This window comes from Orbicella faveolata, unplaced genomic scaffold (assembly GCF_042242905.1).
Source record: "Orbicella faveolata isolate gen_17 unplaced genomic scaffold, um_ofav_v1 contig_25, whole genome shotgun sequence".
Lineage (NCBI taxonomy): Eukaryota > Metazoa > Cnidaria > Anthozoa > Scleractinia > Merulinidae > Orbicella > Orbicella faveolata.
Window position 1 is genome coordinate 9,405,907 of NW_028301553.1, and position 144,179 is coordinate 9,550,085.

General features: G+C 38.4%; 7 protein-coding genes and 3 pseudogenes across 14 annotated transcripts in view; 3 read left to right on the forward strand and 7 right to left on the reverse strand.

The window, feature by feature from the left end:
• Positions 1-3,144: 3,144 nt before the first annotated feature.
• Positions 3,145-4,599, reverse strand: LOC149108851 (histamine H2 receptor-like; annotated as a pseudogene).
• Positions 4,600-9,540: 4,941 nt separating this feature from the next.
• On the reverse strand, positions 9,541-10,716 carry LOC149108852 (G protein-coupled receptor 83-like; annotated as a pseudogene).
• Positions 10,717-14,742: 4,026 nt separating this feature from the next.
• On the reverse strand, positions 14,743-18,036 carry LOC110044973 (melatonin receptor type 1B-like). The gene has a single exon (XM_020750557.2). It carries the CDS (start codon positions 17,708-17,710, stop codon positions 16,808-16,810), a length of 903 nt encoding a protein of 300 aa, XP_020606216.2. The 5' UTR covers positions 17,711-18,036; the 3' UTR covers positions 14,743-16,807.
• Positions 18,037-28,730: 10,694 nt separating this feature from the next.
• Positions 28,731-31,957, reverse strand: LOC149108853 (melatonin receptor type 1B-like). The gene has a single exon (XM_089294786.1). The coding sequence runs from the start codon at positions 31,548-31,550 to the stop codon at positions 30,603-30,605; it is 948 nt and encodes a 315-aa protein (XP_089150912.1). The 5' UTR covers positions 31,551-31,957; the 3' UTR covers positions 28,731-30,602.
• A 5,383-nt stretch (positions 31,958-37,340) lies between these two features.
• LOC110044950 (dedicator of cytokinesis protein 11-like) lies at positions 37,341-103,526 on the reverse strand. 8 transcript variants are annotated; one of them, XM_089294848.1, is made up of 62 exons: positions 103,130-103,525; positions 95,075-95,164; positions 93,970-94,035; positions 93,237-93,329; positions 92,897-92,998; positions 88,249-88,296; positions 86,188-86,304; positions 83,483-83,572; positions 82,364-82,446; positions 81,162-81,240; positions 80,701-80,802; positions 80,493-80,564; positions 79,808-79,873; positions 78,715-79,395; positions 77,367-77,572; positions 76,835-76,895; positions 75,966-76,024; positions 74,915-74,991; positions 74,621-74,808; positions 74,447-74,512; positions 73,827-73,919; positions 73,317-73,455; positions 72,717-72,753; positions 71,329-71,413; positions 70,665-70,751; positions 70,102-70,188; positions 69,405-69,520; positions 68,846-68,915; positions 68,477-68,599; positions 67,654-67,725; positions 67,092-67,208; positions 66,808-66,840; positions 66,406-66,489; positions 66,098-66,182; positions 65,360-65,439; positions 64,704-64,808; positions 63,859-64,210; positions 63,397-63,538; positions 62,839-62,892; positions 61,193-61,240; positions 60,286-60,386; positions 59,301-59,407; positions 58,446-58,490; positions 57,494-57,586; positions 56,819-56,875; positions 55,700-55,744; positions 54,829-54,909; positions 49,983-50,090; positions 49,457-49,534; positions 46,499-46,636; positions 45,951-46,008; positions 45,338-45,450; positions 45,118-45,240; positions 44,707-44,820; positions 44,381-44,524; positions 44,161-44,202; positions 43,553-43,721; positions 43,246-43,322; positions 42,533-42,646; positions 41,909-42,009; positions 41,477-41,615; positions 37,341-40,547 (listed from the first exon to the last, which is right to left on the reverse strand). In XM_089294848.1, the coding sequence occupies exons 1-62, from the start codon at positions 103,262-103,264 to the stop codon at positions 40,497-40,499; spliced, it is 6,588 nt and encodes a 2,195-aa protein (XP_089150974.1). In that variant the 5' UTR covers positions 103,265-103,525; the 3' UTR covers positions 37,341-40,496. The 8 variants fall into 8 exon arrangements, with proteins under 8 accessions (XP_089150974.1, XP_089150978.1, XP_089150979.1 ...); XM_089294852.1 differs by lacking the exon at positions 103,130-103,525 and adding an exon at positions 102,158-102,247; XM_089294853.1 differs by lacking the exon at positions 103,130-103,525 and adding an exon at positions 101,802-102,085.
• On the forward strand, positions 96,756-98,223 carry LOC149108854 (uncharacterized; annotated as a pseudogene).
• Positions 98,778-101,794, reverse strand: LOC149108855 (uncharacterized). Its single transcript, XM_089294856.1, has one exon. The coding sequence runs from the start codon at positions 100,762-100,764 to the stop codon at positions 99,757-99,759; it is 1,008 nt and encodes a 335-aa protein (XP_089150982.1). The 5' UTR covers positions 100,765-101,794; the 3' UTR covers positions 98,778-99,756.
• Positions 103,527-113,337: 9,811 nt separating the features above from the next.
• LOC110044948 (orexin receptor type 2-like) lies at positions 113,338-115,103 on the reverse strand. The gene has a single exon (XM_020750526.2). It carries the CDS (start codon positions 114,509-114,511, stop codon positions 113,444-113,446), a length of 1,068 nt encoding a protein of 355 aa, XP_020606185.2. The 5' UTR covers positions 114,512-115,103; the 3' UTR covers positions 113,338-113,443.
• Positions 115,104-131,862: 16,759 nt separating this feature from the next.
• Positions 131,863-133,278, forward strand: LOC110045039 (transcription factor Sox-14-like). Its single transcript, XM_089294801.1, has one exon. The coding sequence runs from the start codon at positions 132,039-132,041 to the stop codon at positions 132,777-132,779; it is 741 nt and encodes a 246-aa protein (XP_089150927.1). The 5' UTR covers positions 131,863-132,038; the 3' UTR covers positions 132,780-133,278.
• A 3,394-nt stretch (positions 133,279-136,672) lies between these two features.
• Positions 136,673-144,179, forward strand: part of LOC110045038 (vacuolar protein sorting-associated protein 37A-like) — a 13,886-nt gene continuing 6,379 nt past the window's right edge. Inside the window, exons 1-11 of the mRNA XM_020750631.2 lie at positions 136,673-136,884; positions 138,624-138,698; positions 139,312-139,393; positions 139,797-139,829; positions 140,392-140,492; positions 140,962-141,160; positions 141,694-141,794; positions 142,228-142,297; positions 142,781-142,838; positions 142,946-143,004; positions 144,100-144,168. Of these exons, the coding sequence (XP_020606290.2) occupies positions 136,775-136,884; positions 138,624-138,698; positions 139,312-139,393; positions 139,797-139,829; positions 140,392-140,492; positions 140,962-141,160; positions 141,694-141,794; positions 142,228-142,297; positions 142,781-142,838; positions 142,946-143,004; positions 144,100-144,168 (957 nt within the window). The 5' untranslated portion in view covers positions 136,673-136,774. The remainder of the gene's footprint in view (positions 136,885-138,623; positions 138,699-139,311; positions 139,394-139,796; positions 139,830-140,391; positions 140,493-140,961; positions 141,161-141,693; positions 141,795-142,227; positions 142,298-142,780; positions 142,839-142,945; positions 143,005-144,099; positions 144,169-144,179) is intronic.

The following is a 144,179-nucleotide window of genomic DNA, read 5'->3' on the forward strand; positions in this document are numbered from 1 at the left end:
TGGTATTTTTGAGTAAATAACGTCATTTTCTCCAATTCTCAACCAAAACTGAAAATAATGCTTTACAATGTACAAAAGAGTTTATTTGCTATTTTTTACTCAGATTAATGCTAAAAAATTGCCTCATTGGCTGCCCCAGAAGAGGCCATAGTCTGTTTTCATGTCAGTGATAAACGTTTGCTAAACACAAACATATTTCCCTGTCGGCACTAAATAATACGATCATTTTTCTTGTTTGTGATTCCAAGGTGGTAGCATTTGGAGAGGCAATGTCGGTATGTAATAGCGATAAATCCTGAACTTGCCTACAATCGATTGACAATTATTATCAATATACGCGGCCAAATTGAAGACCGCCCTCTTGAAAACACGCGCTTTGCGGGCCGCAAATGACTCCTAGCGGGCCGTTAATGTATTAACGGCCCTGCAGCTGATTGGTTCTCGGTTCATCATCCGATGAATATTAACCAATCAGGTTACGTTTATTGACGCGGGAAAACCATTCAGGTGCGAACAGCTTGCGTAGTGAACGTTTGCCGTTTGGAAATTTCATTTTAAAATGGAAGAACTCCCAAATTTTCAGCTTTTTTCTAGTCAAAACTCGGACTTAGACAACGAGCAACTGGATGAGATTGAGCAAAAAGCTCAAGCGAAAAACACCAAGAGAGCAACTGAGTGGGGAGTAAAAAAGTTCGAGAAATGGTGTGAGAAAAGAAAAATTACAGTGGATCTCAAAACAGTAAGTGCAACGGACTTGAGTGAAATTCTGCGAAAGTTCTTCGCTGAAGTGAAAACAGAGAAAGGCCAAGCATTAACTCCAAGTGCATTGACTGGAATTAGAGCGGCCATTCATCGCCATCTAACCTGTGCTCCACTCAGCCGAAACATAAACATTTTGCAAGACAGCGAATTTATGTCTGCCAACAAAATGTTTGAAGCGAAGGCCAAGCTATTTACGAAAGAAAACAATGCGAAACCAAAACACAAATCATCCATTCAGTCAGGAGACATGCAGAAATTGAATCGATACTTCATGGAAGGGCAGAACACGGACGGCGTTTGGAAAGATGCGGAGAAGTTAGTTGAGTTTATTTGGTTTTCGTTGTGTTTTCATTTTGCTCGCCGCGGCAGAGAGGGATGGCGGGAGCTTACAAGGCAGTCATTTGAAATAAAAACTGATGACACTGGAGCCCGTTACATCACCGAAAAACTTACTGAACAAACTAAAAATTACCAAGGAGGCGCTAAACAGTCTGAGCAGTCATACTCGGATGTTCGTATGTACGAAACTTCAACTGCACTTGATCCAGTGGCTGCGTTTGAATTTTACCTCGGCAAGACTCATCCCGACTGTAAGGCACTGTTTCAGACTCCAAGCAAAGCTACCACCAAGAATGTAAACTTTGCAAGCACCCGACACTGGTATAGAAATGAGCCTATGGGAAAAAATACTATCAGCAAGATGATGGAAAGGATTTCCATCAAAGCAGAGTTATCGGAGCGGTACACGAATCACTGCATTCGTGCATCGACTGTCACTTCTTTGTTCCAGCGCGGTGTGGACGCAAGGAAAATCTGTGCAATCACAAAGCACAAAGATGAACGGAGCCTTTCCCACTACTTCAGCGAGACAACATGTGCACAAAAAAGAGAGTGTTCAAAGATTTTAAGTGACACATTTCAGCCACAACTCGCTGTTCAGCAAGAAGCTTCAGGAATCACAAGGCAAAATGTCGCGGGCCCGTCAGCCGGTCCTAGCTCAAACTTAAACCCACAGTCTCTTCTCCAAAACCAATTTATTTCCTTGGCACAGCCGTACCAAAATTGCACCCAACATATTCAGATTGGAACAATGAACATTTATCACGGAAAGTATGAAGAACCGTCGCCATCAACCCGCAAACGCCGCCAAATAATCGAGAGCGATGATAGCGACTAAAAGCTGTAACTTATTTGATGAAATTAGCAAAGACAGTCTGAGTCCATTGCCTGTGAACGGGAAGACTATCATTTTTTTAAATGTAAACTGTCTTTTTGCTAATCATTGTTACCAATCTTTTTAAAACTAGATTATATTTGACATTTTATTGTAAACAAAAAGGAATTTTATTTGGCTCTTGTTTAGCTGTTCGTATTGTAGCAACAACTTTCCATACCATAGTTTCATGCTACATCTCTGTTAAACATTTTTTTCTTATTAAATGAATTTGTACGATTTGGCCTTGTGTATTGATAATAATGATAATCGCATGACTTTTGTCGGTCATATAGTTTATTTGTGTCCCTCGTAGCATCATTTGCGCCCTTGCGCTTCGCGCTCGGGCGCAAATGATGCTACTCGGGCCACAAATAAACTATATGCCCTCCAAAAGTCATGTGATTGTCCTATTCACTTCAACCGCATAGTACGGTGGAATTCTCTGTCGACTCCTCGGAAAGATCTAGTGCTCGTGTACCAAAATAAATGGACGTAGTGCGGGAAAGTGTCAATTAACCGGAGAAATGAAAGAAGCTAAAATCGACTCGCCAATAAACAACCCACTATTTTACGATTCCTTTGATCGGTCGAAACGAAAATTTTCCCGGCGAATCCTAGAGTATCTTTCTTGCTAACAACCGAAATGATTTCCCAAATTTCTATGGCTCTCTCAGTGAAGTAAATCAAAATGAAAGTTTTCCTCGCAAGTACGATCCAGAAAAGTTTGGCCGATGCAACAAAGACCGTGTAAGAACACACCAGAGTACCTCAGAAACTGCTGTTCGCCGATTGGGCAGAATAATACAAAGGATTTTTCTGCCCAATAAGGAGCCACCATTCCTCGAGCCGTTTTTGGAAATGGTCTGGTAAGAGTCGGTTCCCTTTCGCACGTCCTTGTAAACTTTCGTGAAACCTTTCGTCGCGCCGATTTATTTTCCTCGCGCCCTGATTAACTGCCCCTGGGTCTCCGAGGATGATGTTCGTAATAGACTGACACTGGGCAAGATATCTAGGCAAGACCTATTGTGTACGAAAATGTAAAAAAATGTATATCGAGAAATTGATCATAGGGGCACTTTAACACGGATTATATACGACGAACTTGAAAAATTTAGGCTAAACTTTCCATATTCCTTTAAGTATCATATCTGAAGTAAACCTGCCATTTAAGGGATGGAGCTACTAAAGCACGTTAAATTCGTCTTGTTTTTTGAGGACAATACAGTTTTTGAATTAACGAGAGAGACCTCCCTTTTTGAACTTTATTCCGCATCTATCGAGTGCGACTTCTTCATCACCAAATATTTCTTGAACTCGTTTGTGAATGCGCGATTCATGAAACCATAAATGAAAGGGTTGACAAAACTCCTGGAGAACATTGGTACGGTTGCAAAAAGCGCGAGCTCGCGTGGGAGAGGGGACAATACAGAGGATAAGTAAATCCAATTAGCTGGCATCCAAAGACTGACAAAGCCGACAACGGTGGCAAACAGCGTTTTGCTAACCTTGACATCTTCCACATTGGAACTCTGCCATGAAACATTTGCACTGTGCACCTGGACAGCTCTGTAAATTTTCCAGTAACAAAACATAATAGGAAAATATGGCAAATACATAAGGAGGGTCAAAATGGGGATAGCGAATTGACTGAATTGTATAAGGCATAGAGCGAAACCTTGGTTTTCTTTGGCATCGGAACCGATGACAAATACTGCGATAATGGTGTACGTGGTGAAAATAACTCACACGAGTGATGCTGTTATGACGATGAATCTCTTTTTGAAAGTAGTTTGGTACTTGCCTGGCTTGACTATTTTGTAATATCTGTTGATTGCCATGAGCACCATAGTGTATATGGAGATTTTCGCTAGGGAATACTTCACAGTGGCAGAGAAATAGCACAGAGAAGTCCCAAACGGCCATCCGCCGGCGGCTGAATAAACAATAGACAGTGTCATTGTGCACAGAGCTTGTAGAATATCGCTCAAAGCCAAGGAGATGATGTAGTAGTTACTTGGACAGCGTAGCCTTGGGTTTCTGTACACAGCAAGGCAGACCAGGAGATTTCCAACGAGTGAGAGAATCATCATCAGCGACAATATGACAATCTCTGAAACCACAGTCGCTGTGTTTCTATCTTCAAGGTTCTGAGTCATATTGTCTGCTGTTTACTTAGCTCTTCGTATATGGGGTTTTCTTTTTTTCCTACCTATTTTCCCGCACGCTGTTTACGATCGCAAGGCAAAAGTGTAGTGTTCGTTTGCCGTGAACTGGCAGTCTACGTAATTTATGAACTAAATTGATTGAACAGCTGCTGTAGTAGCCTGCGAACGCAGACGTATTTCCGGCTGTCCCTTGTCTCCGCCGAAAATAACGCCTGCGAACCCGAGCCAGGAAACGATTTCTGTGACGTAATGACTTTTGCTTTCTCTTTGGCCAATCAGATTCCATTATAGAATGAAACTCGAGAGCTCCTCGCAGCGAATACCTCGCGCAGTAGTTTTAGGGCTATTTGAGCTAAACTGTGATTGGCTTAGAATTCCTTGGTCACAGAAATCGTTTCCTGGCTCGGGTTCGCAGACGTTATTTTTCGGCGGAGGCAAGCGACAGCCGGAAATACGTCTGCGTTCCCAGGCTACTGCTGTAGGGGATGTCGACCAAGTTAAGCTCGTAACTAATAGCGAAGATGTTTGTTGACAAACATTGTTTTTGTTATTTAAATGTTAGAAGCGTTAAACAAAAGAATTTTTTGTTTCACCAGCCAATAGTTCTCTGGTTGGCATGTTAATAACAATAGGTGACGTCACTGATATCTTTGCTATATATTCCATTGTTTAAAAAAAGGCCTGGGGTCTTTGATTAAAAACCATCTACAGTAGAACCTGGATATAACAACTGGCAAAATATTTCGCTATAACGAGGTTTCTTTGTATCGAGGTTCTTTTTCATTTATTTTAATATTACTGGGGCCAGGAAAAGCGTTTGTCAGTACCGAGGACCTTGTTATCTAGAGGTTCGTTAAATCGATTTGAATGTACAAAACATAGCCTTTTAGTAAGTAAACTTCTGACAAATAGAACGGAACACCCTACCCATCACTTGTCAGGTGTTCTATTATGCTCACAACCGGCCGCTGTCATTTTCAAATGTTCACCCTGGCTTCATATTCAAACAATTTTCTGAGCCCTTTCCAGATGAAACTCACAATATTTGACCATTTTAATTGGATTTTAAAACGGAAACCCATTCCTCGTTTATCAATAACTTACAAATCAGGTGCAAGATGCAAATTTCAATTGATCTAAAATGTGCCCTGTGGCCATCTCTTCTAACAATTTCTCTCCGGCTACACCCGGTTTACGCTCGTTATCGCGTTTCTTTTCTTTTCTTTTTTTGTTTTGTTTTGTTTTTTTTAAATTTCTTTTTAGTATGAGTCACCTCAGCCTGCGAACATGCAGGTTCTTTGCAGGGAGATAATGGTGGAACAAACAAACCCAAACGTGATAAACGAAACAGATTTTCAAGGTTTTTAAAGCCCAAAGATTTCCTGTCACCTCCCTCAATCAGATTAAGGGTAGAAACTGTCGTAATGTCTATTTTTCTACACCTGTACGTGAGTTTCGTAACGTGGCAAAATAAAACTACGCAGGGTTCAAGACCGGAGGCGCTTTTCTTTTCAAATTGGCGATAGTATCTATCTCTATCTTCTGCACTAGGGACACACTTTTACAGCGAGTCATTGTTAATGCATTTAATGATTTCAACATCAAGTACGGTAACCTACCAGGGAACGAAAATAATAAAGAAACAATGGTGGAATTAACACAAATATATGCTCAACAGTATGACAAATAATACATGTAATGGACTAGAAGCAACATGATTACAACTCTTTCCTTAGTGCGATTCGATGAGTTCTACATAATTTCTAATTAATTAATTCGTGAACAGAGAAATATAGTCATCTTCACAATACGTACAGTCAGCTGTTTTCCTTTGGAGTGCACGGGTAGAAAAGAATTAAGTGAAACTGTTAGTGGTCTGAATGAGAACCGTCTGTAAAGTATTTCTCTTGCGATTACACGTTGAAGTGACGGAATGCGACATTACCCAAACCCCCCATCCCCCCTCCCCCCATCTCCCTCCCCTCATTACCATTTCCTATGTCCCTCTTACGAGTAGCAAATAACTGCATGAGAAGATAAATAAATGATACCACATAACGTGCACAGGTTTTTACCAGTTTTCTACTTAACAAATGATCTAAATCAATTCCTCCGTTGTCCTTACTCGTATGCCTGTATGAACCCTGAGAACTTCGTCAATCTGACTACTACATATTTGATATATTTGTGGTGGATGGAAACAAAGTTGAGGGATTAAAAGGGTTTGTTGACACCCTTAATTTTTCCACTGGTGAGAGACATGCGACATAGTTACAACTCTCCGGATACGAACAAAACCATCTTTCGATACCCTGGGAGATTGAAGGTACGCACTATGGGTCTGGCTTGTATATTTATAATGATTAAAACTGGATCATTCGATAATGCAATTCAAGAGTTTTCACTGGGTTATCCATTATGGTATATCAGCCATTATACCATGCTCTACAAGTATGGTAAGCGCACGCGTAACTTTTGGGACGCTTTTATTTTTATTTTATCTAAGTTTTCAATATTTTGAGGGCATTTTTATTAAAAGAGTTACTTCCACCTGTGCTTGTTGGATATAGGATGATTATAGCCAACTCGGCGCTACCCGCCTCGTTGGCTATTTACCATCATATATCCAACGCGCTCTTGGAAGAATTGTTAAATATCAGGAACACTGTAAACACTCTGACGGTCAAACAGTGACAAACGACGTAAAAGAGGGGATCGTACCAAACGGATCACAACGAACAATGCTCAGACAAGGGATTATCTCACTGTTACACCTTTAATAGTTACATCTTGAGAATTTAACTTAATATTTCTTAATACTATACTTGAGCAGCGTATTTTCTAATGGCTTGTCTACTATACGAGATTTTGAATAACCCATGTCTGTTTATGATTGTTTATTCATTCGATTGGCATACCTAGAGTTCTTGACCAGATACCCCCAAGTAAAGGCAGTAACCCAACTATAAGAAGTACGTCCACAACTGTATATAACATTTATGTTACATCTAGAATGATTTCTTTCTTAAACTAAAATTTGACGATTTTACTTGAAAAGGTTAATATGAAGTAATAAGACAATACCTTGACATTACGTTGGGTCCTATGTACAATTTTGTGCGTCTCACTGACGGAATTACCTAATTCTCTCAGCACTGAAAATCAAAATGCCTCTAGAATTGCTGCGTTCACCTCTAAACTTAAGTCATTTTTCCTGTTGTAAGTATATGTTACTTCTCTTAGTGTGCTTGTTTGTGCTTCGTTTTTTCCCTTTCTTGTCTTCCTTAGCTCTTGCGCATTTACGCCTTTAGCTTTGCATTAACTACTTTTTATCCTAAAGAATGATCATTTTGTGTGCTGATGACAACATTTTTATCCCTTTGTTGAGTCTTAGGTATCTTTAAGTTATTCCTTTACATAAGTTTCAATAGCTTCCTTGAGCTTCCTTGCTTTAGTATGCATTGGTATTTTGTTAATATATTTATAAATGGCAAAAAATTAAAAGAAGCAATTCTAATGCACTTAACGCTTATTAGGCATAGTGGGCTTTCTTGGAACTCGAGGAAGGCGAGGAGGAAGAGATAGGTAGAGTTGTTGGCCTCATCAGCTGTAAGTATTTATGGAGGTAGGTGGCTCGTATCACACATTTCTTTTAGGTACATACATGCAAAGACTTTATTTCGCTTCGGATTGAAAAGTGGTACAATGATGCTAGTATCTCCGAAAAAATAAAATAAATAAATAAATAAATATCAAAAAAGATACATAATTTATATTACAAGAATTAAAAACTGGTAAACTGTTCCACTTTCTGCTGAAAAAGATGGTCAACGTGTCCGCCCTGCACACCTCACCAGTAAGATCGTTCCATACGTGAGGTGCTTGATATTTAAAAGATAGTGGGCGAAACGTGGTGGTTTTTACTGCCAGCACTTTTAGCTTTACATACCTTCTAAAGTTATAGGAGCCGGCTGCAGTGTTGAAACACTGGCTGTATGAAAACACTGTTAATCTAGAGCTTCCGTCTGGTTTGTCTACACTCTAGGTCCTAAACCTTTTTTATGACTTGAAGCTGCTTATTCACCTTATGCAAACAGTTGATACATGCTTCAGTCAATAGAGAGGTTAAGCACGACGTTTACGGCAAACGGCAAACGGCTAAAATGAAACTTTTGCCGTCTGTTTTCAGCTGCCTGTACAGTAGAGTGAAAATATTTGTATTTGCAGTGAATAGTAGGAGACATTTTTCTATTTTTGTGTGATTTATTTAAGGATCAGAAGAAAAGAATAAAAAATCAGAGGTCAACTTTGCCGTTCATCGTCTGCCGTAAACATCATGCTTAAACTCTCTAATATTGATACCTGAAAAGTCAATGCCCTCTTTCGTTCTTAATCTGTATTCCTTTAACTGTAAATTTAAAGTCGTGATCAGTAGCACCTGGAGTTACTGATTGGAATTTTCCAGGATTAGGCATTAAACCATTGCGCTTAAACCAATCCAATACACTGAGATGATTTTACCATTTTCAAAACTCCACCATCGCGAATTTCACTGACGTACCCTCGTTTGCCATAAATACTAGGACGGTTAAACTTTCACACAAAAAAAATACTTATCCAAATTTCTTTTAAAAAATTAATCATTAAATCACGTACTTTCTAAGCTTTCAGTGGAACAGTATGGCGAAACCTGTTTTCCAAGAAGACAACCAGGCATGTGATTAAATAATTTGTAGCATAATTTTTCCTACGTAAGTTTGCTCTTTCTGCTCCTCCAGTCAATCAAAAGAAATTAATTGAGGAAAATCCAGCACTTCTCATAATACAAGCAATAGTTTGCAAGTTTACATGTAATAAATACCCCCCCCCCCACCCCCCTGTTGTAAAACTATAACGTGTTTGTTTGATAGCAAGTGCACGCAATGACATGTACAGCTGTATTCCAAAGCCCTAACACTATGTTATGGATTTATCTTCACTCGCTCAAGAATGAATCGAAAAGCTACAAGCAACTATCTTTACAGAGACAGCGCGGTGATAATCTAAAAATAAAGCCACTAAAGAAAATGCATGCAGCATAAGATCTACAAAATAAATTAAACAAGAGAATAATTAAAATATAATTTTTGCACTGAAGTTGATGGATAAAAGAGTTGGTAGAGTACATTTGATTATGCTGGAGAGTCAGTATGATGCTTTATTACAATAGAACTCCACTGAAAACAATATTCATTGACAGATGTTAAAGATGGATTCTTTCTTCCCAAACTCATATAGTGCATAGATGGAAACCGATCACGCTGACTCTCGAGCTTAAGACTTGGGCTGAAGTCTTTTTTATGTTATTTATTTATGTATTTATTTATTTGTTTATTTATTTATTGATATGGTGAAAATTCATTGCTTTCTGTTATTCTAGTCTTGGCTGTTCATGGAATTGGAAATGAATTTTTTTAACCCATCATGATTGTAATTTTCTTGAATTTATCTGTACTTAGATAGATTATTTTTGCTCGTTTCCACAGTGTCATTTTTCCCATTAATAACATTAACATCTACCAAAGAGCGAGTGAAAAAAAGATTACCTCGATTCTCAGGATAAACAAAAAATTAAATGGCTAAATTATAACGAACAAACCACCCGTTGATCAGAAAGCATCTTAGTTTGTGACTAATTGGAATCTCTGCCCACTGATTGTGGCTTTCTTAGTATTAAGCACTTCTTGAACTCATTTCTTAAGGCACGATTCATGAAAGCATAAATGAAGGGATTTAAGCAACTTGATGTAAAAACTAGGAGTGTTCCTATGAGTGAAATTACACAAGAGAAATTAAAACTATCCACCATTAAATACGAAAGAAGCAATATGATATTAGCTGGAATCCAAAGGATAACAAAACCGAAAACGGTGGCGAAAAGAGTTTTGCTGATGTTGACTTCTTCTGCATTCAAATTCTGCCACGTAACATCGGCATTGTGCATTTTAACAAGTTTTTAAATTTTCCAGTAACAGAACATGATGACAGAAAATGGCGTATTCTAAAAAATGATCAGAATTGAAAAATAACTCTTTAAGCTCTATCTTGCAAATGGCAAAACCTGAATAAAGACTGAGGTTGAAGCCGAAAGCAAATACTGTGAGAATGGAGTTCAATAAACTTTTTTGTAAAAGTGTTTCGATACTTAGGTGGTTTCACTATTTTGAAATATATGTTCGATGCCATGAGTGTCATGGTAAAGATAGATTTTGACGCTAGGGATAACATGGAAATGACCATAAAATGACATGCGGAAGTCCCATATCGCCAGTCACCTGTGGCAAGCATCCCAACTGATAGCGGCATCGTAAACAAACCTTGCAGAAGGTTGCTTAGGGCCAAGGAGATGATGTAGTATTTGCTTGGCTGGCGTAGTCTGGGGTTTCTGTATACAACAAAGCAGACAAGGAGATTTCCAAAAAGCGAAAGAAACATTACCAAGGAGACTATAACAGTTTCCAAAACCACAGTAGCCGTTTGTCCTTGATCCAGTATTTGCCACAAATTTTCAGAGCGTTCGTTTGCGTGATCCATTAGTAGTATTTTTTTTAATTTCCTTACTTCAAAAAGAGTATCTAATTTACCTTGTTAAGCTTTCCCTTGGCTGTTAGAGTATTGAACCTGTTTGTTTGAACCTTCCAATGGCGACGCCTATGTTGAAATTGAGTTACAGCTAGCTTGCTTTCCACAAGAAACGACACATAGCAAGGCAGCTCAATCAAGGTCTAAATATGAAGCCTAGAACTTAATATAAGTGCTTGAAAAGCAGATGTTTGCGTGGTCTGAATAAAGCTTAACAATAAGTTAGCAAAACTCAGTTTAATCAAGTACATCAAAAATTTAAATTTAAAAATAATAAATACTAATGACAACTTTAACAATAAGTTAGCAAAACCTCAATTTAATTAAGTACATCAGTATTAATAGAAAACTTTAAATTGAAATTGAAATTTATATTCAAATACTACTGAGAACGTTAAACGGAACCATTTCTGTGGTGTTCGTGATATATTTACAAACTGGTAGCGTTCATGTTCATTTTACAAGTAATGTAGCGTTCGTCAGTCCTCGGGAAGGTGGCTACATGTAGGCTACAAGAAATATACATTTTCATATATTATTTATAGCTGGAGAAACGTCTTTGTCATTTGCCCAGCTCCCTTTTGCTTTTTGATTTAGCACCTTATTACCCTGGGTATTTCCTTCAACCCCCTACATTTACATACCGTAATTTCTGCGAGCATTCACTACTGAATGGAAAAAGCTCATTGCTGCATGTTTACCTTATTTTGTTTGTCTTATCTTCCTTTGTTTCTATACCAAGTTTTAATTTAGGAGATGACATATATCAATAACTTTTTCTTTAGTAACAAATGAATAAAGTTCACTTGTCGAAACAAAAAAAAGCATTTCAACATTTTGCTCAGAAGCTCGGGATCGAGAACACTTGCAATGATCAAAGTCGTATTATGTTAACTATGAATGTATATTGTCTGTCATACACTTTTCTTGTATTTCGACTCAAAACTTGAACTAAAAACGTGTTGTACCTCTTGAACAAAGTTAATGAAAAAGAGCTTTAGCAAAAGATAAGGAAACAATCCACCAAAAGAAAAGTATGCAATCAAAGCAATAACTTTGATCACACTCGCTCATAGTTCTAACTCCTAAGGGCATTTTGATCATGCCCAAAATCTACGATATGTTATTTTTCAGTTACACTGGGGCCAATGATAAGTATAAACGATTATTGGATGAGGGTTTGGTGATATAATAATAATAATAATAATAATAATAATAATATTAATAATAATAACTTTATTTATATAGCGAGTATAATAACTTTATTGTATATAGCGAGTATATACAAAGCTCTATATCGCTTTACAGTCATGAAAGTAGAACTAAATATAATAATTTAAACTAAATTAAGTATAAACTTTCAGATAAAAATAATTATCTAAAAGCAATTCTGAAAAGATGAGTTTTTAAACGCGATTTAAACACGGCGACCGAAAGACTTAAGTAAATGTCAAGAGGCAGATCATTCCTTAGTTTGGGGGCCGGCAACTGAGAGGGTTCTGTCTCCGTAAGTTTTTGGACGTACATTAGGAACTTCCAAAAGATACTTTCGAACAGATCTTAAACTCCTTAGTGGATTATAGTGGGCTAAAAGTTGACCTATATAGGAAGGTGCTAAGTTATTAATTGCCTTGTAAGTCAGTAATAAAACTTTAAAAGCAATTCGCTGCTTTACCGGAAGCCAATGCAATACCTTGAGGATAGGGACCCTGACATGCGCAGCCCTAGGCTGTTGAACTACAAGGCGCAACACTGTCGTACTAATGTTTGGATACAATGTGCTAGATCAAGGCAATACCACATCAAGGCAAAACTATAAGTTTATTAATTCTCAATTTATGAGTAATAACGAAGAGGCAAGATTTGCTGTTACTCCGAGTTTCGTGCTTACGCACTCATCAGACAGTATTTAATGATAAGCATTCCTATCAACTAGATATATATACACGGTATTAAACAATAGGCTAATTGCTGGACTAGTTGCATTACAATAAGTGATAGTTATACTGGAAAACAATAGGTGTGAAGACAGAAATTACGGGGACGAGTATAAACTGCGTGGGTGCAGTACAATATAAAGAAAGTGTCAAGCGTTCTTCAAGTAGAATTTGTTCTCGTGCCGGCATTTAGAAATAAGTTCTGATCTTTTGTTTAGTAGATTGTCGTTGCTATGTTTGATAATCATTAGTTTTTCTGTGAGGCAGAGGTCGCATCGTTTGGAAATGTTGTTGTAGGGTCTTGCACGGCTAATAATTGACCATTTGATGTTGAAGTCTTGTTTTTTGTCGTGTAGTTGCCAGATGTATTTAGAAAGCTCGGTGCTGTTGATGTGTTTTCTGTGCTTAAATGTGGATTTGTGCTGCGAGAATCTCTGTTTGAATGTTCCTTCTGTCAGTCCAATGTAGTTCTTGGTTGTGTTGTTAGTTGTAACTTGTGCGTTGTAGATTACACTGGAAGTCAGGCATTTGTTGTCTAGCGGGCATTGGTCTTTTTTGCGGCAGTTGCATTGCTCTCCGGTGGTTGCGTTGGCGTTGTTGTCGGCGTTTGTTATTTTCATGTTGTGTTTGTTGATTACTGTTTTCATGTTGTCCATGCAACTGTAGCTGACTTTGACGTTGTTTTTGTTGAAGAGGCTGTGGTATTTATGTTGGTTCGGAAAGTGCTTAGATATGAGCTTCAGGAATGTTCTACCGATGTTTGTCTTTACGTTTTTACTAAATGGAGGGTTGTACCATATAATGTTTCTTTGTCTGTTGCGTCGGGGGCGTGTTGGTTGATTGTCTTCGTTGTAAATTAGTGTTTCAGAGTATCCGCTGGCTTTCAAAGCAGTTTCGTAGATTGGTTTGGCCTTGTTGAATTCGTGTTCGTTGCATGAGTTGGCGGAAATACGGCGATTGATGGATGCTGGAAGTTGCTTTATTATGTTAGGTGGGTGGTTAGACTTTGTGTTGATGTACTGCGGTTCGTCGTTAGGCTTTCTGTAGGGGCAGTAGGTCCCTTTTGTAAGATCGAAGGTGACGTCCAGGTAGTTAACAATTTTCATGTTAGTCTGTATGGTAATGTTGAGTCCATATGTCTTGAAGCGTCTTGTTATGTCCTTCCTTGTACGGTCTGCTTGAGGTCCAGAGATGTTTTTGAAGATGGCAAGTCCGTCGTCTCTGTAAAGCCCGACAACAACGCCAACGCAACCACCGGAGAGCAATGCAACTGCCGCAAAAAAGACCAATGCCCGCTAGACAACAAATGCCTGACTTCCAGTGTAATCTACAACGCACAAGTTACAACTAACAACACAACCAAGAACTACATTGGACTGACAGAAGGAACATTCAAACAGAGATTCTCGCAGCACAAATCCACATTTAAGCACAGAAAACACATCAACAGCACCGAGCTTTCTAAATACATCTGGCAACTACACGACAAAAAACAAGACTTCAACATCAAATGGTCAATTATTAGCCGTGCAAGACCCTACAACAACATTTCCAAACGATGCGACCTCTGCCTCACAGAAAAACTAATGATTATCAAACATAGCAACGACAATCTACTAAACAAAAGATCAGAACTTATTTCTAAATGCCGGCACGAGAACAAATTCTACTTGAAGAACGCTTGACACTTTCTTTATATTGTACTGCACCCACGCAGTTTATACTCGTCCCCGTAATTTCTGTCTTCACACCTATTGTTTTCCAGTATAACTATCACTTATTGTAATGCAACTAGTCCAGCAATTAGCCTATTGTTTAATACCGTGTATATATATCTAGTTGATAGGAATGCTTATCATTAAATACTGTCTGATGAGTGCGTAAGCACGAAACTCGGAGTAACAGCAAATCTTGCCTCTTCGTTATTACTCATATACTCAGCTCTACACTATATGTGTATTGAGCACTATTTTAATGGGATCTGCTACTTCCTCATATGGTTAATTCTCAATTTATGTATTTACTTATATTATTGACAATGTTATATTTTGGATCTTTTATTGTAAATAATCATTTTAATTTTATTGTACTTATTACATTTTAACTAGTTTTTATTTTCTTTTGTTTATTAATTAATGTTCATTTGTGTCACTTTAAGAGCGGGCGTCCTGCGAAGTAGTTGTTGAGCTAAGCGGAGTTGGCACGATAAATAAAGAATTACATTACATTACCTTATATTACATACAAGTATCACAAAAGATCTCGAGATAACCTCCATGAACATTACTCTTTTTATAAGAAGCTATCATATACAGTTGTGTTTCATATCTAATACATCTAGAGCAAGATAGATGTCAACTATTTCGTGCACTAATTTACAACTTCTATTTTTATGACTATTTTGGTTGTTGGTAGGACCAATTTGTTTGAAGCTACTTTTACTGCTTCGTACTATTAATAATATGTCGAAATAAGTAATCGAGCACACTCATATATTTAGCTAATTTTCAAATTACTCCTCCATGAATTGTTTCACGGGTTTGCACGCATGCTGTATACAACTTCATAGGAAAAATCAATTTGCTTGAAGCAACTTTTATTGTTTTGTACTATCAATAGTATGTCGAAATAAGAAATCGCGCACACATATATTTAGCTAATTTTCAAATTACTCCTCCATGAGTTGTTTGATGGGCTTACATGTATGCTGCATATAGCTTTAAGGGAAAAATCAATTTGCTTGAAGCAATTTTCATTACTTTGTACTATTAAGTATATGTCGAAATATACATGTTGTATATAGCTTCTATTACCGTAACGTTTTTGGTCATGGGAAAGATCAATTTGATTGAAGCAACTTTTTATTATTGTTTTGTACTATTAACAATACTTCGAAATAAGTAATTGGGCATACTTTTATATTTAGCTTATTTCAAATTACTGCTCCATGAATTGTTTTTAACAGTTGTCCCTCATGCTTTGTATTTGAAGGGATTCAAATTTCAGAGAAAAAGAATATTGTATCTCAAGGTGCAGCTGATCCTAAAAAAGTGCCGGGAGCTACCTGCATAGAGCACATCAGCTTCATCTACATATAATTTTCGCGATAATTCAGGATTGAAATTGTCACTATGTTGGTAAATGTGATATCGAGGTCTATATCAACTTTCAGAAAACGATCTTAATCTACTTCATTTCGTTCATGCAGCAATGTGTTATTGTCATTTTTTAAAACTAAAAGTCGAAATACGCCCCATGACTTCCAATTAGATTAGCATACTCTAACAACATTTTAATATTTGTTAGGAATAGCAGCGACGAATAAGATTTAAAAAAAAAAAAAAAAAAAAAAAAAAAACCGCGACAAATATTAAGAAATATTTAAGTCTGAGTACTCGACTTCATTCCGGTGGAAAATAGCGAGAAAAGAACAAAGAGAAGAAAGTTTCGTTGTCGGTCAATTTTGTTAGAATGCAAACGTTTTGGTGATTATAACCGTTGTCGGTAATGGCATAATTTCATCGAAAAATAGTACAATTATCTTATTACCTAGACGTAAACATTCCTGCGTTCATAAAGTCATAATTTTCAGGCTTTCCCTGACATGAGAAGAAAAATCTGTATATTAAGCGTCTATCTTCACCTTTCTGCTTAGCCATTTTCTGAATATTTTGTCGTTGAAGTATTGGTGAAAACGAACACTGGGAATTATATTGACACGCAATATTATCAAATTAAAAGTTCAAACTATTTCTGCAATTAAGGGATCTTAGTCACAGCATTTTTAGTAAATTTTGGCCACATACAAAATTACCTTTAAATTGAAGGAAACATGACAATCGTAGTTCACTAAGATAAAATAAAACACCAAAGAATAAACCAAAATGGAACAAGGATGGTTGAGGATGGAGAAGATAAACACGGATTATAAACGACCAGCTTGAAAAATTTAGGCTAGACTTTTCATATTGCGAAAACCGTGACGAAGCTCCTTTAAGTATCATATCTGAAATAGGCCTACCGTTTTAAGCGATGGAGCTACTAACAAATGTTAAATTCATCTTTTAGGACTGAACATTTTTTGAACTAACAACAAAGACCTCCTTTTATGAACTGGATTCCGCCTCTATCGAGTGGGTCTTCTTCGTCACTAGAATTTTGAACTCTCTTTTGAATGCGCGATTCATGAAACCATAAATGAAAGGGTTGACACAACTCGTGGAGAAAACTAGCATGGTTGCGAAAAGCGCGAGCTCGCGTGGGATAGCAGGGGATAATACAGAGTATAAATAGATGCAGTTAGCTGGCATCCAAAGACTGACAAAGCCGACAACGGTTGCAAACAGCGTTTTGCTAACCTTGACATCTTCCACATTGGAACTCTGCCATGAAACATTTGCGTTGTGCACCCGGACAGCTCTGTAAATTTTCCAGTAACAAAATATGATAGGAAAATACGGCAAACACATGAGGAGAGTCAAAATACGGATAGCGGATTGACTGTATTGTATAAGGCATAGAGCGAAACTTTGGTCGTCGTTGGCATCGGAACCGATGACAAATGCTGCGATAATGGCGTACGTGATGAAAATAACCCACACGAGCGATGCTGTTATGATGATGAATCTCTTTTTGAAAGTAGTTTGGTATTTTGCTGGCTTAACTATTTTGTAATATCTGTTGATTGCCATGAGCACCATAGTGTATATAGAGATTTTCGCCAGGGAATACTTCACAATGGCAGACAAATAGCACAGGGAAGTCCCAAACGGCCATCCACCGGTGGCTAAGAAAGCAACAGATAGTGGCATTGTGCACAGAGCTTGTAGAATGTCGCTCAAAGCCAAGGAGATGATGTAGTAATTACTTGGACAGCGTAGCCTCGGGTTTCTGTACACAGCAAAGCAGACCAGGAGATTTCCAACGAGTGAGAGAATCATCACCAGCGCTAATATGGCAGTTTCTGAAACCACAGTCGCTGTGTTTCTATCTTCAAGGTTCTGAGCCATGTTGTCTGGTGTTTACTTAGCTAACAATTTGTCTCGTACACGTTTCCTTGAAAAGTCGTTTAGATGAAACTCAAGGCCTCGGTGTTTCTGCCTTTCAGCAATAGTGTTTAAACCTGTTACACTTCGCTGCAACAGTAATTCTTAATTTCCCGGACGCCGTTTACGATCGCAAGGCAAAAGTGTAGTGTTCGTTTGCCGTGAAATGAGAGTCTATGTAATTCATGAACTGAATTGATTTAACAGTTGCTGTAGGGGATATCGACCACGTTAAGCTCGTAAGTAATAGCAAACATTGTTTTTGTTATTTAAATGTTCAAAACGTTAAACAAAAGGAATCTGTATTTTACCAGCAAATAGTTCTTTGGTAGGCGTATTTATAACAATAGGTGACGTCACTAATATTTTTCCTATCTATAACTAAGGGCCAAGGGACTGGCAAAATTTGTTCGCTAAAACAAGGTTCCGTTGTATCGGGGTTCTTTTCTATATATTTTACTCTCATTGGAGCCAGGAAAAGCGTTCGTTATGCCGAGGACTTCGTTATCTAGAGGTCTTTTAAATCGAGGATCCACTGTATTTGAATGTACCAAATATAGTTTTTCAATAAGTAAACTTCTGACAAAAAGTACAGAACACCCTACCTAACACTTGACAGGCGCTCTATTGTGCTCACAACCAACTGTAATTTTCGAATGTTCATCCTGATTTCATATTCAAACAATCCTCCAAGCCCTTTCCTGGTGAAACTCAAAATAAATGACCTTTTTATCTGGATTTTAAAACGGAAACAAGTTCCACGTTTATCAATAACTTATAAATTAATTTCAAGATGTAAATTTTAATTGCAATAATATACCCACGCTGTTCCACCAATCATATAAAATTTAGAATGCTATCAAAATGGTAATTTCTCGGGTAGCATTGTGCAGTGTTTTAGTGGAACTGTTGACATGGTGGATCATAGTGATTCGGTCTAAAATGTGCCCTGTGGCCATCTCTTCTAACAATCTTCTCTCCGGCTACACCCGGTTTACGCAGGTTTTTTTTTTGTCTGAGTCACCTCAGCATGCAAACATGCAGTCTCTTTGCATGGAGATAATGGTGGAACAAACAAACACAAAAATGATAAATAAAAAAGATTTTCACGTTTTTTAAAGCCTAGTGATTTCCAGCGCCTCTCTCGATCAGATTAATGGTTGAAAATGTCGTAATGTCTATTTTTCTACACCTGTTCGCGATTTACCTGACGTGGGAAAATAAAACCACGCAGGGTTCAAGACTGGTGACGCTTTTCTTTTCAAATTGGCGATAGTATCTATCTCTATCTTCTGCACTAGAGACACACTCTTACAGTGAGTCATTGTTAATGCTTTTAATGATTTCAACATCATGTACGGTAACCTACGAGGGAACTAAAATGGTGGAATTAACACAAAAATTAAATTAATTAAATGGTGGAATTAACACAAAATATATATTCAGTAGTAGGCCAAATAATGCATCGAATGGACTAGCAGCAACATAAATACCACTCTTTCCGTTGAACGATTCAATGGGTTCTACATAATTTTTAATATAGTCATCTCCACAAAACGTACAGTCAGCTATTCCCCTTGGAGTGCACGGGTAACAAAGAAGTCTAACTGTAAATGGTTTGAATGAGAACCGTTTGTAAGCTAATTCTCTTGTGATTAAACATTGAAGAAGGAACCTGACATTACCCAAACCCCCATCCCCCCTCCCCCCATCACCACTTCCTATGCCCCTCTTGCGAGTAGCAAGTAATAACATGGTAAGAACCATATGATAGCACACAACCCGCGTAGGTTTTTACCAGTTTTGTACTTACAAATGATCTAAATCAGTTCGATTGTTGTCCTTTCATGTTTGCTTATATGGATTCAGAAAACTCAGTCAACTCGGCTACTGCATATTTGATATTTTCGTTGTGGATGAAAACAAAGCTGAGGGATTAAAAGGGTTGGTTGACACCCCTTATTTGTCCACTGGGGAGAGATTCGCGATATAGTTACAACTTCCAAATAGAAAGAAAACCATTTTTGGATACACTGGGAGATTGAAGGGACTTACTATGGGTCTGCCTCGTATATCTGTAATTTTTAAGAATTGTTTTCATTGGGTTACCCATTATGGTATATGATCCATTATACCATGCTCTACAAATATGGTGAGCGTACGCGTAGTTTTTGGGACGTTTTTATTTTAGTTTAGTGTTCTATATTTTGGCGGCGTTTTTTAGCCGAATTTATCTATACTTAGATAAATTTGTTTCGTTCGCATCCACAGTGTCATTTTTCCCATTAATAACATTCACATCTACCAAAGAGCGAGTGAAAAAAGAGGATTACCCCGATTCTCGGGATAAGATAAATCAATAAATCAATAAATCAATAAAATATAACGAACAAACCACCCGTTGATCTGAAAGTTTTTTAGTTTGTGACTAATTGGAACCTGTACCCACTGATTGCGGCTTTCTTGGTATCCAGCACTTCTTGAACTCATTTCTTAAGGCACGGTTCATAAAACCACAAATGAAGGGATTTAAGCAACTTGATGTAGAAACTAGGAGTGTTCCTATGAGTGAAATTACACAAGGGAAATTAAAACTATCTACTATTAAATACGAAGGAAGCAAGATGATATTAGCTGGAATCCAAAGAATGACAAACCCGAAAACAGTGGCGAAAAGAGTTTTGCCGATGTTGACTTCTTCTGCATTCAAATTCTGCCACGAAACATCAGCATTGTGCATTTTAACAAGTTTTTAAATTTTCCAGTAACAGAACATGATGAAAAAAAATGGCGTGTTCTGAAAAATGATCAGAATTGAAAAATATAACTTTTTAGGCTCTATCTTGCAAATGGCAAAACCTGAATAAAGACTGACGTTGAAGCCGAAAGCAAATACTGTGAGAATGGAGTTCAAAATGGGTGCAATCCAGGCAAGTGCTCCAGTTACAAAGATGAACTTTTTTGTAAAAGTGTTTTGATACTTAGCTGGTTTCACTATTAAGTCATATCTGTTCAATGCCGTGTATGTCGTGGTAAAGATAGAGGTCGACGTTAGGGATAACATGGAAATGACCATGAACTCCCATGGATTTCCAAAAGACGAAAGAAACATCACCAAGGAGATTATAACAGTTTCCAAAGCCACCGTCGCCGTTTGTCGTTGATCAAGTATTTGCCACAAATTTTCAGAGCGTTCGTTTGCGTGATCGATTGGTAGTGTGTTTTAATCTCCATACTTCAAAGAGTATTTAATTTACCTTGTTAAGGTTTCCCTTGGCTGTTAGAACATTGAACCTGATTGATTGAACCTTCGAGTGGCGACGCCCATGTTGAGATTGACTTACAGCTACAATCCTGGACAAACGTTTTGGGACAAATTTGCACTTTTGGTGCTTTTGGGCACGCGCCAGACAACCCCCACCCCCCTTACAATGTTGAATACTACTACCTGCATTTTTTTTCTGATTTTCGACATTGTATTGGGTGGAGAGGGCGAAGAGCAACTCGCTTTTAAAGGAAAGCAGCGCTTTTTTCAAACTTCAGTGATAAAACACAGATTATTCGTTAAATTACATGTGTCCCAAGGACTTTTGTTCACGATTGTAGCTTGCTTTCCATAAGAAACGGCACATAGCAAGGCACTTCAATCAACGCTTAAATATGAAGCCCAGAACTTAAAATAAGTGCTTGAAAAGCAGGTGTTTGCGTGGTCTGAATAAAGCTTAACAATAGGTTAGCAAAACTTAATTTAATTTAGAACATCAGTATCAATTATATAATTTAAATTTAAAAATGATAAATTTTACTGAGAACTTTGAACGTAAGCATTTCTTTCTACAGTCTTCTTGATACATCCACAAAATGGTAGAGTTGATGTTCATTCGAGTAATAAAGCCTTCGTCTAGCAGTGCCCACCCTAATAAATATACATTTCCTGGTTTCATATATTATTCATAGCTGGAGTTTCGTCTTTGGCATTCGCCTCGTTTTTTCTATTTTTGATTTTGCAACTTATTGCCCTGCGTACTTCCTTCATGCTTCGGCATTTACAATCTGTAATTTCTGAGAGCACTAAGTCTACTAAATGGAAAAAGCTGGTTCCTATTTGCCTTATTTTGTTTGTCTTATTTTCCTTTGTTTCTATACCAAGTTTTAATTTTGGAGATGGCATATATTCATAACGTTTTCTTTACGCCCCATTATGCCTAGACTGCACTCATTGTGTTGGTTGAGCTCGGTTTCCGGGAAGAGAAATTACGTGGCACACTCTGCCATCTTTTGGCCACCGAAGTGGCCGTTTATTTTTAGTAACAACCATGCCCAACTCAGATGAAGCTTACTTTAAATGAAACTGTTCTCAGAAAAGATGAGGGGAAAACCCGAACGCGTGCTATAAATATTTTTCTCGTAAAAAAACAGGGATGGGTGTGTGGGGAAAATCTAGTTGGCTTCGCCGTGAATGCTTAAGGAAAAGAGCTGAGGACGAATGTAGCCCCGGGAATGTAGCTCATCTGCGCCTTATAACAAGGAGTAATGTTGCAAGATCGTATAACTATCACCTGACCGGAGGCCTGAAGAGATTCACTGACCATAAGGAGCTTAAAATCATTTATTTGCTAACTAAATATCCTTTAGTTACAACTGAATGAAGTTCACTTGTCGAAACAAAAATAGCTTTAAAACATTTAGTTCAGAAACACGGCCGAACGCAAAGTCGTTCTTTAGTAACTATGAATGTATATTGTCAGTCACACACTTTTCTTTTATTTCGATGAATATCTCAAAACTGAAAATGAAAAGGTGTTGTATCGCTTGTCCATAGTTTATGATAAGGAGCTTTAGTACAAGATAAGGAAACAATCCACCAAAAGAAAAGTATACGAACCATAGCAAAACCTCTGATAAAACTCGCTCATAGTTTAACTCCTAAGGGAATTTCAACTCGCCCACTCTCTACGAAATGTTGTCATTCAGTTAAACTGGCGCCAGCGAAAATAAAAGCAAACTATCTTCGAAAAACGCGTTTTGTCTTGCATGTTTTCGTTGCAAGGCTGCTTTTGTTTCTATATCGAGGGTTACATTCCAAAGCAGTATAATGTGACTTAATGTACAAAGAACACTTCAGATACGTGCAACGTTTAATACCTATTGATTTGGTTGAACTAAACAATCATTGAGGCTTTTCCTAGCACGGCATCTGTAGTTCTCCTGCTCTTTTGTATTTTCTCTTTTCTGAAATGAATGGATTAATTTGCTTTGTTTTAATGCTATGACAACCAAAACAAAAAACGGCGATACAAAGCGACACAAAGGAGAAAATAATAATAATATACATATTGTTACATATTAAAATTTCACTTAACTTTATCCGTGAAGACTAAAACGACCTTCAAAACACAAATGTAAATGCTTCAAAAAAGTTGACATAAACTTAAACTCATAGAAGAAATTTCCTCTTGATAACCATCAACTGTCAAAACCCTAAAATTTTGACGGCAACCTCGTGCCCAGGACGTTTCCCTTAGAGATTCCCAGGGACAAGTCCTGGGAACAAGGTTGCTGCCAACCGTCAAAATCGGAAAACTTTAATCGTCAACCGTCATGTACAATTTTGTGCATCTCACTCACGGAATTATCCAATTCTCTCAGCACTGAAAATCAAAATGCCTCTAGAATTGCTGCGTTCACCTCTAAACTTAAGTCATTTTTCCTGTTGTAAGTATATGTTACTTCTCTTAGTGTGCTTGTTTGTGCTTCGTTTTTTCCCTTTCTTGTCTTCCTTAGCTCTTGCGCATTTACGCCTTTAGCTTTGCATTAACTACTTTTTATCCTAAAGAATGATCATTTTGTGTGCTGATTACAACATCTTTATCCCTTTGTTAAGTCTTAGGTATCTTTAAGGTATTCCTTTACATAAGTTTCAATAGCTTCCTTGAGCTTCCTTGCTTTAGTATGCATTGGTATTTTGTAAATATATTTATAAACGGCAAAAAATTAAAAGAAGCAATTCTAATGCACTTAACGCTTATTAAGCTTAGTGGGCTTTCTTGGAACTCGAGGGATGCGAGGAGGAAGAGATAGGTAGAGTTGTTGGCCTCTTCAACTGTAACTATTTATGCAGGTAGGTGGATCGTATCACACATTTCTTTTAGATACATACGTGCATAGACTTTATTTCGCTTCGGATTGAAAAGTGGTACAATGATGCTAGTATCTCCGAAAAAATAAAATAAATAAATAAATAAATATCAAAAAAGATACATAATTTATATTACAAAAATTAAAAACTGGTAAATTGTTCCACTTTCTGCTGAAAAAATGGTCAACGTGTCCGCCCTGCACACTTCACCAGTAAGATCGTTCCATACGTGAGGTGCTTGATATTTAAAAGACAGTAGGCCAAACGTGGTGGTTTTTACTGCCAGCACTTTTAGCTTTACATACCTTCTAAAGTTATAGGAGCCGGCTGCAGTGTTGAAACACTGGCTGTATGAAAACACTGTTAATCTAGAGCTTCCGTCTGGTTTGTCTACACTCTAGGTCCCAAACCTTTTTTATGACTTGAAGCTGCTTATTCACCTTATGCAAACAGTTGATACATGCTTCAGTCAATAGAGAGGTTAAGCACGACGTTTACGGCAAACGGCAAACGGCTAAAATGAAACTTTTGCCGTCTGTTTTCAGCTGCCTGTACAGTAGAGTGAAAATATTTGTGTTTGCGGTGAATAGTAGGAGACATTTTTCTATTTTTGTGTGATTTATTTAAGGATCAGAAGAAAAGAATAAAAAATCAGAGGTCAACTTTGCCGTTCACCGTCTGCCGTAAACGTCATGCTTAAACTCTCTAATATTGATACCTGAAAAGTCAATGCCCTCTTTTGTTCTTAATCTGTATTCCATTAACTGTAAATCTAAAGTCGTGATCGGTAGCACCTGGAGTTACTGATTGGAATTTTCCAGGATTAGGCATTAAACCATTGCGCTTAAACCAATCCAATACACTGAGATGATTTTACCATTTTCAAAAATCCACCATCATGAATTTCACTGACATACCTTCGTTTGCCATAAATACCAGGACGGTTAAACTTTTACAAATTAAAGTACTTATCCAAATTTTTTTAAAAAAATTAATCATTAAATCACGTACATTCTAAGCTTTCAGTGGAACAGTATGATGAAACCTGTTTTCCAAGAAGACAACCAGGTATGTGATTAAATAATTTATAGCATAATTTTTCCTACGTAAGTTTGCTCTTTCTGCTCCTCCAGTCAATCAAAAGAACTTAATTGAGGAAAATCCAGCACTTCTCATAATACAAGCAATAGTTCGCAAGTTTACATGTAATAAATACCCCCCCCCCCCCACCCCCCTGTTGTAAAACTATAACGTGTTTGTTTGATAGCAAGTGCACGCAATGACATGTACAGCTGTATTCCAAAGCCCTAACACTATGTTATGAATTTATCTTCACTCGCTCAAGAATGAATCGAAAAGCTACAAGAAACTGTCTTTACAGAGACAGCGCGGTGATAATCTAAAAATAAAGCCACTAAAGAAAATGTATGCAGCATAAGATTTACAAAATAAATTGAACAAGAGAATAATTAAAATACAATTTTTGCACTAAAGTTGATGGATAAAAGAGTTGGTAGAGTACATTTGATTATGCTGGAGAGTCAGTATGGTGCTTTATTACCATAGAACTCCGCTGAAAACAATATTCATTGACAGATGTTAAAGATGGATTCTTTCTTCCCAAACTCATATAGTGCATAGATGGAAACCGATCACGCTGACTCGCGAGCTTAAGACTTGGGCTGAAGTCTTTTTTTTATATTTATTTATTTATTTATTTATTTATTTATTTATGTATTTATTTCTTTCTTTCTTTCTTTCTTTCTTTATTTATTTATTGATATGGCGAAAATTCATTGCTTTCAGTTATTCTAGTCTTGGCTGTTCATGGATTTGGAAATGAACTTTGTTAACACATCATGATTGTAATTTTCTTGAATTTATCTGTACTTAGATAGATTATTTTTGCTCGCTTCCACAGTGTCATTTTTCCCATTAATAACATTAACATCTACCAAAGAGCAAGTGAAAAAAAGATTACCTCGATTCTCGGGATAAAAAAAAATTAAATGGCTAAATTATAACGAACAAACCACCCGTTGATCAGAAAGCATTTTAGTTTGGGACTAATTGGAATCTCTGCCCACTGATTGTGGCTTTCTTAGTATCAAGCACTTCTTGAACTCATTTCTTAAGGCACCATTCATCAAAGCATAAATGAATGGATTTAAGCAACTTGATGTAAAAACTAGGAGGGTTGCTATGACTGAAATTACACGGGGGAAATTAAAACTATCCACCATTAAATACGAAGGAAGCAATATGATATTAGCTGGAATCCAAAGGATAACAAAACCGAAAACGGTGGCGAAAAGGGTTTTGCTGATCTTGACTTCTTCTGCATTCAAATTCTGCCACGCAACATCGGCATTGTGCATTTTAACAACTTTATAAATTTTCCAGTAACAGAACATGATGACAAAAAATGGCGTATTCTGAAAAATGATCAGAATTGAAAAATGTAACCTTCTAAGCTCTATCTTGCAAATGGCAAGACCTGGATGGGGACGCACGTCAAAGCCGAAAGCAAATACTGTGAGAATGGAGTTCAGAATGGGTGCAATCCAGGCGAGTGCTCCAGTTACAATGATAAACTTTTTTGTAAAAGTGTTTCGATACTTAGGTGGTTTCACTATTTTGAAATATATGTTCAATGCCATGAGTGTCATGGTAAAGATAGATGTTGACACTAGGGATAACATGGAAATGGCTATAAAATGACATGCGGAGGTCCCATATCGCCAGTCACCTGTGGCAAGCATCCCAACTGATAGCGGCATCGTAAACAGACCTTGCAGAAGGTTGCTTAGGGCCAACGAGATGATGTAGTAGTTGCTTGGCTGGCGTAGTCTGGGGTTTCTGTATACAACAAAGCAGACAAGGAGATTTCCAAAAAGCGAAAGAAGCATTACCAAGGAGACTATAACAGTTTCCAAAACCACAGTAGCCGTTTGTCGTTGATCCAGTATTTGCCACAAATTTTCAGAGCGTTCGTTTGCGTGATCCATTAGTTTCCTTACTTCAAAAAGAGTATTTAATCTACCTTGTTAAGTTTTCTCTTGGCTGTTAGGGTATTGAACCTGTTCGTTTGAACCTTCCAGTGGCGACGCCTATGTTGAGATTGAGTTACAGCTAGCTAACTTTCCACAAGAAACGACATATAGCAAGGCAGCTCAATCAAGGTCTACATGAAGCCAGCTAGAACCTAAGTGCTTGAAAAGCAGATGTTTGCGTGGTCTGAATAAAGCTTAACAATAAGTTAGCAAAACTCAGTTGAATCAAGTACATCCAAAATTTAAATTTAAATATGATAAATACTAATGAGAACTTTAACAATAAGTTAGCAAAACGTCAATTTAATTAAGTACATCAGTATTAATAGAAAACTTTAAATTTAAATTTAAATTTAAATTTAAACTTAAACACTACTGAGAACGTTAAACGTAACCATTTCTGCGGTGTTCGTGATATATTTACAAACTGGTAGCGTTCATGTTCATTTTACAAGTAATGTAGCCTTCGTCAGTCCTCGGGGAGGTGGCTACATGTAGGCTACAAGAAATATACATTTTCATATATTATTCATAGCTGGAGTAACGTCTTCGTCATTTGCCCAGCTCCCTTTTTGCTTTTTAATTTAGCAACGTATTGCCCTGGGTATTTCCTTCAACCCCCTACATTTACATACCGTAATTTCTGAGAGCATTCACTACTGAATGGAAAAAGCTCATTCCTGCATGTTTACCTTATTTTGTTTGTCTTATTTTCCTTTGTTTCTATACCAAGTTTTAATTTGGGAGATGACATATATCAATAACTTTTTCGTTAGTAACAAATGAATAAAGCTCACTTGTCGAAACAAAAAAAGCATTTCAACATTTTGTTCAGAAGCTCGGGAGAACACTTGCAATGATCAAAGTCGTGTTATGTTAACTATGAATGTATATTGTCTGTCATACACTTTTCTTGTATTTCGACTCAAAACTTGAACTACAAACGTGTTGTATCTCTTGGACAAAGTTAATGATAAAGAGCTTTAGTAAAAGATAAGGAAACAATCCACCAGAAGAAAAGTATGCAATCAAAGCAATACCTTTGATCAAACTCGCTCATAGTTCTAACTCCTAAGGGCGTTTTGATCATGCCCAAAATCTACGATATGGTATTTTCCAGTTAAACTGGGGCCAATGACAAGTATAAACAATTATTGGATGAGGGTTTTGTGATGTAATAATAATAATAATAATAATAATGATATTAATAATAATAACTTTATTTATATAGCGAGTATAATAACTTTATTGTATATAGCGAGTATATACAAAGCTCTATATCGCTTTACAGTCATGAAAGTAGAACTAAATATAATAATTTAAGCTAAATTAAGTATAAACTTTCAGATAGAAATAATTATCTAAAAGCAATTCTGAAAAGATGAGTTTTTAAACGCGATTTAAACACGGCGACCAATGGACTTAAGTAAATGTCAAGAGGCAGATCATTCCATAGTTTGGGGGCCAGCAACTGAGAAGGCTTTGTCTCCGTAAGTTTTTAGACGTACGCTACGCTACGTACGCTTCCAAAAGATACTTTCCAACAGATCTTAAACTCCTTGGTGGATTATAGTGGGCTAAAAGTTGACCTATATAGGAAGGTGCTAAGTTATTAATTGCCTTGTAAGTCAGTAATAAAACTTTAAAAGCAATTCGCTGCTTTACCGGAAGCCAATGCAATACCTTGAGGATAGGGGCCCTGACATGCGCAGCCCTAGGCTGTTGAACTACAAGGCGCAACACTGTCGTACTAATGTTTGCATACAATGTGCTAGATCAAGGCAATACCACATCAAGGCAAAACTATAAGTTTATTAATTCTTAATTTATGTATTTACTTATATTATTGACAATGTTATATTTTGGATCTTTTGTTGTAAATAATCATTTTAATTTTATTGTACTTATTACATTTTAACTAGTTTTTATTTTCTTTTGTTTATTAATTAATGTACATTTATGTTATTTTAAGAGTGGGCGTCCTGCGAAGTAGTTGTTGAGCTAAGCGGAGTTCGCACGATAAATAAAGAATTACATTACATTACCTTATATTACATACAAGTATCACAAACGATCTCGAGATAACCTGCATGGATCATCACTCTTTTTAAAAGAAGCTATCATATACAAGTTGTGTTTCATATCTAATACATCTGCAGCAACATACACTTATATATTTAGCTAATTTTCAAATTACTCCTCCATGAATTGTTTGATGGGCTTACATGTATGCTACATACAGCTTTAAAGGAAAAATCAATTTGCTTGAAGCAATTTTCATTACTTTGTACTGTTAAGAATATGTCGAAATAAGTAATTGGACACACCTTTATATTCAGCTACTTTCAAATTAGTGCTCCATGAGTCAGTGTTTCATGGAGATTGCATACATGTTGTATATAGCTTCTATTACCGTAACGTTTTTGGTCATGGGAAAGATCAATTTGATTGAAGCAACTTTTTGGTATTGCTTTGTACTATTAACAATACTTCGAAATAAGTAATTGGGCATACTTTTATATTTAGCTTATTTCAAATTACTGCTCCATGAATTGTTTTTAACAGTTGTCCCTCAGGCTTTGTATTTGAAGGGATTCAAATTACAGAGAAAAAGAATATTGTATCTCAAGGTGCAGCTGATCCTAAAAAAGTGCCGGGAGCTACCTGCATAGAGCACATCAGCTTCATCTACATATAATTTTCGCGATAATTCAGGATTGAAATTGTCACTATGTTGGTAAATGTGATATCGAGGCCTATATCAACTTTCAGAAAACGATCTTAATCTACTTCATTTCGTTCATGCAGCAATGTGTTATTGTCATTTTTTAAAACTAAAAGTCGAAATACGCCCCATGACTTCCAATTAGATTAGCATACTCTAACAACATTTTAATATTTGTTAGGAATAGCAGCGACGAATAAGATTTAAAAAAAAAAAAGAAAAACAGCAACAAATATTAAGAAATATTTAAGTCTGAGTACTCGACTTCATTCCGGTTGAAAATAGCAAGAAAAGAACAAAGAGAAGAAAGTTTCGTTGTCGGTCAATTTTGTTAGAATGCAAACGTTTTGGTGATTATAACCGTAGTCGGTAATGGCATAATTTCATCGAAAAATAGTACAATTATCTCATTACCTAGACGTAAACATTCCTGCGTTCATAAATTTCTAAGTCATAATTTTCAGGCTTTCCGTGACATGAGAAGAAAAATATGTATATTAAGCGTCTATCTTCACCTTTCTGCTTAGCCATTTTCTGAATATTTTGTCGTTGAAGTATTGGTGAAAACGAACACTGGGAATTATATTGACACGCAATATTATCAAATTAAAACTATTTCTGCAATTAAGGGATCTTAGTCACAGCATTTTTAGTTAATTTTGGCCACATACAAAATCACCTTTAAATTGAAGGAAACATGACAATTGTAGTTTACTAGGATAAAATAAACACCAAAGAATAAACCATCAAGGAACAAGGATGGTTGAGGATGGACAAGATAAACACGGATTATAAACGACGAACTTGAAAAATTTAGGCTAGACCTTTCATACTGCGAAAACCGTGACGAAGCTCCTTTAAGTATCATATCTGAAGCACGTAGGCCTACCATTTTAAGGGATGGAGCTACTAAAACACGTTAAATTCATATTTAATATTTCAGGATTGAACAGTTTTTGAATTAACGAAAAAGACGTCCCTTTTTGGACTGGATTCCGCCCCTATCGAGTGCGTCTTCTTCATCACCAAATATTTCTTGAACTCGTTTTTGAATGCGCGATTCATGAAACCATAAATGAAAGGGTTGACACAACTCGTGGAGAAAATTAGCATGGTTGCGAAAAGCGCGAGCTCGCGTGGGATAGCGGGGGATAATACAAAGTATAAATAGATGCAATTAGCTGGCATCCAAAGACTGACAAAGCCGACAACGGTGGCAAACAGTGTTTTGCTAACCTTGACATCTTCCACATTGGAACTCTGCCATGAGACATTTGCGTTGTGCACCTTGACCGCTCTGTAAATTTTCCAGTAACAGAATATGATAGGAAAATACGGCAAATACATGAGAAGAGGCAAAATGGGGATAGCGGATTGACTGTATTGTATAAGGCATACAGCGAAACATTGGTCGTCCTTGGCATCGGAACCGATGACGAATGCTGCGATAATGGCGTACGTGGTGAAAATAACCCACACTAGCGATGCTGTTATGACGATGAATCTCTTTTTGAAAATAGTTTGGTACTTAGCTGGCTTGACTACTTTGTAATATCTGTTGATTGCCATGAGCACCATAGTGTATATGGAGATTTTCGCCAGGCAATACTTCACAATGGCAGAGAAATAGCACAGAGAAGTCCCAAACGGCCATCCGCCCGTGGCTAAGAAGGCAACAGATAGTGGCATTGTGCACAGAGCTTGTAGAATATCGCTCACAGCCAAGGAGATGATGTAGTAGTTACTTGGACAGCGTAGCCTCGGGTTTCTGTACACAGCAAAGGAGACCAAAAGATTTCCAACAAGTGAGAGAATCATCACCAGCGACAATATGGCAGTCTCTGAAACCACAGTCGCTGTGTTTCTATCTTCAAGGTTCTGAGCCATGTCGTCTGGTGTTTACTTAGATCTTCCGGTATATCGGGCTTTCTGTTCTTTCTTTCTTTTTTTTTTCTTAATATTTGTCTCATACACGCTTCCCTCAAAAGTCGTTCAGATGAAACTCTAGGCCTTCGTATTTCTGCCTTCCAACTGTTTTCAAACGTGTACGACTTCGCTGCAAGAGCAATTCCAAATTTATCGCACGCCTTTACGATCGCAAGGCAAAGGTGTAGTTTTCGCAAGCCGCGAAATGGCAGTTTATACAGCCATGAACTGGTTCATTTGACAGCTGCTGGAGGGGATGTAGACCAATTTAAGCTCGTAACTAATATACTCCATTGTTTGGAAAAGGACTGAGGTCTTTAATTAAAAATTTTCCATTTGAATGTACCAAACATACTCGTTCAGTAAGTAAACATCTGACAAAAAGAAAGCAATATCCCGCCCTTCACTTGTAAAGCGTCCTATTGTGCTCACCACCGGCCGCTGTCATTTTTAAATGTTCAACCTGGATTCATATCCAAACAGATTTCTAAGCTCATATTTTTGTAAATTTTCTTTCTTGATATAATTGACCGTGTTATTTGTATTTCAAAACGGAAACCCATTCCTCGTTTATCGATAACTTATAAATTATGATTTTTTTTAAAATTTATAAATCAATTTTAAGATGTAAATTTTATTTACAATAATATACTTACTCTGTTGCACCAATCACACAACATTCAGAAAGCAATCAAAATGGTAATTTCTCGTTTAGCATTGCGTGGTGTATTAGTGGAACAGTTGGATCACAGTGATTTGATCTAAAATATGCCCTGTGGCCACTCACACCCGGTTTACATCTCTAAACATCACTCTCACTATCGCACAATTTTTTTTGTGGCGTGTGTGTGTGTGTGTGTGTGTGTTTTTTTTTTGTCTGAGGCACCTTAGCCTGACAACATGCAAGGCTCTTCGCAGGGGGATGATAATGGTGGAACAAACAAAATAATACACAAATGATAAACAAAACATATTTTCAAGTTTTTTAAGGCCTAAAGATTCCTCCCTCCATTCAGGGTAGCAATGTCTATTTTTATAGAGCTGTACGTGAGTTGCGTAACATGCAAAAATAAAAACTACATAGGGTTTAAGACCGGAGGCGCTTTTTTCAAATTGGCGATGGGATCTCTCTCTATCTTCTGCACCAGTGCCACACTTTTACAGTGAGTCATGTTAATGCTTTTAAAGATCTACATCATGTACGGTAATCTACCAGGGAACTAAAATAATGAAGAAACAATGGTGGAATTAAAACAGAGTAGATACTCAGCAGTATGCCAAATAATACACCTAATGGACTAGAAGCAACATGAATACAAGACTCTCCGAAATACGATTTAATGAGTTCTGCATAATTATTTCGGGGAGTCTAATTAACTCTTGAACAGAGAAAGCAAATATCCGTCCGCACCAAACTTGCTGACTCTTAACTCTTACGCGCGTTTTTTGGACAAAGGCAAATGCCAATGACGTAAAAACCGAGCCGTTAATGCCATCCGGTGGCGTCACTACCCAAAAACTGGGTTCCGATTGGAATTAATGTTTTAAATGTTCATATCATTTTTTGTTATTGTGAATCAATTTCATTGTGGACTATAATTTGAAAATGAACTTTAACAGCTCTAAATAGCGTAGCATAGCCTCCCACTCTCTCTCTCCTCCCCTCCTCATAAATCATGTCCCCGATTTGCATTAGAACGTGGAAATAAACAAGGTAGTTATTGTGAATTAAACGGCTGGCTCCTAAGGTGAATCCCCACCTCGTGTAACCGACACCGGAGCTGCACACTAGCACTGACAAGGCTTTGAATAGAGACCTTATCACCATTTTCAAACTGTTCCTCGTTAACAAAATGTTGACACAAAAAAGTAGATTGTGTCAGAGATTTGATTGAGAACAAAAAAAGAATGTGTCGTATCCATTAAGAGCAATTCACAGCCAACCGTAGGTAACGAATTACTAACGTGTCGTCATTGCGTTGGTCAGCAAGTTATAGCCTGTGAGTTGTCAAACCTTCAATATTCATTTGTCAAATCCTAAGTCTTGGAAACTCAATATGTACAGTTGACTATAGTTTGGCAGGCCGAAACTTGAAAATTCAATATTTTACAATTGCCGATATTTACTTAGGAATACCTTGAATTATATTCAAAATTAAACAATTTTATCTACAGATACTGTGTAAACACGGGGTTCCGGTAGCAATGTTTGTCGCTTTGACACGCAAGTATTTTCCCGATCAACATTTCTTGCTTTGTCAGTAAGCTTGATCAGTACTTGTGGTCAGCTTGTTGTGGGGTCGAACGTCACATTCACAACCATCAGAAAGGGCGTAACACATCTGTCAGTTGTTTATCATTTACTCGGAAAAACCGGCTGATCGACAGTTGAAGTAAATAGGACGCGTCAAATTCCGAACGGAAATTTGCACGGGGATGCGCTCGTTCCATTCCCACGACTTTTTCCCGGAAGATACGATCAAAGGTGATCAAGCCAAAAGGCCCGGAACTAGTAAGAACTAGCAAATGAAACGAACGCACACTTTCCATTCGGAAATTCCGTTTAGGAATTTTGGTCTACCTTCCAAGAAATCCCGTCATCTCGAGAAAATTTTCGTTCGGGGAGGCAAAATTAATGTTTCCATTTACATTCCACCCGAAATTTCCGGATTCCGTAAACATCAATAGCGTGAGTGTTACGGGTCATTTATTCTAGGTGAGTTACCAACTTCTGAAAGTTATGATTGGGCATCCAGAATATTGAAATTCTGCATGGAGAATTTTCAGTGAAAATTTGGTATCAGAATTTGACATGCGAATATTAAATTTTCAATATTCCACAAGCAAAATATTAAAATTTAATTTTTCGTTTTTTGTAATTCACATGTAATTAACTCACCGTGAATTTCTGTGACAGAAATATAACAAAATGACGTCGCTTGGAATTTAGCTTACCTGGCGCGGGCGTGCTCTAAAATCCCTCTTCTAACTTGATCAGTTCCCTTTCGAATCTGAGTAATTAACGTACTGCTCTGCTTTCTTTTCTGGTGAAGGTTGGCTCCTGACTGCTGTCACAGAAAGTCCTGGCAGCAAAAATTACATTTTCTCGCCTTAATAATTGTTTTCAAAATGCACTCATGCACAATAGTGGAAAACCGTTCTAAGAGAGTCGAAGATATGAAATGTCCAGCCGGTGTCTTGTGAGTTTATCCAAGAACCACGCGCTACATTTTGAGCGGAAAATTGGGAACGTACAACCAATTCCACCATGTTTGGTTTTTGTGTCATGCATACTCGAATACAAATTAATCAAACAAATTACCTTAGTCTCTGCACGTCCAACTCGAAGTACTTCTATCACGTAAAATTCTAGCGCGTAAAATTTGCAGGACAAATTTTTCTCCTGTTCCGTTTATACAATCAGAAGTACGAGTGTCAATCAAACCAGACACGCAAGCGTGCGACAGCACGGATAACTTTCCCTTTGTTTTCATCCGACCTTGATAGTTATTTTGGGAATACACATTTGAAAGAAAAGAAAAAACAACCGGCACAGTAATCGCCCCGAGATATACTAAGCATTCAATGGCTGGCCCATAGGGAAAAAGTGAGTTTTGTTTCCCCGAGACCCTCAATGTTCCTCGAGGCGAACATTGACGTCACAAGTTGTTGTTTCCCTAGGGAGTTAGTGAGTTTTGACCCACGACACGTGACGCGTTCTCCTCCAATCGGAACACGTATTTGAGTTGGGAGGTATAACAAATAACCTTCTCTCGACTTTTTGTCAGCATTTTCCGATGTGGCTTTCGGTTGTGAGCTGCCAAATTCAGTAAAAACGTCCGTTTGATAGGGAAATGAGGGATTTGAAGAAAAATAATCATATAAATTAATAATAAATTTAGTCTTACATAGCGCGCTTCTTCAGAATCCAGCAGCGCTTTACAAACTATTCTTTATGTTACAGAATATAACATACAGTGGGGAAAAAGACAACTGTTGGTTAATGAATTTCCTTGGATATATTACAAGCAATTCTGCATGACTGGGCTTCTGTCAACTTTACCGAATTATAATATATCCGAGTCAAGCACATTGCTACCATCAGGGGAGGCTGGCAGCTATCTTTGATCTCGCCGCTTTTCTGGTTTCTATGATCGCCCCAGTAAAGAAATCTGTCAATCATTTGAGAACCGTAACGAGCATGCGCACAACGCGAAAATAACACGAGGTAACCGAAACATGTTTCGCCGCCATTTTTGTTCAGGGTTTGCCTTCGATTCGATAACTTTTTATTCGCTGTTAGCAATTTTTAACGACAGCTCTGAGGCAATCAGGACTAATGGAATCCAGGACCAGCTTCCAGGACCAGCTTTCCTGGCGAGCGTGGTTGCATTCTTGGTTGCCTGGTGAGGTTTCTCCGTCTCAGGAAGAAAACGAAGCTGAAGTTTTTATTTTGCTGTGGAAATTTCAAGGTTCATTACTTTCCATCTTCACACCGAGCAATTATTCTCCCCCAAATTTCTATGGAAAATACCGATGTCGAACTGTTTCATGTCTGGCATTATATATCGCGAAGCCTCCGAACGTAAGTCTTTAAAATATTTCTCAACTGTTCAGAGTTGTACATTTAAACTTGAGCTTACATTGACTACATTAAACAAGCTTTTCTGTCTAAAGTTTTTTCCGTCGTAACTTACTTTCTTATGAAAGACTGCATTTACTGTATGATTTTCCTGTAGTGTGTTGAGTCTGAAGACTTTCTTTCGAGTAATTTAATTTAATCATGAAACTTGGAGGCAGTTGCAGATCAGTCAACAACATTGAAAATAGCTACCAGTTTGCGTGTCTCGATAATGCAGTGATAAATTATGGAGGTTTTGAAACCTCCATCCCTTACTGTTCAGTACCAATGTGAACTCGCAAATTTGAAATCATTTTCCGCTTCTGCATATGGGAATGTCCAAAATGGACTGTTTGCTAGACACAGACTCAATGTAAACCTTTACTGGGTTGAGGTATTTCATTTACAAGTTATTTACCCGTGAAAATAAAGAAAGCAGCTTCTGCTCACATGCTTTGGCATAATTTGTACTGGTGATAAGCATCAGTTTTATTTGTGTGGTGGGAGAAAGCTCTGTAATACTTCTGGATATCAAAATAGGGCTGCCATATACTCATCTGCTGAGGGAGATAATTTTTGAAATAGACCCAGGGAAGGAAAATGAGGCCATGTTACCTGTAGTTGAGTGGTAGTAATGAGGTAAGCAGGTAAAATGGTCATTCATCCAGATTATTAATTACTAACTTTAACTTGGGTAAACCTGAGTCAAAAGAACCTCCACAACATTTGAAATAGGCCAATTTTGAGACTTGGCTTTAAGGCTTTCGAGAATAACAAGAAAAGACGTCAAGCACAGGGATCTGTAACAGTCATTTAGCCCCCAAGTCTATTAGCCCCTAAACATTTAACTCCAACCAGAAGTCAATAAGCCCCCTACCAGAAATAAAAAAACTGTATATATTTTTTTCCTTAAGCATGAGTAAGGGGCTAATCGGCTTGTGGTTGGGGGCTAACTGGCTAGGGGCTAATCAAATGACCGGTAACCAAAGGATTTGTTTTATTCCTCTAAGGCAAAAAGATGAGTAAGGATGTTAATATATCAACTCATGATTTGGCCCAACGTGTTGATTATCAGTGGCTTGTTCCTGTAGTGGAAGGATAGCTAAATAAGACAATAAGGCAGACTAATATAAAGTCAGATGAAGAAGTCTTTAATAGTACTTGTCTCAAATGACAATTCTTAGTGCAAGAGAGGAGCATGAACCCTTTGAAAACTGATTGAGAGGTGACATAAAAAATTAGTCCAGAAAGAGCAACAAAATGAGGTGGTAAAGTCAAACTTCCTGCACACTCTCCATGTCAACGACTTGATTGGACCCATTATTTAAGCCGTTAAGTCAAGAATATTAAAACAAAAGTCTAAGGATTATGAAGAAACAAAAACAATCAATGACGCAACTATTGTGTTGTAACGGCAAAGAGATGGTGATGAATTCTCAATTCTGCCGAGGGACCTATCCAGTATTCGCTTTCATAAATAATGCCAGATGCTTTGCCTGAAACTGAAACAGACCTCTTGTAGTAACGTAACAGAAAAACGCCGTACCCACTGCACTCACTATGAAACCTACTTTAACCCTGTCAGTTTAGTAAGTGCAAACAAAAAGGGTCACGAAGCTGTTAAGAAAAAGCAACCCTTACCATCAGGGAGTCCGGAAATAGAGAAATACTTCAGTTTATCCCGTTGATAGGACACCCAAAAATGCTCGAATGAAATATTCATGCCTGCAATCTGGCTCACACTGTGGAGTTCCCGCTCGCGAGGGCTCACAGGTTTACGTTGGAATATTTATCACCGATGCCTCGATCAAATGTCCAAGATTTAGATGCAGGGCAACTGAAGCTTTTTCGTAGATGTTTGAACGTGAAATATGCACGACGTTTACAAAACTTTACAAACGCATCGCGCTCACGGAAGTCCGCCATGTTTGTTTTCCACAAACCAGTACTTAGTCTTGCTCGGCCAAATTTCTTAACTGGGGCGATCATAGAAACTCGGTTCCAGGCCTCGCTGCTTGCCCCCCCTGGCTACCATACATTTCTTTGTTTCATTTATATTATTCTCTTTTTGCGGAAGGATTTCAAAGATTAATTTTTCAAAATTACAAACAAAAAGGGAGAGTCAGACATATATTTATATAAAAGAGCTGTTAGTTTCCAACTCCCAAGTTTAATTCCTTAAGAACTTTTCATTAGAAACTCTCAGTTCACCGTAGGACGTGCATACAATGAGCAAGGCTCTGACAATTCTACGGCTAACTAGTACGTTACTGCTGCACTCTCATTCGTTCCCTAGTACTCTTCATTCCTTTTCTCCTTGGCGTGAAGATCTCAAAGGATTGGCATGTTGCCTTGATGCACTAGAAAACTCTCACAACAAATATCGAAATATACTAATCAAAAATTAAGGAGAATTGTGGGAGTTGGGATACTGTGAAGTATTTTTTCAGTTATAGTCTAAACATCGTTGCGTACTGGCTTTTAAAGCGAGGAATGCTTCAGATTGTTCGAGGCATTCTCAACTGGAATCCACGTGTTGCCCAACATTAAACAATTTACAACTTGTTCAAACACAGACAGTTGCAAGTGCACTTTTTATCCCTGAGAACTGTTGACCAACACATTTTTATGTGATAGATAAAAGGCATAAGTTCAGCCAACGGTTAAAAAGAGAGGGACTAACTAGTATATTAAGACTGAAAAAGAAAGCGATAACTAAATATCGTACTACCAGTAACTACCTGTTTACATCCTACAGCAACTTTCTTCTATTCTAATAACATTTATTTCATTTACAAATCTCTATTAATTTAATTCAAATTCTTATAAAAACTAAATGATGCTCCTTATTATTGAACGTACTCTTTTTTAGTAAGATCAATTTTCTGTTTTTAGTGAGTTATGTGCTTTAGTGGTGATAATCGTATTCTCGGTATTGGACTGGAACTAGCTTGCAACCGAGGCTAATGCGGGGAGTCTGTTCAAATGCAAAGGACATTAATTTCTTCTAAATGATATTCCCCCACATGAGCCTCTACTGCAAGCTACTTCCAATCCAATACAAAGAATACGAATATGGTCTATTGTAAAGTTCACAACTCAATTTCTAGCTTCCCCCTTCTCCTCCGAACCACTTCTCCCGCACTCAAAAAGGAAAAATAGGTACCCAAAGGGTAAACGTGTGGAATACCTCATTTGCTAACGGACGCGAGCCGATGTCAATATTGTGGGATACAAAAGTAAAGTACGGACAAACCGAAAACACACAAAACAAAACACGTAAAGCAAACGTGAAGTAAACACACAAACAACCAACCAACAAGGAAAAAAAAAGTTATGTAAAAGGGGAAGGCATTCAAAAACATGAATGGTCTAAGACAGAAAATATATTATACCATAGTAAATAGAGGTAATCATGGGTGACAAATTACGTTAACGATCGTGGCACCATAGCAAGTCTGTAATTTCAAATGTGAAATCATAAATTAACGCAGACATTTCGCGGAAAAAATTAAGGAGTTATTTGTCACCCATGATGTCATACTACTAATTTTTTGCTATATCAATTCTCAATTCTAAAATGACCCTTGTTCATGAACTAATTTAAGACGAGTCCCCTAAACGAGACACTGAGCAAAGATTTATCAGCTATACAACTTAGCAATAACGGACAAACTCGCCTGGAGCTTTTAGCGAATATAAAACAACGCTACTTTCCATACAGCAAAACATATGCAAAAGCTATGTCTGTAGCTTAGCAGCGTAAATATTGATTAAATTAATGGTATAATTTTGACGGCAACATTCCTTCTTGTCTCGTCTCTTCTACACTTCTTGTGACTCTATTACAGATGGACATGCTTGAATTCCCAGGTGCTGCAGCAAGTAGCAAGACTTCACAGTAACATAATCGCACTGTAGTGTCCAATTTTCGGCTGATTACTGTTAACTAATATCCGAGGGGAAGATTTATTTTTTTAACACCCAACGCTAGCATTTGAATTCTCCTTCAATGCACTTTGTTTCCATAACTGTCTTTCTAATAAGCCTTGGGAGAAATTAAATTTCGGTCAGCAAATTGACCTTCCCGTAAAATTCTGAAGTTAAAATCGCTGCTGGGTATGGAAAGATCAAATAAAGAACAATGGGTGCGGGAGTGTTTGGGACGAAAATATGTACTAGGACGTCTCTCGTGAACACTGAAGACGAAGCGAAGTGCGTCTTGTTCAGTTCTGAAATCCACGCAATATGCTTCCATGTGACCTGGTATTCTCATTCTGACTGGTTTAAACGCCAAGTGACGACAGACTGCTTGAAGATGTTACTGTGGTGATAACCTGACAACAAAGAAAATGGGAATTGCTCAACATTTCAGACCTTGCTTGACGTGAACAACGTATTATATAAGTAAAACTTTAAGTAAGGAAGACTTTATTAAAGTGACTAAGACACAGAGAGCTACTTCACAGGTCTAGTCACGACACAAATAAGAAATAAAATAAATCACAATGAATAATATTAAAAATGTATTATCACCGTTAAAATCGTTCAAATATGAAAATACATACATACTAATAATTCAACAAAGAGAAATTATAAAACATATCGATATGGGCCGAACTTCTAGGTGCAGCGGCTCGCCAGCTCTACCTTAAGTATACTTTTCTTGAACAATTTATAGTTGCTCATTTCCCTGTATCCGTTTGGTAGTGCGTTCCATAGCTTGGCCCCTTGATATCTTGTCGATTTTAATCCGTACTTGCTTGTAATTACTTTCGGAAATGTCAAAATTGCAACTCCTCGTACATTGTAATGACTTTCTCTTAGTTTTAGTAAATTGCAGATGGATGTCGACACTTCTACTTAATAACTACCTTATAAACTGTAGTAAGTAAGTATCGTAGCTAGTCTGTGAGACTTAAGATATATTCCTAGTGATTGATTGAAGAAGTGATTGATATAGCGGATTTCAACTGTGTAGAAAAACCAAAACCAATGTAATTACTCTAGCCAATCACAAAGGACTTAGGACTCAGGCAATACAGTGAACCAATCAAAACTCGAAGTAATTACTTCCTACTGACGAAAAGCGCGGGAAAATGCACGTGAGCAAGTCACGATGGGTTTTGGTTTAACTTTTGATTGGATGAAAAAGTGGCGCGAAGTTTTTGGGTCAATCGCGTAGCGTAGTTGATGCATAACCAATTACTTTTCAACATTCAAAAGAAAACCGCTCTCATTGCTTCATAGTAATTTGACAACACACCTCGTCTCCAATGTACTTGGCAAGTTGTGTCCTGAGGTGGGCGTATTTTTCTTTCATGTCTTCCTGGTACATTCTTTGATCTTCCTTAATTAACTGATCGTTTATGTCCAAAGCTTTACCGCAACACGCAAGAAATTCTCTGAAACATTAGGGAAAAAAAGATTTAAGGTCGTAAAAACAAACAAACAAACAAAAAACAACGGGAAAACAAGTACCTGTAGACTTAAAGTCGGTTAAAATCAAAGAAATATCGAATACAAATTTAGGGATCTCCAATTGTTTTAAAAGCACTACGAGGCATAACTAACAAGAAAGTGAAAAAGAGAAGGAAACCAACCAACAAACAAATGAATAAGAAATATGAAAATAAGCTAGGAATTTTCTCTGATTCGTGTTTAACTGACTTTATTTTTTTCTTTCAATTGAACATACCTGTAAACTTGTTGAAGCTTTTCGATGTGTTTGTGAGGATGTGATGTCAACACAGACTTGTCAAGGAATGATTGAGCGTATGCTAGAGGGCCAGCATTTACCTGTGAAGTAATGCAATCAAAAAACACTTGCTGGTACTTAAGTAACGTGACATTTAAAAACTTGATTCAACGAGAACGAATATTGACGACTATTAACAAAGATATAAAAAGAACTTAACTCCTTCTGTCTTTTGATCACAAACGCTAATGCGCACATTTCGACTCAGCGCACTTTCGTCAAATTTCTCTCTTCTTCTCCAGCTAATTAATAAATTATCAAGTTGAAACAAAGAAAATCACAACAGTGAAGGAGGTTTGGATACCCGGTCTTATTTAGCATAGAGCTTGACGTTTTTACTTCTCCGTGTACTCCTTAGTTTTTGTTTCGATTGATAAGATATATCAAACACTCGAGGCAGTGTTTCATCGGCTATCCAAACTCTTCGAATTTCGTCAAAAATATTCCGCCGTGCGTCGTATTTTCAACTCTCTTCTCGATGTTTGAATACCTCGATGAAACACTACCTCTCGTGTTTGATATATTACATCCCATGTTTCTAACGTTATTCCTTGCGTTCCATACCTGCACACTGACACTGCCTTGTAAGACAAGCTGAAGTTTCTTCATGTCTGGGGGATTTTGAGCAATCACGTTGTTTAGCTCTTTGACCTTATTTTGCATCTCGTCGAAAGCCACCTGAAATTAACAAACAGCAAGATAACTACGAGAGGCGGGGTGGCCGAGAGGTTTTACAGGGTGCAAGACTTGGAAATCTTGAGGTCCCTGGTTCAAAACCCTCCATGCTGTTACTACCTGGATTTGTTCTCAGTAGTCTCGCGTCCAAAGTGTAAAGCTGTAATTGTGTAATTACATTTGCGTTTTTTTTCTTTATTTAGTATCCTCTGTTAGTGCGTCAGTGCTAAATACTCTCAAAGCTGACTTACACTACTTATTATTATTATTATTTTATTATTATTTTATCTACAATAGTTTACAGTGAATATTGTCGAGTGTTCCGAACGTCTCGAAGTGAAAAATATAACACCGATAATGAACCGGTAGTAACCGGTTTAGAGCGGTTTTCAACAGAACGTCGAAAGTAATCAGGCAATTACTTTGGTTTTGGTTTTGGTTTTACTACGCTTTGAGATTGGCTGAGTAGTCTAATTGGTAAATAATTACTTTTAATTGGTTTTGGTTTTACGACACTCAACTGAAAAACGCTCTATACGATATGATAGACGATAGATACATGCAGGACAAGGTTTGTCGCACCAAGCAATTTATTGCCTCACCTCAACTGGCGTTAGCTCATACTGCTCCTCTTGCACAACAAGGATTCGCTTCTTTACATAAGGAAAGGTATTCGACGCTAAAAAATTGAATGCCAACAAAAACAAGATGAGCATTAACGGAGATAGTATCTAAAGGAACCGTTGCGGTGTGTCTGCGCGAATAAATGGAAAGACTGAGCTTATAACCTTTACTAAACCCCATTTGGCATTGCGAATATGACTTTCCCAGCGCTGACAATAATTATTTATCAAAGAAAAATAGAAACCATTTTGTCGCTGTTGTAATAGAACAATTTTATCAACTTACTTGTTAAGATTGTCTTTCTCTTGCACTGTTCCGTGAGGCTTCCATGCGCTTTACCGCCGACCGTAAACGGCGTTTCGTAGATAAATCGTCTGATGTTGTTGTTTCGTTCAAACAAGGTCGGTCTGACTTCAAGCTCCTCGTCGTCAAAATAAGGCTGGACATAAGTTATCTGCAGACGATAACAAAATAGATGTGAATATATCAAATATATTTTACCTTGGGCAACGTGGTAATTTAAAGTTGATTTTCTACCGGGCACGTTGACATGGTTTGTGGTTACTTCACTTTTTTGAAAACAACAACAACAACAACAACAACAACAACAACAACAACAACAACAACAAGAAAAACCACTTTAACTTTAATCACTAACTTATTCAGAATTGACATTGAAATACAAGTTTTCCTTTAGTCCTTTAGTATAACTTTAAACTTTCAACCAGAAGAACATGTCCGAGATGAAGATTTCCTGTCTGTATGTTTGATAGTATGCTGATCTTAAGAGGATAAATAAAGTGCTTATCTCTCTGGGACATCCAAGGAACAACTAGATGATCACGAATGCAAAAAGAACGTCTACATATGAAATTCTTGTGTGCAAATCATACCTGAATGTGACCGATCTTTGAATCCAATGTTTCTGCGTGTACCTTGGAAGACAACAAAAATATGCCATAAGACTCGTCACAAATGACTTCATGTACGAGGCCATGCATTTTGGTGCACGATTACATGCCGTCATCAAAATATTAAACGTAACGCTTGCAAACAAGATAAAGAAAGGCAAGGAAACAATGTCAATAAAATAATCAAAAGTGCGAGAGCCACCTTGGCAGACTCCATGATGAGTTTGACACTATCTTTGCCATGTTTTCTGGAGTACATTGCTTCTAGTCTGTGCGAAATTTCCGCTAGGCCAGTGATCTTTGGTTCTTTGTAAATGAACTCCTTTCCATCATCGTCGCCGAACATCTTAAAAAAAAAAAGAAAAACAAAGGTTTACAAAAAGTTCGTGTACAAAAGGACAAAAGGAAATGGCTGACATCCCGGTAATGACAGCAAATTAATTCAAGTTGTATTGTTATTAAAGGTTCAAAGACACAGAGTCTTAGAAAATAAAAACGATTTAAGAAGCGCTTCAATGGGCCAGTTACCTGTCCAAAGAAAGCAACCCTGAAGTATTTTCCAAGAAGTCTTTTTCCAGTTCCCATCACATCCACAACTTTCTTGTATGCTTTGGCCAAGCTCTCGTAGGCATTGGAGAGACGCTGAAATGGAAAAAAAAAAATGATGTGTATCAACAAAGGATATTGTACGAGTCCTACTTTTGATGGAAATTAGCGCTAAGCTCCTACAATTTTAGCAATGCAAAGATTTTCGACTTGGTCTTTTCAGTGTATCGCTAAATGCCTGCAACTGCTGACCGACTGAGACGACAGTTGGTAGCTAGCACGTGTTTTGATGGTACAAAGTAAACCCAGTTATACCACAGAGACCTTTTGCACGATGTCTAGTTCTATTAATTTGGTTGACCATTCCCCATAGTAGAGCACACATTCACTCACCCGAAAGTCTCTCTCCTGTTCGTAGATGGGAATTGCCAGTTTGAACACCTCACCCATCACTTCATATCGCTCAGCACGCTCCAGAAACTTCGCACACTGCTCCAGCAAATCTACCAAGTGCCGCTAATCAGAGAAAGAGAAAAGTAGACAAAGATAAACTACACAAGAATGGCATTTAAGATCTCTAAAATGTAACTCATACAAAACAAGTCAAACGTACCACTGTGTATCGCTGCTCCATAGTCATTCCCTCATCAGTCTTCATTACGCTTTCGTCCGCCACAACATTCGGCGAAACACTAGCAAACGCCGCGCAACCTTCGTGATAAACACCTGAAATATCCAAAAAAGGCACACGACGTTGAAACTTCGACAATTTAAAAATACTACTAACTAACGCGAAAAATAATTAGTAAAAACTCTTTCAGCTTGTGTTTAAAAATCGTTTTTGGCATGAATCTCTTCAGCCTACTCGGCAGTAAGGCCCAATCGGTAAACTGATCGATTGCACGAAAGTTCTTCAGTCGACCCTGCGTAGTCCTCCAGCTACTCGTATTATTTCCAACCACAAATCTTCTCTTATTCGTCGAAAATTTAAACAAGAGTGCTAGTTCCACTACTGGTGCTGTTTGGGCCTCAACCAGAAGCTTGCAAAAAGGCAAGTAGCTGTCTGTGAATATTTTATACGTTCTGCTATGCTTACGTTTACGCCTGTTTAGAATAAATTGTGTTGTCATAAGGTATTACCTCTTAAATTCTATAATTAAGAAGCTAAATGTAAATGAGGCAAAAATCAGACATATGAATAATTGTTTTAAGGGTGAAAAACTTACCCTGTCTTTTTAAATATTCCGCGACCAAAGCTGCCGCGTGAATGTAACAATGAGCAGTCTGGGAAAAAGTAAAACACATTAAGATGTGACTGCCCAAACCTTTTTCACAAGGAAACATGTAAACGGGCATGCAAATGTTGAGGTGACAACAACAGCCGTGCGTGACAGATATACTCAAACATTTCTCAAGGTCACGCAATCCAATACTACAAACACTAGATAAAGCAGGCTGGAGAAGAGAATAACCACGCATCTTGTATACTTTTTTTCAGTAATCAGGAGGATGCATAAAATCCTTTGCGTGAGGGCCAACCACTCAAAAACAAAAACTATAAACACTCGTTTATAGCCTGCTTTAGGAATCACCTGACGACATTTGAGCCTCAGGTCAAATTCACTTAGTACGTGCCGCTAATGGTTTCTTCCATCTAATTTCGTTGAAGTTCAGGAGGCGCACGTGAGATAGCGAGTTTCGTTATCTCAGGCGGCGTGTGGATCACGCAAACCTGCACACACGCAAGCAGCGTTTCCGCGCACGTAACACGCACCTCAGAGTAATTTTCCTGACTCTCGTGCACGGCAGCCATGTGCTCTAACCAGGTCTCTCTCAGTTCTGGTGTGCTCGAGTAGGACTTGGCCAGACTGTATTGAAGGTCTACTAAAACCTCTGGAATGTCATCATGTTCCTGCAAAACACAAGGCGACTTAAAATTACAATCAGGGTTTGTGCGCTGTTTTTGAACCAAAACATTTAAACACCTTTTTTAAGGACCTTTAAAGCCCCCGAAATCCATTTTCTCTAGGACACATTGATGAAAACTCCCTGCTATTACATGCTATTACTCATTTGCTATCACGTTAGAACTAGCTGGCAATAAATCGCGTGCGCAATACTCTTCCCAGAACACACATTTGAGAGAAGTTCTCGAAAATTTTGTAATAGAGGCAGAATGCTAGGCGCATTCAGCTTAACAACTTCATGTGGTATAAAAATAAATAATTATATACAGTTGTTATCGCATTTCTGCAGGAAATTCATGTAAGAAAAGTAGAAGCAGATAAGCTGATAACAGCTAAAACAAGCCGATCTTGAAATATTGACAGCGATTAGATGGTCTACTCTTTAGCATAACAACTCAAACTCAAGCGTACGAATCATGAAAAATGAATCGAAATGTTATTTCTCTAGAACACTAAGCGAAAAAAAAAAAAAAAAAAAAAAAAATATATATATATATATATATATATATATATATATATATATATATATATATATATATATATATATATATATATATATAAATAAAATATTAAAACCAAAAATACCCACAAAAAGCGGAAAACAAGCAAGCATAAGAACTAAAGAGACACTTTTTATGAAACAACATTGCACTGAAGAACATACCATAAAGAAAGTTTGGCGTAAGTTTTCTGGACTCAGAGGCGAAGGAGAAGTTAATATCGGAAGAACAACCAACTGCTGGGCGGCAAATTCTTCGATTGCATGCAGTCTGACTCTTTTTTTCACTCGCAATTTTCCAGTTTTGCAACATGGCTCGTGACTAACCTCTTCGTAGGCCAATGCTCGTAGGGACATTGTTTTTACCTCTAAACGGACGATTAGACGATGCTCTTGGATATGAAAGCAGTGCACAAGTTTTCCGTGTTCTTTGCTCGGAGGAACGACGACAAAATCTGATCTCTGCAGAAACGTTGTTAGGTTTTTCAAAAGACTGTTATCTCTTAAACCAAGTTCACTCAGTTTCAAACACGGTTCTGTCACGTATGACTTTGTATCCAACAGAATCGCAAGCAATCTTTCATTTCCAGTCGCTTCGAAAAATGATTTCTTCAGATAAATCACTGCGAATCGCTGGGTTCTTTCGACTGATAAAAAGTCCACCTCATTATCTCCAGAATTTGTTGCGGCCAGTTAATGGCCTGAACTTCTCTTCAGAAACAAATTAAAAGTTTAATTTGCGGCAATTTTGCTCCGAGCAAAATCGTTAAAGACCCCCTTAGCGTGTCTGAAACGAATTCTAAGACACGATCATTCCGACATGTTTGCCCGTTAGGGTAAATGTCAGATAAAGCAGTAAAGTAAACTCGGTAATGACATGAATTTTTCCATTTGATCCCTACGTTAATACAAATTTAACAAGTAAATCATCTAATGCTTAGAAGTTTTAAAAAAATGCACCTAATCTACTTTCCCTTAGTACATCGATGCCCTGGCAGGGACAAGAAAAAAAAATGATAACAAAATAAAAAACATTAAAATCGTTTTTAAAAATTAAAAATCATGAACTGATTGTGCACGAGAAGTAGACAATAAAACGTGACTACAGTTTGTAGCCCCAAGTGCCGCCAAACGTGATGCCGATGTCGACAGAGAGGCGTGATCAGTAAAAAAAAAAGAACAGCAAATTTTAGGAGAATTCCCGGGGCTATCATAAAACGGCCACATGTGACATGTTCGCAAGCTTTAAATGGAAATACATATTAAGTTATTAAGTAATATCCTTGTAAGAGCCCATTACGTGTGTAAAAACATCGCAATTATGTTTATAAACTCCTCTACGTGTGTCACCCAAACTACACTGTTTTTGGAATGCTAAAAGCACATTTCCAACCGTTAATGTAGGGATCAAAACTGTACCGACTAACATAAAACATCAGCAAATCAAAATTCTTAGTTCAATACCAATTTTACGCCCTATTCAAACCTTGATCGATGGAAGCGCAATTGACCCATTCAGGTTGGTTTTATTTTTCACATTTTGTTAGCGTCCAAGCTCAGATCATAGAAAAAAAAAAATGCTTATTTAAAATCTAATCATTTTCTCGTGTGCGTGTACAAATTGCTCTTAAAAAGATAAGGAAATAATTTCCAAGCTTAAAACGAGCCACACACTAGGGTAGTAAAGGCTAATCAATTCTAAACAATCCCACATTCATATGAATTGAGAACTGAACGAAGATTTGACAGAATTTCTCAGCATTCTCACAAAACTGAATCTTATCGAACAATCAAAGACTTGAACAAGCATTACAAAAGCTGTCAAGTTCGCCTGACGTCACTTTCTTTCATTCATCGAGATATGCCAAGTTTCCTAGCAACCAAGCACTCTCAAGGAAATCACAGCCTGTTTTTGGGGCTCAGTTTCAGACAGAGATGGTACGCGCGGTGACCTCAAGGTTAGTGCCCTCGACCCAGGGTCGAGCGGTCCGCGTTGGAGCCCTCGGCGGGGACACTGTTTTGCGTTCTTGGGCAAGACAATTTACTCTCATAGTGGCTCTCTCCACCCAGGTGTGTAAATGGGTACCGGCGAATTTAATTCTGGGGGATAACCCCGCGATCGACTAGCCTCCTACCCAGGGGGAGTAGAAATATTCCTAGTCGCTTAATGCTACAGAAAGCGAGATAGCTCCGGCCTGATGGGCCATTTGGCTCGTATGCAGACTTAACCTTCAGTTTTACCTTTTAGGACAAATCGGTGACGTACCTTCATTTGCGCCGTCGCCTGCAAAACAGTGTGAATCTTCTTCGTAAGATCTTTCACTTCAGAAGGAAACGCCGTGTGCTAAGAGAAAGAGAAAATGTACAAATAAATTGAATTAGACCAAAACAACTAAAAGGAAATTCGGCCACAAGAGTACGGAGAACAACGCCAGTAGATTTCACACCAAAAAGCAAATAAGTTCCCACATCAAATTTCTCGCCATTAAATTTCCCGCTGCAAACTTCCCACCATCAAACGTCTCAACAATAAATTTTCCTTCACTCTAGGTTCGATTCCACCGATTTCTCCAGTCCGGTTTACATTCCTCCCGGGGAAGCGCGGGCTCATTTCCCGAACAGCGGCTGGTAGTCAAGTCTACCTCCACTCAACTTTCTTCCACATTAATACTGGGTTACTGTTTCGGTATTGCTTACACGATGCTTTTATCAAAGGTTGTCAAAAACATGAAAATGACCTCAAATTTTGTGCAGTACGTAACTAATCGGTTTAGAAACAGAAATGAATTTACCTTCATTCCTTTGTCCTCGACAGCATAATTCTTTAAGGCCAAAAGAGAGTTGTTGACAGCTGCACGGTTTAAACCGTGCGTCATCAGCTTGGAGACCGCCACGATAACCTATCAGTAAATAACGCAAGAGTTAATAACATAACACACATTTTTTGACACACCTTAACATTATTTAAGCTCCAAGATGATAAATAAAGGTCGTACTTGGAGTGCAGAGAATCTCGGTAGTAAAATTAACTGTATTGGTTTCATACAATTTCTTCGGAATGTTTAAATGTGAAAACGTTTGAAATGTTTTGAAAGATGTTTCGACATGTTGGAGGTTATCTGAATGCTATACAATATTTGGGAGCAAGTGTCAAGTTACAAACACAGACTTGCAGGAGCGGAACAAGGCAGATCAAATATCTTTGACTGTTAAAAGCTGTGCATTGGTATGACACTTGAACATTTTTTACACGTTCAAAAAAAGTCTGAAAATCGTAGAACAAAAAAATGCAAGCAATAAAAATAATTTAGCTTAGCTTACTACATGTATCAATCACAGCGCTACATTAATTCATCCATTTTACGGTGAATGCTCAATAACCCAATTCCGAGTTGCGCATTGTCTCTGTGCCAAAACGAGTCTTCGTGCTAAAACATTGTTATGAAAATGTGTATCTGTAAGTATCTGTAAGTATCTGTAAGTATCTGTAAGTTCATTTTCATTAAAATCAAACTCATTTTCATAAGAAAAGCTTTGACCGAGGACTCGTTTTTAAACAGAGACAAAAGGTAACTCGGATATGGCTAACTTGTGAAAGCAACAAACGTGTACAGTATAACGATTCTACAACAGGAAGCTTGATCCTAAATGACAGGCCTGGGACCGAGGCCGACATGGCAATGAGGTCTCGCCATGTGACTCGCAATTCATTTAGATTAACTAAACGTGATGAGTTAACTAAGAAACCAGCTAGTTAGTTTATAAAGGAAATTAAATTTCGCGGCGAGTTTGTGATGCTCACACTTGGACTTTCAGTCCGGCGTGATGAAAAATGTTCAACCACGCCGGCAATAGCAACTGAGAGACTTTTTGGTGTTGTCTGAAGATATAAATTTCACTAAAGAACTACAGTGGAGCCTCGATTTAACGAACCTCTATTTAACGAAGTCCTCGATATAACGAACGATATTCTCTGTCCCGGCCAAAGTTATAGTAAAATGTATGGAATAGAACCTCGATATACCGAACCTCGATGTAACGAATTCTTCGATATAACGAACATAATCCGGAAGCCCAGACGTAAAATCTACCTCGATATAACGAATTACAATGTCAACACCCGACGGAAGATAAACACTGAACACATCAACAGTCAACAAATCCTTTAATCCTTATGGTAAAGAGACAGCAACCTTCCAGTCAACGGCTTATTATATGTCATAGGCATTGGCAAAAAGTATTTCGACATCAATTAACTTCTGCTCTATCTTCTTTGAAATCCGGAAATGTTGGGTAGTGCAACATAACAACACTAAAGCCCGTTTCCTTGTTTACATAGACAATTTTCTGTGTAACCACTAGGTTGCAACATTTTTAAATCGTTACTCTGAAAGTGTCGTTCTTTTGTAAACAAAAGCTGCGCGTCCGCTCAAAAGTGAAAATAATTGATACTGAAAACCACCATGCTTAATGAATTGCATCTCAAAACGCGGCACTTCTGGGTGACGAAAATTGCATTGAATTGTGTGACAGAAGTCCCTGTGTTACAAATCAATCATTAACTATGACCTCGATATAACGAACAGTTTGGCCGTTTCTCCTCAAATTCGTTATATCGAGGTTTTTGATATAACGAACCCCCGATTTAACGAATAAATTTGGCCGGTCCCCAGCGACTTCGTTAAATCAAGGTTCCACTGTACAAATCGCTGATTAGTTGAATTAGCATGTCCTTCATCAAAGAGAAGAAAGACTAGTTTTACATGTAGTGGTCTTGTGCAATTTAAGGCTTTAGATGAAATGCTGTATTACGTGCAGAGAACGTTTAATAAAGTGTGAATTGAGAGGTAATAATAAATGCACTTTGGCAGTGCCGGGGAAAAAATCGCGATCGCACTACCATCCTTGCACTTTGATGATTAATTAAACCTTTGACATGTCGTAAATTATAGAACCCAATTATTCATTGCAAGAACATGTTTTGTCTAAAATTGGTTGTATTTAGGCTATATAGGAATATTTTTTAAAAATTTAAAAACACAAACTTGTGGAGATCGTAACTACAGTCTGAGCCAAACATTTTGTTTAAATTTACGGTTCGTGTTAAAAGGGAGAGAAAAAAAAAAGCAAAAACATAGTACTCAAAATCACGAATCGTGGTAGTTTGTTATTAAATAATACTAGTTATGATTCCGAGAACTCCATTTCCTTGATCCAAATTACTGATAATTTACGTCTGTCAGCTATGCTGCCAAAACAAAAACGAAATGTTTATAAAAGTTATTTTGCATTCGACCTGGATAATAAGTACTTCACTAACGCTGAACCATAATAAAAAACCAAGTATTTTAATATAAAAGCGTTTGTATTTCTTCTTTTTTCTGATTTAAATCATTTTCCAAGCCTCAGCCTACAGTAAGACGAAAAAGCAAGATTCAACTAGTAAGATGAAGTACTATAATGATGTTTTAGAGAAGGATTTTCATTACAACAAAACCTGGGCCATTAAAAAGACGAATATTTCGCAAGGCCTTCAGATACACGTTTATAGAGACGGTTTCGTTACTCGTCGTAAGGAAATTCATTTACGCGTATTCATTAAAATCAAGTGAATCTAGACGCTTATACATCATGCCTCGCCGAGCCTGCGGTCACTTTAGTTGGTCTGAGCTATTGTAAAGAAAGCAACAGAGAAGTGCTCTTACAAGTACGTACCTTTGCATAGACTAGAATTTCATCTACAAAAAGTCCACATTACAAATGCCTTCTGCCAGACACTTGCTTTCACTATCGCGCCTCAGACGACGAACTCATATTAATCTGTAATCTCATAACTCTTTAATCCCAAACACTGCGGTGAGTATTCTTGCTTGTCTTGAATGTTGTCAGACTGTCCAAGAATTTGCAATGTAAAACTGGTCGAGGTTACGTATAAAGCAGAATGCCTGATGATCGTGCAAATTCTCCCAGTGAGAATTATATAAAATATGCGACGAGTTCAAATGAGAATTCAAATTCTGATATTGAACAGGAACAAGAAAAACATTAACAGCCTGTTGTGTCTTAGCATAATACCACACGCGTGGAATAACAGACGATTGAAAGGAAAATTTGAACATGTCGGTCAAGGCAATAGACAAATGACAGAGAAGCAATTACCATTGGCAAATCACCTGCTCTTGATGATTGAGAGAAGAGGTAATTTCCAGATTGCAACCGCGATCGAGATAGCCCTGTTTTAACTGGCGAAAGGTGCACAGTAAGATTTCCACGCGATTTTCAAACTTTTCAAAGCAAAAGGCTCGACAAAAAACACAGAGTACTCATTCCAACTCAAAAATAAATCGGAACTTCATTTAAGTCATGTTCTACAATCTTTTTTTCTTGTAAAGCTTGACATAATCATTCAAATTAGTTATTTGCATTTTTCATTTCTCCAGTACACAAGAGAAAAGCTTTAACACAAACATCACATTTATATGCACGTTTTTGTAAGATATTCAGCTTAACTGACAGCTTCATTGAGAGAAGTCAAAAATTAAACCTGACATTTTTGTCTCTTTTTGTTATTATGGACAATAGTATGCGAATATAAGTAGCCCAGAGTAACGCCACAAAGCCTTTTTGCCTTCTCTTTTTTGTATTTTTTCGTGCAAGTAAATAAACGCTTGGATTAAAAATAAAACGCAGCCACAGAATACGTCCAAATCGCAAGCCACTACAATTATTGCGACAAACTGATTCTGAATACAAGAAATTTTACGTTTAACAACGTGTATTAAACAGCTGCATGTTTTAATTTTTTTAGACCCAAGCTGATTCACGCCTTATAATAATAAAACTTCACTTCGTTACCTAGAAAAATTCCCCTTCGCATAAGTCTAGTGTTTTCAGAGGTAAACATTTAATCAGAACTGAGGAATTTCAACGACATTCTTCACCTGAGGGGGAAAATAGTTGTCTCGACAGCCGTGAAATACTGATTTGTCTGACTTTCACAGTAGTTGAAGCAATGTTTTCTTTTTATATAATGAATAGGGCTGGCTCGCAAATGACAATAGCATTGTTTTACGATGTGGACATGTATCACTTATGCTAATCTTTGTGCATGGTGATCCAAACCTTCATTTTGGGGATAGAACCGACTTTGAAGTTAATGACAGCTTGTCCGAGGCATATGTTCGTAAAATAGCAGAAGAACAACATTTCAACACGGGTGATCGACATGGTCTGTTGCATAGCAAGCATTTCAGCATAAAATCACAAAATCTGAGCAAATTCTAAAGTGGATAGTAAATAAAAGTTTTAAAAGGAATATTTGTTACGCTTCAGACATGCCTTCTCTGCTGTCTGTTATGACGCCGCGTTCATCACCATAGCACACACATGATGAATCCTGTCATTTCCAAAATATTTTATTTTATGTTTGTTTTTATTATTATTTTTTTTTTTCATTTTATTATTACTATTATTATTTGCTTTCGAATTACATTCTGATCTAAATTGGCCAAATTTGCTCTACTTGCCTTAATCTATGATTTACAATATTTGTTTTGACTGCAACCCTCGGAAAACGAAATCTCACCGTTGTTAAAACATGGTATGCATGCGTCTGATAGCTATTTCTTCTGGGCTTACCTGCCAGTGAACTCGATCGCAACCCTGTGTTCCGGTGAATTCAAAATTACTTCGCATCAGCAAGTAAAGGAAAGAGCAAGCCTGCAAAACGGAACAACAAAATGTCTGAGTTGCAACAAAACACTCAGTGCTATTTAATTGAACAAAATTATGCTGCATAATTCATGCGAAAAAGGGAAGTGGCTAATGGAGAAAGAAACTAACGCTTATGTGTGGTGATTGCTGATGATTACTTGATGCCGTTTTAGTATTGAAAGCTAGCGTCTGGTAAAGAACTTTCCCTCGTGGGACTAAGAACGTTTGGGACTGCGTATTTCAGTCGATGACACCATAAGGCCGTTATGCGCTCGAACACTCGCGTAAGGAACCTAGACAGACAACGTTCTATTGAAAAACACTTCATGAACCAGAAGGAAAATCTTCATGTGAAAAAATAAAATAAAGAATTCTAAACGGCACGAATGACCCATTGCGCTTCGACTCGCTGTTGCAATTTACGGAGGACACTGGCGGCGTCAATAATCACTACTAATAGTTTTAACAGTGTAAAAGGGAAGCAAGGAAATGAAAAGTCACCTTTGCAGCCACTCAAAAGATCGTTTTTGCCGCATTTATCCGAACAGGAGTTTGACCATCAGATTTGAATCTTAAATCGAGTTGTGCCTATACTAGTAACCACGCAGACAGTCTTCGCGTTGGCCTCGCTAACTTCGGCGACATCGCAAAGAGGGCGTTGGAGATACATGCGCATGGCTTTAACTATTTGACAGAACGCTGTTGAAGAATATGGCTAAATTTGCACCTCCTACGCGGACGTTTTTATGGCTCTGTCTGACAAAGTGACAAGGTGTCATTTGCAAATTATACGCACCTGGTTCCGAAGACTTTCCAACTTCGAGTTGCAGCAGCTTAAAATCTGCCAAATGAAGTAAAAAGAGAGAATAAAAAATAATTATTAAAGCAATATTCAGGAAGGATAAGAAGTAACAAATCCATGATAAATCTACTAACGGTATTTAAGATTTTTTCGCAATACAATTTACCGGACAAGCACGCATTAAAATTAGCCAGTTGATTCCCAAATTTGAAAGTCAAATCTTGCGCAGACTAGCCGCGGCTATATCTAGGTAAAATTCTCAGTTATAGCAAAAAGACACTCCTATTAAAGTAAAAGAAACTTTGCATAACTAGGTAGAAAAGGGCTCCATCGCTACCCAGCATAAAAATATATAGCTTTGACTCTACAAAAGAAAAACAAAATCCTCAAAATTTCCAATTCTATAACAACAATGAGAACGAGATGGTATATAGAAAGTAATATTCCCTTTATTAATATAGACATTGTTTATTCTTAGCCGGAGCAACCAATCTTAGGGAAGCCAATTTTCCCAAACACGAAGGACTGACAAAGAAGGATATCTCTGTAAAACTTGACGACTGATTTCAGATCAATGTTTTCATCGGTTTCTGATGTAACCAGATAAACTTTGTATTTTGAATGTAAAAATAAGTCATTTTGTTTTATCCTCAGGTATTAACTACCACGCTAATAATTGACTTTTAAGTACTGGTTAGAACATAAAAGGGAATGTAATTGCACATAGGGAAATCGAAATTGTAAATAAAAATATTCGACGCCAGTATAATTAAGTAATAAAGAAAACGAGACTTCTTAATGAGAGCCGTTCGCTCCATTGCTCCTACAGTTTCGCTACACCAAACGCTTTTCTCTCTCTCCCCTCCCTCCCCAACGCTTCTGACTTAAGCTTGTATTTAAAATGTCAATACATGGGAAAAAGCAAAGAACACAATCAACTTTGTGATATTTTAATGGTGTACCATTAAGCCAAAAACAAATGTTTCAATAATTACGACAGAAATATGAACTTCCAGTGCCGATTTGAAGTTTGCTCGGAATCCATAAGACCGCATTCAGTTAGGAATTACTATCATTACACTATTTATCCGGCGGATAATTGTTGACACGTACCTCACGACAAAGATCTCCACAGTAACTTGCACTGCCCCTGTACAATGCAGCTGGAAACTAGGGAACAGCAAAGAACACAGGTAAAACGCGATACCACATAACAAAATTTGGACTACCAGCCTGAATTTTCTATGAGCGAATAGTCAAGGAGGGGTAGCCGAGTTGACTATCGCTCATGGAAAACGAGGGAAATTCAACAATTTCCGGATTTTATGGAAGCTTTTCCGGAAATATCCGTACTATTTGTCCTTGTTTCGAGATCTTCGAGATTTTTGGTTGTATGGAAAGTACACATCAGTATTCCTCGTAAGATTGACCTCTTTTCCGTAAATTGTGGACAATGCTGTTCCATTCGCCGATGGAAATTTCCAAAAATGCTCGAATGGAAAGCCCCATGTCAGATTTTCGTTCTTAAGTCAATGAACAGAGCCAATCATTCTGATACAATGATCTCCAAGTATTTTGAGCATGATTCGTGACAATTCTAAATGATCAAACAAACAAATTAAAAAAAAAAAATGTTAAGACCAATTTGAAGTGTTCACCTTGAAAATTGAAAACAGGCATTTCTGAGTAACAAGAGAAGCGCGAGCAACATCATTTGAAGGTGACAAATCAGTAACGACTAACATAACACAATAATCTGGGCGGTTGATTGGAGTTTAAGTAGTTCACCTTGTTGATGTAAGATCTGAGACTCGCAAACACGTGTTTCATCATGAACTCCGATTGAGGAATCTGTAAGAAGCTAAGCAGTACATTGAACACCTGTCAAGAGAAGAAACAAAAGAAAAAAAACAGGCAGCTAGAATCTGTAGCTCCGGGGATCACAGAGAACTTTGGCGTCTAGGTTACCAAAGACTTGTTCAGCTCTGCCCTACTAGTTAACACGATGTCTGATTGTCACGAGAACATGGCAACCAAATCGTAAAACTGCACAAAGCTCTATACAAATTTTTACGATAACTGCAGAAATGCTCGCGCGCTCATTGGCTAATTTTCATTGTCAATAAGCGGACAGACACATTAATTTATAATTTACACGATGCGTCAACGAGCGAGAGCGGACAGTTTGACAAGAGAGAGCGGACAGTCTGCGGATCCACGAGGCGTTAGCCGAGTGGATCCGCAGCTACTTTGACATTGTTATGACGAAATTTATGATCAATAACAGGCCAGGGGCATCAAAAACTGACGTCAATTTGTTAAACTTCATCGATAAGGAATAGTGAAAAAACACAACAACAACCTTTATCGTACTCGTTCTCGCAAATTAACGTCATGATCGATTGCCAGCCGCTGTTCGAGAAAATGAGCCCGCGCTCCTTCCCCTGAACTCCCTTTCTCGGGAAGGACCTTCGGAAACTGGACTCCACAAGCAGTGGAAATCGAACCTGGTCGTCAGAGAGCTCAGGCTAGTAGCCAACTCGATAAAAAAATCAACTCTCAACAAAAAAAGGTTTCCCTGCGTTTCTGCAGCTCTAACCTTGAGATTTCGTTTAAAAGAGTGAAGACATAAAATATATAATATATCTAGACACAACAAGATATTGGCAACAATTCTAGTCCTCAAGCTTTTTCCGTTAAAGGAAATTCGATACAGTGTTAAGTCTATCGTTTTACAAACCTTCTTCATCAGGATATTGTCACCTTCATCTTGCTCAAGGTGAAACTAAAAAATAAATGTTTAAACCAAATTAAATTACAAACAAGAAACAAGTCAGCGAGCACCAAATTTCTTGGCGTGTCAAACCATACCCAAAGGGGAAACAAAACGCGCGATTTTGTAGAACAGTGCTCAAGAAATTAGTGAAAATAATGCAGTAGAAAGTGAACATATTACTCAGTGGAGAGGACGCGAATTTGCACGAGCAAAAGATGAACATGAAAGCCTCGCATTTCAAATGTGGTGAGAAGTTGCGGAAAACGTTCCTATCGTCGCATTCGTCTTTTTACCGCTTCGCTTCGTTGACTCGTTTTGATTTAAATAAATTCCTGGTTCTGCCGGCAAGCTTGTGTGTTTCAAAAGCGTGCGCGACGACATTCGTAAAAGACGAATGTCGCGCGCGACACGATCGACGAAAAAAACAAAATCAAACCGCTAGCGCTAACCTTAATAAACAAACGGCCAGAAACCCGGCCACCTGAAAACAATGCTGAACTAAACTAATTTACATGGAAAGTAGATATCTGTAATATGCAGAATAAAACTAATAAGTACAACAAAAGGTAAAATACAAAGAACACTAATTACAAGAAACGAAAACAAAAGGTCTAAATATGTGCAAGAGAAAGAGCTAAATTCTTGTCCTCACAGTTCCAAATACTTATGGCAAATTAAAAGAGATCAAATTACGCAATGAAAGTGTAATCAGGTAAAATGTAGCAGCTAGTTCAACAAAATTCACTTGCGTCCTTAACCAGGCTACTCATTATTAAGTAGAGAACCAACAACGCTGAAATACCACCGCAATGCATTCACCTTAAAATGGCCACAAAATAACTCAATGGTGTCTAGCACAACCAGACCAACTTCGTTGGCCAGATTCCCCTCCATCAAGACACGAGTTTGAATATCCAAGTTTATACCTTCAATGCAAAACGAGAAATAAAATCAGTGTATTTCAACAGTACGAATCAGCGTACCTCCATCATAGTCTGGCTTGTTGAAAGCAAATCCCGGCTAATACTTGGTGTAGAAGACACAGTTGACATAAAACAACTGCGAACAAAACGACAAAAGAACGAGGAATACAATAAAAACAATAGTTTTGTGAGGCGGTGTTCTGTTGTGACGAGTTCTGCGTCTTCTACACCAAGAGGGAGCCCAAATCCCTCGTTTACGATTATCAGAGATCACTGATGAATCAATAAAAGCAAGTCGAGCGGAGTCAAAATTGCTCCGAGAAGAAATTGGTACTTGGCAATGAAACCCAATTTGCTCGGGTGATCTTCACGAATGTCTCCACTGTGAAAGAGAGAGCTTATAAGGTAACTACAGTGCTTAAAATTTCATTTAATTGGCTAACATCGAGGCGAGAGAATGGACACCCAATAGGCTAAGACTTATGTAAGCATGTAGACTTCCACAGAGCACAAGCAAAGGTCTCTATTAAAATACCACAATGCCACGTGCTTCTTCTCCAAAGTACAAGAAAATCGAATCACTTTTCTAGACATGTCGCCTGACTTAAAGATTTTTGTTCATGGTTTGCGCATCAAAGTTTAGCCTAAATTTTCCAAGTTTGTCGTTTGCAATCCATGTTCATCTTTTCCATCCTTAACCATCCTTGTTCCTTTATGGTTTATTATCATCTTTTTGGTGTTTTTCTATCTTAGTAAATTACTATTTTCAGGTTTCCTTCAAATAAAAGGGGATTTTGTACGTGGCAAAAATAACTCAAAATGCTGTGACTGGGCTCCTTTAAGACAAACGAGACAAAACCAAATACTACGGTCTCAGTTACCTCCACTGCTCGCTGTTCTGGAATGCTGCGACTTTCCCTGATTAGACACTCCTCCTTGGTACTTTTGCTCGAAGTACTGTTTTGTGGTTTCACTGTGGGTGCTGGAGAAAGGTCAGGACAAAAGATCACGATACAAGCCGCGCAAAAAGTGGAGGTGATGAATCGGGAAGGGTAGAGCAGTGACAACGACTGGATTTCAACGGGGTAAGGCAATCTACTACACCTCCCAAATACTTCCTAAACAGCAACAGAAGCAGCAGCAACAGCAACAGCAACAGCAACAGCAACAGCAACAGCAACAGCAACAGCAACAGCAACAGCAACAGCAACAGCAACAGCAACAGCAACAGCAACAGCAACAGCAACAGCAACAACAACAACAACAACAACATAACACCGCTTAAATCAACGAGACCTAGCCCCAAATATGACTAAGTTTGAGACACGAAGATAGCTAGGTTCACACAATGAGGAGCAAGTGAGTTGTGTCGTGGCATGAGGCTTTTCTAAGAATATGAAGACTTGCCATGAGGCTTTTAGAATGTGAAGGTTACGTAAGTGTATATAGGCGATGTTCTTTGCATGAATGCATGAGTTCTTATCAAACTCAAGGACCGAGTGACTAAGAAATTGGTTACAGTTAACCGATATTTAGGTCAGAGTAATCTTTGAGATCTGATCACATCCTTAGTGTACAATCTGTTCATACTTATTTGGTAAGTTAGATTTTTTTAAAACTGTAAGACATTATAATTATTTATTACGTTACCAAAGGTTACTAAACATCAGCATTTAGTAATCTTGAGATTTCAATGTATCAAGGAGGGGTGTTGAGTTTAATAACTTACACAAGTAAGATAAACGTTAATAAGTTATTTGTTAAAAATAAGTTATACGATATGCATACTTTGCGGTTGGAAATGGACGCCATATCGCTTTAAGATATTCAAAATCCCTGTTAAAGTACAAAATGGAAGGTTAATATTCATTTTACATTTAATGAGAGGGCACTGTCATCTGCACGTTTTTTTCCCCCTTAGATGAAGCGAAAAACAAAAACAGACCATGGATGAAGAAAAGAACAGAGAGATGAATTGCTAAGTTGAAATTTTGATTCAGTGCTTCTTTCTGTTCCTCTCTGTAACGCTGAAGAGACTGGCTCCAAATTGTAAGTCTGTAGATGAAAACCAGTCTGTGGCCATTTCATGTGAAAGCTACTGAGCAGGTATAGCACACTCTCGATTACGCCGTACAACGTAGGTCGTCTAACTCAGTCAGTCTGGAGATTAAAACCATGAAACCTGTGTGCAGTGTTCCAGATAGGTGAGGGTCTCAGGTCAAAAACCCGACAAGCGGGTCAGCTACATGACCTGACAAATTAATCGAAAATTTATAATGATTTGGTGGGAACAGTGGGAATTGACCCGTTGGAATTCCATATTGACACTCCGGAGCCTTGTGTGTGACTAGAGATCCATATGGAAGCCGTAAATTCCTTCGAGCAGTCCTTTCATTTGTGACTGTTTTTCAGGTCTGACAGTGTGGATCAAACAAAGAACACTCTGAGGTGACCATTTTAGAGAGTTGGTACGTCTTTCATTTCATTTTATTTTTATTTCTTGTCAAATAGTCTATTTTAGTGAATAACAATGACAGTGCTCCTCCAAATATCTCTGTAGTTTAAGTACACGCTTTATAGCTTTATAGTGGTTAAAACCTGGGATGACAACTTTAAAAATCCATTGAACGTTATAAACGCTTTTACCTGATATGCCATGTAATTAGTTTTTGCACCTACGGAGCTTTTAGGGATGAATTCACAGGCCAGTTAGAAGTTAGGTTTTGCACAAATGGCGTGTTAGCGTGCATAAGATCCTGCCATTGAGATGGCCGGGTTTTAAAAGTATGGAAAGGTACGTGTATGGTAAGTACGATAAAGAGAGTCCAAGAAAGAATGTATTACATTGAATGCTGACTACACATAGACAAGAAATCAATCGATCAATCAAATAATTAATCAATAAGTCAATTGATCAAGAAGTCAATCAAGTAATCAGAAATATAATTATTGAATGAATCAAGTAGTAAGCACTGGTCATTGGGGTGTACTCCTGTGTGCGTTTCCTAAAGACCAGGGGTCCGTTTTTCGAAAGCCCCGGAAAGTTTATGCACCCGAAAAGCCGTAGCACAGAGCTGTTTTATGCACATATTTTAATATGAACAGGTTCCCTTCATACAAGAAGTTTCAGGCGTATACAACTCTCTGTCTTTAAACACCGATTAACTAAAGCTGGACTGGCTTTGCGGGCCCGAAAAGTTTCCGAGGCTTGCTCTGGCCCGGGTTGTTCGAAAGGTGGATAACGCTATCCACCGGATAAATCACTATCAAGTGGATAGCGTGGTTTGTTTTGTTAACACTAACGTTAACATTATCCAGCCTTCGAACAACTGACGCCTGATGACGCTCCGTATGTCGATTGTCTTGTCTTCCTTCTAGGTTCCAAATTTTACACTGAAAACAGTGATCGCAAGCCATATAGTGATGCATTTTACCTTTGGGAAGTAATTTTTTCTTTACCAGCGTACTGAAAGTGCTTCAAAGCAAGTCTGCAAAGAACAGTCAACACAAACAAGTCAATAATGCATGGTCGCATAAACTTTACTCCACCTTCTAATCACCGTTTAGCCTCGGCAAGTAATATAAGTAGTGTAACTCGCAGACATTCACCCATGCGATTTAGTTGTTTTCTGTTTAAATCTGTGAAAATTGCCAAACGATACGTTATATCCTAATTTTAAGATCCTGTTTAGTATAGCCTGCGTAGCAAGCGTTCCGTATGGGAGCAAAGTCTGGTCGCGCGAAAATTGGAGCCAGAGCCAAATAATAATCATCATCATCATCGAAGGCGTCCAATTTTTTGCTCTCGCCCCAAGTTTCGTGCAACCAACAGGAGAGAAACTCATCGCTTATACGGAACGTTTGCTACACAGGCTAGGTTTTGCGATAATGACTGAACACGAAGCCACTAATTTAGTTTGGCCCAAAACTGTTGGAGAAGCTACTATTTATTCTATTGTTTTATTTATTTATTTTTCTTTTGGCAAACTTACTCTAACAAGTCAAACACGTCAATAAGAGCGGCAAACTTGCAGTAATTCTTGTCCTGCTGGATCAAATACAACACTGTAGGATGCCAGTGAGGTCGTTTAATTGAAGATGACAGGATCTGGCGCCACCAATCCAGAATCACGCCTGAGGAGAAACAAACTAAAGTTACCTTAAGGCTCGTGTCAAACGTCCAACTGCTCGTCATTCGAACTAGCAGTTAAGGTGTTAGTCCGGCTCGTTGTCGACTGAACGTTTATTTCGAATACTATCTTCAGATAGAACAACGGAAGGGAGCAGCTGATTGATCCACATATATGTAATCGACATAAGCTTAACTTGTCAAAAAAAGACAAAAACACTTGACGATTAGGACGACCATTTTGCCGTTACTTGCCTGCGCAAAATACAGTAACGTCCAGAAACTCATTTGATATTTTTTCGTTATACAGTTTAACTTGACATACCTTGTTCTAAATTTTTGAAGATGTACAACGAGCACAAGAGTAGTTCCTTCGTCTCGTCCTCGTCCAAAGGCACCTGCAAAGCAATCTGGGTAGCCTCTCTGAGTGGCATGGCTGTCTGTGGCGTTAGCGAGTCACTCGGACTCTGTTTCATTGCTGCCGAGTAACTTGAGCTGCGGTTGGAATCGGCCGCGAAGTCACTGGTAGGGACTGTCATAGTCGAGGAGGTCTGGGACATTTGTTGCTGGAGGACTTGTTGCGACAAGTCGTATTTGCTTCCATGGAAACGAGGTGCGTGATCGAGAAGGACCGAGAGGAGGGGAAGGTAAAGGGTGCAAATACGGGCTTGTTTTTGCTGCGGACATTAAATTGGGAAGCACTGTTAGTGGCAAGGTTATTCTGCACTCTGAATGATCTAATAACTGATGAACATGTCGAGCATAGCGTGAGAGAGGAAACGAAAGAGCCGTTCCAAATGCAGCAGAACCCCTTCAACACGACTCCTTTTGACTCCAAAAATGTACTAACGGCGATTCCAGTACTAAAACCTTTAAAATGATGTCTTGGCAGGTACCCACCCCATCCACTCTTCATCCACTTCTGCTCGCACTACAACGAGCACAACGAACTTCATTTTCTGTTTTGTTTTGTTTTGTTTTGTTTTTTTTCTATATCTCATTCGATACCTCGAGTGATTGTTTCGCCGAGTTCAATTTATAAAGAGAATAGAGGGTTGGGAGACAAAAGGTGCATTGCTAAAACGGCAAGGTGTCAAAGGTACAATTATAATGCAATATTGGGCCACACAGCATTGGTATTAAACAGGCTCTGCAATCACTTGTACTCACTTCGCCTTCATAGCGGTTATCAAGTTCATGTTTGACCAGCATGTTTCTCAACACTCTGATAGCTAACTTTCTGATGTGCCGACCCTGTGTAAGGGCAGAAGAGACCTGAAGAAAAAGAAAACAGTCGTTTTAGATTTATTGAGTGACTACTAAGACCACCTCAATGGGTACAAGGGCCTGCTGAGGTCTGTAATTGTACAAAGAGGCGTAACAAAATGAATGCTGCTGTTACAAAATTAAAGTTATCACAATAGCCAATTTCTACAACACACAAGATGCCATCAAGCGATTGTGCATGTGTTAACAATTAAGTGTTCACACTTTTTACTGTTAACAGTGTGCAAAGTGGTCTCCTTTTTACTTTACCTATGCGAGCGAGGTGTGAAATTTCTTATACGAAATCCATTATGCAGCAAGAATCATATTGCTATTCATTGAAAGAAAGCGTGGCCAAGAGGTCTCAATTTTGCAGGCTATGATCCATTTCTACAATCGGCATCCTTACAAATACTAACTTTTTAATTGTTTCTGTCATTTGAGCAACACTGTTCTACAAAACCGAACTATTATTGACTGTTTTCCTGTACGTTATTTATGTTTCAGCACTACAAAAACTCATGTTACATGTCAATATCCTCGTTCCTTCAAGTTCTCACCTCTCGCAGAAGCAGTCCAACAAGGAAATACCTCTTGCAATAATCATCTGTCAACTCACAGTCGTGTACACCACCAAGAGCTGAAGGAACGAAATGATCAACGAAAAACAACAGTCAATAATTCCAAGTCCTCGCGAAACTAACAGCTGTCAGTAAAAGTGGGTCCACAACATGTACATACGAGGAAGAGCTACTTTTGCAATGCCCAGAAAGAACTTTTGTCCACAAAATGTGTTTCACTCAAACTTGCAGAGAGAGGTAATGGGGCTTGCAATTACATGGGTCTTAGCTAACTGTGTTGTAACCTGCAGTGCAGGCGTCTTATTGGGGCGAGTTAGCGCTACAACCTTGCGACTGCGTATCATTCACCCCCTTGGTAAAACTTTCTCTCTCTCTCTCTCTCCAGTCTTCCACTGCATGAAAAATTCAAGATGGCGGCCAAACTTTTTACGATGTGAGCGCGCGCTCGAAAAAATCTCGCCTGCTCTGCAGGCTAACTGTGTTGGGAATTGCAGGCAATGTTACAACAAAAACTGAAAACAACAACCGACAAGCTCGAAACAAGTATTTTGTTAGCTCCTTCCCATATAACATATATCTTTTAAAGAGCGATATAAATGTGTTACCGTTTATTAAAACATTGCGTTTTATGTGGCGGACAAATAACGATTAAGTATGATAGAATAACAACAAAGAGGAGGTAGCAAACTATAATGAAACTTGTCAATGTTAACATACTTCTCACGTCCAATGGTAAATTAAGTGGAATGTAATGTTCGTGATTACAGACCACTTGTAGAAACTCGAATTTGAATTCCAGCATCTGAAAAGCGAAGAAATAAAACCACGTAAGCCAGAAGATCAAAACATAAGTGATTGTAACACAAGTGCAACAGTCACGCCATCGAGCATTTTTCTTCCAAAAAGGGAAAGTATTTGGCAAACATAATAGATGGCATAAAACAAAGAAACCGCTGTAGACCAGCCCAGTTCCAGTGGTTATATAGCTCAGTTGGAAGTGAAAAAAGACTGAAAACATTTTATACCTGTGTATCAGAGTCCTTGAACTGTTCAGAATAATAACTGATCATTTGAAAGACAAATCCGCGGTCCAAGTACGTGAAACAGTCCTAAAAAGAGATGCAAAATCAACTGAATGAACCAATGAAATATGTGGTACGGCCCGTCCCGCTACAAGTTGGTTTGTCCTTCAGTTGAGGAAGCGGTCTACTTTTCTAGCTCTTATCAAATTTATGAGCATAAAATAGATAATAACTAATAACAAATGCAGTGCTTGAACGGAGACAGGCTTAACTTGCTTGAAAGAAAAAGACAAGAGGTTTACATGAGGAAAAAAAATGGCCGTTTGGTAAACAGTGACACTTTCCCTTCAGGCTCATGAATATGGCAAACATGTTAACCTACTAATCCTAGAGTCCTTGACATACCTTGGTGAAGCAAGCCAAGTGGAAATTTGCCTCCTGGAAGAAAAGAATTTAAAATGAACGTTAACTGGATGCAGTGTGTTTTCACCGCAATGGGTAGGATTTTATCGCGTTTCAAAGATGGTTAGGCTTACATTTGGCAGGTATACTTTGTGTCTGAGGATACTGCGTCCATACGGTAATAACGTCAAATAAACAATGGGGCGTTTTGCTGGGTGAAGGGGATTACTGTGGGAGTGTTTACAAATAACCAAAAGAACAAATGCAACAACAAACACAAAGCAAACCTTAGCTATCTGAGGCTGGTCCTTCAGTCTGCTGATGATCTGTGGTACAAACGCTTGTAGGAAATTCTCTAAACAGCGATTATAGCTTTCTGGGAACCAGCTCTCGCGGTTCATTCTCTGTAAAGTAACAAGCACGAAGCGTAAGCCATCGATACACCACTCTTAAGGAAAATAATAACTACAAACCGTATCGTCCTTGAGATAGAAATAACTTAACTCCTTTTCACGCGCTTGAGAGGCTGATTACGGCAATTCGCGTGCTCTCAGCTCGTTTGGGCACAGGCTTGTGATAGTCAATGAAAAGATATGGAGAGAGGATGGGAATAGAACTATTCCACTTTCGAAAGCTATAAAGTCTGCATGTCAAATTTAAAAAGGCGGAAGCAAAGAATCGATTCGCCGCCACAAAAAACAACAACAACAACAACAACAACAACAGAAAACAAAACAAAAAGCAAAGTGGCTGGCGTAACACATTACCAGCGTGATTTTAGACTAAGCGACAATGCAAAACGAGGAATGACACAGCATGCTTAGTGAGACGTACACAAAAAAGATTTACCTTCAACTTGTCTGATTGTACGAGTGTCTGTGCCATGCTTTTGACAATTATCTCGAAGAAAAACCACGACAGCTGTAAAAGTAAATAGGTAAATTACTCACTATACCGCCAGTGTTCTAGTAAAAGGCAGTTGCCAAGATAATACCAGGGCTTACTACATGACTGTGAAAATGACTTTCGTATGATTTTCGTGCGATTGCATTCAGTGCAGATTTATGTGGCGCGTTCGTAATTTTCTCAGTCATGTAATAAACAAGCAATCGTATGATAGGTAGAACAATTAAGGATTTACACCACTCGTAATGTTTGAAAAATCTCTAAAAATTGCACGTAACTTCATGTACATCCTTAATCCACCGTAGGAAAAAAGATGGCGGCTGTAAATTTTACCACAATGCCTTGCAATAAGGCACAAAGAAAGCCAAATTTTTTATAACATTTGTCCCTGTTCTAAGGACATTGAGTAGCCTAGGTTTGAAGATTTTATGAAGTTTCTGTACGTTTTTATCAACGTTGTTAAGGTTTTCGTGCGCTAAGAACTATGGGTAAATGTACCAGTCGCCATCTTTTTTCCTACGGAGGACTGCACTCGCATTCTTACGATTACCTACACTTACTCCGAACAAACAGTCAGTTTATTTTTAAACTTTGAGAAACACTTTGAGAAACAGGAAACAAAGTCTAACACAATTAGGCCTCTGATCCTGGGCAGGCATCAAAGAACACGAAAAAACCCTACACCCCATCCCGCCCCCCATTCTCCCCGCTTACTGCTCTCCCTTCTCGCTTCCCTTTCTATTTGTATTTTGTGACAGTGCAATACCTTCATAAGATCATTGACCACCACTGGATCAGCGCCAGGTTTAAGAGTCGTCATCAGGTATTTTGACAGCTGTTCGTGAATTGTTTTCTTATTGTCCAGAGTCTGCTCGGTGATGAACACGTACTGAGACGAAAAAAAAAGGCAAAGGAGCTCAACAAAAAGAGTTGACTTCAGTTTACCTATTTTAAGGTCAGATACATAAACAAAAACTGTACAAGTGTATAACAGGCGGTCAGAGAAATCTGCCGAAGCCAGTCGGCGAAACGTATTACAACATTTAAGAACAAGATAGTTCAACATGCAAGCAATACATAACGAAGCCAAAGGAAATTTGAACTAGTATGTTGGCACTCTTAGAGCTATACACACCTTGACATAAGATTTCAAAGCCTCCAGTCGATTAACCCCGTGAAGTTGTGCCGTTATGCGAATCAGCACCCTGAAACACCACAATAAGTGCGCAATTAAAATTGAAATTACAAGCCCTGCTTAAAACTTAACATAGCTAAGGTGCAACTACGCGTACTAATTTATTGGCACGTGCAAAATTTATTTCGCTATTTTAAAAAATATCCTCTCTTCATATCTTTAAGCCTCTTACAAAAGGCTCCTCTCATTGAATATATTGTAAAAGGAAACGTCAGGTTGAGGGCAAGAGACAGCTAACTTATCAGGCTACATGTAAGTGGGTAGATTAGACAAACAGCTTCGACGTCGATTTTGGAAAATCTCCCAAGTGTTCACAAACTCATAATTTTCCAATGAAAACCAAAGGAAAGCGCTATTCCAAACGTTACCTCTCCAAGTGAAGCGTAACAGCGTAAGTAAAGTAAAGCGTAACTCATGTGCCTCAGTGATAAAACAGACCCAAACTGTGGGCTACCTTGTCATCCCACGGCCATAGTTTCAATCGCGTAAATTCACGTACCTGACTACATTCAATGAGACATCTTCGTTTGCCGTGACGACGAGAATGTGAAACAGTTGGTTGAAGATGACGGGCAGGAACCTGGCCACGGAGCCCACATCAACCGCATTGAGCACCTACACACATGGAACAGAGAGAGATGAAAGCAACACAAATCATGAGACATAAGTTAACCGAAGATACTTGAAAGTTAAATTCCAAGTCCTTCCAATAGGAGTCAACCTTACGACCTTAGGCACAAAAGTCGTACGCTCTAGAACTGAGGGCTATTTTTTTGTTGTTGTTATCTCTTGTTATTGTCGTTGTTGTTGTTGTTTTTCTGCGACTCGTGAGAACTAGAATAAATAACTAGGTTCAACGAACTGTCAATCTTCCCACGTACGTCTATTAGTTCTGTCGATTAGTTCTTAGACGCGACGCGTTTAGATAAAGTGCTTGTTTTTGTTGATTGATTGATTGATTGATTGTAGACTTGCTGCAAGTCGACCTTCCCTTAATTATCCCCCTCGAGCGAATCAATGGCGAAACTAACAGATTGGAAATATTATTAAAAAGGAATTTTGACAAGGACTATTAGAAAGTCTAAAGGAAAGAATGCTTGGAAAGAAATGATACTAAATGTTAAGCTTGGTAAATGTGTATCAGTCAGTAACAAAACCTCTTTAAAGCATCATACAGAATACCAAATCTTCCTTACCTTTAACAGTTTAACCATTTCAATGTCCGTAGCAGGAGACCCGTCAAATCTTTGACAATGACGGAAAAAGTTGTCCACTTCAGGATCCTAAAAAAAAAAAAATCCAAATTATTATTCCCGACTATCAATTACCGCAAGAGACATGACTGAGATACAGACAACTACTTACAATATCAGCCTTGGAAAAAGATAATAACAACACGGCGATGGTGATATAACATTTTAGTATAAATCTATCAGCGTTCTGTCACGAATGCCGTTCTCTGATTGGCTACGCTACTCACTATAGATAGTGAGTAGCGTAGTAGTGTACCCTTGTTAACAAAATGACGGCCGCTTCTTGGCGTTTTTCAAGTGTCTGTGAAGAGCATTAGATAAAGTTTTCAACGACTAGTAGATTTATACTAAAACAGATTATTCGCTCTCTATTTCTATGCGTGATAGTTGGCGAGAGCGCAGCCTGAGAAATATCGAAAACTAGAAATCTGTTTAATAGAAACACCATTTTAAACCATTCAACGCCCATATTTTCTTTGAACTATTTTCTGATCGTGAACACTAACCTGGGTGTTGACGGTGGAAACCAGTTTAGTACACACTTTAAACAGCGGCTTCTCTTTGTCGACCCATTTCAAGTCGGGACCGGTTGTCTGAAAAAAAAGAAAAAAGAAATACAGATAACAAAACATTAAATACCTCTAAATTTCAAAATACACTAGAGGTAGGATTGGAAGAATTTGTAAGAAGGGGACACACAAAAAAACAATCAAGAAAAAGGCGCTGTTTCCACGTCAGAAAGTAAGTAATTCGCTGGGGTGTTGCTTTCTCACTTATGAAATAATGACTCTCCCTGCTGTTTCGCAATGGGCCATTTCCCATTACCTTGTACCTCTGTTTCAAAACAAGTCTTCGTGCAAAACCTTTGTTATGAAAATAAGTTTCAATTGCATGAAAATGAACCTGTGGGCAGAACTCATTTTCATATCAATGGTTTCGCCCGTAGACTCGTTTTGACACTGAGGCAAAAGGCAACTCGGAAATGGTCTATTGAAAGTAATCCCCGACCGAGAACTCACTCTGCAAGTTGTCACACAACTTCGTTTTTTTTTTTTTCTTCTAGATAACGGGGAAACACAACACATGAAATATTCACCTTGACACCATGCGATTGCGACAGTTAGAAGGAAAGGTTTGAACAGGTCATAATCATCATTTACAACACTGTACCTTTCTCAGTCCTGCAAAGTAAGCGGACAGGTAGTCACGAGGGGCTGCTTGTCCAACCAGGAGATTAGTTTCGTCCGTCTTTATACTGTAAGAAAAGAAAACATTAATGTGTAATGTGAGATACAAATAACCGCCGAAATGGGGGAGGGGGGGACTTCCTGATAAAAAAGACGTGGGTGCTTGACGTACCTTTTAAGGGTTAAAAACGCGATTTTGGTACCTCTTAGGGTGTTGAGCCTCAAAAGGTCCACAACGGGAGCTTTCACAGCACCTTTTAGGGTATTGAGCCGAAAAGTATATGACAGGAGATAATATGTTGTTTTAGAATTGGTACCTATAGGCGAATCTTTGCTGACGTCATTGTTCACATTTTTCCTCATCAACATACGACTTTGCGCATAGAAGGCATCATGCTAGACAGGATTTTACTAGAAAAACTTAAAGAGTTTGTGAAACTTAGTAAGTGGTGAAATTTTTGGCTCTTTGGGTGTAATATTCGAGGAGAAATTGGCTTTCAAAAACATCAAAATTTCTGTGTGGCAAAAGCGCTAATGAGCTCATACATTCTTTGTAAAATTTTGAGCTTTTCAACCCTCGTCGCCCAAAAAGTATTCAATACATCGCGCTCAAATTCCTTGGGACAGTTAATCGTGCTGTGCCCTTTCAATATTCAGTATTAATCTCTTTGTAGCTCCATCAGAAACTGTATCGCTTATGGTACTGAGGCAAATATTGTAAACAAAGATTCTCCTATAAGGGACGAAAACCAATTCAACCCACGCTAACAAAACAAGACTTTTGTACAAGGGGTTCTTTTCAAAATTTACGACGAGCACCCCTGTCCTTTTTATATGGGAGTCCCCCCGGGACAAATAAACTTCCCATGTTTGTATGTTGAAACGCAGCGAATTAGTGTGCTAAAGACCACGCCTTAAAAATGTCTGTCCATGAGATGTCCATAAACCTTGCGGTCTAAAGTTCCGGATATAAATAACACCACTGGCGAGCCCGGGGAGGGGGGGGTACTCCCTATAATGGCCTATATGGGGAGACTCAGCCCGAAAGGAGTACCTTTCCTGTCAAAATGTTATACAAAAGGGTAAGGGGTTGGACCTTTGCACGGAGCCTCCACGTACAAAACTTTGCAGAGTACCTAACCCCTCCCATCCCCCCCCCCTCCGCTCCGCAGGGGGGGGGGGGGGTGAGAGCCTATTTATTCAATGTGTTCTTTAAGTATTCCTGACATAAGCACGGTTCTTGGGACACAAAGTCATTGTTGCGATGAGCAAATTACCTACAATCGAAGGAAACATCACTTGCTGTAATATAGACAACATTTTTCACAACGCAACAAGGTGTAATTGTAGTTCAATTGTGGGTATACTTACAGTGATCCCTGAAGGACTGGCATCCACGCATATCCAACTAAAAAAAGGCATAACGGCAAAGAAATGTTACTATGATTACTATCAACATCAAACGAGAATAATGACGACAACGAAAATGACAATAAACAAGAGATTTCCGAACAATATTATGGCTTTGCATGTGGGTTATGTATCCGCTCTTCCTTCCCAGTCAATAACAAGTGACCACATTCTTGGTTTTACGAGTCGAGAAAGCGTTAATACGATGCCAAATCTACGTGTTTCTTTTTGTACTTAAACTGTTGCCACTACATTCAGCTATAAAACACGAGTTTTTGACCTAAACTGAGGAAATTGAAGTTCCAAAACTTTAACTGCGACGTTATCATTGCCGGCAACGTGGCAACCAGCCTCCTACGACACGTAGACGTCCATCGGGCTCGTCACGTTGAGGTGTGCGTGACGAGACATAGAAACGGGCCGCCAGGTAGCAAATGGTGGAGTTGAAAAGCCACCGTCTTAGTCAAGTTATCCGTCATCCGTGTCAATACTGAGGAGAAACTGGATGGAGAATTTAATTCAATAACGAGACTATCGCGTTCAGTAACCATAGCAACTAACCTGGTGTTTCTATTGGCTGAGGTTTCCCCTTGACTGACCCGGTGCCGCTGCTACTCTTTGTCTGTTCACACGCGATGTGTTGGAACGTGAAAAACACGTGATGCTTTTCTGTAAGTTGGGTTGGAAGATTGATTTTTACCTGAAAATGAACCGATAAAACGATCACAAACAGTTGAAAAAATACTTTGTCTATTTGTTTGTTTAGCAGTGTCCGCTAGATGCGTAACAGTAACCGAAGGGAGTTTAAGTGTCACATGATACCAGCTGAAACAACGAGAAGGGGCACACAAGGATCGCGTAGCGAAATATAAGTTCCATATCACCAATGGGGTTGACAAAACTTGATATGCCGCGGTTATTTTGCAGACGATTTGAGATTTCGGTTTATCGTAAGAAAAAATATTCTTCTTGGACTACGAGTTAAATGCTCGTAACAAGATAGTAACATGAAAATATACATGCAATCCATGAGAGGTATGGTCAAAATAATGCATTCTCTAGACTACACACCTCTTCGTAAAATGTGGGATTGGTGCAATGATGAACAACGGCAGCAATTGCATGTGTGGTGAATCCAGGGCTTCCCTTCTTCTTGTATATACACTAAAACCAACAGACATTTACGGGAAATCATTGAAGATAATAAAACAACAAACTACAAGTGATGTGTATAAAAAATACATTTACCATATAAACACTAATGGAATACCACATGAGCTTTCGCGCGAAAACATGATATCTTCACCAGTCAAAATAAAATGTTTTTAGAATATCGGTCACCGTTTTTGAAAAGCTCCGTTGTCGTGACGGATTAGTTTTGACTGGGTAGGCTTGACCGTAGAAACAAGAGCTGCATTTCAGTTTTCCCCGGCGTATTGTGGACGGGGTCACAGACACCCTTAGTTTGAGATTCAAGCTTAGTATACAACAATGTAAAGGGCTCCTCTACAACAAACTCGTGCCAACACTGCTACAAAGGTAAGCCAACGCTGTGCCAACCATGAGTCATTGCTGTGAGTGCGAAGCTTATATCAAGTCTCCTCTGACATTCCCTGACTCACAAGAACACTGTTACAAGAAATCTCAAACGACAGTTACAAATGAAACTTCATTGGGAATATGACTGATACCTTTAGAGGCTTCGCATTCTCGTCGTCAGAATCTCTGAATTCGATCTTGACGGAAATATTTCTTGCCTGGAGAGGAAGTAGAAGAGTGTAAACACATTCATTCATTGATTCAATCGTCTCAGTGGAACATTGTTGGGGAACTTTTTTAATTGGAAACTTCAACTGTTTTTTTACCTTTGAGAAAACTTTTTGGTTGCTGTAATTAAGCGACAGAGGGTAGACGTAGAGGTTGTTGGCGTATGTAGTGTGAGGGTGGGCGGCGTCTGGGCATGTCTGACAGAATTCTTCCACTTCAACTGTTGGAAGAACGCTCAGTGAATCATCCCAAGGCTTCACGGGAACGAGTGATGACGTCATGACATCTAACAAGAGACAAGATGCAGTTATCAACCTATGAACCATAAATCATGTGATCTAATCTATCATGACGTCACAGAGGGATATTCTAATGAGTCAACCATCACGTACTTGGAATTCCTTCGACGTATTTGCTGACAGAAATGTGTAAAGTTCCTGGTATAATTTGTTGCTTGAACTTCTCCTTACTGCAATTTAAATAAAAGGTTAAAGTTATAGTCTCTGGTTTTCGTAGCATGCTAAAAGCGACTAAGAGTATTGCTGGTTTTCAGTGTCACGCAATTCAAAATAGATCAAAATCAAAATCAAAACCGGTCAATAGATAAAGTCCAGAATCTGGGAAATGAAAGAAGGTAAATATGCAAAGACTCTCGCCAAAATTCTGGTCCCAGCAATTTTTCTTATGCGAGATATGCGGAGAAATTTTTTACCCAAATTTATAGAGATTTGTATGGAGACGCCGTGCTGGTGCCCACCCGTATGGGCACCAACATGGCGGCCGGAAACCAACAGAAACATCTGTCACTGAGTTTTGCTACAAAAGGGTGAATTTATCCCTCGAGGAACTCTAAAACATTAAAATAATACTTTTTCTAAGACATGAACTGTTCAGATAGCCAAGTTCCCCGAAATAAGTCACTTTTTAACCATCATGACAGCTCTCTAGGCAGTCATGTAAATGCCGCGTCACGCAAAAGCCTAAAAATTCAAGCGTAGTGTATCACAAAACCAAGAACCCATTCGGGGCGAGAATTTGTATGAATATTAGTTTTCAGCTGCTCTTATACATCATTTAAGTAAAATCTCAGGAAGATCAATAGTTTTGTAGTTCGAATTTTGGTGACGTCATGTGAAAACCAGCTATTGCTACTCCCCCCTCCCCCTTCCCCTGGATGAGATGCTGGTCCATCGCAGGGTTACCCCCAGCATTAAATTCGCCAGTACCCATTTATACACCTGGGTGGAGAGAGGTGCTGTGGGATTTACATGTCTCTTTTGGTTCTGTGTCTGAAAGTTTTCAGAATGATAGTTTCAGTTGAGACAGAGATTGAGACGGCTTAATCGTGTTATTTTCCTGGAAATACTCTGTGTAAGACTTCAGGGTCATGTCTGTTGATGATGATGCATAAACCAAGTCATATCCATAAACGTCGCGACTTACGTTGCGCTGTAGTTTGACAAAAGTTTAATCATTTCCTCGTCGCTGAGTTTTTCTCTGTCCTGTTAAGTAAAAGTACAAGTACTGACAAATTAAGATGATTTCCGCTGAACATTCCGGCGAGCAATAATCGCAAAAATAAAGTTACCAAAAAAAACAACCTCATAGCGTGGCAAATATTGTATACAGTTAGCAAGAACTTATGAAGACTTCAGCTCTCAAGCTGACCCCGCGAGAGAAAGTTGTTTTCTCAGTTATCCATATTTTAATTAAAACTGACGTTTGACGTCAGTTCAAGGCACAATAACACGCTTTTGTACATTAACTTTCTCGAGAATGCTTGAGAATCTAACCCCTTATAAAAATGAATTGAGGTGAGATGTTTCAAATTGTATTCAAAACGTTCTCGTGCTATGAGTAGTTTTTTAGTAAACATTTCTGGCCTTATTGCTCGAACTCTGAGCGCAATCCGTCTTAACTTATAGCCACTGAAAGCTATGTTGTGGAACAGCCTTTCTCATGAACTCCGATCTACAGTTTCTTTAAGCGAATTGAAACGTAAACTGCGTCATAACAGCTTTGAATGAGACACGGCACCCTCGAAAAGCAGCTTTAGTAATATAATAGCTTTCTATTCTTATAATACTATATTAATTATTAGTTAGTTTAGTTAGGCAAACTTAGATATTATATTTCTAAATTATGCTGAAGGAATTTTTGCCGTGTATAAATAAAGTTATCATTCAATCAATAAAACCTTGCAGCGGTTTTCAAACTACGTAACTTAACACGCCAACTGGCCTTAAGCTCTCATGTCAACATAGCAATTCTTCTTGCAGCGCTTGATGTTGCTAAAAAAAGGGTAAACAAACCTGCTTGTAGATTGCAGTTATCTCCCCACTTTCCAGTTCGCCTTCGCTGCTGAACAACGGTCTGCAAGAAGGAACACAAACAGACAAAACAGTCATTGATTCGGTTTATTTGTCGATCATGTCTGTTCGATGACATCAGTGAAATCATAGTAGACCTCACTTGCATCCACTTCAAAGGTTGATGTAGACATTTCCTTGTATTTTTGTCCACCCTGACCTTGGCTTGGTGCTAATGCTTGTTGGAGTGTGGGAAAGCAACTGGCGAATTGGCCAGATCTTAAAGATCTTAAACATTCATGATGGCCGCTGTTTGTAGTAACATTCAAATAAAAATTGAGCATGCGATTTCATGAAGGGGGAAATAAGTTAATGCGGCAACCGCAAGATAGACACAAGATAGACAATAAACATCGTAAAACGACTCGTAATGTATGTTACTGTCCTTAAGCTTGGATGGGGGGGCTGGTTAAAATTCTTCGCATCGATTATCATGCACTATACTATGAAAAGTACGAAGACGACCAAAACCAACCTCGCCGTCCAGGCAAACGGCATCACATACTGCCCCAGACTCCTGCAGCAGATCTCGGCCAGCTTGTGTGCCTTTTGAGCAGCCTTTTTCGCGTCACCAGATTTAAGGTAAGGCTCCACGCACGAGCCGATGCTTCCCTGTAAAACTTTCTCTATTCTGATCACCAAGTACACCTCTGGGTGGAGATTTGTTATAGAGAATACTGCCTGGAAAATTAGGAACGTATATTCAAGAATAAGTATATTAGAGAGTAAAAATGTAGTTAAGAACTTCTGGTAACCCTTGTGTTACTTTATTGTGTATATGAATTACTGGCGCTTCAATTCTTTCGATGTCAACCGAAATTTTGAGGATAACGTTGAATCAGAGCCCCAAAGCAAGGCCCCCGTGAAAATCTGTGGACATAAAGTTACAATTCAATATTTCATATACCTGTAGACCATGTTTTATTAGAACGTAAGTTTGCTAACAAGAATGATGGTCGAGCGACGAGAATTACTCGCGCGTCGCAGTCGTTTGACGATTTTCCGAAGATTTCCGACCACTTTCCGAAGATTTTCGAAGATTCCCCCAAAGTGAAAGTGAAGAATGATCATCGCAGTTAATTTTCCAATTTAAGCAATTGGAAAGAAGAAGCCTGAAAAAATCAGGGCTTCAACGGGATTCGAACCCGTGACCTCCGCGATACCGGTGCGATGCTCTACCAACTGAGCTATGAAGCCACACATTGGGAGCGAGGTCAGTTAATTGAGTTCATATCTTCCCGTGAGGAGTGAAATGATTTCGAGGAGTGAAATGATTTCGATGAAATGAGGAGTGAAGTCATTTCACTCCTCACGGGAAGATATGAACTCAATTAACTGACCTCGCTCCCAATGTGTGGCTTCATAGCTCAGTTGGTACAGCATCGCACCGGTATCGCGGAGGTCACGGGTTCGAATCCCGTTGAAGCCCTGATTTTTTTTTTTTTTTTTTTTTTCAGGCTTCTTCTTTCTAATTGCTTAAATTGGAAAATTAACTGCGATGATCATTCTTCACTTTCATCTACAACCGCAGTTCGTATATGAATTATTTCATATAAACTTAACATTCCCCCAAAGTGTCCCAGGGTCATACGAACATTTTCCGAAAATTTCCGAAGATTTCCGAAGACCTCCAAGGAAGATCCGAAGATGTTCCTATCATACACCAACAACCTAAAGTACAGTTTAAGCATGACATCAACATTACGTCATCGATATCACCGCAGTGAAAAATTATTGTATTCTTTTACACGTGCGAAATTAAGCGCTGGAAATCTTTTTAAAACAGCGCAGTTTAATATAAAAAATACACTATCTAGTCTTACCTTTCTGGGAGAGGAGTGTTCCAATTCATGAGTACCAAGCTCTTGGTGATCAATACCATTACCATTAGCTTGACCATTCTCTATCAGTTCCGACCCTCTTAGCATGTCCACAGTGGATGGGTCGTTAAGATCGCAATGGAAATCCTCTGAAATCTTCGCACCTTGTTTAGCATCAAACAACGAGATCGACAGAAAGAACGGCTCAATGTTCACCTCGCTGCCATCGTGCAAAGTTCTCAGCAGACGAAACTTTAGCTCCTCGACCTCAAGCACAAGGCGCAATCCAAAATGTTGCTCAAAAACATCAGCGTCTATACGCGCATCATCGTAATTTACACAAGTACCGTTGTTATCCAGGTCGTGCACGAGGGAGAAGAGCTTTTTTCGTCCGGCCTTCCTTCGCTTCGCATTTAAAACCTCGGTTTCTTTTGAGAATTCAAGAAGTTCAGGATGTTTGCTACTTTTGAGGCTTTCTCTCAATGACTGGAACAGTTTCTGTGTTTTAACTTTAGGGAGCACGAAGTTGAAACCGGAGTTTTTACTGCCCGAGTCCATATCGATTCCAGTGACTTTGCAAAGACATGAAATCCAGGCATCCATGTCCGACTGACTGTCCGCTACCAAGCTGTATAACTTGTCTTGGATGTGAAGTTCAAAGCCGTACATCCGTCCTTTTACTCCCTGAAATGATGACCAGTTACTAGTTACTGTTCAAGCACGGTTACTACAGACATCACCTTTCAAAATTCTCTGACTTTTCCCTAAAATAAAATTCCCCTGACCAAATACATGTAAATACGAAATGTCAAACATAGCAGCGTCAAACAGTCGTCCTTTCCACCCATTCTTTTTTGACTGATATACATTTTTGACAATTTCGGCTTCTTTAAGGGAAAACATATTTGAGATCACAGTGACCCGAAATGCTTCTTCCAGGATTCAGTGACATGAAATCACGGCCAGTATTCTATCGATCTCCTTGTTAGAATCGAATGTCTTCAGTAACTACATGTATAATCACCATTTGATGCCGGCATAAAACCTCAAGTAGTTCAAACTATCGTGCGTTTATGCATGTGAACGTCTTACGTACCTTGGAGATGTGAGTGCATGCATCCAAATAAAGGACTCCTCTAGCCATACTGGTGTTGACATCATCCTAAACAGGCGAACAGACAGCACTTAATCAGACGTTTTGACAACATGCTTGCTTAAGTCTTCTCCTCTGCTTTTGTGGAAGCCACTTAAAATGTTCAAGCCGAGACTCGCCAAATTTGGATCAGGAATTTCAACGGATGACTGATCAAGTCTCTAACTCTTGTTTAAATTATTTACCCATCTATTGCCACTACTTAGTAGAGTAGCGCATCCATGTATTCCAGGTAAAATTCTCTGGTTTACACCGACGAGACTTGACTCAGAAACTTCCGTAAGCTAGTCAAGTTTGCCAAGGTGGCTTCATTATGTTGTCATCATAACTCGATAGTTTAAACTTTGGATATACTCTAACTTGTTTCTTGACCTGTTGGACTTATATCTCCGGGCTAATGTATCACCGCACCATTTAAGGATCAGCTTGTATGTACACGGAAAACCAAAAAACCTACTTGCTTCTAATGTAACCCTAAAATTGCATATCTATTAACTGTTATATACTACTGGCCGACTACTTAGGCCTGCAATGCGTGCATAGAGCTATACCAAAAAAAGATAAATAAAGCCCTCTGAAAGTACTAGTGACAGGCCCATGGTAATAGCCAATAGTGACAGACCCTTACCTTTTTGTACTCTAGAACGTAAGAACCATCACTTGATATCTGCTTTAGATGAAACCATCTGCGCTTGAAGTTCTGGAGAGAAGGATTTGACACAAGTCTTAGCCTGGGTATTAGCAAGGGCTGATGCTCACGGTAACACAAGTCATGCAATGTCTACCCTATATGGTATTTGGAAAGGAACACTAGAATGACAACTGGCTTATCTTACCTTTGCTCCAGGTGTTCCATTATTCTCCCCATGAAATGGAGCTTTGGTAAGGTAGCCCTGTTTGGAGATGCCTTTCTCTCGTAAAGGACTCATCATCACCGCCTGCAAATTGATATTAATAGTAGATCACAATGGGACAACAATACTTGTGATCACCTACTCAGAATTAGTGAAACTGCACAACATTAGTTTCAGTCCACAGTTATTTGCCTTAGAAAATACAATAGGAGTACCCTTTTCGCCCTGACAGTCTGAAAAGTTGATGACTGAAGCCAAAGAAATTCTACTTGTAAACTCATGGCATATCACTAATGATGATCATTACATAGACATCTATAGACATTTTCCTTCTTATTCAAATGTACCAACAGGAAAGAGAGTGCTTATATAAGTCCTGAACCCCATGAGAATTACATAAACGTTAAGTACATAAATTATATACATGTATGTATTTTCTCAACCTGATTTGTGCAGTTCACTTCATCTTCATGGACATCCATCTCAAAAACTTGCTCTTCAAGTCCTTCTCCTGGAGACGGTCTGATAAATAATAAATTAAAGTTATTAATTAATCAATGACTAATAATTTTCCTATTGTCATTTTTTAATTGACAACAACAACAAAAACATTTTATCAACATGTATATAATTATATAAAAATTAAACTTGAGAAGAAGTTAGTGTTGTAAAACCAAAACCAAACTTATCACTCTAGGCAATCCCAAAGGACACAGACAATGCAGTGAACCAATCAAAATTAGTGCTTAACTGACACCAAGCATTGGGAAAATGTAAGTGAGAGAGTTATGATAGGTTTTGGTTTTACTCCTAATTGGAATAAAAAGAAGCGCAAGTCATGTTAGCTACAGTGTATTACTTATTTAACAAATAGATTCCCATGATGTTGTCATGCATCTGTTCAGCAATAGATCACAGATGACATCAAAACGTGGTAAGAACATCAGTGACACACTAGGCTAACACCTCATTTGCCACTTTTTTTGTTCTTACCACATTTTGACATCGTCTGTGATCTAGTGTTGAACAGACACATGGAAACATGAAACTGATTTGCCATTAAATATTTAATAGTTAATTATATATTAATCTAATCAATGATCTAAACGGTTGCAATTAGTTATACACATGTACAATATCCATGCATGTGTCAGTTAGATCCCTTCAGAGGCATCTACTTGACAAAAAAAAAGCAAACTACATTATTTTACAGTTACTAAGCACTACAGAACTACCATAATTTCAATTTGTTTGTTTATTTAATATTTCTTTATAATTTTTTTTCTGCAAAATTGTCATTAACTACCTCTAGAAAAAAAAAAAAAAGATATATAAAATTAAATTGTACAATACATCACAGATTTAATCATAATAATAATATACCTGTAGGTGGTCTCTTAGACTGGAAATAGACAGTTGCGAACATACCCACCACCCTCATGCAGGAAGAAAAATTGGTAATATTGCATATATGTACATACATGTACACCCTCAAAGCTTATGAAAATACAGACATTCAGAAAAAAATGACATGAAATTTATGTGGTCATTCACTACTTCAAGAAAATTTAAAATAATGGAAAAACCTGTGGCCAACAGAACTTGATGCATTAGGACATGTTAATTCCTTATTAATTAATCTTACCTGGGAAGTTTGAGATAACTGCCTCCATAGCTGGAATACTTGTTCTCGATACAACTCCAGTTGGCAGTGTAAAATCGGATACACTAAGAAAGGACAAAGGAAAAAATTGAAAACAAAATAACAGCTTAAATATACAATGTAGTCTGCTAATAAAATGCAGGAAATACACACATTCAAGACAAGTTCTTAATCTGAAAACATATGGATGGCTGCCCAAGGACATTTCTTATTTAGTGAACTTAAAAGATTTCTTAGAACTTAGTGGACTACAAGACTGTCAAAAATACATGTAGGCCTACTTCAATCACTGACGAGTATTGATACATCTAAAGTTACTTTTGTTTTTCCTTGCAGTATTATTTTTTTCATGATTGTAAATTGCTATAAAAAAAAAACACAGCTCAAACATCATGTAAATTTATAGTGTGCATGTCCTATGATGACTCCAGTTGTCGAAACATTAACAGATGGGAGGCTGAGTAACATTTTCAAACCTCAAGTCACAGCAAGCACTGCGTTCTGATACAACTACAACTTCCCTACCCAAGGCGCAATAATATACATACAGGAGATGGAGCTCTTCTCCCCAGCCTGCCCAATGACTAGTTCCCCCAATTGAAGCATTTTTGCCACAAATAACGCTTTTTTTTTAACTATCTCTGAGGCTCCCTTATATCCCTCAGATCAACTAGGCTACTGTGTAACATCGATTAGAAAGATGGAAAGTACCAAATTTGACAATAATATTATATTACACTAATTTACAGTGGGAATATATATATGACTTTTTTTTAATTTAAGCGATACAGTTACACATGTAGTTTTAGTAGACTTGTGAGCAATGCAGTAGATGAGGATACAAAGAAGTACCGTTCATGCAAAGACAAAGACGATCAAGCGTAAGGTTCGAAGTAGAAGAAAGCTGGCCAGGATAGTTGTTGTGAGAGTTGTGTGCCAAACTCTTATTTATAAATACATACATGTTCATACTGTGTAGTCAGATAATCATGGCATCGGAATGTCATGTATACAATAATCACACATCAGCTCCATCGAGGATGATGATGCACAAAAAATAATTTATGTTATTTAAAAAAAATTGAAGAATCAACAATGTACCTCTCGAGTGAATAAGTTTGATACTCTGGAGAGAGCATCGCCTGGCACTGTAGAATGTATTGTCCTCAATTCACGAGGAATAGCATAGGCCTGAAACAACAATTCAACAAGTCAAAATATTTCAGTAGTCTGGTAAACCTGAAATAGTTATTTGCGTATCTGTAGGTAACTTGAGAGCTTTGGTACCAAAATGCTCTCTCAAAATTAAACTGATACCAAATGAATATTACTTATTTTATATAATATGGACATGTATGGTGATTCAATATGGGTCACTGCAGCTGTAATCTTAATATTATGGTATGAGATCTATGTATCTAAATTAATCATATAATTTCATGATCATAAGCAAGGCATTATTTAAAAACAACACTTACATGGAACCTTACATAGTGGATCTAAATACATACATGTACATCTAGATGGAAAGAATCTTCATTAATTTCTCAGAGGCAGCATTCTTTGGAACAGTAATGTAATGCCTCAGGTCAGAGAACATGAGACTGCAAGATTACACAAGCACTTGCTGTTTTTCCTTATATTACCAATCAAAAGTGGAAAAAATAAAGCCTACAAAAAAACTGACCAGGACTTTTTGTAGCTTGAGAATGTATGATTTATACCTAATTCTAAAAGCCCATCACAACTAAATGCCACTATTATTTTACTTACGGAATCTGCTAATTAGCATATTCTTCAGAATCATGAAGATTCATGAAGTCAAAAATTACTTTCTATGAATGAGAAAATCCAAGTTTGCCTTGCTGTTTATACCTTGCTTAGATTTTTAAAAACTAGTCAAGAATATAATACCAAGTAAAACATGTACATGTATCGAGATTGTCTTGATATAAATTAAGTCTTGATGTTAAAGCCAATGAAAAGAATCAGTAATCATATGCAACACAGTTCAGCAAAGAAGTATAAATATCAGTGGCAAAAATTAGCATAAAATTCGAACTTTATTCACCACATAAAATAATTTGATATGAGGTCTTTAAAAATTTCTTTGTAGAATGTCTGTGGCCCATTTGAAGCACCATGCATGTACAAAATCAAAATTAAAACCTGAAAAATCTATTTTAGGTTTCAATATGTACACATTTCAATTGCTGGGGATGCTTGCTCCACAATAAGAAGTAAATAGTGTGACATACATACTTTGACTAATTGTTTAAACCTAAAATGAAAGTGAAGGGTTGATTTTGGATTTCAGGAAAGGGTGCAACATCCTTGATATTTCGCATTCATTTGGAAAATAAATAGATACAATTTTTGTCCATTTTCTAGACATGTCATTAAAAAAAGTGATTTCAACACCTGGTTGCAGACTAGTGTGTACAAAACTCATTCGCGTTAGTGACCATTAATTTTCTTGTACATCCGAAAAAATTATGAAAGCACGGCTTTGATTACCAAGGTTTCAATCTTCAGTTTCAGTTGGTCGCTCATTACCTTTAAATCGGGAATTTTATCAAGTACAGAAAAAATAGAAGTTCTAGATCTTCTGGAGCAAAGCCTGTTAATCTTAACCCACGCTCGAGAGTACAAATATCCATAAAACATGTCACACAATTTCTTGAAAACAACAAAATAACTTATGCCTTCAAATGGAAGCGATTTTTGACTTAAAGGAAAAGTCAAGAAGAGCTTACCACAAAAAATCAAAAATATTTCTTTAAATATTAAGCGAGATGCGATTCAATGTTCAAAACGAAGTTCATTTGTGAAATATTAACCGGCTCGTGTCTGCTCATGACAAGATTTCCTGAATGAAACTCAGTCACAATACAAGTCGGGCATGATTTGAATTGCTTTTATCTTTTGACAATTTAAATGCGCAAATCTAAAAAAACATATTTTAACAGGAAAAATGACTTACTATGACTTGGAAAGAATCATCTGGATCTGAGAATTCCGTCGACATGACAGTAGTTTTTAGGTTGTTTTCAAATGGATGAGACGTTGGATTGACGCACGCATCAGCGCTATCATAAAATTTTAATATCTTACATTTGCCTGATTTGGAAACAAAATACTACTCAGGGAACAAAAACCCAGACCTTACACATAATTAATTCTTAATTTAAGGTCAACAAACTTGATGCTCTTCGATGAGAAAAATATCTCCAAGAGTAGATGAAAAAATAAAGGTAATTCTTTAAATGCCGGAATCGGTCGCCGGTCGCGGAGAAAATATTTGACCAACACGTAAAAGTTCCCAGACAGGCTTAAGCAAAATAAAACAACGGAATCCGCAGAATAAATTTAATCCGGTTTACATTTGCAGCGAGTAGAATTATATAATCTGGCAGGTATTTCGAACACAGAGGGCAGATGTGTGCATTTTAGCCCAGCAATAATCAATCAATGAAATCGATCTTGCTCTTTTGGAAACATTTTGTTTATCCAAGAAGCCTTGAAAGTGCTTTCAAGAATGTGACGCATATTTGGCACAAAGGGTACTTTTAAAAGGGCCACTTTCATTGTTTTGGTGTTTTTAAAAACATCAATTTGCACCTGGTCGGTACAACACGGAAAAAGAGTTGGCCATGGAGGACAGCATTAACTTAGCAAACATTTTTTTTGCATTATTATCATAACTAAGCGCGTGAATATTCCTGCGGCTAAAATCAACTCGCGCATGACTATCTTGCGGTTGAACACAACAATATTTAGAAGCCTCCAATCGCTACTGTACTTACGATAACATCGTCCTCTGGAAACACAAGCAAAACCTGCAAAGGGTCCCTCAAAATCTGAGTCCGTTTCTGCACAATTTCGTCTTCGTAACTGATCGGTAGAATTCCAGTGACGACCTCCTATAAAAATATAAAACAAACTCTGCGGTATTATTTTAATAAGAACACTTGCTTCCTTGACAGCACAAAGAATGGAAGTAATTTATCAAAGATCTAAACAATTTGCGCGTAAAACCACCCGATTGTAGACAACACGTCGGCAGTGTCAAGTCATTTCTGTTTCATAATTAAGAGACAACACCAAGACACCAACGGTTTACGACTTTCGTAAGGAAAAAATGCAATTTAGCGAAATAAAATTGAAAAAAACGTATAAACATGTACGTTAAATATCTTCAGAAAATAAATAAGGATCTTTAGCTCTTAAAATCGTTACTTTCTCGAACATAATTAGCCGTTTTGCGCCAATTTAGCAACAGCTTTCAATTTTTTAACAATATTCAGCTTACAGACAAATTACCTTCCACTTGTTTCGTCTGTAAATGGCATTAAAATGTTGGCTTGAGTTTTTGTCTGGAAGATATCCCCTAACACAAAAAGCCCTCTGGAAAGATACACGCTAGGCTAATATCCCACAAGATACTGTTCCCTTGCAGAGCTCGTTAAGATTAACAAATTTGTTAGCGTGACCCAACAGAGATCATCAAAGAAGCGACACACTATTACAAAATCATTAAAACTACTCCCACCTTTAGAGGCCTTAAACTAAACGTGCTTTCACTCGAGGTGAGTGACTTGATGTCCACTGCAGATACCGTAGATTCGCGGTCCTTTCTGAGTGCTTTACTTATTTTCCTTTCTGACATAACTCACGGTGTTTTGAAGTGAAAACATTTGCACACGTCTCATCGGGCGGCCATGTTTGATTCATAAAATGTCGTGCCTCGTTTGCGTGTCAACACTTGAACAAAGATCAACTGATAACACCACGCTCCCCTCCCACGTTACAATTGTGACAGGGGTGGAGCAGAACATATGAAATTTGTGTAATGACCCTGAATAATCAAAGTTTGATCAGACATTTCGAGCTGCAACAGTGGCCTTATCTATATTACGAGGCTTCAGAAGCATAAAAAAAAACCGTAGAAAAGGTTAATCGGTTCTTTGCGTGCCGAATCGTTCTGTGACATTTCTGTCAATTGAATGTATGACATCACGTTAAATTACTTTACTCTAAATATTTTGAAAATCGAAATATAAAATTACCGGAAAACAGTTTGAGATCCACTAATTTAACTAGATCAAGTCCTTGCCTCACACAAAGAGAACGAGGGATATATCTACAATAAACACACTTGACATGTTATCTGATTTATCAGCCAACAAAAAGCATTCTTGTAATCAGGACGAGGATATACGTATGGCAAAAGTGCACGTACAAATCAAATCAAAGAAGAGCTTTCAAAAAAGAAAAAATTTTGAAGTTGCAATAATTTTGTTCAAACAACAAATAAAAAAACCAACAAACAAACGGACGCAAAGGAAACAGAATATGCTGTACCCTAAATGGAAACTACCTGCATTACGTGGAATTTTACATAAACGGTATCTCGGGCGAGAAATTGACACGAGATCACGGAAGCTGGCCGAGACCATTGCTGGATCGAGTAACATCCGGAAATGATCCGGAAAACTGCGAGACGGGTGGCAAAGATGAATCATTTAGTCACGTCATTGATTGTTTACATTCTGCGATTACGACTAGATAAACAAAACCAAAATCACGCTTCCTCACGGCGAGATAAGAAATGTAAACAAGCTTGATTCTTTAGGATTTTTCATTTGCAGGTTATTGTTCTGATTGTGGTCAAAAAGTGTAATTTAGTGTAATTTCGACTGGCTGGCCTTATGAAACATGGTCTTTGGTAGCTCAGTAGTAACAATGTATACTTCACAGTGCGAGGATAAATCTATTTCGTCCGATCCAGCCACCTCAACCCCTCCCCCCTCCCTCCTTGAAACGGAAAAAGTAAACCACTGGCGTGAGAATTGAGTCTGGCTTACCTTTAGCGCAGAGTCTACACCATCTTGAATATTTTCCACGAGGTAAACCTGTTACAAAAAAAAAAAAAAAAAGCATTACACTAATAAATCGTGAATCGTAGAGTTGCAAAAGAAGGGAAGGAAAATTACGATGAACCAAGAGTAAATACGACTAAGTACATTTCAATTTCTCCGTAATAATAAAGAGAACTTAAGTGATCATTTCTAACTAATCTATAGTTTTGACGACAAACTATGGAAGGGGAAGGAGGGCATCCATTTCTAAATTTCTAAGGACCGAAAAACACTCCGACAGATTTAACATTTGTTTTTCCTGGTGACATAAACACTCTCAGTCAACAACCGAACTTTCTTTATTATTGTTGTTGTTGTTGTTGTTGTTGTTGTTGTTGTTTTGTTTTGTGTTTTTTGTCCCCGGAATGGAAATCGAAACTACCCGAATTACTCAGCCAATCTAACAAAACAGTGCCGACGTTCATCCAAGCAGAACACATCCTAAGACGACTAGAAGGGTCCATAACTGAAAGATTAAAACCAATCACAATGCTTTATTGTAGGCCAAGTGCTCAATCGGGTAAAGCTACATTGTAATTTCTTGAGTTAAGAGGTGAAAAACAAACCCTGCAAATTAAGAACCAATTAATGAGCTTTTCTACTTTATCTGCCCTTGTCTGTGTAACAGCTTGTCAAGGTTGCTCGCAGAGATCGGCGTAACGAAGAAAAATCGTCCTTCGGCCTTTTCAGCACGGAACTCAATGTAATTGTGCAATATGTAATGAGGTGGCCTGTCATTTACTCGGTCTAGGATTTCTATACCGACCTGCGTTTTAAAAGTGGAATGAAAGTTCCACGACTGTTCGTCAATTTTCAGGATTTCACGAGGCCTACAAAACCTCCATTACATGTAAAGATTTCTAAGTTTTCAAAACTCGGATGAGTTACAAGCATTTGATCTACCGGACATCAAAATAAATTTTAAGTTTTTCAATACAGTTGGATCAGTTCCACAATTCTACCCATCATATTACAACACTCATTATCGAAACCCTGTCCCGTTTTATTATCAAAAAACCAAGTAATCCATTTTGAGCTTCATCGATAATTTGAAGACAAAATATTTGTACCACGTGACTTCAAAAGTGCACAGCCGACATGACATATTAGAGAAGTTTGATATTTGCGTTTCTAGAGAAGACTGACAATTCTGTCTTGTCTTTTCATTCTCCTAGACTCTTGACGGCTCCTCTGAAACGATGGAAGAGTCTGTTATAAAAAGAGTGTCTCGAGAGTTTCTAAGGCTGCTAATACAATTGTCACTGAACACGATAAAGTTCGTGGTCACGAAACGTCACGAGAAGTATCCCATACCAGACTGAGGGAAACGAAAACATAACTGATAAAAAGGTTTACAAAGCAATACATATTCATTTGTTTTACGGGAAGGCAAAATAAATAAACAAATACATGTAGCAAACGGCAAAACAAGAAAGTCGTTAGTACGTATGAATTAACAATACAGTCATGGAAGGATGCTTTCATGTCTAATGCAGAGATTGAAGGTCAAACTAAACTATAAAATTCTTAAGTCATTAGAGATATAAGACCCAATAAAAGGTATCTTTCCAATCAAAAGATAAACTAGACACGGCAATAAGCGATGACAACTTTGCGATGCAACGATTAATAAGCAAAACTTTCGACTTCTGAATTTTGCTTTAATTTGTACTCAAAGTTAACGGATGTTTGTGTTAACTATTCATTAAAGGAACTGATAACATCATAACCCACGTCAAATGACCCTTTCCGTTTAAAAGAAAGTGTTGCTCTGGCCTAGAACAACACAATTACAAACCTTTAACCACGAAGCATTAGCGAGCAGTCGGAACTAATTATTCAACCTTATTACTGTGCAAGAATAAAACTTTATTCGATAAGTGTCAACAAACAATGTAGCGATATCGTAAGCCGTGTCGTTATATTACATTTATGGAGCCGAAACAATGGTTAACAAGCTGCAAATGAACTGTTTCAGGGGTGCAAAGTGACTCTTTTTAAGTATTAATTAAATCGAAGTTGGGGGTTCCCAATTTTCGGGGACCACCAATTGCAATTCTGAGCGGGGTGCTTACAAAAGTCACGCAATTCAGTGAATTTTTCTATCACTTAGAAGACTGAACTCGTTTGAAGGAAAATTGTGGAAAAACTTGCTCTAAAAAAAGAAGGAAACGTGAGGAAAACCTGCTAGAAATACTTTATACAACTCGAAAAAAAAGTTACAAAATTTTAGCAATACTGACCGTTTCTTGTGTGTCATTGTCTCTACACTTTGATTTTGTCCTCCTGGCAAGTAGCTTTGGGCTACTGGACGTTACTTTTGCCACGAAGTCAGAATTGGCGAACTTGGAGAGAAGCTCGAAAGCCTTCTCGCCGGTGAATGGCGACCGAGGTCGAGAAATCTTCCGCTTTGATTTCAATGTGGCGACTTCGATCGGAGCGGGCTCGTCGCGACGATTTATCGGTATAAACTGAGTCGGGGATGGCGGCGAAATTCGGCCACTGTCGTCTACAGAACTTTGCGAATGGCCTCGAGGTTTCTGAGGGACAAGCTTGAAGATCGAAGTATCGGAAAACGAGCGTGCTTTTGTGCCTAAACCTGGGCAAGGAACAGCCAAAAGAGCCGTTTCATGACAGCTGACACTCTCGCATTCCTCCATAGCTGGCAGCGAATTGTACTACGGCCTCCTAGCGCGAGGAGAGAGTCATCGCATAAAATACATGCAAAAACGTGAATGTTTATCTGCCGTTTCATAGAGATAAGGCTTTCAAAGCTATGATTTATGACAACACTTCAAAGTTTGTCAATAGATATCAAAGGCCAGGGATTAAATATCGCCGCGACCAATACTGATGAACAATGCGAACAACAAACAGCAAACTAATCCAAAACAATAGTCGATCCGACTTCCTCTTCTTTTCAGAATGTTGCTACTCTGCTTATCTAATCATCCATGACCGCAGGTTGCCGTCTATTTCCCCAAAGAAAATGGCAACATTATAAAAAGCTTCACCGATGAATAAACAAACTTGACGATGTTGTGGTAGGAAGCCTCCGTAAAAAAGACCACCCAGCATTTTGTATCCGTTTGTCGTCGAATAACCAAAGTATCTAAACAATGATTTGCCATTGTAACGAAGAATAAAAATATCACTTTTGCGCAAGAAATATTGTTTAGACAAATTCATTCAATTTTGCACAAAACAAATTAAAATTTAAAAGCACCGAGACTCGCGAAGGAGAAGCTTCTGTTTTGTACACCTCAAATGCGGATAATATGTCTCCTGTCAAAACTTTTTTTCCTGTTATAACTTATCGAAGCAAAATAGAAGTTTACGGATGTTTTTAATTTACCAAAGATAGTTAGCAAGAACGTGAAAACAAGACATTCAGTGTCACTTTTTCGCAGAGTGGCTCGCTAATAAAACGCACTTAGACTGTCTGGCGTCATATATTGTCCTTTGATTTGACAGTTAATTTAGAAATGCAGATTTACTTTTAAGTATAAGTAAAATATCGTACAGGGATTTTTTTGTAGCCACCCAAAATTGTCACTGATGCTATTATGAAGAAAAATAATAACAAAATAAACCTCTAAGACGTGACTCGCTTCGTAAAATTGCGCATCCGCTGACCACAAGGAAAATCCCCGACGTCAGATCTCCGATGCTTGCACTCGTTCAGGCAACGAAGCAGGCAACGAAGTACTATACAGGTCATAAGTAAATAGCCGTGGCTGCTCTCTATGTCAGAAGGCTAGAGTCTTGATATGATTTCAAAAGTCACCGGTCGTCAGTCACAGAGACGACGAGAATTGGCAAACAACGTGGGCAGTGTGCTAAAGCTAACGCTGTATCTAAACTAACAAATTTTTGTTTTGTTTGTTTGCAAGTTTGCTTTTTTAAGCAAAAAAAATCAAAATAAACCTGAGAGCAAGATTGAATCTTAGAAACTGTATTGTAATCCAATACTAATCTTTTGAGAATATCGTTATCGTGTCAAAGCTGCTTGATCGCACATTCTTGAAGTCTAACGGGACCTCAAAATAATGACTTGAAAACATGGGAAACCGAAAAAGAAAAACTCTACTGAATTAAAGATGCCAAGGAGTATGAGTAATCCAACTGTATACTAGCACTAGGAATGTCCCTGCCAGGCATAAATCAATTCTCACATGGTCATGTTTTTCAATTTGTATGATATCGAGCCGACCACGGACCCACTGACTCTCTTACTCACTGACTCACTGACTCGCTGACTCGCTGACTCACTGACTCACTGACTCGCTGACTCACTGACTCACTGACTCACTGACTCACTGACTCACTGACTCACTGACTCACTGACTCACTGACTCACTGACTCACTGACTCACTGACTCACTGACTCATTGACTATACTATACTATACTATACTATACTATACTATACTATACTATACTATACTATACTATACTATACTATACTATACTATACTATACTATACTATACTATACTATACTGACTCACTGACTCACTGACCCACTGATCGACCGACGGACTGATTTGTATCATTGAAGATCATGCCAACACAGAACTATGAACATTTTCTTACCGGAGTTCTTGCAGAGTCTGGCGTCTTTTGTTGTTTCTGCATTTTCTTTTTCTCTGACTTTGGCGTATCTTGAAGTTTTTCAGCAAGACTTTCAGGATCCAACTTCGAGAAGAAAGAGAATCAAAAAAAAAAAAACTAGCATTATTATTCGACCACTTATTCAACATCTATTTAGCGCCTTCAGTCGCAAATCGACTAATCAAACATTCGCTTGTCTTCGAAAACATGATGCGCCGTCTGCCCCGCTAACATTATTGAATTAATCTGGTCTCGAGTCCAGGACAAGAAAAAAGAAAGCGACAACAGGAAAAAGCTTGGGGAAAAAGCATGGAATACTAACCGTTTTATTGCCGCTGCCAAATTTGGGGAGCGAAAACGGACTTCGTTTCTCTTGACGCGGACTTGACATAATATCATCTGGATCCAACTGATCCTACACGCAAAAAATACGTTTGACGTCTCCATTAGAAGTTTAAAGCGTCTGAGACACGCTAGGGAAAGCGGGGGGTCATGGGTACCTGGTCACACTATACAACAACATTGTTTCCCAGGGGTACTCCCATGTAAAAAGGTCCGGGATTCTTCTCTGCAAAATTTGAATAAAACCCCTGAATTTAAACCTTATAGGAGCTGTGATCTACGATAATCCAACGTCTCTGATAATTCAACGAAACAAGTGATAACGTATCTTGATGACGTCATATCCATGATGACGTAAAAACTTACGTAATACCTGTGTTGTTGTTTTTTCTTGCGTGATGTAAGGAGAATTTAAAGGAGCTCAGTCACGGTTTTTGGCCACGTTCAGAATTACAATTAAATTGAAGGAAACTTGAAAATAGTAGTTTACTTAGATAGAAAAACACCAAAGAGATATCCATAAAGCATAAAGTAACAAGGATGGTTAAGGATGGAGAAGATTGACACGGATTTAAACGCCGAACGTGAAAATTTTCGGCTAAATTTTTAAAGATGCACAAATCGTAACGTTTCTCCTTTAATTTAAATTGACACTTTTGCCTCAACCCAGTTAACCCAGTGTATACAGTACATCTAAACAGTCTCTATTTTACCTTGTTCTTTTTGTGTGAACTCTTCCGGTCTGTCTGGTCTGCAGAGTCTTTGGCACTTGTTGAATCCTGACATGAGCGAGTAAAAAATAAAATTGACATTCCAATGCGTATACAGGAAATATATTTTAAAAAACGCCGTACGTAAAGCGAAGTATTAGAGCTTCTAGTTTCGGATTCCGGTTTTTCTGTCAAAATCGAAGGGAAAAAAAACAACAACAACGACAAGGATTTAAACTTTTATTTCTGAGGAATTTGTTTTCCTGATAGCTTGAAGAACGCGAAGAGGTGGCGCAATGGAAAGATGGCCGTCACTTGAATACAGACCCCGATACAAACCAAATATCGTGCGTTATTAACTGTACCACTCCTGTCTTGTCACTGATCATTGTAAGAAAAATAGCACACTGCCTACGCCTAAGCCTAACTCTACGGATTTTCGCCTGTTTACGTCTCACGCGAGCAGGGTCGTGGAGTAACAGCCAGGTCCTGGTTGTTTGAAGGCTGGATAACGCTGTCCACCGGATAAATTCATCGCCATCCAGCGGATAAGTGTTAACAAAACTGACAAACCACGCTATCCGCTGGATAGTGGTGATTTAGTATCCGGTGAATAGCGTTATCCACCTTTCGAACAACCAGGGCCAAAAAGCTGAGGCTACAAACTATTGCGTTTTGCAGTGACTTTTTACGTCACACATTCGTAAGCACCGGAAAAAGCGGAAATCGGAAATCCAATTCTGTTTAATTTTGAAACTTTTCCAACAACGAACAACAGCAGCTTTTATGCATACTACGATACATTTTTGTACACACACCCGTGACGTTATTGTCTAACAGCCTTCGTATCTCTTGGTTCATGGCTAACTTTTTAAAGAGCCTTCTCTTAGCTATCAGGCAGAAGTAAAACACGACAGTATTCAGAACCTTTATAATTCCTGAATGCTGAGGAAACTTACGTCGCGATCGATCCATCACATTTGAATTAGCGTAACCCGTTTAGGTGCTGTAGCTAAGTATGAATTGGAAACTGAGAGAAAGCATCGTCAAAGCGGTATGGAACAACAGCAAGATACAACAAACAAACATTGCAAGAAACGTTATGTACCTTGTGTTTCTGTGAGATGATGTTCTTTTTGTGCGGTTTCGGACTTGGTGTGATCTCTGACAAGCCGTTCCTCTCCATTCCGATGTCTTCCTGCATGACGAAAGAACTTAACATTAGAATAAAGAACAACTAATGACAGGCTGTAGAAATCCTGAGGGACCCTGACAAAAGCGCGGCGAGTCCTTATATCGCACAGTGTCTACCAAACTCAGACAGTATAAATGGTTACACAGGGCCTATTATAAATTGATAGGAATCCCGTGGCCCCTCGGAGCGCACGTCGTTTTCCTGTAGCATCACTGACCATCACTGCCGGAAATATTAAAACAGATCTTTCAACAAATCCATTTTATAGACATACCATAATAATAGACCAACTGCAGCGCGGATGGCGTAGAAAATGGCTTATGCCAAACTTAACAATTCCATAGCTCGTTCTTGCAGTTTTATCGACTCGGGGTTTCGCCTCTCGCCAGCTATCAACCGATAGAAACTTTGTATAAGCACGCAGAAGAACGACAGGGGTGTGAAAGGTCAACTTTTATTTATACAAGCATGCTAAAAATATACCCAAGGCAGAACTTTGGATAGGAGAAGAAAACAATGACAAATACACTTTGGATACAGAAAGAATTCAGCAGGCTTTACTGATTCAAATCCAACCTGAAATCAAGATTGTCATCACCCAAAAGTGACTGGGACCGGCAAGCAGGTACATTTTGAATGTGAACGGACACATTGCGTTTCTCGCGTTGTTGTTGTTGAGAATCCGTCTACATTCTTAACGGTATTCAGGCTAGAATGGGTTCCTAATAAGGGCTAAAGAAGTGTTCGCATGTGTATAAACGTCTGCTGACCTCAGAGAACGGTTCATTTGCATAGCTGCTGTGCAAAATTCAACGAACTCTAAAAGAATTAATAAAACTGATCAATAGAGGTTTGCGCTTCTCTTTCGGATGAGCTGAGAATTGGTCAAAGTTGTGAATGTCAGCTGTGAAATAACGCATTTTTTTAAAACTGATTTCTGAGATTTAAGATCTGCAATATTTATTGATCGTTGAGAAATGAGCCGAGGCTGAGAGGTTTAACTGACAATTGAGATTCGATCACCCCAGTCTTGGCCCTCTGTGAAGAAGCCGTACAAGAGCTAAAGGGTATGACACGGAAATACCGTTGGTTTTTTCGTTTTTGTCTATCAACGAAAGATTTCTCTATAACTCCACAAACACTTCAAAGCCAAACTGGGTTGATATAAAACAGGTGATGTAAATGAAGTTTTCCCCACCTAAGTTTTCCTCAAATACAAATCCAAAATAGCCAGTGATTGTTGCGTTTAGAAATTTCGCGGGCGTTGTGCGAACGAAAAACATTTGATGCATTTCAAAAGTGAAAACGCCGTTTTCAAATTTCTCCGAAGAAGTTAGTATACTAGTGTGGACGGGACCCGAGTGCTTGGTATTAAATCTGTGAGACCATATTTAATTCACCGTGGATGTAGATATTCTATACAATCTTATTTTTACTTTGTGTCTGTACTTGACTAATTATGGTGAAATTCGGACAAAATTCCAATAGACCATTCCAAGGTTACCGACGCCATTTTGCCGGGGGTGCAAAACTATTGGGGCGAGCGCGTGGCCAAGCCTGAAAATGCTAATGACGACACGGCCGACTAATCTGTTGTCATGCCAAGCCACGCTCGTTGTGCAGTGGGATCTTGTGATAATGATAAAACATATCCAGAACTCGCTTATGTTAGATCGCATGTGCAGAAATTGACTTATCACAAGTAGCCAGTTGACCCTAAACTTGCCGAAAAATGGCGCAAGCAAGTAGCGAAGACACGAGGTGATGTTTTCAACCCACCGCCTGGCGCCAGTGGGACTTTTGTCTGTTCAAATAATTTTCCTTTGGGGAGGAGAACCCCCGGAAACCCTGAAACTGACTTTCCATCGCTTTTTATGACTGTTTCCGATTATCTACAAAAGAGGTCGCCTAAGAAAAGGAAAGCAAACAAGTTACAAGAAGCTGGTGCTTCAAGGTACTTGCCTTTCAGCAGCAGCTCCAAAGATGATGATGAGAGCTCAAGTGACGGTAATGAAGATTTGGAAACTGAGGTGGACTACTCTGTTTCAGTTCCTATGCAGTTTGAACAGCTAACCAGAGAATTGGAAGTGAAGGTTTACACAGGTTTGCCGTCTACTGAAACATTTAAGTTCCTATTCGATTATTTAAGTGAAAAGGCTCGATCAATGCAGTATTGGAGGGGAGAAAAACAGACAACTAAAGCGACACCTCAGCCTCCTTCTCCTTTTGAGTTGGCAACTGGTTTTACTATAGGACGACCAGGACCTGAAAGAAAGCTCAGACTGCAGCAAGAACTTCTACTGACTTTAATGAAACTAAGACTAGTTCTTTTGACTACTGATTTGGGATTTAGGTTCCATGTGTCAGCTACCATTGTCAGCAGTATTTTCCTCACACGGGTTAAGCTCATGTCTAGGGAACTGTCAGTGTTAATCGTGTGGCCTAGTCGTCAACAGGTCAAGAAAACTCTCCCGTTATGTTTTAGGAAGCTGTACCCCAAAGTAAGATGTATTATTGACTGCTTCGAGTGCTTCACAGAAACGCCTAGTGGACTTGATTTGGCAGCAACCCTATGGAGTGAATATAAGCATCACTACACATTCAAAGTGCTTGTTGCAATTACTCCAAATGGAGCTATTTCATGTTTCACCATGTTATGGAGGAAGGGCATCTGATATTTTTGTGGTGAGAAACAGTGGATTTTTGAACATGATTGAACCCTATGAGGAAGTCATGGCAGACAGAGGGTTTAAGATCAGAGAAGACTTGATGATGCACATGACAACACTATGCATACCACCTAGCTGTGCATCATCTATGTAGTTGTTACCAAGAGATGTTAAAGAAACATCGAACATCGCAAATGTCCAGATCTATGTGGAGCAAGCCATCAGACGGCTTAAAGTTTTTCTTCTCTTAAAGAATGAATTGCCTATCACTCTGCTTCCCCTGGCTGATGACATTGTTCATGTCTGCTGCACATTATGTAATTTGCTCCCACCTCTCTGTGTCTAATAATATTATTTGTATGTGTGTGGATAAACAGGGTTAGGCAGGCATGATAGCACCACCGCAATTCCTCCCCCCCCCCCCCCCCCCCCGTACTAACAGGGCTCAGAACAGGGCACAGCCTAGTACCCAAGCTACTTTGGAAGGTAACTATATGTAATTTTTTTTTTCAAGAAATGTGTATAGATTTGATCACATGGAGAACATTTCAACCATTAAAAGATTTAGTGGCCATGGATTAAGGTGGGGGCACACCTGAAGCCCGTTTTTCCACCACTTTTCTCGCATTTCAATAATTCCCAAAACCCTCAGCTCATCTCACAAAGCTATGTTTAGCGGTGTTTTGTAAATTTTTGGGTGATTTTGGGGGATGTTTGGGAAGAGATAGTTTTCCTCAAAGGATTAGTAAAATTTGGAGAAATAAGAAATATTAAAGATTTAATGTGATTTTTAAATTAGAATTTGAAATGAAAAATTAGTAGATGGACACCCAAACAGTCCTGACAACCTGGGGTGCTCTTGCATGGGGGTCAACTGTCTGGTGGTGTTCCAAAAAATATTTTCTTTCTTCTGTCCCGTCTTTAAACCTCTTAAAATTTCACTCAAATTCATGTTTACCCCCACCTTAATAAATAAATTTATTAAACTCAACAAAATTAAGAAAAAACTCAGCTAACTCTGAATTCTTATTTTCTCAACAAAGTCAGATCAAGTAATGTGGGGCAATTTGGTACAAAAAGTGCATTATTGACCAGCTAGTGGCCTATTAACTTTTCTTGCATTTTAAATTTTATGCTTTTGCATAATTATGCAAAGCTTTTATCCGAACAATCTGTTTCATTTTTTCATCCCTTATATACATCAACACCAACTATTTTTACAATTATCAAAATTTAGACAAAAAAAATTTCATCAGAGAAATTAGAGTTTTTTCATTGTAACTTAAACAAATACTCCTATTACAAAAAAGCTGGACAGATCAGTAAGGAGAATTTGTAAGTCAATGTTAAACAATGTTAAGCCTTTTATGGTTAATCTTCACTGTAATAATCACAAATGAGATCTGCAGAGCTTGTAATATTTTCATGGTTGCTACACCAAGCGTGGACAGCTTGTTTGCAGATTGTACGTACATGCTCTCCATTAACAGGGATGCTCTTCATTGAACAAACAGGGCAAACATAATTCATGGCATCAGATGCAGCACCTTGCTCTGATTCCTGAGCAAAATTAAATTTAAGTTCATCTTCAGTGTCAGTGTCATTGATGTTTGCTGCATCTGTCAGACAGCACTGGCACACCCAAGAATCCAATGCATTTGCAGCACTCATGGTGAGGTCAGCACATGGCAAGTGCCACCATGTGCTGCAGCTGTCACAGAAGATGCTGTTCTCCTTTGCAGAATCACTGATTTCATCCTCCTCCAAAATTACTTTACTGCACTTGGGGCACTCAAAAATGTCCCTGTACCCCAGCAGACATGGCAATACAAATGACTTGTAAAACAGTGTAATATTGCTGACAACATTCAGACAAAATTCAATGTCAAGTTCCACTCATTCATAGAAAAGAGGGCCACCCTGTGTTCAAACAATGAAATAACCATGACTGGCACCAACAACCCACATCTGAGCCTGCATTTGGATATAATATTTGTGGGTGCGTTTCAGGTGAGGTTTACCATTAAAATCTTCAAGGAAGTCAACATGGTCACATGTTTCCTTGACATGAAGGTTGTCATTTCTCACTGAGTAAGGGCACTTTGCTTCAATAATTGAAAGGCCATGGCATCTGCAGTAAAACAAGCCATCTGGTGAAGCAGCAAGGTAGGGGTAGTCAGGCTTTAAAATCAATCCACACTGTTTAAAGCCCTGCAGTCCACCATCATGTTGTGAAGCAACACCAGACGTTAAGGATTTGATTGCATCCTTCTCGTGGGCATTTCCCCAGTTGATCTGAGGCAGGTGAGAGACATCATCATCATCATCATCATCATTGCAGACTTCTGCAGTACCAGCAGTGCATGTAAACCATGAAGTGACAATTCTGCAGTCGCTTTTCGTGCCCTCCAAACAAATCCATACTTTGTGTGGGTCATCACGAAGCTTCTGGGAGGGAGAAACACACCCCTTAAGAAACATTTGTTTGCTGTCTACAAGGCATGTTGTAAACAACACAGTGTCAACAAAACCACTCATCCAATATGAGTAGGCTTTCTGATCCTTGTACTTTCCGATGTATTCCACATCAACAGCTTTTGTTCGCAAAATGTAGCTGAACAGTTTACCGTCATCTATTTCTGGCCACTGTTTTACGTCATCAATCCAGGCGTCATGCGGTATGTTATTGGGGTCGCACTTTATTTCATTTGACTTCAACCTTCGTGTATATTCTTCTTTGATCTGACGGTAGATTTGTTCTTGAGTGAACTTTATGGGTGCATTAAGTTCATAAGCTCCAAATTCTCTAGCAACAAGCTCAGACTTACGACCAGTTTGCTTCAGTCCTCTGAGGGAGAGAAAATCCTTGAGCGACGACACAGTCCAGCCGAGGAAGTCGTCATATTGCAGAACTTCTTCTGCTTGTCGAGGCATCTAAAAAGAATATTTCGCCAATTACACCAGAGCTGAAGTGGTGCAAATTAAAAATCAAAGTTTCGGCGCGATATTTCTCATATCAAGAGATACTGTAGTCTTTTTTTCCGCGGAAAGAATAGCGAAGCACTTCAGCTGTTCTTCTACGCCATTTGCAATTTCAGGCTTGACCGCGCGCTCGCCCCAGTAGTTTTGCAACCCTGGCAAAATGGCGTTGGTAACCTTGAAATTAGATAACTTCTTTAAGACTTAAAAACGTCCTGTATTGTTTTAGACAAATCTCCAGGGACGTTTAGCACTTTCTAAACAAGCAAGCTTCAACTAAAGACCTGTCATTTACAAGGTTTCGTTGCGTAAGAAAGACAATTAGGCGAAAGCATTTGAAAAAGGGCCGTCGGCGGGGCAATCATTGAAGTGGAATAAAACAAACATTGCACTTTTTGTCCTCTTCTCACGCAGTTAACAAAAGACATCTTCCGCTTTTTGAAAGGTATAATAATGCTAATCGATAAAAGAACAGCATAGGTTTTCAGCACGTGATCAGGTCTGTGTGTGCCTGAAGCACATAGAAATGACACGAGAGTCGAAGTAGTCTGAAGAGAGTAGAGACAGATAAAGGTCAGATATGGCTCCCTGCGGCAAACCATCAGTCAATGGATTTTGAAACAGTTAGCGCCTGTAGTAATGGTTAAATGAAGTTTAATTGCAAATCATTTTGAGCTGCCGAACAACAAGCGCGCCCTCCTTCGATACGATCGGCTTTAACTTCTCTCTGTGTGACGACTGTATGCGATAAGATAATGCAAAGAACACAAGACTAACATTCTCCATCGAGGTCAAAATGGAGATTAGATATGCGAAACATCAAAGACTTACATTGTCCCACTTCTCCGAAAGGAAGAACTTTAACAAACAGTGCGAAGACGTTACAATAACGATAGTGTCCTGTTTACCGCAATAAGTGTGAGCCGAACACGCACCGAGTTGATCCGAATAGCATTTGAAGGCAATGTGGTAGGAAACAGCAATATACATACCTCGAATTGCAAGACTGGATTGATTTATGCCACGATAGCTATTCTTAGTACAGCCGTGAATCTCTTAAGCGTGACGCTGCCATGTGGTTAGATATATGTTCACTTAGGGAATCGTTTAGCTGTACGAGAGAACTCTTACAGCAGCAAAGACCCTTCCTAAACGAAGTCCGCTTCACTTAGTTCCCAGCTGCAGACTTCCCTTGCCAGTGCGCGCGGTTAACTGGTCTGCTAATTTCGTCAACTTCCATCTAAACGGTTAATCCTAATCCTTTTGTGCGTCGTAACGTGAGCTTGCTTTGCCGGCACCACTCGACCTTTAATATCTTTAATAGTTCGAGGATAGTGAATGTACAAACCTAACTGTTTCTGCGGAGTCTCTCAGAAGACAAGAGGGCGGCCTTTTAAGTCCACAAGCTGCTAGTGTATCTGTGATGCGCCATTCTGACCAAAGGAATGAGGATAAATCAAGAGGGTTTTGTGACGCAACCAGGGGCATGACACCGGTACTACAGGCCGAAGACAGCGGCATACCTTAAGAATTTAGTCTACTGGTGTCTTTTAAAAGATCTAACAAGTCGTATTCGGTTTACATAATACTTTGCGGAGCCGAATTTCTAACCGGAGGCATGTTTGTTGAAGCGGGCTACAAAAGTGGTATTTATTTTACACGCATGGATAAATAATATTGATCTAAAAATTGCTTTAACCTAAAATGACTTCTAGGAGGGCTTCTGATTGATTTAAAATGAGTTACGGCGATTAATGGATGTTACAGAATGGGGTTATCATATGTTTACAACATTGTCGTGCAGTGTTGGTTCGAATTGATGTCAATGACATTTTTTATTGATTACATTGACACCCGACACAAAAGCAAATCTCGAAATACGTGTCAACATTTTACGAACTGATTCTTCACTTCGTTGGTCAAACAGTTTAACTGAATTTTCAAAAGTTGTTTAATTAAGAAAAACTTCGGAGTTTTTCCTTAATTTTTTTTATAAACTTAGTACAAGACTTTTGTCTCATAGCACGTCGGTGTCGGAATAAATGTCTCTTAAATGCAAGCATGAAAAGGGAAGTTATATTGGCCCAACTCAACTCGATGAATGGCTTGTGTTGCAATTAAAACGGCTGGTTTTGCAATCAGCTCTAGTTACTGGTTTCTCTTTCATTGTTAACCTATTTTCCACCTTCAGCATCTAAGACATAGATTAGTTCAAGCGGGTTAAAAATTGCCTTTGGCCTCTACAGTGGATGCAAATCAGCTTGCCCGCTTTACACGAGAAACAACTAGGATATAGCCGATAATCTCATATCTGACTTACCTTTCGTCCCTTCATCACCGCTTCAATGCCAGATGATTCGTCTCCCTCGCTGCTTTCTTCGGGGGCCGGATCCGACGAATTCCGACGAAAGCTGGGAATCTTAAGACGCGGTAGGGCGCGATGTTTTTCCGTCATTGCTCGTTGTTTCGTCTCCGCGAGCTCTATGCGAAAAGCCACTAGTTCGTGGTCACTCCATGCCCAGGTTAATCACCTATCTTTGCATTCCACAGCTGCTCGCTTGATAAATCAGAAGGACCTAACGAGAACCTCATTGACCATATGGAAAGTAACAATGTTCCTTTTCGTGCAATGCAGAATTTTTTAGCCTTTCGTCTTCCCTTTCCCTAATTAACTCAGTTTTGCGATCGCCCACGTTCTTAAAATGTAGAGGTGATATTTTCCAAACCGGATACACTTTGATATTGTTCTCATAAATTCTGCCTCGCATGTCAACAATACAATTGAATATCATGTAAATGAGAATAGGGACCAATGAAAACAACGAGAAAGTCTATTAGCCTTTCTGTGTTTTACATTAAAAGCAGTCTTGCGTTAACTGTAAGCTGTTCTTTGTCGTTGAAGAAGCACTGGCCGAAATAAATGAAACGATATTGCGCGGTAATCTAAGAGTTCCCTGAAAGAGTGGAACAGAAATATTAACGAATAGCCAGACCAACATTTTCCGAATTAATGAGGAAAAAAAAACTTTTACAAATGGTCACGTACGATTTAATTCGTTATAGTTTGTTGGCAGGAGAAATATTATAGTTTGTTTCTAAATAAGATTGTAGGCAGGAGAAATAAAACATCGTGTTTGTTAGAAGAGAGTTTCTCCATAATTTTCGGATATATGTTTACTTTTATTAGTGTTCCATTTTGCTGCCAGGGTCCAAGAAACACGCGAAGCAAGTGCTGCCAATCTTGATAAAATTCTTTTCTTTATTTTTCTTTTCTATCTCTCTCCTTTTTTTTTATTATTTTATTTTATTTTTTTTCATTTTTCGATCAAACAGCCACAAAACCCATACCAAGATGAAGAATAACGCAATGCCCACACTTTTACTTAAAACCTTTGCCGTGGTTTTGCACCAGTTTCTGATTGACTAATTTCTGACTTTGAATGATTTGAAATTTACATGCTTAGAGGAAGTAAACCATCGGGGATGGTTTACCGAATAAATGATTGTCATTTTTGAGGGAAATGCTTGTCAGTCGCTAACAATTGTTTTCCGGCCAGTTTTTATTTAGCTTCGCTAGGTATCAAACGTCCCTTTTTCACTCAGACTTGAAGGGATTTAGCCTCCCACGCAGACGTTTTTAGGGCTCTAGAGTTTTCAAGTTCGTTGTTTGTAATCCATGTCAATCTTCTTCATCTTTCCGTTAATCATCCTTGTTACTTTATGGTTTATTATTATCTCTATAGCATTTTTGTATTGGCCAAAATAACTCAAAATACCATGAGTGAGCTGCTTTAAAGAGGTCTATACTACTAAGAATGGGCGCCATAGACTTCTCCCAGAATAGCTTCCAAAGAACCTTTTGCATTTTAGCATTTGAAAGGGCAGCCACATTAAGTGAAATGTTTACTCTTTTGTTTCGGCTGAGAGGGTGGGGTCGGGGGGTGAAGTGTGGCCTCTGTATAAGAGACGTACCATTAGAAAAGTGATGGGGGGAGGGCAAAAAACAAAAAAACAGAATTCATGGAAGGGAGGGTGACTGAAAAAAAAAAATTGCAAAGAAGTGAAGAAAACAAAAATTACAGCAAAGTGAATTGCACTGTCGAGCTTACAAACTGTAGTCACCTGAAGGCCACCTTGGCAGCCTCTTTATACTGCAGTTTTAATTTCCTGGTCCTCAGATGGAATCCCTATTCACTTGGTTTTCTCTACAATTAGGAAAACGGACATTTTTTCCTTTCAAGGCTGATACATTATGTGCGCAGCAACGTCATCGTGGACATTGATAGCCAAACATCCTTGCAGAAAAACCCTTACGGCTAACCATGGCTTAAAAGCGATAAAAAAAAAATGTGTTTTAAACAGCCATCCTGCTTGATTCGTTTGCAATTAAGCAAGCACATACCATGTTTTGATAGCCTCGACACATGGGAGTGATTTCACAACTGACATGTATAAATGATAATAGTGGACACAGATGTGCACACCCATTGCGAACCGTAACACTTTCCCTATATGGCCGCTTAGATCAACGTTGGACAAACGTCGTAATTAAAGACAATCATGGAGGTGTTAGCACAACTGATGCGTTTAGTTAGGGCTGTTTCAATCTATTTTGGGTTTTTGATAAAGATAACGACGCATTTTATTATAAGGGGAATGAATAAATAAAATTATTATTTCCCGAAATATCAAACAAAAAATGCAATGCAGCCCCATCAGTTAGGCAATAGCACTTAAATGTGTCTGATACTTAGTTATGTTGCCCCCGGAGTATAATTTTGACAGTAAAGCAAAACGACTGTGTGAAAGATAGGAAATATTTGCTTGAAGCCTGTTCCAGGCAATCAGATAGTGGCGTGTGTCAAGATTAAGATTGCAACAGTAGAATATCCCCCCCCCTCCCCCCACAAAAAAAAAAAAAAAAACAATAAATAACAATAATAAAAATTCGTGCAGGGGACTTGACCTCGGAAAAAATTCCTATAAAGGCAGTGGGCGAGAAAAAAAAAGAAATCCTGCAAGCTCAAAAAGTTCCCCCATCATGCACTTTTCTAATGGTCCGTCCCTAATTGTGCGGTTTTAATTGCATCCCGAATCGAACTGTCTACGTTCAAGGGCTCGGAGAGACATCATGTAAAGTAATAGATCTTTAATCCTCGTTAAATGAATTCTTAATTATATTATTATCATTAAGGATTGACCGATATTTTTGTATTGTATTCTTTGAAAAGATAGAATGTTTATATACTGCATCAGCCTTAGCTCTTTAATTTTCAGATATTACACCGCGTGAGCTATAAAACAAATGATCGAATGATAAGTGGATGGCCACTTAGTCAGAGCTTAAATTCTGGGATAATCTTGACAGCTAAATAATCATAAAAGTTTGTTCAATTTAAATGCTTCGAATAACGTATGGATTTTAATATAGCCAAACATGTTCATTGTTTTACCGCAAGCCAGCTAGCTAGCTTTACGTTAACTCAGTGCGCCTGACCGAAAGCATTATTTAGTATTTCTCTTTTTCCTGAATAAAACTGTTGTTTTTATTGCTGTTGTTTTTGTTATACTGTCGTGGTGATGGCGATGTGATCGCGGTGGTTGTCGTACATACCAAATTATTAATAACCCGGAAAAAGAAAGTGTGAAATGATCATTTTCCATGCATGTCTATTTTTACGTAAGATCATGCTGTAAGGCAATTATCAGCCTGGGAAAGATTTGAAAGCAGTCAAACAAAATAACTTCTGTCTTGTTCCCTTTTTTTTTCCATTCGGACGGGTACAGCACAGAGTCTGGGACCAATTTTGTACGACTTCTAGTTTTGTAGTTTTCCACGATCCGCAAAAATTTTCTCCACTGGAGAAATTATACATACAAAATCTTGTTGATGCCATTTAAAAGACCCTAGTCAGCCTCCGCCATTTTGGCTATGCCATCAAAATTATTGATATTGTATGGTGAAGTGAAATCGTATTGCTTTTATAATTATTGTAAGTTGTGTTAATTCCTGAGGGTATGTTAAATTATCTTTAGTAGTTTCGCAGTAATTTCCTTCGTTTTGACATGCTCTTAAAAAAAATATAATAGCCAAACTCTCGCACGTAAACGAAAACAAAGGTGTGGCTGACTAGGGCCCTTTAATTAAAGCGTCTCTTTAAATAGAATGATGAAATTCCCCATGATACACTACAGGAGTTGCCGCCAAAACGTTTACAGAAACTGAATATTGTGTGGAGGCGTTATCAGCCAAACTGGGGCAAAACGTAATTGTAATGGAGTGACTGATTCGGTGTAGTGTAATCATAGTTAATAGAGGGGAATGGTTATGAAACCCGACAAATTTCTTTGTTGTATGTTTTTGTTCTCTTTTTATTGCCTTGACCATGCACAAAACACAATAGCTGTTTACTCCGTACTGAGGAACTAAACAACAGAAACGTTTTTGTTACATAATTCATGCACAGTGTATGAGCGCAAAACAAAAGATTGTGTATGGTCGTGGACCTTCCAATATAAATCTTGGCATCTTTGATTGTCCCTTTGATGTTTGCCGGGCTTCATAACCATTTCCCTCTAAAAACTAAGATGTAATTGAAAAAAAGGAAATGTTGTATTTCAAATAAACGTGACTTCCTGAAAATCGTAAAAATTGACACTCAGCTCAAAAAACCAGTCTTTCGACATCGCAAAAATTGTTTCACACAAAATAGAAAATAAATCGTCGATCGGCAAAATCAAACCCCCGAAAAATTTCGTGCCACACGGTATCTGATGTTACCGTCAACCTACATGTTAAATTTATTTGAAGTAAAAATTTTATTTCATTCATTGTCGTAAATACTCTTTTTCTTTGGCCATCGTAGCTTGATAAGAAATAACGCGCAAACTGCGGTGATAAACATGACAATAAAACGCATTTTAAAAACCAAAGTTCATTTACTTGACGTTTCGTATGTTTCAACATACATCTTCAGAAGTGACCGTTAGGAATAGAAGTAACAACTAAATTTCAGTTTAAAATAAGTAACTAATTAACAATTACAATGACAGAAGCTGAAAAAAAAATGCATATAAACAATGCAAACTAATAAAGATAAAGCTTTTCGCTGCTTACATTATCATTTAGGGCGGGTTTTAATTCCCTTATTAGCAGAGTCTCTTTTATCTTACAATGTGTATCTAGACTCCTTCACACCTAGGAAATACAAAGTAAACCTCATCCGAACTCTCGCTTTTCGTTGTTTCCGCGTCTGTGTGTCACCTTCTCTTTTACGCTCTTGTGTGAATGAACTGAGGAAGTTGTTGTTACAAAATGGATGCCCTGCGGATGTTACCAAACAACTGAAGACCTGCATTAATAAGTTCTATGGCTGCATTAATCTTAGGGTTATTTTCTAAAGCGTTTATCGCATCAAGTCTTTATTTACCTACAAAGATAGGATCAACCGTTCCCAACTGTCAAAAGTTGTGTATAAGGCTAGTTGTTGGGATTGCCAGGATTTCTACATTGGAAAAACAAAACGTAGATTGCATGACAGAAAAACTGAACATTTTAAATCGATCACAAGTAGCTGTCATGCTTCTGCTATTGCAGACCATGCCAGGTCACGTCAACTAGTCACAACTTCAAATGGGACCACTTTGACATATTAGAAAAAGGTCGGACAGATACACATTGTAAGATAAGAGTGACTCTGCTAATAAGGGAATTAAAACCCGCCCTAAATGATAATGTAAGCAGCGAAAAACTTTATCTTTATTAGTTTGCATTGTTTATATGTAATTTTTTTTCAGCTTCTGTCATTGTAATTGTTAATTAGTTACTTATTTTAAATTAAAATTTAGTTGTTACTTCTATTCCTAACGGTCACCTCTGAAGATGTATGTTGAAACATACGAAACGTCAAGTAAATGAACTTTGTTTTTTAACATACGTTTTATTGTCATGCCGTTTATCACCGCAGTTTGCGTGTTATTTCTTACTTCATTCAGTTAAACGTAATCCACGAATTAATCTAGTTACTTCTTCAATTACTGAGCTGGTGTTCTAAGTTAATACTTAACAGCGATTTTTACTCTACAAATTCAGCGAGCATTTTAAAAGAAGTGATATTTAATGTTTAATAGACCAATTTTGATATATTAAAATTCAGTCTAAAACAATAGACCTCAGCACGAGGCTCCAGGGAATAAACCCCACAAACTCTGTAGTTATTCCCCGGAGCCTCGTATTGAGGTCTATTGTTTTAGGCTGAATTTTAATATATCGAAATTGGTCTATTCTCGTACTCTTTTTGGCTATGTACTTATCATGAACGTGGAAGAAAGAATCACGGCATCACTATATTAAGACGAAAAGCAAGGAATTATATGCCATCTTCCCATTACAATGTACAAGAAGAAGAAATTAAAAAATAATTAGATGCATTTTGCGTTGGCTCGGCTATAACGTTTTCAGTTGAGATTATAATCATAGATCACGTGTTTACCTCTCCCTCTCTATCACGTGTTTTCTGTCTAATTATTTCACGAATCACGCATTGAAGATCATTTCAAGAATCATACTCCACGATTGTCACCGTGCACCTTCACGGTTTACATCTCGTGTCATATAGCAAGCCGTCCCCTATCCGGACCGCAGTGTAGCTGGTTAATGTCGTGCAATCGTAGTTAGAGCTTCAGTCGACCTTAGTTTACATTAGAAGTTGGTGTGTAATAGATCGTTGACAATTTCTGCTGATTATTCAACACCGCTTGACCAATCGATACTTACTTTATCAGTACGAGGGCAATAAGCTAACGGATCGTAACTGACAGGTGCGATTCCAAACGCGCCGATTGGCTGCCAAGAGTGGAAAGCTAACCAAATATGTCCAAAAGTTGACAAGAAGTACTTGAAATTAATGTTGGCTTAAGCCAAAAATTAATTGCTCTTCCGCTGAATTTTAAACAATTTATTTTCGAAAATACGGGTAATTTAATTTTGTTAGATCGATGGGAAATCAAGACCTAACTGGACATTTAAAGAGGTGGGTTATAGTGTGAAAACTGTTCCACTTAAAGATCCGCTATCTATAACCCTCTTGATTTGGTTGCTGCGATCAATAGCAGTTCAATTCCTGAATCGAAGATGACCTGATCGAGACTCGCTATGGAAAATTTTACTGTGAACGAGGATGAACATCACCTGTTCAACAAATTCGAACCTTTCCTCTGCGTGGGCAGGCCGACTGAAAAAACACTTCAAATAAGATTTCTTTCCGCCTCGAACTTTTTTCTATCCTTCACTGCAGCGCTAGGGAACATCCTCATTCTAGTTGCTCTTTCCAAAACATCTTCACTCCATCCTTCGTCGAAAATCTTGTATCGTTGCCTCGCAACAACTGACCTCTGTGTTGGTATGGTAGCTCAACCGTTATTCGCCGTCCAGTTACTATTCAGGGTCGACGAACGCCGCTTTTTGTGCTACATCGCCCTCAGAATGTGCTATTGCTCAGGGGTGATTCTTTGCGGGGTTTCCATGACAACGCTGACCGCCATAAGTGTGGACAGGCTCTTAGCTCTTCAGTTAGCTTTGAGATACAGGCAGGTCGTAACTTCGAGGCGCGTTCGTGGGTTGGTAATTTTCTTTTGGATCGCGAGCGTGTTCGTTAGCACAACGTACTTCTGGAACGACTTCATCGCGTTGACTGCGAGCTGCAGTGCGCCCTTGCTTTGTTTGTTAACCTCAGGACTGTCCTATGCAAGGATGTATGTGTCTCTTAGGCAACATCACGTTCAAATTGGCGTTCAGAATCGGACAACTGTATTAAACATAACTCGATACAGAAGAACAGTATCTAGTGCGTTATTCATTCAGATCGGCTTAGTGATTTGTTACCTTCCTTATGGAGTTGTTTCGGCTAAGTTAATTACCAGTGGACTGAAGTCGGCTCTGATTTTTCCTTTCGCAATCAGCTACTGTCTGTTACTGTTTAACTCGTCTTTAAACCCTCTTCTTTACTGTTGGAAGATGAGGAATGTGAGGCAAGCTGTCAAAAATACGATTAGACAGTTTCTTCATTGCTTTTTATAGGGGAATTACCAATCTATTTCCGGGCGGGTTGTTCGAAAGCCAGTTAGCGTTAACCCAGGATAAAAGGTTAAACGAAGTATTAATTTTGGTTTTGTAGAAATTTTTGTCACTGCTTATGTTTTGTGCAGTTTGAGATTATTCCAACTCAAAACTGAGGGACAAATAATGTAAACTGAAAACTTCACAAAAAGTTGCAAAAGTAAAATCAAAGTTCTCGCTAATTATGGGTGAGCTTAATCGGGCTTTGAACAACTCAGCCAGGATTTAATTGTAAAGGCCACACGATGCAGAGGAAGCGTCGAGGAAAAGAACTGATTAGTAAACTGCCATTATAATCAAGTGTTCCCGGGCTCAAGCCTTTGATCCTGCCACAAAGATTCCTTGTACTTACTGTTCAACAGCATTATTAGCTAATGATATGTTGGTCGTGGAGCTCGTTTTTGAGTTACGAGCACTTGAAGCTACAATTAAGAGTGCTTTAAACGGTTGCTATGGTAACTAATTATGCCATGAAGATGACCGCACCTTTTTTCACCAATCACTGGGCAGCTATATTGTAAACATCATTGGGCAAAGATTGGTAATGTTTATCCGTGAATTCAAAGTCCTTATAGCTGGCTAAACGGACATGCAGGAGTAGACGCAGTTGAAAACTTGGGTCTACTTGCCACTCCGTTTGGCCAGGCGTTGCGTGCACTTGCGTTGACTTGCGATGTTTTGCGCTCACTTTGGTCGAGATCAAGTTTGCACGGAAGTCGATGCAAGTTTTTCACCGTTTGGCCAACAAACCCAAGTCAACGCAAGTTGAGTGACGTCCAGTGGTTGTTACAGCAACCCATTAGCCAATGAAATACACTGAGGATATCGGTCATGGAGGACCGTTGCCTTGAAAAGGGCATTTTTTGCAATTTGCTTGTATTTGCAGTCCGTTTGGCCACCCAACGCAATTCTCTGCGCAAGTTTGGCTAGGGCTTTCTTACTGGAAACTGTTGTCAGGTTACCAGCCACCTTACTTTAAAAATGCTTTGCTTATGTTTTAGGTTTATTTTATAGTTTTGTTGTTTTCGTTTCTTCTAGTAAAATAAAGAGTGTTTTATTAGGTAGTGAGGACAAGACTTCCTCCATCGGTAACTGATATCTAAAGAAGCTCTTAGCAGAAGAGAGAACACAGGGGTAGGAAAAACTTTGACTGCAAGTTCCGGTTCTCTCTTCCCTAAACTGCTCACAGCCCTTTATCTTGTCGTATTTGTACTCGATCGTTGAACCCGCGGATACAATCGTGAGAAAACTGGACGCCAGCGCAAAACGGAAGACTTGACAGGATAGGGGGTGGCTCGCTTCGCTCTCCTGCCCTCCAATCCCCCGCTTGTTTTGCGCTTGCTTCGCTCGCTTTTTCGCTCGCGTGCGTTGAAAAATAGAGAGGCTGTGAATAGTCTATCTTTTCCCCAGACCGTTAATTTCGGGTCGAATTGCTTCTTCCGGAAATGCTGGGGACAATTCGACTCAAAAGAGGTCGTCTGGGAAAGAGAGCACTGAAATCTCTCAAATCTGGGGTCTAACTTTTCTCTAATCTGGTGCAGCACAGGGCTAGCTTTACAGTAAGAACTTACGCTTTGAAATCATCTCGAGGATGATATAACAACTTATTTTAACGATCAGTGGTGTGGTTTTACTTCATTTATTTACTGGTATCAACAGTAGCTCGCTAGGTATGGTAAGGTAACGCATTTACTTATAGCAATGCTGATGTTGTCTAAAAATTTAAAAAAAAAAAAGTACAGCCAAAAGACTATCTACAAGGTATTTGCAAAGAAGAGAACTATTGATTACAGAAATAATACGATAAATTGTAAAGAACTATAAAAAAATAAAAAGATTAGCTAGATCCATAATTGGAAACTATAAAATTCTGGTGACATTTTGTCAATTGGGTCAATATTTCTAACTTCAAGTACCAAGAAAACTTCCGACCGTCAGTTTCATTTTTGTGTAAAGATCTGATTTTTGTGTAAAGAAGCTGTTTTGTCACTCTCCTCTTTTACTTATTGCCGCTCAGATTTACTGATGGTTTGCAACCTGAAACCCAAGAAATTCAGAATGAGTTCCTTTGGGGGTGATCTGGATCAGCATCAGTGATCAAAGATCTCTCAGATCATGGTGCATCAAAGGAACCGATGAATCCACTCTGGATAAAGACTCATTGGTTCTTTGAAACACTGCGATCTGAGTGATGTAGGATCACTGATATCCTTATTCAGATTACCCTAAAGAAACAGTACCCTCAAATAACAAAGGTCTGGCGGCCATGCGTGTTCGATGACCCAAACAAAAGAAGTTTGTTACAAATCGTTTGTTAATATCATCCAATATGGCGGCGATGACGTCAAGTGAAAACCAAGAATAACTATATAAATCTTAGGCCAGAAAGAGACAATCATATCGAAACAAACTAGCATTAAAATCAGTTTTATTGAAAAAATAAATAAGCGGCTAAGCAAGTACAAACAAAACATGCAATAAATGATATTTACAAGTCGCCAAGTTAAACTTGTTTGTCTAAATAGTTGTGTACATGTCATCTTCTGGAACGTACGAAGCTGAACGATCAGAGGCCGCGTAGGATACTGGGACAGAAGATGGCTGTGAGAGATTGTTCATTGCACCAGTAGTAGTAGTGTTGCTGGTGTCAGACGCCGCTGAACAACAAAAAGAAAACAACGCTTTCAAACTTGTGCGGAAGTTGTGATACATTGCGAGGTAAATCAAAGGAAAAACTATTGAACGCAGAAAATGAAGAAGCTCGAAAAGCAGCCAAACGTTAAAGTAGCTGCGAGGAGTATTACCGAAGATGTGTAAGATGTTCCCTATAACGGCGGGACCCCAACAAATGTACTGCGAAGTGATCATTAATAAAAGCATAAACGTCATTTGCTTGCGTTTTTTATGAAGAATAGCGTTCCCTCCTGAAGCCGTGCTCCTCGGCTCTTGTAATTTGTGAAACACTTTGACAAAAACGAAGATGAACAAAGCAATGGGCGCCAGAAACAACAGTAATAACATGACTAATGAATAGTATATTTGCTCACTGTCAGTGTTCCATGTTTGCGTACATATTTGATTTGTTTTCCCGCTGGAAAATTTGAATTCTTCAACTTCGTAGGCGTAAATATAAGGTGCAAACAACAGGCATGATAAGATCCATATCAAACAGATGGAAATCCTTTGTTTCTTGAGAAGGAAAACTTGCCTGTGTTTCGTTGGCAGACAGATTCCGTAAAAACGATCCACACTTGCTAGGCACAGTGTAAGCACAGTCACTGCATATGATACAAAAACCAGATAATAGCACATTTTACAAGTTCCACTTCCACTACTCCACCGTAGTTTAGCATTGTTAAGAGTAAATGTGGCCGTAAACGATGAAATAATGTCTGACACAGCCATATTTGCAATAAACATGTCCATACTGTTTCGGAGGTTTGCCCTCTGAGCGTATAATGCCGTGAGAACTATGATGTTAGCTAGCAAAGAAAAGAACACGATTGTTAGTAAGAAAGCGACATAAAAGTTGACCAGAGTTGTGTCGATATTTTCAAGGAATGTCCCTGAGTTTGTGGAAACCATCGTGGCTTTAGCAGCTTGACCAAAATGAACCAGATGAGGCAATGAAATTCTTGAGACTGTCTTCAGTGTACTTTCGAGCCTTCAGTGAAATGTTCACTTCGTTTTAAAGTTCGTTTCCGTCAAGAGCGGTGTCAGCGTGTGTTATTTCTCTTAATATATGACAGTTGTTAATGGAAGCTTTGTTTTTCCAAGAGCACGCACATTCCACTCACGGGCACCTCAAGATTTCTTCGTCTCCTCGATGACGCAAATGGTTTGGAATCTGCCGGAAACATGGAAACATGCGCCGCTTGAGATCGCTTCAATTCTTTGAACTTCTTTCCCAAGTCGGTCTGGCAGTTCAAACTTGAAAGCGTTCGTTTGTTTGTTTGTCCAACCAATCTATTTCGATTACACCGTTTACAGTAGCGAGGAAGGAAAAACGTATCTTAAACAACGAGCCTCTCACAACGAAACCATACTTTATGGTTCTTTAAAGTTTGTCAACTTTGGTAAAAAAGGCTCCGGAAATGGCGTATTAAACAGCAAAACGGCGACGTTTTATCGATGAAAGTTTCAAAACGTCCGCTGGCAAAAGCTAATCACCTTATGCCTTAAAACCGTACGATTTGGATAACAAAGGAAAGCTCATTACAAGCGCCTAACATTTATTGTGTAAAGTAATCACTAGTGTCACACAGGGGACAATGTTGGTGACCAATGAACTGCCCGCATTTTTCTTTAGTGACAACAAAACTTAATAAACTTGTAAAAACTCTCGAAACGCGTTAAGTTTAATTTAAGTTCTGGTTTCAAGCTCGAGGTTTGGAAATGCAAGGAGCTCTTTGTCCAGATAAGTTTACAAAGAATGCCTTGTGTGTCATTAGCATCAAGAAACATCACGGTCTTGTATTAACAGGTCTTACCGACTTAAATCCACTAAGGCAGTGTCTTTACGCTTGAATGAACTCGAGGAGAGAAAAAAGAAAAGAGACCTGAAACAAATCAAATTAAATTTCAAATTTAATAAAAAACAAGAGACAGTTCATACATAGCCAAACAAAGCACCCCCGAGCCTCGAAGCCTTCGAAATAACCACCGCAGAGACAGAAATATTAGTTTTATTGACTCGGGTTTATTAAAACTCATATCACCATAGGATCCGTTAAACAAGACTGTTTACAAAAGGAAGTGAAAAAAGACACAGCGGCAGTCGAGCAGTTTTTAATAAAATGAGTTGTGGTTTAGTTTCGGCTGGACGTTTCTTCTTCCGATTCCGTCCGGAGGGTAAAAGTATTTGGCCTTTTTTTTTTTTTTTACTTTGTTTTGTTTTAATTACTATTTTCAACTCACGCATAGAGTTCTATAAGGATGTACTAAAAGACTTTGAAAGGACCACGAATTTTTATAGTACAAGGAAAGAACGTGGAAAAAAGGTCTGATACTGTTATGTTGTCAGACTCGGCTTCGGACAAGCGATGGGAGGTGTTGATAACTCTCTATATTACGCTTAACTGCATGCAATAATGGCTTATAAATAACTCGTCAAACGTTTTATTGCAGTCTGTGCTTTCGTAAACTGAAGTGTTCTTATTGAAGTGTATTTCTATACCTTCACCACCACCCCTGGAATAAACCATATTCGTGTTCTCGGTATTGGAATGGAACTAGCTTGTAATGGACGCTCGTGCGCGGGAATATTGTCGAGAGGACTCCCCGCATCAGCCTCGGTTGCAAGCTAGTTCCAGTCCAATAACGAGAATACCCTGGACATGGTCTGTTGCTCTGGTTTATTAGTGTACAAGTTTTTTTCAGAGTTTTTCAGATCTCAAACTGACCGGTATTTCGATCACCCACCCAGTTTTTTCTATCCGAAAACTGACATTTTCTCAGGCCAAATCCATTTTTTTCCCGATTTTAAAAACCGTTTCATTTTCCCGAGTCCAAAACTATTTTTTTAAGTCCCAAATCCAGTTTTTTGCGTCCTGGAAACCGTTTTTTTTCCGATCCCTTAGCAAAGTTGTGGATGTTGACCATTGCCACGGGTTGGAGGGTGGTTTGTAGCTGCCTGTTTAAGTTTATCCGGAGGGTGTCTGGAATAGTAGAACTTTCAGTTGTCCCCTACTGTCATTCGGGGACATTATCATAGTTCTTTTTTTGGTCAGCGACAACTGTGTTTAGGCCTGCAGGTCGTTAATTGGTTGATAGGAAGCTTAAGGCCCGGGTCAAACGCCATACTTCACATAAGCCGAACCCAATGATAGTTTGGGTCGACTCAAATAAATAAAAGAACGCCTGTTTGAGTCAAACGTCGAACTTAATTCAGTCGAATCGATCTGCCACACCAAATAAATAACAAAAGCGTTCTTGTTCAGTTGTTTTCCAAGGTAAAGTCAAAATGACGCCTTTAGACCTTTGATTATGCGTTTGGTTCGACTCATGTGAAGATCGTCGTTTGACCCAAAGACGGTCTTCAGGCGTTATTCACGGCTGGCCGGGCGTGACATCAATGGCTCATAACCAAAGAATATATATTACCGCTTTTTTTCAGGTCGAAGTCGGTTTAATCAAAGTGACCGCTCTGTTGTAGAAATGCACGAGTTCAGACTAAAACGTTTTGTAGTACTTATTTCTTCAGTGCAGGATAGCTTGAGATCAGACTCTCTGCCCCATTTCATTCTGTAATGTTTCATTCCAGAGCTTAATCTGTTTTTTTATTTTATTTTCCTGTCCTTTTTTTGTGGAGGGGGGTTGGGGGGAACAATAGGACAGGGTGGGAAGCCGAGAGGAAATAAACCGCACGGTCTGTCAGAGGCGGGAATAGACGGAGCGAGATGCGGATGCGCGCCCAAGGTGGCGAAAACCGCGAAAAAGAGGAAAGAAAAAACCCGCAAGTTTGCGTTGTTTTTCAGTAGAAAATCGCGACAAAGCGAGAGTCACTGACTTAACAAGTAGACACATACTCGAAATAAAACAGACAGCAAACTGTAAAGCTTTCACCTGATCACAACAATAAGGCTCTATGTCCTTTGTGGCGAAATAACGTCCACTGCTAGACATAACTAGCACAGAGCGGTGTTCCCTTTAGGCTCGTTTACCAGCCGCTGTTGGGAAAGAAGGCCGCGCTCCTTCCCCGAAGTTTCTTCTGGGGGAGGAAGGAAGACCGGACTCGAGGGAGTGGTGGAAATCGAGCCTATGTTTCCTTAGGTCTATTTATAACGTAACGAACGCATGCAATGCGATCCGAATAAAAAGTGTTAGAGGATTTGCAAGCCGGCGAGTCAGGCAATAATCCACGAGAATTGTTATCAATCGGCAAACAAGACGACTCGTACAATTATTTGACGCGGGTGCTCAAATCGGATCAACGTCAGATTAGCGATTTCAACGCTTTTGATGAAAATTGAAGAAAGACAAAAGAGGTAATCCCATGCACGTGTGCTATCTATCGCTGAAAGCTAGTCGATGTCTGTTATGCCAGGCGAACTCATGAAAAAAAAAAGACTTTGCTTTAATATTGTTGGGACTGAGTAACTGTTTAATCGAAATTCATTGGGAAAATTTTTCAATTAATACTGAACGGTTTTTTTAACTGGCAGGTTGTGATTGACAACTAAGTTCTCTTAGTTTCAATTTCAACCCAACCACAAACAGAAAGACAAGGAGAATACAGAGATTTATTCAGTAACTACGATAAAATGTTCTGATGTACCTCTATATTTTCAGAACTAACATTCTAATCAAAAATATCTCACCAAGGTTCTTCAAAGGATAGACAGCCCTGCCCCCTGGATAAAAAAAAACAAACTATTCAATGGATATTTCAGTTGTTTTTCGAACACAATTAAACAGTGGTTTACCCGGTGAATAAAATTATCCACACTTTGAAAAGCGAGACCTTGTTTGGATTTTACCCCTTTGTCAAATTTTCGCCACGTTGTAGGCGAAATTGATTTAGCAAAGCTACAGTCAGTTATCAAAAACTGGTCTTTATTGCTATTCTTGTTTCGTCACAACTTTCAAATTGTTTGGAGAAAAGTAGAAGCCGGCGCTATTGAGCTGAAAACGGGTTTTGGACCACGCCTAAAGACGATCGCACAATGCCTAGGTGGGCCGGTTGTTGAAAACAATAAATAAAAACGCAAAGCTTGATTAGCACACTGTGTTGAGTTTATTGGCCGGAGAGAAGATCATAAGGTTTGTGTGACCTATTTCGCTGGGAAAAGCTTGTGTAAAGTCACACGTGTGATGTTCGCGGAGGTTTTATTTTTTTTTTTTCAGTCATTAACTGCAAACTAGGTAGGCAAACAAGGTGAAATGAAGAAGAGAAAAGCTCACGTTGATAACCTTTATTAGATTTCAGCTGAGTAGCCGGCATAGCAACACACAAGGTGAAAAAGTACAATAGCCGTGGGCGGTTATTTAACTGTTATGAGGCAAGTTTTAATTTTTCCTTTCCGTAAGCTTAGCCGATTGATTTTATAATGCAGATCAGGGCCGCGATCGGACTGATAAGGAAACAAGGTGTCCGGAACACCGCTCTATTAGTAGAAGGGGTATGTGTGTAAATTAGTGCCAAGTACAAAGGGATCCGACGAGATAATTTCAAATATCGAAAGCTTTAATTATAGCTCAATAGAGGATGAGTGTTTGTTGAGTTCGTTCGCCGGCAAACAAGACGCCGTCCGTTATGGGAGCGCGAATCGGGAAATATCGGTCTCTATCTGCCTGGGTATCGTGGTATCGAAAGAAAGAAAAGTTTCACAACACCACCAGCTTGCAGAGAAATGAAGCTTAAAAGCAGTCAATGCGAAATAAATTGAATGTTGCACCATGCCATTTCAGACTGAACCGCTTAGTCAAGAACCACTTTGACATAAGTTTAACTTCCACAGTTCAGTGTTCAGTGTTGGCCAGTGTTTCAAAACTGACGTATGTAAAGTAGAAAAAAAGTTCTTCTTCTGATAACAAATATTTGCTATGAAATTATTGTTTTCCTTTTGGCAAAATTCGGCCTATTTTAGCTGAGCTCGTTGCGAAAGTTAATTCAACCTTCAGTGCAAACAGACTACAAAAACTAACAACGCTTGTTTACTGCGAATAAATTTTCTTTCTCCCGTATTGTATCAGCTGCATTCTCAGAAACGCGTCGTGGATAGAAAACAAGTTGCTTAAACTTTCAATGGATTTCCAAAAACCTATAACACGATCATAACTTTCAGCAGATAGCAGTATTGTTTCTTTCATATCAGAATTGACTGATCTCTTTGATAAACAAAAAAATTCCAATAAAATTCGGTGTTGTCGGCAAATTTCAACATTGGTATTGTGGACAATTATTTGTTCTTAAAATCTAACAAATTTCATCAAATTCTCTTTATTCTTTTCCGAACGAGATTTTATCCTACACAGTTTAATAAAATAAGGTTATTATACTTCTGGCATACCAGGAAAACAACACTGAATATGTTCGATTTTTCGACAATTTTAAGTTAAGCTTCGTTTCAAAAACTAGGTCAATTTTCTTTCGATTTCAAAACAAAAGGCGTCGAGGGGTGAGAATTGAACAAGTTAGCTTTTCTATATAATTTAGTTGTTATGTGGTTGGCCTGTGATCTTAATATATCTGCGAGTTTTTTTTCCCTATTGTAGTAAGACTGATAAATACAAAGGCCTAGCTAATGAAAACAGAAAGAAGCGAAGTTTTGTTTTCTTTGTACAATGAGGTTTAAGTCAAAAACAAGTTTTGTGCAAGTTGAAGTTGTATTTCCAATGTTTTTTTTTTTTTTTAAAAGTCTCTGTTTAACTCTATCAGTTTCAAATATTTTCCAGGACGCTAAATCCATACCGTTTTCCTCTACCGAACAAACAATACGTTCCCAGTGTTTGACACTAAACTGACTCAGTTTCACGTTCACTAGAGGCTACCCAAAGAAGGCCGGCACTTCCTATATATGTGTTGAGATTTTCGTTTCGGTTAGTTAAAAATCCCGAAACAGTCACGGCCGCGCAATACGCTAAGACGCGAATACACCGTTCATAAACAGTGTGAAAAATATCCGCTGCATTTACCATACACTCTGTGAGAAACCATGCTTGCATCAGTTCTAATTCCTTATTCCAACGGCCATGTGGCTGCACCAAACCATCAATTAAAATCTACAGATTTTTCTCTACTCTTGCACAACAAACTCCCAAGAGATGTAAAATTCAAAATTATATCGTTCATCTTTAGATTTGACTGTTTACAATGCAAGCTCCAGAAAACTTAACTAATATGCCACAAAATTAGATTTGCTTTTCGAGGAATAATGCAGCATCGAAGGCAAAGACATTTCCTTAACAAGTCGCACAAGAGACACTGAATTATTTTTCCCCGTGTTATTGAAAAGAAAAGAGATTTATTCACCTCAAAACCATTCGTAGTCTAGTAAAGCAGCAGGTGTTTGAAGTAATCCTACTTTTGTCTGGGTTGATATGGAAAAAAATATGGCGTGCCGACCATAATTTTAAGAGAGAAAGTACAACACTGGTTCGTCAGTGTTTTCTCAGTTTAAATGTGTGGTTTTCTTGGACTCGCAAAATTATGAAGGGGCGTAACAAATGTTATATATTTTGGTTCTTTTCAATTGCTCATTGTTCTGTTTACAGAATTCCCAGGCACACAAACGACAAGAATTCACAGTGAAAAAAATCTACTTTTCGATATAATAATCACAGAGAAGTCTTTGAAACCACGGCCAAATTCTTTTTATCCAGTTCCTAGAATTGAAAAGCGTTGCTTTGTACAGGAAGTATGCGACAGATCTTAACTTCCCTTTCCAAATGTTCGAAATTAAACTGGCCTCGTAATAAACTACAACTAAATTCAATTTTGCTCAATTTTATTTTTCTTTTGATTAGAAAATCTGACCGAAAAGACAATCATATTACGATTACAATTCAATGCTTTGATATTGGAAATCACTTGTTAATTGCCGGTTTTGTGTTCGGAGATCGAGATAAGAAAAAATAAATAAATAATAGTGACTTAGGATTATCTTGCAAGGGAAGGTTTTTCTCACACCTATTAGAAATTCCCTTGCAATACAATAACTTCGCAAAATGCAATTTATAATCTTAGTTTAGCACAAGCTGATTACTTTTATTAGCGGCCTTTCTTGTTCAATTCACACGGCTAGGAATTCGTCTGGGATGCTTTAGCCATGGTTAAATAAGATAGTGAATTCATCAAGAAAAACCACATCAAAGGTGGAAAATGTTTCGCCCTCTTGCGAAGTCCCTTCGTGCAAACTGTCCCATTTATTTCCAATTTAATAACATACCCCCACGCTGTGAATAACAAACTAAAGCTTGCCGCCCTACACTATTTTTATACAATTGTATTATGTCAAGTGAATATCTTTTGGTAATAAATGTATTTTTTTTAAAAAAAAGAAAAAAAGAGTGGCACGATCACCATTTGATGATATATTTTCAGCCGTAAGAACTGAGCTTCGCTTACCGGAGAAAAACACCATCGCCAGATGCTCGTGCAGGAAAAATCTCTATATTGTGAAAGTAATAAACTTTATTACATGTTACATGTCTATGAAAATTAAGGGGCGTTGTCTGTCGATCTGAAAGCGTGAACCTAATTTGCCTCGCTGGCTTGCTCCAATAACGACCAAAACAAAACTTAGTTTGAATGTGATTCCTTGCTACCAAACTCGATCCACTTTAAAACGTTTTTTGTATTTATGCCTCGTATACAATCAAGATAATGTAAATATAATTCAGAGAGTTTTCTCTCGTTGAAGTAAACAGACTTTAGTCCCTTTTAACGCACCACCTATATGTAGAGTTTTCTATTGCAGTTTCAATGCGTAACAAAAAACAAACAAAACAAAACCAAAGATCAGTGGAAAGAGTAAGGAACAGTTTTAACTAGCTAAGGCTATCAGATGGCTAAATTAGAGAAGAAATATATGGATCTCTAGCCAAGCCTGAAAAAAGTAAAGACAAGTCTGTAACCCAAAGGAAAGAACTGCAAACATTTCGCCTTTTCTAACCACAAAAACTAGTTCACCAGCTCTATATCTATTGGGAGATTTTGTTGCATGTAAGGTAATAAATGAAACAACTGATGCACATTTAGAGATTTACCAGTGATATGGACCAGTTAAGTCACGAGCTTAAAATGCAATGGGCTAACTAAAAGCGCTCAGAAACCCTCCAGATGTCTAGCTTTACTACGAACTTGATTCGCTATCCAGATCGGTCCAGAGAAAACAGTTTACTCGGTTGTACTCAGCGCACGATGAGTACAATTTCTCATCTGTCGTCTTTATAAAGAAGGCATGATTCACCGAATATTCTGTGAATCTTTCGACTCGTCAAGTTCTCATCCAACGAGTAAAAACTCAAAGGCCTCGTTACTTTAAGTAAAAGGCGCATTTTGGAAAAGTAAATTCAGTAAGAGATGCATTCATGATCAGACAGGCTTTTACGTGTAGTTGTGATAACGGCATTAGGGAATCACTCTTTTCTTCCATGCCACGATGCGGAATGTTTTGACAAAATTAATTGTTCTTCGAAAATCGAAGATCGCATGGTAGAGTGACTTGACTTTTTTCCGATATAAAATAGACGCGACCAGGATGTCAATCTCAAATAATACGATAGCGACAAATTAAATAAAGCAATTTTTTTTATTATTTCTGACCATTTAGCCAAATTTGTGCCTGTATGCAGACACTCCGGTTTAAGACCAAATTTGTCTTCAGTGCATGTTGGTTGTTAAAATAAACGTGTGTTCCTTTGTTATTGTTTTATTGTTGTTGTTGTTGTTGTTTTTTCCAGAACACAGAGCACTGGTCTATTCTTCAGACTTCACATTCTACGTCTTTTTGCGCACATACGAACAGAGGCAAATCTTCGATCGCCTCTTGTTACATGATACAGCAGAGAAAGAACCCGTCTGTGTTTTTGAGTGTTTGCAAACTAGAACTATATCTTTGTCGAGCAATATTTCATCTAGTAATTGACTGCTAGTCTCTGATAACAACCCCCTTCCCCCTCCCCCATCCCCCATCCCCCATCCCCCATCCCCCTTTGTTTTACTGCCCCTATTTGAATTTACCGTGATTGGGCAAAAAATTAACTCTACATGAATCCTAGTCAACCATTTTACCAAGGTCACTTGAACTTAATGCTGCAATTACAGCAACTGAAAATAAGCTTAGTGTAGCCTGGGACAATTGTATTTACGGGTACGATACTACCCCTGTTGAGCTAGTTTAGCCCACAGTTTTAACTTTGTCAGAAAGATTGCTAAGAAAAATAAGGCGTGCACACGATGGTACAATGCTGAAATATAAAACTGGGGTCGTGCTGGGCTCGATTTCAAATGAGGTATATGTATCTGCTGCTCTATAAGGACTTGAAAGGTCAATTTATATTTTGTACTGCAGGAGAGATACAGCAGATTCTTTGTAACACCCCGCTGACAAAAAATATTGCCCTGGTTTGATCTCGAAAATTACCAAAAAGCACTCGAGTGTAATGAGAGTAACCTTGGCAATTGACGATTAACTTCAAGTTAATGACAACATTTGAAATGAATCAAAATCTCATGTTGAGTGCTTTTCTGCAATGATGTTCGCAAAACCAAAACAAAAGTAATCAATCTAAAGTCACCATAACCAACAATAACACCGCGGTCAGCCAATAGAAGCTGGAACCCAAAAAAGTGCAACCCGGAGCTAAGCTAAGTGCGGGAATTTTCCCGCGCTTATATACCAAGTTATGGTTGGCTTAAGCACAAAGTCGATGCTTAAGGAAGATTACTGTGAAATGGATGCCAATTTACATTCTTGAGGTGTTGGTTACATGATCAAACACTGTTCTGCATACCAAGGTGCTGGAAGAAGATGAATACTCTAAAGGCCTGCTTTACCAATATCAGACAAGTTAATCGAGAATTATATCAGTTTATTCAGACGAGAGTGTTTGAATTTCCATTGTGTAATGACCTGCTCATTCCATTCTTTTTCACTCCTCACTTCCACTTTATAAGTAGCCAATTTGCATACATAAAGAAGTGTTTACTCAAAACCCGAATATAGAGCTTTCTTTTAATCTTTTAAAGATTCCCTGAAATTTAGTTTTACCATATGCATTGAGAAAATGGTTGATGGTTGATTGCTAGTACAACAAAAATACGATCTTAATTCTTATACTGACCTATACCCTTATACGGAATTTTCTTTGTAAAAAATATATCCTCAAAATTGGAACCTCAAAATTGTGAGCACTAACGAAATTTTATATTTACTTATTATTATCTTATCCTTTTTTTTGTTTGTTTTTTCACTAGCCCTCGCCGTGCGAGAGAATCTACAGAAAACTTGTTGTGAACGAGAACATAAATCGCTTTTCCCGGGGCTCAAGAAATTTGCGGCGAAAGGCAAAGCAGTTATCCATACTAATCGATCACTTTGTACTGATATAGCCGAGATTGATGACCGATTTAGGACAAGGAAGTTTGCAATTTACTTTCTCTGTGGAAAGCCAAATAAACACTGCGAGAGATCGTAAAATTCTAGCTACAAATTAGAGCGCACAGAAAGAGCAAAATATTCCGCTAATGGGAAGTAATTCGATGCTTAAACGAGTTTGCCGAGTTGTAAATACACCGATTTACCGCTGAGAATTGTGTATTTATTTCGTTTTGAAGAGAAATTACTTTAGGAGACATTGGCATAGCTAAACAGAGTTTGCTATGTCTAGTTCGACGCCGCTTGAAGCCTTCTTTGCTATGGCTTGGCAGGATATCGAATTTTCTGAATTGCTTTATTGTTATTTTCTTAGAGAAACAATCAGAGCTGTTGTTAGCTACTCCGATTCGCCTTCAGATGCAATACAAGTGTTCTTCTACTGCAAGCCGATCTACAGTCACGATATTTTTATCTCTTGCCCCAGGGAAATAAAATAAATCTTGCACTGTTTCGAATAACCTTTGTTTCATTTTTTTCTATCGTACTGTAAACTTGTAATCTCATTTTTAGCAGACCATCTGTCCGCTTAACGATTTCAAAAGAAACAAAAGTTCTCTTTTTTAACCAAAACGCTTTCACCCCTAGGGCTGCCTTCCAAAGCGGTATCTCTACGAGATTTCAATTTAACGTGATGACCTTTTAAAAAGCCAGGCGGCCAAAACACAGGTTTCTCTATCTGCGGTTTGCAGTTTACAAAAGGAAGGTCACCGAAGGCAAATCACTTAAGATCAAAACCCACACAGAATCCAAAATAATGTCTTTGTTGTCAATGAAACCGTCCCCTCGTCCAGTAATGCAGATTACAAACACCATTTCTTGTCACTTTTTACCGGTAAACCATACGTACGTGTAGCTAATGTTAGAGGCCCAACAAGCCTTGTAACAATGCTACAATTTTAAATATACATACGTAAAAAGCACTTCTTTGGCAGTTCCGCCTACACTTTTAGGAAGGCTTCGATAACCTTTTTATAGGTTTTTTTTCTTTTATTCCTTTTCATTCTGGGTTACTTTGCAGCAATTATAAGGAATCTTTAAATAAAAATAAGAGATGCAAGTATTGTTCGCGCGAAACAATGCTATTGAAGTCGCACACGAAAAGCCACCAAAGTTTTAAACTGAACTCTGTTGAAATGGGTCGCTTGCTGAGAAAGCCTTTGTTTACGCTCACACCACCATAAGAATAAAAGCAATTTTCCCAGTGGTGTAGAAATCTTTTCAAGCTCTTTTACCCCCAGCTGATATTTACATAAACAACAAATTTTCGAATGTTATTTCATCCTTGGCAAACAATAGCGCGAGTCTTTAGGTCTAATGAAAATTCGGCTCCATTGAATAGTACAAATTACTCGCAAAGTTTGGTGTTAGCAGCTGAGACAATGAAGCATTGTTTAGCGAATGAAAGTCAAGAGCTAAACAAAGAAGTCGGCACGATAAAGACGACGCTATGCTAAAAGAACACTCGTAAATAAGCCAAAAATGCTTTCGCGGGCGTTCTGTTGCTCTAGAACACAGACTAACCTCTTAAATTCATTTATGTTTTGCAATCTTAATCCAGAGACATAATCCCAAAGGGTAAAACAACTTAAGTTTTAAATGGTTTGAGTATCCATATTTTTATCTCGCTGCTTGAAATAAGTTTTTTTAAGTTTTTTTTTTTCTTTCTACAAGGGCAAAATTATCTTCGAGAGGAAACCATTTTAATGCAATTCGTTGAAAGTCGCAGGGCGAATTATTTTTTTTCTTAGCTTATGTGTTGGATTACCTTAAACGATGTTCCGTTTACGATGAAAGTGTGAACGTTTACCAATGTTTACCGACGGAATAGAATTTCACCGTTATGCAAATGAAACGTGGGTAAGATGAAAGTTTGCATGATTTAACAAAAAGCACTCTTCCTCATTTCGCAAAAGAAAAAATAATAATAAACAGATCACCTACAGAAAAAATTGGATTCTGTTTTTATCCCCGATTGAAAAGATCTAACATTTTAATTTCAATCGAGACAATTACAGATTCATGTGATTATTCAGCCTTTAAGGAAAATAATCACCCATATTTACATTGCAGCTTATTTAGTTGTGTCTATCTGCTCTGTTGACGAAATTATCGAGATATATTACACTTGCCCAAGGGCATGTTTCAAGGCCATCAAAGGTTCTATCTTTTAAGTGTATAAATTGCAATTTTGGTAACAGAGAGAATATTACACCATCGTCAATTTTCGTTTTTCTGCCTTTCTCGTCAAACCGAAAAAGGCGCGCGCCGTATCGCAGACTTTTCCCCGTTTCATTATGCAGTTGCGTCTGTGAATTACTCATTCAAGCATTTTTTAAGCAGATGACCTTGGATTTAAGTTTTGAAGCTTTCTCGGAAGTGGTTTCGAAACAAACCTCTTTGGGTTAAGTGCTAAAGTGGCCTGGTTATCCATGTATATACTTTTTTAAAGGTTCTAAATGCCCTTCGTGTCCAGTTTGGCTTATTTGTTTCGAAAACATGGCTTCACAAGCTTACAGTTTAAAACAAGACCACGCATATGTATTTATCTCGTGTTATATGTGATTTCTTCGCGAGATTAGTGGCGTCGATTTCATTCTCAATTGCGTCAGTGATTACTGATTTGAAAAGACTAGATGTAAGGTCAATAACTTGCTAGCGAACAAATTCACAAAACCGGGAATCTGGCATGTTAGACTTTATACGTCGAAGGAATTAAGCTAGAATCTTCTCTTATGTATGGCTATAAGTCGCGCGGATTTTGCGGTGCGGTAAAACAACTTTATACCCAGACAACGAGGTAAAATATGTATAATATGTTTGTCGTAGTTATTCCTCAGAAATTAAGCTTTTATGCCGAGTTAACTACGTAGATATCTCGAGCAAACAACGTAAAAATACCACAAAAGAAAAATTCGAAGAGATGCATTGGTAAAGACTCATGAAATTACAGGCCTTTTGAAACGCTTCAAAAAATGATTAACGCACTTTATCAGTGTATTTACTGAAGGGTAAATCAACTGTCGAAAGTTTCTTTTTAAAATGTGAAATATAGCTGGCTCCTTCTTTACCCATGAAACGATTAAAAAGCAGCTCGAAATTTAATTCCAAATTTAACCAATTTAGAAAAATTGCTTTTCAAATCTCTTCTCCCATAATGATTAAAGAAGGTTTCAATCGAGTAATGTTGCTTTGAAGGTGTACAGATGACATTTATCTAAATATAAATCGTGTGAATGTGTAGGCTTTTATTTGATACAGCTACGGGCTAAAGCTAGAAAAAAATGACTTGAAACAGGCAAATAGGAGACACCAATTAAACATATCTCACCGAAAATTATACCCATCTCACTCCAAACTCTTACATGAAAAGTTGTTTCATTTGCTTCGCACTGTCGGTGAAATAAAAGATGTATTTTTATTTCTAAATTTGCTGAAGGACTAAGCGAAATAAAATTCAACTATCTTATGACCAAGACAAGTATAAAAAAAAAGTAATGTTAATCATTAAAAATAAAATAAATGTAAATAGATGGTTCAATGACATACGTGGAAATTTCTGACTGTCGACAAATCAACACTAAGTTTCCCATCTCAAATAAAAAGCCGCTGCGTCTTCCAGTCTTAGAATTTTAGATGGTATAGTTGTTCGCCGATTAAGACTTGCTTTCATTTTTAAAAGTTTTGTACTCCAGCATAGAGCAAACTGCAGACCACTGACTTAAATATCAGTCAGTCAAACACGAACTGCAATACATGACTGACCGCGATTGACTTAACAACCTATTATCTCCACAGAGGATACAGACATGCGTAAGAGATCGAAAGAAACTCCGTTTTAAAAATACGACTCAAAGAGAATCTTTAATAAGGAAATATTTATAAGCGAATGTCAATTTGCCTCATATTTGTTTCAGTATCGGTACACATATCTTTTTCAACGATATGAGTAGTGCTCCGATCATCAGTTTATCAGTAACAAATAGTAAACAAGTTATCTAGAAGGACCGTTAAGAAATGAAGAAATATCGGCGCTATAGTCTTGTCAAACCATATTTCATTTTCACTTAAGGTAGTAGCCCGATTTATTTCAGCCCGAAGCAATTAAAATTAAAAAAAAGGATGCATTACTGAGAAAAATCTTAATTTGTCTTCACCAGATTTAAATGTATGGCGAGTGATTGATTTGATAAAAGAAAAAATCAATCAAAAGTCAGTATCAATTCGAGTACGCCATGACAGCTATGCTCATTTTAAGTCTAGCGAGAGATGGACTGGTAAAGCTTAGTAAATAGAGCGGACAGAACGACACCTAGGTGAAGTCTAACGAACCCAAAAGACTGTGTTTGTTTAGTTGTTCACCAAGGCTTCTTAAACAAACCAAGCGTAATTTTGCATACATTTTCATTTATCTGACTCTTAGAACTCAAATAAATTGAAAACTGAGATGGTTTTCCTCAAGTCCCTTGTTGTTATGGCGAGAACAGGTCACGCATGGAAGGAAGTCCAAAATTGTTTTATGCAATCATGCATAGATGCGCAGATGGGAATTAAGCCGTGAACAGCTCATTTCATACGTGTCTTCTTGTTTCTCTCCTTTGTATTTCATTTCAATGGCAATCTAGTGGGTTGATGAGCGAAACGTTTGTGAAGCGCGTACAGCAACACGAGTAACAGTCTCAATTTCCTTTCGCTCTTCATCAATGACAGGAAATGAGGGATGAACTTCAACAAAAAACTCTCACATCCTTCAGCGAAGTCAGGGGAAATTTCAATATAGACATGCATATTCCAATGTTACATTCACGCTTCTTAATCTAACCATAAAACAAAGAACGGGAAAGGTCTTACAATAGACGCGATTAAACTTTAGAATGATGTTCTACGCCCAGGCCGCAAACAATCTCCGTGGACAAAGAAAGCCCTTTGAAGGGCAAATAAGTTTTTCGACCGTGATGAATGCCTTTCTTGCAAAAACCTCTCGAAACTATTTATTTTTGTTTGCTCTGAGAAATACCGCTCTCTTTTCAATAAATTTTTAAAGAATAGGGCGAGCTATTATTAAAATTGGGTTCGAATAATTATTTTTTGCATCCGCCTGAAACATTTCACTTTTTCTAAAAGAAAACACACACAGAATTGTAAAGGCTTAATTAGTCAGGTCGTTATCAATGGTCTGTACTGTTAAACGGAGCAAAGATATACAATGATAACAAACCAATTCATTTTACAAGCAAACAAGCATAGGTAAACGGCGAGAAAAAAGATCTTTCGGTGTGTTCAGAATTCTATTTTCGTGGCTGGCAATTTTTTCTCCAACACAAAAGCGCGCGCAATTGTTTTTTCGATCTAATTACCAGGCCTAAAGCTTCAGATTTTTCGTTGCGGGTCGCGTTTGGAATATCACTCTTTCAAGTTCCGGCTCGTTTGCAGATCTCATTTTCGATAAGATTGCCTAAAATTGAAAATAATTCCTAGCCTCTCAAGATTGATAGCACCGACTGATAGAAAGGTCATTAGAATAATAAGATCCAAAACAACTCTTTTAAACATGTCACATTTGCGACTTTTTTGAACAGCGCGCTGTCGAAATGTTTAGTTCTGCGGGGGTACATTTTAAATAGCTCTCTTAGAAATTGTGGGGAAAAAAACGCTTAAATGCGACACTTTTTTTTTTTTAAAGATCTGGGTACAATTTTAATTCGAAATCTGTTTCACACAGACGATGCTATTTAGATGATTCATTCGAGCTTTTTTCATGGTAATACTCTCAACGGAACCCTTCTAACAACAAGCTTTCAGGAGTTTTCATTCAGGAATTACCATGATAACGACTGATCTATTGTCCGCAAACAAAAGATTATTAAACGAAAGGAAGTGGGGTCTTTCATAAAGGGCACTTATGTTTTACTGCCATTCACTGCCTAGAGCGATTAATCAGCCAGCTTTATAGGCAAGGAATTGAAAATGCAAACGAACCTTCATCTCGCGATAAGTAATGAAAAAGTAAAACCAAACTCCTCCGACCAAACCATAATTGAATAAATTGTGAAAAAAAACTTCAATAAACTCACCACTTATATTAAATATCGATGTACAAAAACTGGGAGAAACGATACGCTGCTTTAGGCAAATTCGCGCGAGCGAACGCAGAATTGCTGCCGAGGGTCAAACGCTGGAAAAGAAAAAAAGGTTCTGTTGTATATTACTGAAATATCTCGTCATTGCAGTTAGCAATTTCACGGCGAGACAAAAGCTTTCATAAGCGAAAAGTATTCTTATGCTAAACGGGCGAATAAAAGGCCCGATAATTGATCATTTGTAAGGCAATTCGTCGCAAGAAAATGACAGACCCACAGAAAGAGTCGGATATTTACTTTGGTTTACTTTCAATATAAATTAATAATTTCCCAGTGCAAGTTGAATATTAACGCAATGTTTGTGAAAACTACTCGCCAGGAGCGATGGAAGTGCGGAATTGAACTTTCAAAAGAAAAACATACTCGCCATTGTTCTCGGCGGCTTGCCTCACAAGGGCCGCTGAAAGCATAAAGATAGCTGAATTTTGAGTGCATTGTCTCTGAACAATGGGAAAGCAATTGATGACTAGAAAACAAAAGTTCGCCCATTGTACTTTCGCCAAACCAAAATAGAAAATTATTTACAAAATCCAAATATCTCTTTGAAACGCCAATCAAGGTAATATCGCAAAACATTTCTAAGGAACCTCTTCAGGGAAATTTTCAAATATAACTTCCTTTATTTTAATTGGATAGCCTTTTCGTAAAATGACGTGGTCCGAATACTTTGTGAAAGCGAGAATGAAACTCAATTATTTCGCACGCATGCTCCGAGGTGCCAGCTTTGATCTTTACCGCGTGAAACAATCAGCGTTGAGTTCAGTTTCAACGAGCTATCGACGAGCACGGATCGTGTATTTACTCTTGACAACCTAGAAGTCTCTGGGAGCTTGAATATTCCGAACAGCGCGCGCTACGTAAAGATTCACTGACATGGCTAAACCAGTGGAACACGTCAAACGCCCCATGAACGCTTTTATGGTTTGGTCCCGAGAAGAGAGGCGAAAAATCGCCCAAGACAACCCGAAGATGCACAATTCTGAGATCAGCAAGAGGCTGGGAGCGGAATGGAAGCAGTTGACAGACGAGGAGAAAAAACCGTTCGTCGAGGAAGCGAAGCATCTGAGAGCGCAACACATGAAGGAGCATCCAGACTACAAGTACAGACCTCGGAGAAAACCCAAATCACTGCTCAAGAAAGTGGATCGCTATCCATTCCCTCTGCCGTGTTTACCAACTTCTGACGAATTGCTGAAGTGCAGTCCGCCTGGTATTCCGACAACGTCTTTCGTGACTGATCCTTACTCGACCACCGTGAACGGCAAGACGCGATCGTTCCTGCCCGTATCATCAGGGTACACTTACGACTCAAGTTCTGGGCACTCCATTACCACATCAAGATTTGACCGCGGACTAGAGATTCCAAGTGCTGTACGCCCCGATATGCTGACGGGTGGGCAAATGTACCCACATTCACTGTACCCAAGCGCTCCAACCACAAGTTCTCCGCTTCTGAACGCCTCTGGAATGCCCGTACTTCCTGGGAGCCAACTCAGCCCCCATTCCCATCTTCACGCCGTTCAAGGGGCTAACGGACAGTACACTGTCCCCTGTAACTGTACGTCGTGGCAAGGACAAGATGTTCGTAGGCCCGTGGCCTATCTACTCCTTTAGCTCAAGTAACTGACTCTTAAATCTATTTATCACAATGAAACTATTTATGTATAATACAACAACTAACTGGTGTAAATTATTCTTATCGAGCAAGCAAGAATTTTATTATCCCGTGCGAGTTTCAAGCGAGTTTTTTTTCTGGGTTCACTGATCGCCGACGAAAACATTTCACAGCGTGGAGATGTTGAGTAGTTCAGACGAACAAATTTCTGACCACATAAACCGTTGCTTGCTCGCGGCGCGTCAGAATTTGTATATTATAAGGCTAAGTGTGTGAATATTTGAATATTGAAATAATTCTCAATCGACCTCATTTCAAGGGTTAGTTGCTTAAAGGACATTCTTCAATTTTCCGACTCGGTTCGCCAGTTCCAGAGCGATTCTAAATGGTCCGCTCGCGCGCTATTTACAAGAGCGAATTTCACTTGTAATTTAAATTTGACAAAACTAACCCAAAGTTTTCACCGATCTGTCACATTAAAATTAGCATTGAATGTAATTTGTTGTCAGCTTTTGTTGTCTCAGTTGGGTTTATTTGACACTAGCCTTCACGGTGAAGGACGAAAAAATACCGTTACCATCGTAAATTTTCCCTTGTCACTAGTTGGCAAGCCTTTCCTCCCGACTATACGTGGCTACTGCGTTCGTTTACATCCTTTGTGTTTAGGTGTAAACTATGTGTGTGTGGTTTGAAAGAGCAAATAGTTTTGGTGCTCAGTCAGAGGAAACAATCTACGGATAACAAGCATTTAAACGCGGTAACTAAGGGCTAAACACACAAAATTTGGCGAGAGAAAGTTTGCGTATGGGAAGCACACTTTCTTCGGGGTTTCCTTCGAGTTCAAAGAAGGTGAATTTGTATAATAATTACAGAAACCCTAAACAGATGGCGTCCCGCGAAGAAAATTATTTCCTTCAAATGCATCTTTGAACGGAAGCATCTGTAATCTTATTGCTGCTTAGAAAGCCTTACAAAAAACTCCCCCTTCCATCGATTTAGGTTGGCATCCCGTCGTTTCAGTGAAAAACACAGCTGTAAAAAACCGTGGACAGAACCTCCGCGGCAAGTCATTGTAAATCTTGCTTTCGCATATTGATAATTGTATAAAAGAAACAGAGAGACAAGGGTCGGGAATAACAACATAATAAAAAATACATGAGGAGTTGAATGAAAGAGATGACATAAATAAATAAATGGACGATCAAGACGAGATAAAATGAATAACAAAGGTGAGTGAATTACAATTGCCTTAATACTAATATCTCCATAACAATAGATTACATCCACAAAATACAATCAATGAATAGCGGCACAATGAGGGAATCGGTAAATAAGAGAAAAGCAGGAATGAATGGCACGGCTTTCGGAATAAGCGAGGCTGTGATGAAATGGCTCGAATGGGTATTACATGTTTGTAGATACTTAAAGAACGCGGCAGGCCACACAATCAGTTCAAAGAGGCTACCGCTTAGAGCGCGCCTTAAACAAACACGGAAAGAAAGGGGGTCGAATAGGCCATAATCGAGCCTATTCTAATCGTCTTTTAAGCCATTGAAAAAGGGAATCGCGAGAAATATTTTGCGTTGATTCGCGAAAAACCTGAGCAAAAAAGGCCTCCAGTACAAAATCGCACGGATTACATTAGCGCGTGAAGGCAGATGGTGAGACAGCGACGGGTCTTTGTAAACTCGGTGCGACATTTATTGGGCTTAAAGAGGCTATGCAAGTGACAAAAATCAAAGCTTTCAATTATGGCCATTGTCTTTGTTTTATAAAACACAGGGATTGTTTGTAAAATGTGTTCGAAATGATCTGTTTGCCGATTTACGAGAGCGTTTGATTTCGGTGAGTTTCGTCGATTTTTCCCTTTTTGGGCGCGCGACTTTTTTTTTTCTGATGGTTTCCGCGGGAAAACTTTCACGTTAAACGTTGGCTGTCGCGAACGTGACAACGCGAGAGCGTGTGGCGTTTTTCGTCAAACAAGTTTCCCTTATATATAGTAATAGCCCAGTCATTAGCTGTCAATGTGTCTTTTTCGGCACTTGAATTTAAGAAAACATAATCTTTAATCCCACGCTCGGAGGTGTGAGCCAGAGAAAGCGATATCCATAATCGATCAGTGTTGTTTGCCGAGCGATCTCAGTTCTTTGGTAAAAAACACTCCAGTTTTATCGCTCCTCTTAAGATAATCAACACCGACAAGAATTGTACCTCTGGGCAAGGAAATGGAAAATACAAATTTGCTTTACACTGACATTTGTCAGTAGAATTTTCCACTTTTTTTTCCTTCTTTCTCTTAATTGTTTAGCCTTGAAGATCATCAACACCTTACCAACGGGGTTGCCAAAACTGTTCGCCCCGAAATTACAGCATTATATTTGGTGACCTGTGCTTAGTTGTTTTCAATTCTGCCTCCCGCTGAAATAAATGGAAAAAGAAGAGTACTTATTGCAAACAACGCCAAATAGCTTTGATTGCCTTTCAATGCCTCGGTAAGCGGCCGGTAAGCGGCCTTCAGCGTCGCGAGTTTTTAAAAATTCGTGAACGCTGTGATTTTTCCACGGTAATTACAACGTTAACTTTGTCTAAGCGGTTTTTTGATCTGTTCGTGCGACATGGAGAAAAATCATCATAATAAAAGGGGTCCTCCTTTATGACTAAAAACGCACGGAAAACATGCTAGAAGAAATTTTAAAAAAGTCAAGACGAACGATGGGCTGAACGTGTGATTTGTGGACTTGGCCGCTTGACTACAAGTTTTTCGCCTATTGAGGCGACCGTAGACCTTTTCTAATCGCTGTTTTAAAAGCTCGCTTGGTGAAAACTGTACTTCTGTCAAGGCCGCCTGTAGTGTTTGTACTTAATTACTGGCCAAACAAAGAGTCGAAACACAGGTTTTAAGTTTTCGAAAACTATTACAATTATTCAATTGCATTGAACGCCGAGACAAAGAGAGCGTCAAAGCTAAAAGTTTTGATTCATTAGGGCCGACGTGAAATTGAGCCTAGAAAGAACCGAAGCCAAATAAGTCATTATAAGAAAATAATGGGTTGATGAGCGAGTGGCTGGCATAAATATAACCCCGTATTATTTATTAATGCAAATGTTTAAACTAAAATGAAAACTTTCATTACGAAAGGATGTTTCTGGAATAATGAATGCCGTTAAGTCGCATTTTATCGAGGAAGACAGCAGATTCTAAAGTGGATTTACACTCGTCATTCGCCAATCCAAACAAGATCTTTGAATATTCGGCAAGTGTATCGATTTCAAGTGCGTTTCGAATTAAACGTGCTAAATTTCTCAGGTACTTTACCTTGGCTATTAAAACACAAAACTGCGAATTTCAAATCGATAAAAATTACCGATAGGGGGTCAACGTCGAAACATATTAATTTCTAAAAACCGGTCCATTTCTGTTTTTCAAAGCTGGGGGAAACGTTAATAAAAATGAAGGGCGCACTAACGACAGATCAAAACAAACGACATTTTCTGTTGACCAATTTCGACTTTCCGGCGCATCAACGTCAAATGTAACTTTTCATTTTGTTATTAGCTTTCAGCTGACACAAAGTTATCACGTTTTCATTAGGAAGGGATTACAATCAAAATTACTTGCTATGTGTCGGGTATGCAAATATTGAAGATAAAATCCCCATTTTTGTCTGTCGATAACATCAGTGCCAGAAGCAAATTGTCCCGTGACGCTGTCGATCGTATAATGTTGATTGAAAAGAGAGCACTGTTTTGCGCCTGCAAAACTAAACAGTTTCCCCCTTTTCTTTTCGTATTTGGTTGAGATAGAAGTATCCGCACTTTTTGTAATTCCTCCCCATGCTACAAAAGAACTCTGGGATATCCTGAGCCCACGATAGTCAGCGGCTATTCACCATTTCATCATGCTTATAATTAGTTCAAAATGGCGGACGAAAAGGCCGCAACATAAGCTTTAGCAGTACATACTTCTCGGTCGATCTCTCGCAGTTTAAGCATTATGAGTTGGATATTTGGGTCATCGAAGACGCCAAAATCTCAGCTACCGCCTGCAACAGCTCTTCAACAACAAAGACTAAAGCAAATTGAATCACTGCGTACCTTTCACAAGTAAGTCAATTTGTTCCTTCCTTCACGGTTTTTCATTGATTCCAGCGGAACACCTTTCATCTGCTACCACGTCACAGCCAGTTTTCTTTTTAGCTTCAGTGGTTCTTTTTAGAACCCGAATTACTCCCAAAATGACTTCAAGTAAACAAGTTATCGTAAGGTTAGAGTCTAGCTAGGCAAAACTACTAGACCGGCAAGTGGGAAATTTAGGCTTAAAGGTCGACACAAACTAGGGAACATGTTGCAGTTACGTGAAGCGGGAACACGACCCTTCGCGTGTACGCATAGGACGCATGTTGCAGGGACAGTAAGCAAGCTGGTGCACACAAAGCAAATATTGGTTCATTTCTATGTTGTAGCGGGGACAGTTTGCAAGAGCAGTGCAAACGATGTGGCATTGAAAATTGAGATCATTTTGTCCCTGCTTCATGATGCACGAATTCAAACCAGCTGATTTCATGCCACGTGTTGCAGGGACAAAATTTTGCCTGGGAAATTTTGTCCCCACACCATAACTTTTTCGCTTGAAACAGGCATGTCACGCAAGGAAAACTGTCGCTGCAACATGTCCCCGTACACGCCCACGAGGCAGATATTGATTCATTTCTATGTTGTAGTGGATCAATACGACAGTCTGCAAGAGCAATGCACACAATGTATCGCTGACAAGTGAGGTCATTTTGTCCCTGCTTCAGAATGCAGGAATTCAAACCAGCTGAATTTCATGCAACATGTTGCGGGGACAAAATTTTGCCTGGGAAATTTTGTCCCCACAACATAATATTTTCGTTTGAAACAGGCATGTCGCACAAGGAAAACTGTCGCTGTGCACAACATGTCCCCGCTGAATTAATGTATTGACAAGAAACACATAACAAGAAACAAGATGTGTGACCAATCAGCAACATCAGTCACTTGACTGTCAGTCAATGATCTTGCTAGCTTGGATCCAGTTAGGAAATCTTAGCTTAAACTTGCATCAATGCAAGAGTTTCACTTTCTAGTTTTTAAGCCAAAAACATCTTTTCAATTTAGAACGAATGTTCCTACCTCGTTTCACTTCCCCACTGGATATACCTTCTTGTGAACTTCTTTCTAGGTCCTCTTACCAGAGTGAATGTTCAGCCAATTGTAACTTTACCTTTTTAAAGCAAAGAAAAACTGAGGTTCAGATGATAATCATTTGCATGTACCTGTGCTATTCAGTATAAAAAGAAATTCAGACATGAACTTTCAAGCAGAAAGAAAGAAGTCTTTGTTTCAATATGACTTTTGATAACAAGTTAGAAAGTCATGTAAAAATATCAGTTTTCACTTTCAGCATGTCATATGTTTTCTTTTACACTGTAGCAATGTGTAGTTCCAGAGAATATCCATAACTCCCCCAAAGAAGGGATTTTTTCAAAGACCCCCCCCCCCCAACCTCTATGGAAATTACAATTATACTTCATACATTTCCTTAAATTTTTGGTCCTACAGAAGGCTCACCCCCCAGGAAATTCCAGTCCCTTCTGTAAGGGGGGGGGGGGGAATATGGGTATTTTCTGGAACTGCACAGTCATATTTTTACTACCTCTTCCTCTCCTTCTTGTCTTTTTTTCTCCTTCCATCCTTCCTTCCTTCCTTCCTCCCATTCTTCATTTCCTTTCTCTCTCCCTCCCTTGTATTACATTTTTGTGTGCATTATGTTGTTTACTCCTTATGGTTCATGGGTTCATTATTCTTTCTCTTTTTTTCAGCATCACAGAAGTACAAAGGGATGTGGAATACAGAGTTACCTTCAATGTGGGGAATTCAACTGTCTTTCTGAACATGTATGAAACAGCAACCAACTTTGATTTAATTCACTTATGCAATTCACTCATTAGAATGTTTATTTGATCAATCTGCAACTTTTTTAAATACTCATTAGTAATAACCCCTGTAGTGTGCAACTACAATGTCAATAACATTCCTTACAAAGTGAGCAGACACCCTGACAGTCCATATTAGGGTTATGATGTCATCTGCCAAATAGAGCCCATTTATGATCATGTCTTGACAGTGCAGTGTTTGCGATTAAAATTTATTTGCCATAATCATTCGAAATGGCACTGCCCTAGAATGAGCGCTGGTGATGAAAGCAACACTAGCAGCCCCATGGCCCACTGAGGGCAATAAGGATTAACGATGATGATGATGACGATGAAAGTAACATTAACAATTAGCATGAGGCCACTGCGCCTCCCAACTATATTGTATTAAAGCCGACAAAATACCTGGCATTGATGATATGGCATCTTAAGCTTTTTTTAATAGACTTGACTAATCAGAGTACACACTAGAAAATCCTGACCAAACTTTTGTTTTAAAAAAGAGAATTTTGTATGGTGGGAAATGCAGTTCTATTTAATTAAAACCCTTGTTTGTTCTTCCTTATCATTACAGAACTCTACCACCACAATTTCCTAATGAGAGACCTATGGTCAAAGTGTCACCTCCCTTGCGTCATCCATGGGTTAATGATCAAGTAAGAAAGCTTTTTTTGTCACATACTCATCGCCAATCATCTATATTTTATGAAAATAAAGTTAGTTTACAATTAGTGATTTGCATCTTATAGTTATTTTCTCGTTTACTGACATCTGGGGATAAACTGTAAAATTGACCAATGTCAACCACTGATTTCTGAACAGATTTACTTGTGTTTAAAATATTTTCTGCAATAATTACAAACCTCTAATCAATAAGGTTATGTACACTGCAGTGCCATATGAAAGTGGAGAAACTCTGCAATAAATATAATATTGGAAACTTATGTAATAAAAATTATTAAATAAACTAAAGATTGGAGGAATAATGGTAATTAACAGAAAGTTGCAACAAGGTATGTTCTTTCCACATTATTATTATTCTTATTTTTCTTTTTTTAGATGGTGGTTGTGGGATGTCCTGGCATAAATAGTGTAAGAGCATTTTAAATTGAGTGATCTTGTGTTTTTTCTTCTTCTTTCCCACACATGAAAGCATTATTTTACTTGTTAGGTGGCTATACTTATATCTTTTAGTAACCTTTTGACTGCTAGCAGTGATAGGCAGTAACAATCATTACTGCTCAACTACAAAAAAATGATTATTTGATTATGCATTATATAATATCAAGAGCAGAAACGTGTTAATAAAGGAAGGGAATCGCAATCAATATTTTTAATTAGTAATTTTAGTATTTCAAGTTTGGGACAGAATTTATTGACTTCTTTATCTCCCAATTTGTCTTAAAACACCCAGAACTGAAAACTGTATTTTTTCAAATTATGTAACTCAAAGGCTCAGTGAATTTGGGACACAGACCCCACACCCCAACGTCTTGTTTTGGATGTACATGCAAATAAAAGTCAGCAGATTGGTCAGCATTTCATCTTAATACATTTAATCAACTAAAACTGACAAGCGCTATCAGGGAAATGATTCATTATTTGTGGCCAATTCAATAATTATAATTTACTGTCTAATTTGCTTTACCTTTAGTTTTACATGCACTCCAACCTGGGTAGAACCATCACAGAGATTGTCAACGAATTCTTCGACCACCCCCCGCAGTTTCTTGGTCCACTGACATCCCAACCACAGTGAGTATTGTTTAATTTTTATTTATTAATTTTCCCTGTTAGTGCTGTAATGTGCAATCTAAATACAGGACATGGAGCATCGCTATCTGAAACTTGGTTATCTCAAACTCCTCACTATCTCGAACTCAAATCAGTTCCTCTTGGACATAATTTTCAGTCACTTACTATTGGCTATCTTGAACCCCTGACATCTTTTGGTATAATTGTTTCATTTCCCTTAGGCTTAAGAGTTCAAGTTGGTGGTGGTCAACTGTAGTTACAATTTTCTTTGTACTTGTCATAATTTTTTTTTTTTTATTTGCTCATTGGAAAGTTGATCATAAATTAAGGCCTTCCACTGCAGCCAAGCCTCATTTTCTGACCATAGCTGTGTGCATGTGATCAAATATGATATCAATTAAATTCAACATGGGTAGCTTTAAACAAGCATTTTAAATTAACAAAATTCTCTTCAATTTTAATTTTGCAGATTTCCAGCAAGTTCTAGTGGATATCAACCCTTAAACCACTACAGCTTTTCTGGTTTTCCTGGCTTTCAGTATGCGCCACAATCTACTGCACCTTCCAGTACACCCTCTTTTTCTTCACTTAATTCACCAATAAGCCAGTATTCACCTCTAGCCATTACAAGTGCAGGAGCTATGCCACACTTGTCAGGAAACTCTCAGGTACCGTGTTCAATTTGAGTTTGAAAGCAGCGTAAGCCTCTCGCAACTTCGTCGCTCACTCGGCAGCTTCATGACCTAAACAACCTCGTAGCTCGCTTCACTCGCTTAGCTATTCTACCCTGAAACTCACGAGGTCGACTTTCAGCATGTCTGGGGGAGAGGGAGGGTATGCAAATTCAGTTGTAAAAATAGAGCTGGAAAACAGGTCTGAAGGGACTCAACCCCCTTAAAATGAGTTACACTGTATCAAGCCAACTAGAAGCTGGTAACTTTCTGAGTTCGTCATTTTCCCCGTAGAAGATGAAGATATACAGCGAGCATAATAATTATAAAAATTATGAGTTTGAGAGTGAGGTAGAACAGAGCTACTGATTCAGATGAAAAGATATGATGTGTTAAGCTCTTTGATAAGAAAAGCCTTTTGATACAAAACTGCACAGTCACGCAGACTTGCATGTGGTAAAAAATGCTTAAAAAAGAAATAATGACAAAATAACATTTAAGACTAATAATGTTGGTGTTTTTTCCATTAGATCACTCAGACGACTCCGTCAAGGCCACCTGTTCCACCCAGGCCTTCCCAACCAGCCAAAGTACATGTATCAAGCTCCATTCCAGAACTTGATGGTTTGAGGTAAGATTTATTATATACTTGGTACCCTGTTCAATTTTTGAGGTAGGTGAGGTCATGGGACAACAACATAAATGTTTGTGTTAGGACAAGAGGGGCTATAATTCATCTGTTGCTACTTGCAAAATCTTAGGGGATTCAAACATAAGTGGAAGCCATTTCTGCAGTGTGAGAAGGATGCTTCATGATAGCTTCATGAAAGGGATGGAGCCCCTTCCTTCAACACTGGCTTCCTGTCTCAGCTTTACATGTAGGTATTCATGAACAACATCAACCCCACCTCTCTCCAGCTATTTCCCCACATCCTGTTCTTGTAAAATAATGGCAAGCTGCTATAATACATGAAAATCCCTCGACTCAAAAGTGTTCTAGCCTGCAATTCCTAACGGTTGGTTAGTTCTAGCACTAATAATACTTCTGTTGATTTGTATTCCAGTCTAGAGGAGCTGAAGGATCTCAGTGATAAACCTGAAATTATGGACTTATTCTTGACAAAACTAGAATCAGTAAGTAAACAAATCATTGGGGACACTCACTTGCGAAGAGAATTCTTTTTACTGAAAAGATCATTATTATATTCAGTTGACTCTCCTTGTTTCCTGACATAGTGGCTTGCCTAATGGTTGGTGTGTAGGACTACAGATCGAGTAGTGTGGGTTCAAGGACTGGCTGTGTCCATAGTGTTGTGTTCCTGTGCAAGGCACTAAGCAGTCAAGTGTCAAGACAACCTGGCAAATGCTGGGGCCTGGGAGGCAGAAGGAGGGGGAGGGGAAGGGGAAGGGGAGGAGGGAAGTGGACAGAAGGGTTTATTCTGGAATGGACAAGTACCTTCCTTTAGAGGCAGCCAGCCGCACCCTTGCTGCTGCTAGATTCACAAACTGAAATCAACCCCGATGGTGTTAGTCAAGTGCTCTAGGCCCAAATGCACCCTTTACTGTAGAAGTCTTCTTCTTTTTTTCTAATTTTATTTTATTTATTTTCTCTTTCAGGTTAAAAAGTTAGAAGTTGATAAGGAAGAAGTGGAGAAGAAAAATGAAGAAATAGCTAGTAAGTTTTTGTCTTGTCCATATCAATGGGTGTTTTATATCATGAGTAGAATTCCCGTTCCATGTTGTAATTTGGATTTCAATTAACTGAGCTGTATTTTCCGACAGGGTTTAACTTGTCCCTACAGTCTAAATTGGAGGGTAGCAAAGATGATCTTTTAAAAAAGGTGAGAGATATTTTAGTTCGCCTTTGAAGCTATTTTACAATTAAAAATTATTCTACGAGCTCGCGTTGGATATCAGTTGGCTATAGTCATCTCATATCCAACTAGCGCGAGTGGAATAATTGTTTTGTTAAAAACGCCGTCAAAATATAGAAAACTAAAATAAGTTAAAAACAAACACGCCCCAAAAACTCACGCGTACGCTTACCATATTTGTAGAGCAAATTATTATTATTTATTATATGGTATAATGGCTCATATATCACGATGGCTAAGCCAATGAAAACTCTTGAATTGCATTATCAAATGATCCAGGTTTGAAAGGAGCTCAGTCACGGTATTTTGGGTTATTTTGGCCACATACAAAATTACCTTTAAATGGTAGGAAGCCTGAAAATAAGAGTTTAATAAGATAGAAAAACTCCAAAGTGATAATGATCAATCATAAAAGAACAAGGATGGCTAAGGATGGAGAAGATTAACACGGATTACAAACGACGAATTTGAAAAATTGAGGCGAAACTTTTCAATATGCGCAAACCGTTACTGAGCCCCTTTAACAATAATGAAATAACTCGAGTAGATTTTGAAGAATATCGGTTAAATCAAAGAGGGTACTTGCAGTACAAAAGTTTTGGTTCTTCCAACGTTAATGTCTTAGAGAATCGTTCACAGTGCTTGCATATACTACCGTTTCGTGGTAAAATTCCTTTACTGGTGTCCCCTCAGTTGTGGTAATTATTACGTTTAGTACTACTAACAAAGTATATCACACAATTTGTCGAGGTTAACAAAGGAAATCACGAAATACCGTAAATCCTCGAATTAGCGCCCGGGGCACTTATTTCAAATTTAGGAGAAGACGGGGGTGCTTATTTGATTTTTCCCAAATCGTGGCCTGACATGATCATTTTTTGAATACATCATCTGCGCTTAAACAACAACATAAGCTTTTTATCGACATAAAAAGCTTATTCTAAAGTTTAAATTGCGGCACTGTTAGCACTTGCATTTTTTTTCCAAACTTAACGTGCTCACAAACTGAAACAATGTTCAAATCTAATACAACCTTTGTTGTCTCCTTAACTTTCTCTGCAGTGCGAGCGTGTGTCTGAGCTGAAACAAGAGTTTGCAAATAATAGCCAGAAGCAAAGAAATCTGACTGAGGTAATGCTTTT

What these genes read in the sequence shown, in the direction of transcription:
- LOC110044973 (XM_020750557.2), bottom strand. Translation starts at nt 17,710, where the DNA reads ATGGCTCAGAACCTTGAAGATAGAAACACAGCGACTGTGGTTTCAGAA.
- LOC149108853 (XM_089294786.1), bottom strand. Translation starts at nt 31,550, where the DNA reads ATGGCTCAGAACCTTGAAGATAGAAACACAGCGACTGTGGTTTCAGAG.
- LOC149108855 (XM_089294856.1), bottom strand. Translation starts at nt 100,764, where the DNA reads ATGCCTCGACAAGCAGAAGAAGTTCTGCAATATGACGACTTCCTCGGC.
- LOC110044950 (XM_089294848.1), bottom strand. Translation starts at nt 103,264, where the DNA reads ATGACGGAAAAACATCGCGCCCTACCGCGTCTTAAGATTCCCAGCTTT. An exon ending in TTGTCAAACTACAGCGCAAC is followed by an intron (nt 74,992 to 75,965) that starts GTAAGTCGCGAC and finishes TTTAAATTGCAG; the next exon opens with TAAGGAGAAGTTCAAGCAAC. An exon ending in GAGAAAGACAATCTTAACAA is followed by an intron (nt 43,323 to 43,552) that starts GTAAGTTGATAA and finishes TCAATTTTTTAG; the next exon opens with CGTCGAATACCTTTCCTTAT.
- LOC110044948 (XM_020750526.2), bottom strand. Translation starts at nt 114,511, where the DNA reads ATGGTTTCCACAAACTCAGGGACATTCCTTGAAAATATCGACACAACT.
- LOC110045039 (XM_089294801.1), top strand. Translation starts at nt 132,039, where the DNA reads ATGGCTAAACCAGTGGAACACGTCAAACGCCCCATGAACGCTTTTATG.